The following is a 144,179-nucleotide window of genomic DNA, read 5'->3' as shown; positions in this document are numbered from 1 at the left end:
TCTCTTTGTCTCTCAAGAGGCAAAAGTGTAATATTAATCCCAAGTTTGCTTCTATTGGTTTGTAGTCTCTTGAATCTGCAGATGGCTGAGGTAAAACAACCTTCATGCCCGCCTGAATGACGGATTCCTCCATTTGTCTTAGTGGACATTAGGAAGTGAATGGGAGTAGCTGTTTTGAAGAAGGCTAATGGATATCAGATAGTAAGGCAGAAAGTATACATGAAAACACTCAGGGATACAAATATGACCTGTAGAGACAAAAGAGGTATGGTGGTCAGTTTGTGGCATAGAGGCTTGGCTGTGACCCAATAAACCTGGATTTGATTAGAGTCCTTGGTGCTGTTTGAGGAAACTAAGAAGGGAGATGAATGTCAAAGTGTTTGCTTTCTTACCTCTTTTGGGGAATGTGTGTGGCATCATGGTAGGGCAGATGTCACATCAGGGCTGCAGTGAAGACCTAGGACTATTAATAGGGTGTCTCCAGTCTGACAATGTGGCAAAGCAAATGAAGCGTATCATTGTGGTGGCCAGAGAGCTCTCTTATAATGCCTGTTGGGCACCCACCAAATGTATACTTGGCACACTGGGGAACACTATGCCATAACTAAAAGATAAAAACCCATTGTCAGCATTTATGATACTATGAATAAGTAGGCACCAATCCACCTGACACTTCCTCAAACCAGCTCTAATCTGCTCCACCATTGCTAGATAATAGATTTTCTCCAGTCTATGAGGGTTACATCTTGATATGTCAGAGGAGCAGCATCCACCAGTTGTTACAGGGGCAAAAAGTGTGCAAATTGGTGATTTAATGGCTGAAATTGGGATGCATGCCTTGAAAGGGGTGGCAAAAAGTGTCACAGTGGATGTATGTACCGATAGTTCCCAAGAAGCAAAAAAACAGAGGTAGACTCTCAAATACTGTTAAGGTGACTGTATCCTCTAGTTCCTGAAATATTTTTTTTTATGCTGTAATGATTTTGCCTTTTTTGTTGGCTTAAAGATTCCTTCTAACTTCAGTAGGATAGGAAGATAGGTAATGTGACACTTTGGTACTACTGGGTTTACAGAGACGAAGACATAGGTGGCTGTGGTGTATGATTCCAGAAAAAGGAAGGAGAAATGAAGGAATAATGTGCATCTGTTTGGTTAATTGCAGACTAAGTTTGCAAAGCCTTTTCTGCAGTGATTGGCCCACTGAACAGACAATCCAGTGATAATAAATGTAACTCCAAGCCTGAAAGGAAGTTGCTCTGTTATATTACAGGAGAGATACAGGAGCTCATCCTTGCATGATGATTGCAGGTGACAATAGTTTAGGAAGTTTATCCAGTCAGCTGTATTTGAATGAATGGGCTTTCAAAACTCCAAACGCTATCCAAAGGAATGAACTATGGTCAAATTATTACATTTTTTAAAAAAGATGGATGCATTCAGATTTTGATTAAAATGTTAATCTAAAATGTGTTTTCTTTGCTTACATTTTTAGAATTTGTGTCCTTAACACTGGATGAAGAGACAGCCCACCCAAATTTAAAGATCACTAGCAATAAAAGTCTTGTATATTATTCCACTGAAGTGCGGTCCTGTCATCCAAGTCACAGGATGTTTGATACAATCAATGCTGTGTTAGCAGAGCAAGTTCTAGATCATGGGGAGTACTACTGGGAAGTAATAGTTGATGACAAGAAAAGGTGGACACTGGGAGTTACCAGGCATGGCCTCAACAGGAATGGGGCTGTACAGGCATTTCCTCGAAATGGTTACTGGATTATCATGCGCCGTACTGAAGGGTGGTTTGTAACTCGCATTGTTTATGAAGCTTGGGAAAATACAAAAATGTTGATTACTGTCCGTTCAAAGCCCAACAAAATTGGACTGTATTTAAACTGTGACACAGGAGAACTGTCCTTTTACAATGCTGATGACCCTAATGATTTAGAGAAAATTTATACATTCCGAGGAGTTTCTGCTCCTGTTGTGCCTTTCTTTGATCCATGTTACTATGACAAGGGATCCAATACTCATCCACTTCAGATTTGTTCCAGATGAGGATGAATCATTTTGCAGTTTCAACATAACATCAAAGATAATGTATTTTCAGACTGTTCCTGGGACTTTCATTTTATGTTCCTTTTATTTAATCATTGAAAGCATTCAAGGTGTTCACAGCTGCTTTGTGCTTGTTCATTTTTTACAGCTTGATTTTAAAGCTACATTATCATTTTTTTTTGCCACAGTAAACACACAGATTCATAGCTAAGCTGCCCTTGTGGGACATTTTAAGCCTAGGCAGTTTTCCTTTTATACTCAAAATTAACCTATCCTATTTGGTTGAAAATTGGCCTTATCCTTCCCAGGGTCGACAATTATATATTATCCCTAATGATAATAACTAGGAATATACCATAGTTAATTTGAAGGGACCTTTTATTGGGATAAAACATTTAGGAGCTGCCTCTGTCCATTAGTAGTACAGCAGGCAGTCTTTGAGTACATTTTCTGTTTCCCATATATAGATCCAAGATTTGCTTGAATATGGACAAGGATGGGTTTTTATATGGATGAGGAGTATCTTCTAGAGCAGTGGTTTCCTCTATGTTATATGCCTGTCCCTGCAAACCATTATGGTGAAGTTGCAGAAGTTTTAGATCCCTAGATTATTTTTTTTCACATAATTTCTATTGATTTTTATAAATTTAAGTATAGCAAAAACTATTAAACAATGTAAAATAAATCTAACTATATACAGGGTCCATAACAAATATGCTTTTGTTAATATATTCACATTTTATCTAACAGCTTTTGAAGTTTTAACCAAGCCAGTTGTTTATGTGTCACTCTTGAGGTTCTTGAGGTTATAGTCAACAATTTTCGATTGCATGCAATTCTGGCCAATGAGATAAATTCCGCAAATTATAGAATTGTTTTACCTTAACAATTTGAGGTAATAATTTTTCTTGCTATTGCAAGGAGGGACCAGAAAAGGTGCACTTGTGTTCCTGGAATATACGCTGGTATCGGTGCATTAAATAATAACAGTGAGTCAGTCACTTCACATTTGTATGACAACAGTGCTTTTATAAAATATTTAAATTCCAACCAGAAAGGAATTACAGTTTTACACTCTATAAACATATGTGCCCAATCTGCACATACTGCTTCTTCACATTTCCAACATTCAGATATTTCATTTCCTGATATCAATGCCACTTTATGAGGAGTAAAAAAGCTTCTGTGAATGAACTTCCATGTGTAGATTTTCCAAAAGGGAGATGATGCAGTGTTACTAACTGACTTAAGTATTAATCTTTTCTCTTTATCTGAAAATCTGAATTTATTTTCTGCATAATTCCATAGGGATTCGTCGGGGATGTAAGTCAGTTCGTAGTGTCCTGTATATTCTTGACAATGAAAACCCATCATTATTACATAATGTATTAATTTTGCAGAAAAGAGATACAATTTTGGGTCTAGGTGTGGATTTCACTATTTGACATACTTTGAATTCACTTACTACATACTCTCTGAATGTTTGTATGTTTAGCAATTGTTTTGGTTTATGTTATATCTTGCTATGAGGGAAGTGGCCTCATAGGTTCATAGGTTGGTACTAGGCTATCTGCCCTAGGGCCTATACAAGCCTAGCCATAACAATTCCCTGGATATTTCTTCCCACAATATTTACTTCTCTGGACCCCTGTCTATCAGGATGACTGACATGATCCCCGGGGTGAATTTCCTGTCTCCCATCTAATTATTAAGGTTCCTTTTGAAGAAGGCCAATGAGGCGCTCTGCTTGACATTTATGGGCAGGTTCCAGAGTATGGGGAGTCTCTGGGTCAGGAACCTATCCCTCCAGCATGTTTTGTTCATTGTGATGACAAGGTTTAGATCCCTGGAGCATGTGTCTCTGAGGGATTGGGATTTCTTTAAGTGGAGCATGTCCAACAACTCAGGGTTTGACATGGCCTTGTATGTTAAGCAGAGATCACCTCTGAGTAGACGATATGCCACAGAGTATAGCGGAAGTTTTTGTAGATGGTCAGCATATGGCATCTGCTTTAAGCCTGTGATTTTTTTAGTGAGGTATTTCTGTGGCCTTTCCAGCTGTTGCAGATGTCTTGCGAGGTACATACCAAACTGGGCATTATACTCTATAATGGGTCTAATGAGGGATGAGTACAGTGGGACAATGACCTCCTTTTTTCTGGATGAAAAGCCCTTAGTGCTGAGGTGTGCCACATAGAAGGATTTCCTGACTTTTGTGGCGATGTGGTTATTTAAAGTGAGATCACTGTCCATCTGTGTGTCCCTAAGTCTCTCATCACACTTTCGATGTTTAGTGTACTGCCACCTATGTGGTAATTCATGGGTGCATGTTTTTTTCCAAAGGGGATAACTATACATTTCTTGGCATTAAGCTTGAGCCCATGGCTCTGGCACCAGGCATCTGTTTCTTTAAGGCCCTTTTGTAGAATATCCACATCATTTGGGGATTCAATAATGGTTCCCAGTTTGCAGTCATCTGCGAACTTTGTTAGCCAGAGTCCTTTAGTGTTGGCCTGTACGTCAGAGAAGTAGATGCCTAACAAGAGTGTTCTCGGGACTGAACCCTGAGGTACTCCACTTGTACTCTACATATATATAATTGGAATCAAGGAATTGATGCCAAAATACTAACCCATTTCCTTTCATTTTGTCTATTTTTTTTATGTTGTAAGAGTCCAAACATTTGTTTGCAAATGCTATAGGAAACATTAAAAATAAAAGAGTTCTCATCTTGTAATCTTTGTTCATTATTTGTTTAAAGTTCTTTGCTATGTAGTTAACAAAGGGAGAGAAATTTAATTTTTTATTTGTATTATAGCAAAAGTTTTTAATAATTTTTTTCTGCTTCAGTAAACATGTCATTATTATGTTCACTATTAGGTACTAAAATTGTTGTATGCAAGTTTTTCCAATTAGATGTATACTTATGATTTAGCCATTCACTTATGATATTAAGAATGGTTGAGTCTGCATATAGTTCTAAGTGTGGAAAAGCTATTCCACTCTCTTCCCAATTTCTGTAATCCATGTGTGACTCATTCTTGGCTTTTGTGGAAACAATAGGAATTTGACTAATAAGGAGTTGAGCTGTTTCATTCATTTTTTGGAAGGAAATGCTATTATAGTTTGAAAAATGTACATAATTTTAGGTAATATAATAATTTTAACTAAGGTTAACCTTTTTATTCCATTTGTTTAAGTGATCCTTGACAGTATTTATTAGTGTAATTTATCTCTATAGTATCCTTCCAATTTGTTTTTATATACACCCCTAAATACTAAAACATGGTATTTGCCCAGTTAAAGTTTTCATATTTTTCCAGGATGGAGTTTATTTTTTCGTTCAGCAAAATAGTTTCAGTTTTGTTATGATAAAAATTCAAGCCTGAAATCTTTTCAAAATTATGCAAAGATTTTATAATGTGTTCTATTGAGAAATCTATATTTCCAATTGTTAATAAGATGTCTGCAAAAAGAAAGCTGTATTTTGGAACCATAATTTGAGTTAATGGAAAAGCTACTTATCTCGTTATTAGTTCTTATATTTAGCTAATGGTTCCACTGATGGGGCAAATTATAAAGGTGACAAAGGACAACCTTGCGTGGTGCCTTTCAATATTTTAAGTGGTCCTGATAAAAAGCTCCAGTTTTGATATATGATATGGAAGTGGTATATAATTTATTTAACAGCTTTATAAAATCAGTGGAAAAATTATACATTTCTAATACTTTAAATATGACCAATTTATAGAATCAAAAGCTTTATCCAAATCTAAGCTGATAACTGATAATTCCTTTTTTTCTTATTTGCATAGTCTAGTAAGGTTAGAAGCCTAATGACATTATCTTGGAGTTTTCTGTGTGAGGTAAACCCTGTTTGATCATCTGCTATTATTTTTGGCATGAAATGGTTTAATCTGTTTGCTAAAATCGATGTGAAAATCTTGTAGTCCACATTCAAAAGAGAAATAGGGTGATAAGAAGTCACTAGTTTAGGGTCTTTGTCATGTCATGCTTTAGGATAGGTGATAACATGGCATATTTCCATGAAGGAAAAAATGTGTCATTCTTTCTGAATTCTTCAAAAGCTTCAGTTAAAATCATTAGAGTTTCATCTGGAAGTATCTTATATATTTCTCCTATTAGTTCATCAGGACCTAGAGCCTTATTGTTTTTAATGTTTTGTATTCTTTCCTTGAGTTCCTTTAATGATATTGGTTTAAGCAATCTAGTATTTTTTTCCTTTGTTAATTTTTATTGTCTTTCAAGAATTTGTCCTTCAGGGTATTATCAATATTGTTTAGATTGGTGCTATTCACTGTTTCATGGTGTCTAAAGGCCTCTAATATTTCTTTTAAATCCATTATATGTTTAGGTTTATTTTTGGAATTATCTATAATTTCTTTGATATGATTGGTGTTTGTTAAGCTTTTAGATTTAACGGCTAGTCTGTGCATGTTTTGAGGCTTAGTTGAATAAGTTTAACTTTATTCTCTGTAGATTTATTGCTACTTTGTGATTCAAAATCTCTGTGTATGTTAAATTCAGTTGCTTTATTTCTGAAATTCTAGTTACATCTTTAGTGTCTAAGTCCTTTTTTAATATGTCAATCTTTGATTGTATTTCTATTAACTCCTTGTCCCATTCCTTCCTTTTGTTTAAATACCAACTTTTAGTTTTACCATACAAGTGTGATCTTAATGTATCCCAAAAGTCTCATTGTTATCATTGATATCAAGAAATGATTGTATTTCTTTTAACAGCCATTCTCTAAAATCCTTTAGCTTAGCGATGTAAGCACCAAAAAATCAGGTCCCTTGGTGTTATGTGCACTTTAAAGAAAATAGCGTTGTGATTGGATAGTGGACATGAGCTAATTATAACTTCTTGAATTTTGAAAATTTCGGCATGTAAAAATCAACTGCCAATTATTAGCGGACCGGAGTTCCACTGTGGCGACCCCTAACCGGGAAAAGCCGAAAGACACAACAACAACAAATTATTGGTAACAAATATCTTATCAATAGTTGATTGTATACGAAACCTATAAGAATAATGTGAATATTGAAGGGATTTTGACTCTCTTATATCATAAATATCTCTCATATTTGAAATGCTAATAAAATTGTTTAGCTTTTTGGCTGGGGCCAACAATCTAAAATTGCCATTTTTAGTGGTGTCATTCTTAGAAAGGATACAATTGTCTCCTGCACATATTATGTCTCCTTTAGCTTTAATTGAGATTCATTCTCAGTATTTATTAGATGTTTCTGCTCTGGTACCAGGTATCCAATATATGTTAACTAAAGTGATATATTTTCTATTTATCTCCAGTGTTACCATACTCAGCATATCATTTTTATCTGAATATGAATCAATAATTTTTGGTACAGGCAAAGATTTTTTCCACAAGATCATAGTGCCCCTTCTCTTGGTCTGGTAATGAGATTCAACAAGTATTGAGTATCCATTAAAAAACATTCTATTCACATCCTTTTCTATTAAATGGGTTTCTTGTATAAAGGCAATGTCCACTTTATTTTTAAATACTTACTTAAGCTTCCTCTCTTTATATTATTATTAAGGCCATTGGCATTAAGTGAAACACATTTATATGAAGACATATTTAAAGACACAATTTTGTGTTATGAATTCTATTATGGACAAAAATTTAACTTTAAACATAACTAATATATATTCAAAACGATATACAGCTCCAAATGCAGAATATAATATTTCTGGTTCAATGAGCAAGACATTAAAACCACCTTCTTCCATCTTACAATCGGCCTTTATCAGTCTAATTTTTCTGCCTTGGTTTAATCAATAGTACAATATACACCAAAATATAATATCTCTCTTAATATGTATAGAACAACTAATCTACATTTTAAAATATCATTAAATTATTATTAGATTATCTCAGATAGACAACTATGAATAGATTTGTTACTTATTTTTGTAATGAAATGAACAAAAAAACTTGTGCTTCTATTATATTTAAATATTCTAGCTGACTCAATAGCACATTTATATCAGACCATCTATATCTGTTATTGTAATTGATAATATGTTATTGCAATAGAGTTTATTAAAGATAATAACCTGCTAGTTTTAACCTAACTAGCATTTAACACACATTTCAAGTGAATACAGCGAGAGTTATATGTTTACCAAAACTTTTCATATCAACTTTTAAGCATATTATAACATCGTACAGTAATTATGAGGTTCAAGAAAGAAATACCTCTATTAACTCTGAACCTTTTCATATCATACCATTCACGTGTGTAAGGCTTATTCTAAATTTCCCCCATCATATCTCCTTACTTTATGTATATCACAAATAAAAACATTTGCTTAGTTAACATTACGTATTATTTGTATGAGTTAAGCTATTAGATGATTCATGTTCCTTTCCATTCTTCCACTCCCTCAAGGAGAAAGAAAAAAACATATATACACTTTAGTCTGTCTATATTAGTGCATACGTCTTCAAGAACTTGTATATGTGCAACTTCTGTAATCTGAATTAGCAAATTATCACATATCCATTGAGTTAGCAAATAATTAAATAAAACATCACATACATACATTTCTAAACATATGGGTGCCATTTTATGTTTTTTTACAAATTGTAGCATAAGCTTGTAAACCATGTGTACAGCAATATTTCTTTTTACTGCTATTAGTCTAATTTTAGTTTGCCATGGCAGTTTAGTCATTATAGGCTTATAAGCAGCTGTCTACATCTATCATGTTATTTTCATATTCAGGATGATCTTTAAAAGATTACTAATTAAACTCATAATAATCCAGTATCTTTTCCTGCTCATTTTCATAGGGGTTTGCATTCCTGAAGCCTAAATAGACTTGTACAGTCTGTTATGAGGCGCAGCTACTGAAATCTGGCATCTTTTCTGTCGCATAGCATCACTGAGTGATGAAAAAGTTCAAAGTTCATTCTGTCCTTTCCTTCACGCTGTAGATTAAAAGGAAAGCTGCTGTGTACAAGTGAAAAACAGCTGTAATGCGCTCAAGACTTCAAGAAAGTGAAGCTTTTGAGCATTGTAGCAGTAAGAAGTGTCTTGAGGGTGGCATTAGCAAAATTCTTACATCTAGATAAAAAAAAAGGAACTGAACATACACAACCACTGTGCTGATAGTAAAAAGGAAACTGTTATGTTAATGGCACCTGCCATACCCATGCTAACAGCACCCAATGTATTTATAAAGACACTATGCTCTTTCAACATGTCAAATCAGTTATAAGCATAAAACGTCAAATTCTTTACATTTCTACTCTCAATTTCACTACAATATAAATAAAAACAGGTCTGTCTACTTATTAAGAACTGCACAAAGCTATTGATTAAGGAAATATAAATTATTGCTTTCACCTCTCAATAATAATTCTACTATGAGGGTATTGTGTCTCCAGAATATTATATACCTTATTTATTCGTAGGTTTTAATCTTGGTAAAGGCATAATGAATATATATGGAGAGCTGTCAGCATTACTTCAGTCCTGTGTGACTATATATGCTTCTAACCAAGTAATGAGAAACTCGATGCAGTTTAAAACAGCCTGTTCATATGCATTTCTAATTTATAATTGCCTGTGAGATAAAAAAATATATATGTTTAATAAGATTTTTACATTTACCTTAGGTTTGTTCATTTGTTTTTTAACACTTACATAGATTCTGTCTGTTGGATAATATTACAGATGAAACTTATTAGATTTATTTCCATTTTAGTTTTGTCGTTTGTCGATACATTGCCATTAATAGCTTGTCTTTTCAAACTCGGTAATGAAATGTCCACATCTTCCATTTTATCGAACAGTTTGCTTTTCTTGACAAAGTCTGTTGCTTCTTCAAGGTTGTTAGATATTTTTTGACCATCTGATCCAAGAGAGTAATCTTGATTCTTGCAGGGAACAAGATCTAAGCTTTTATATCAGCCTTTTTAAATACATCATATAAGAGGAACACATTATTTTCTTTTTGTTATTGTAGTAGAAGTGTAGTCGTTATCAAACCTTGTATTTTTTCCATTGACTTTTATTGGATTTCCTGACCAAGCTGTTCTCTTTACTAAGTCTTTCTCCTGTGTTGATAAAAACTATAATAAATCTCACTGTAGTTAGTATTTTAGGCAGCCATTCATTTAAAAACAGGATCATATTACTTCCTTCTATCTTTTCTGATACTCCATATATTCTGATATTTTTCCTTCTTGATCTGGACTCCAGGTCTTCTACTTTCTCTAATAGGTGGTTGTTTTGTTTTAAAAGGAATTCTATCTGAGTATCATTGTCCATCCGTCTCCCATCAATGTCATTTACAGTTTCTTCTATGGCTGCTATTTGATCAGAATGTTTAGTAATAATTTCCTTTAGGCCTTCTATTTGTTTTTTTACTTTCCTTTTTCATGTTCTCCATAATTTTTTATAGGTTATCCATTTTCACAGAGAGGTCCTGTATACTGGAAATTATTGTGTAAAGCTCTTTTTTCATGGAACTGTCCTGAGGAGAGGCTCTTGTATAACTCATGGCTATATCCAATTGTACTAGGCTGTAGAACTTCAGACAGGAAATTTCTTGATAAAAGTCTCTGAAAACTTGAGCTTCTTCTTTGTAGATAATCCATAATATCAAGAAATATAACTTGTGAGAAAACTCTTCAAAGTTTTTTTAAGTTAAAATATAAAAATCCTGTCAGAAACAATCTTTATAGGCAGCGCATCAGAAAAGTACTGCTATCACCTTGGCATCTTAACCATGCACCCCCCCCCCCCCAGATTGAGTATTTCTGAAGTCATTTTACTTGATGATATGCAGTGAATCCATCATCACTGGATTTGAAGTCATTTTACTTGATGATATGCAGTGAATCCATCATCACTGGATTGGAGGATGCCTTGTATGCCAGACACAGGTCACCTCTTAGCAGTCTGTAGGATACTGTATAGTGACAGGGATATGAGTCAGTCCATGTAGGACATTTTTGTTTAGGCCTTGTATCATTTTAGTAAGGTAGCTGTATGGGCATTCCAGTTGTTGCATGTTCCTGGACAGATGCATGCTAAAGGGGACATTATGACTTGTCTAATGAAGGCTTAGTAAAGGGAGACGATGACATCCCTAGATCTAGACACAATCCCTTTGTTTATAAGCTGTGCAACATATGGGGACTTTTTTACAAAGATGCATTACTTATATGGAGTTGAGAAAAAAGATGACTTACTTATATGGAGTTGAGAATAACACCATTAATATGTGAGCATTAAGCTGTACAATATTTGATGCATAAAATATCTTAATTATAGTTTTATTTTATCACCAATGATGATCCCTAATAAAACTTTTTGTACATCATGATGGACTAAACCCATGATATCTCATGACCTGAATTAGTAACTGGTCTATTGTGTTTCACTGTTAACAGCAGTAACAGCTGAAGGCTTTACACATTAGACTAACACATTCTTAACTGCATATTGCAGGCAGAATGTTTTACTGTGCAGATTAACAAATGTGAACTGTAGTAAAAAACAGTGCAAGTGACTGCACTTCTAAAGAAATAATTGTTTCTAATTATGCAGAACACTTTGCTAATGTATTTACATAAGTGTTTGAAGCTTTGTATTCCATTATTTTGTAAGAACATCTGCACACAGAGTACACAAGTGAACATGAAGCAATGAATACTATACTCTATTTATATTACTCAATTTATATAACTTGATATATATATATATATATATATATATATATATATATAAATAGATGGATACATAGGTATACATATATTTGTTTTTATAAAATTAATCACTGCTTTTTCATTTAAAGTATACATGGAAATGGAACTGAGTAAAAAGCATACCATTTATTTAGCTATGTAACACTCTAACAAACCACACATAGCATCATTCATGTTAAATCATGAAAAACTGTTTGCAAGGTGTTTTGCCACTGAATTGAATGCACTTCCATTCCTGCTACTTGCTTTTTCCATATATTGACACTGTTGTGGTGTTACCAAAGTTTGACCTACACTGTCTTTTTTCTGGCTTCAGCACATCTTACTTGAATTAACCAGACTATCTTAGTTATACTAAATAGATTTATTCTTGTAGGTATTTTACCTTCATTGTTGTTTGGGAAAGTGCTAGTGGAATATTGTAGAAAGGCTTTAGTAGCTCTTAAAATTTGTTGGTGATGATCAAATTATTTCAGTAAACAATTGTGAATCCTGCTGCACTTTTTTTTCTTTGTTTATTTCTAAAAGAAGAGACATCCTCTAAAAAAAAAACTGATTAAGCATTTCATTGGCTTTATTACTTACCAATATCCTCTTTTATATAGCGTGAGGTTTTTTTTACCTGACTGCTCTTCTGAATATATAAAACATTAATCTCTTTTTACTGCTATACACATTTAAGAACTTTGGAATTTTTGCAATACTTAAGACTTATTCATGTACACTGACTAAACTGATTTTTTAAAGCAGTGTACATCTGGGGTGCATTACAAAAATGTGGATTATCATAAAACCAATTAATTAAAAACTTAATTTTATGTGCTTCTTGGGAGTGAATCACAGTTTGTATTTTACTTGAGCCCTGTTTACTGTTAATCTCCTTTACCACTTACCTCTCAAAAAATCTTCCATGAGCCTCTCTGTCCTGTATATAGCTTATCATTTTGTAGATATTTATCTTGTTTATTTCAAAACTGTTTATTTTCTACCCCTTTTCACCCTCCTTGTTACACGTCCTCACCACTAACAATAACAGAGTAATTCCTCCAGTTATGCTAACCCTAACTTTATTGCTAACACAGTTTATTCTCTTCCATTATCATATTATCTGTAGGTAACAAGATGTCTATTTCCTACTTCTATTCTGTAAGTTTTAATTCCAGAATCTGTCATGTAATGGTACTCTTTATTGTTTGCAACATTCTTGTATTGTTGTGCAGCATTGTTATTGTGTTGCCTGTTCTGTCATGCTTTGTATATTTGTTGTCTATTTACCATGTGATCACAGCAGTGACTGAAAAGGGTCTTATAGTAGCCCATTAACCAGTTTAACAAGCAAGCAAACAAATGATAGATAGATAAATATCTCTATCTGTCCGAACTGGAAAACTTTGCATTACAGAATGCTTTGAACTCTGCATATTACTTAAATGGCTTACTCAAATAGTGCTAATAAGAAGCTAAAGTTGTGAAAGGCTTTGAAGTCATCCTGCAGTTATAGCTGAATATGTGATCACTAGTGTGATGTTTCTGAATGGCTGTTTGTCTAACATCATTGTCCTTGCTAGTCATTGTCCATGCTAGTCACTGGCTATGCCACTAAATGTAGTCTTTAAATTATTATTGTTTGTCTTTTTAGTTTTTCCCGGTTAGGGGTCGCCACAGCGGAACTCCGGTCCGCTAATGATTGGCAGTAGATTTTTTTTTTTATGGGCAATATGCAGGCAGACTGAATGCCTTTATAATTTACAAGCCATTACTACTGTTAGCAATACAAATAATCTGACTTTTTCTTTTAAGGTATTCCTTAACTGTCCTAGGAATTCATGGAAGCCTGTAGGTATAGAAACAAACTCTAAGATACTTAAAAAAAATAGTTAAACTTATTAGAGTCTGCATTTTTGGTAGGAAGAAAAACAAAGGGCATGTGATTTAAACCAGAGAATGCTTGAACTGAGAGACTTATTATAATGCAGTTTTAAAGAAGGATGGAATCCGTTTATGCATTCTGGGTAGTGAACTTTTCTGGTTGCTGTTTCAGAACTTTTGGTACTTTGTGGTTCTTTAGTTATGCGATTTGCAAAAATTCCAATAGCCAAATCAATGACTGAAAAATACTTGCTTTTTTTAACTCCGTATAGGTGCCCATTTCTAGTGCACTGTGTACTATATGGTGCATTTATTTACTAACCTTAAATCTAAGACTAAACAGTAGCTTCTATCATTTGTTTTTAACTGGCAACAAATAATGCATTAGATGGACTGACACCCTTTATTCTTATGCCCTTTTCTTCCCACTGTTTAATACATTTTCTGATGTCACCTTCTGCTTCCTTTTGAATTGCATACTGATGTTCATGATCTACATCCACCCTTGGTGTATTTAGGCTCATCTTCTTTTTTTTTTAAGGCCTTTTTTACTAAAAAAAAAAAGCACAGGCACACACCAGGCCTGCTACCCAGAGTGGAGAAGAATCCCTCTTCTGATCAGGGATCCATTTTATCAAGAGCATGCAGGATGCAGAGGAATATTCTCCTTTTCTTGATTCGATTGCGATGCAGAACAGTTCTTCTGAATTTCTTTGGTTACCCAGCACAGACCCTCTGGCTATACCCCCTGTTTGGAGATACTGGATGATGTCTATTCGAGGTTTGTTTTAATTCTGATTCACTTCCTCCTGCACCAGTAAAGCCTGATGATGTAGATGTACAGAGTCTTCTCTTTCTCACCAATTCTCTACAATGCTAATGCTGACCATTTCACCACCACAAGGCCCAAGGGTCCTAAGGGGCCTCCACTGCCAAGAATCAAGAATCTGCAGAATCTCTAGAGGGAATCTAAAGTGGGGTAAGAAGGTATACACCTCAGCCACCCTAGCCAGCCACCTTAAACTGCCAGTTTCATATGATTAAATATCAACAGTTCCTGTTATCACAATTAAAAAATACCCCCTGTTTTGGAGATACTGGATGATGTCTATTCGGAGGCTTGTTTTAATCCTGATTCACTGCCTCCTGCACCACCGTAAAGCCTGATATATTTATTACAGGACCTCCTCTTCACCAATTTCTCTACAAAGGCCATAATGCTGACCCCTGAACCAACCATTTCAGCCCCTAAGGGCATAAAGGCCTCCACTGCCAGAATCCACTTCCAAGAAAAGGGAATCTAGATCTCTAGAAGTAGAAAGGTGAAGGTATATACCTCGGCCACCCTAAGCCTTGAGGGCCCTAGCCTTTAAACTGCATAAGATTAAATATCAACAGTTCCTGTTATCACAATTAAAACAAGATGTCTCAACCTGAACAAACCAGATTTAAAAGAGTTACAGGATATGATGCATAGTGCAGAACAAGTAGGGAACAAAATCTGCCTGATCATGTGAAAAGCTAAACTTTGATGCACATTTACAAAAAGGATGTTTGGTTTACTAATGCTGAGGATATATATACTAAAAATGGAAGAAAAGCCAAATCTATGCAAACTGTCAAAGCTTTCTTACAGGTCCGCCACCACCACCGACTTAGGAATTGGCCTTCAAAAAAAAACTGGTCTAGCCACTGACACAAGCCAAAAAGAGGCAGATACAGGACGCATAGCAAGAGAGGGAGGCAATCAGGAAGGATCATATAGAGACAGACAATGCCAGCAGCACCAAGAGGTGTGGTGAAGACAGTACACACAAAAAATACAAACCAACCCAATGAATGACTCCATGCCAAGCAAGTCTCAGCTGGTCTCAGCTGGCAGCACCACTTGCATGCAATTGGCACAATGCAAGCAGCAATTTGTCACACACAACAAACAAGACTGACATTATTTCACACTTCAAAATGAGAGGCATGCCAAACCTACCACAAAATCAAAGGGTAGAGGCACAACTGCAAATATCAAAGCTCCTAAACATGAGAGCTATAAAGGTACCAACAAGGTCAAGGTTTTTATTCAAGACTTTTCCTGGTACCAGAAAAAGGAACCCGACTGAGACCCATTCTGGACTTATCCATCCTAAAACACATTTGCTGCTGCAAAAAAAAAAGATGCCATTACAGCAACAGCAACTTCTGCTGGGCAAGGAGTTTTGGTTGGCTGGTAACACATTGGACCATACCGTTGCAGACTTCAAGGGATACAATTTGCCCCTTTATCTGACGACTGCCTGATCAGCGACACAGCAAAACATATACCACTACATCTGGCATATATGTGACACGGTTACTGCTTTCTCTGGGATACACCATCAACAAGGAGAAATCAAAAAGCTAACACCTTCTCAAAAAATAACCTTCCTGGGTGCCAGCTTGACAAACACCCAGATTCAGTACTTCAAAATACTAGCAAAGTACCAGGCTTACTGCAAGAAAAAAATGCAGCAGGCTGGGGGATGGCATCTTGCATTCTTTCTAATCTGTGCGTGCAAAGCTGCATATGAGGAACTTCAATGGTACCCAAAAAAATCTATGGTCAACACACAGTCACAGCTGAAGCAATTATTAAAGGAATTCCTATGGTGGGCCCAAGCATGTCAAGTAAACACATGTGCAGACTAGCCATGACTCTTTGAACTTGGCTCTTGGAAAGACAAATTCAAGCAGCAACAGTACTTACCAGGATGGAAAAACACACTGGCAGACACTCTGAGCAGGAATATGACAGATCCACACCACAAGATGGGCTACATCCAGGTGTGTTTACGGAGATAACTGCAAAATGGAAGCGGTTTGCTGTTTGAATGGGAAAAGGGTTTCCCTTAGCACCCACCCATCTTTTATGCCTAAAAAGTGGTCAGGGGCCTTAAAAAAACCAAGCACACACCTTCCCTACTTTATCATAACCCTCAAAACAAAGGGGAAAGGCTGCTTCTCTTTTAGACATCCAAGGGAAACCAGTTACCAAACGGACCATTTTTCCAAGTGGATTGGCTGCTGCATAATTTTTTTTGTTACTATATCATGAAATCTGTCTACCTGGTATCAGATCTCCTCACTCCACCAGGGCAGCCACTTGGAGTTCTGTACATACCTTCACAAAACACTACCACCTGCCCTTATATTCCAGAACAAGAGCAGGCTTTGCCACTGCTGTTTTGCAGGGCATTCTGGCTCAACCCAGTTCCTCATAGTACCTACCACCCATATTGCATAGCTTTGGGACTCCATCTGTGATTTACCTGCAGCTGTATATGAAATGATAGTACAGTTTTTTACCTACCATAATAAATGTGTTCCTCCTTCCCTCTTGGGTAAAGGCATGGGCCTACAACACCTTCATACCACCTGACTCTGTTATATCCTGCTTTGTTTTTTTTGCTTTACACTACTACTGCATTACATATTGCATTGCATATATGTGGATATTTTTTTTACTTATATATTGCCCCTTCCTTTTGGGCACCACTAAGACTTTGGAATTCGGCCGACCGAGGACCATCTTGGACGGAAAAAAACCCATCTGATTACTGCACTGCAGCTAGCACACGCAACACACATCTTTATGGTAGGTACAAAACTGTACTTTTCTGATGTGGTAGCATTCTATCATGTGAGTCCATCACTTGCACTCTGTTTTGCTTTACCAAACCACATTCTGTTTCCCATAGTGCTTATAGACCTGGTTACTGTATAAACAGATTTTGTAAATCTGAAACTGCAACATTGATGCCAAGAGTTTTTTATCCTGACAAATTATAGGCATTATACTACAAAACTGTTTTGTCTTGTCTCTTCAAGTACTTTGGCAACTAAATCAACTGCTCCAGTGTCAATCAGAACCTTGTCCCATTTCCGCCCCTTTGCACAGTGCTATAAATACCATCAGTTCCTAAGGTTAAAGAGGTCAGGCAGCTGAGCTGGCCAGGGGTGTCACACCCTTAGCCGTGTAGCTGCATATTCTGCAAGTGCTGTTCAGATGTCTGCTCAGAGGTAGCAAAGCTAACCTTTGCCTGTGCATCTGGTACCTGTTGTACTGTTTGTACTGAAATTTCTGTCAAAACAGAAAGTCCAGGGGGAGCTGTAGGGATTAGAACCTGTGGAGTCATCTGTTCACTCAAAGTATTGTACAAAGGTGGATTTACATTCTTTATTTCTGACATTAAAAGCTGCAGATCAGGCTGTAATTTGACTACAGTAACTGCACCCTGTGGGCTTTCTGTAGTTACCTTTGGCTGCAAGAGGTGGATGTCTTCCCTTCTTTAGTTATTTATTTTTTTCATTCCAAATATTTTGAATGCTGTTTCTCATTGTGTCTTAAGTATTTACAAAAATAACAGGTCATACAAAAACAAAGAGTTAAGACAGGCACTAGGAGGCAATGAAGAGTTACCGAATAGCTGGGTAACTACAGCAGAGCTAGTAAGAGAGACTGCTAGGAAGGTGCTTGCTGTGACATCTGGACAGAGGAAGGAGGACAATGAGTCATGGTGGTGGAATGAGGAAGTACAGGAGAGTATACAGAGGAAGAGGCTGGAGAAAAGAAGTGGGATTGTCAAAGAGATGAAGAAAGTAGACATGAGTATAAGGAGATGAGGCGCATGGCAAAGAGAGAGGTGGCGAAGGCTAAGGATAAGGTATATGGAGAGTTGTATGAGAGATTGGACACTAAAGTGGGAGAAAACGACCTGTACTGATTGGCTAGACAGAGGGACAGAGCTGGGAAAGATGTGCAGCAGGTAAGGGTGATAAAGGACAGTAAGGGAAACGTACTCACAAGTGAGGAGAGTGTGTTGAGTAGATGGAAAGAGTACTTTGAAGGGCTGATGAATGAAGAGAATGAGAGAGAGAGAGAGAAGGTTGAATGATGTGGGGATAGTGAATCAGGAAGTGAAGCAGATTAGCAAGGAGGAAGTAAGGACAGCTATGAAGAGGATGAAGAATGGAAAGGCTGTTGGCCCAGATGACATACCAGTGGAAGCATGGAGGTGCTTAGGAGAAATGGCAGTGGAATTAACCAGATTGTTTAATGAAATTTTGGAAAGTCAGAGGATGCCTGAGGAGTGGAGAAAAAGTGTTTTGGTACCTATCTTTAAGAATAAGGGTGATGTGCAGAGCTGCAGTAACTACAGAGGGATAAAATTGATCAGTCACAACTTGAAGTTATGGGAAAGAGTAGTAGAAGCTAGGTTAAGAAGGGAGGCGATGATTAGTGATCAGAGTTATGGTTTCATGCCAGGAAAGAGCACTACAGATGCAATATTTGCTCTGAGAGTGTTGGAGAAATACAGAGAAGGTCAGAAGGAGTTGCATTGTGTCTTTGTGGACTTAGAGAAAGCATATGACAGGGTGCCTAGAGAGGAGTTGTGGTATTGTATGTGGAAGTTGGGAGTGGCAGAGAAGTATGTAAGAGTGGTACAGGATATGTACAAGGGTAGTGTGACATTGGTGAGGACTGCGGTGGGAGTGACAGATACGCTTAAGGTGGAGGTGGGATTACATCAAGGATCAGCTCTGAGCCCTTTCTTATTTGCAGTGGTGATGGACAGGTTGACAGATGAGATTAGACAGGAGGCCCCGTGGACCATGATGTTTGCAGATGACATTGTGATATGTAGTGAGAGTAGGGACCAGGTTGAGGAGACCCTGGAGAGGTGGAGATATGCTTTAGAGAGGAGAGGAATGAAGGTCAGCAGGGCTAAAACAGAATATATGTGTGTAAATGAGAGGGAGGGTAGAGGAATGGTGAGGATGCAGGGAGTAGAGTTGGTAAAGGTGGATGAGTTTAAGTACTTGGGATCAACAGTTCAGAGTAATGGTGAGTGTGGAAGAGAGGTGAAGAAGAGACTACAGGCAGGGTGGAATGGGTGGAGAAGAGTGTCAGGAGTGATTTGTGACAGACTGGTACCAGTAAGAGTGAAAGGGAAGGCCTACAAGACGGTAGCGAGACCAGCTATGTTATATGGGTTGGAGACGGTGTCATTGATGAAAAGGCAGGAGTCAGAGCTGGATGTGGCAGAGTTAAAGATGTTAAGATTTGCACTGGGTGTGACTAGGATGGAAAGGATTAGGAATCAGTATATTAGAGGGTCAGCTCAGGTTGGACAGTTTGGAGACAAAGCAAGATAGGCGAGATTGCGTTGGTTTGGACATGTGCTGAGGAGGGATGCGGGGTATATTGGGAAAAGGATGCTAAGGATGGAGCTGCCAGGTAAGAGGAAAAGAGGAAGGCCTAAGATAAGGTTTATGGATGTGGTGAGAGAGTACATGCAGCCAGTTGGTGTGAAAGAGCATGATGTAGAGGACAGGAAGAAATGGAAATAGATGATCCGCTGTGGCGACCCCTAATGGGAACAGCCAAAAGAAGATGATGATGACAAAAACAAGTAACTAGCTGGTCTCCCTGGGTTTGGATTCTTTCTGACTACTGCTACTTGTGAATTGTCTACCGGTTCAATTGCAAAATTCTTACTCACATTTTCACCTGTATTCAGTAGCTGATTTTGCTTAATAATCATTTGTACAGCTTTTTGTGTAGCGTTTGCCTTACTTGTAGTATTTAGCTTGATGGAATTGTCCATATATCCTGCAGAAAGGTCTCTGACAAGTCTGATACTACAGCTGGTCCCCCCTCACTTTTTGTTAGAATATCCATGGACAACTTAAAATGCCTTTTTGAATAATCTAGCATTTTCTAACAAATTATCATATTTAGTGATTTTAAAGTGATCAAGCAGCCATGGATCAAACTGTGTAGTTTGGGTGAATGCCTGCAATGTAGACTATAACTATTCCATAGAGCTCTGAAGCTCTGACTTATGCTGTTCTGTGCATTCTCTCAAGTGTTTGGGGACAAAAGCTTTAAAACATTCTTGTAAATCATTACTTCAGTTCTCTTGAGATGTGCCTTTTTTTATCATCCCATGTAGGCATGATTTGTAAGAGTTTTGATCTCTGATGTAACTCTTTTTACTGAGGAAGGTGCTGTCATTGGAAAAAAAATGACACCGTGAACTGGTGTTACCTCATCCTAATGAAGGTCTTCTGCTACGTGCAGGGGTTGAAGATGGGAAAGATTTTTCTCTTTCTTCTGACTTTCTGCTTTTACCTTCAAACTCCGTAAAACATTTATTATTTTATCTTTAAATCCCTGCATTAAATCTTGTACATGATTTAAAGCCCGTACATAGTTGTATTGTCTCTTTTCTTTTATTGGCATTATCTTTATTAGGATTTAAAACTTTTGAGAAAACATCAAACTAACCAGGAAATCTGGAATATCAAACTGTCTGACTAGAGTTATGTATGAACATATTGTTTAGCCTTCTGTGGGATGACATATTCCGGGACTACTGCTATGGGTGACAGTAGAGCTGCAGGTTGATGCAGCATGTAATGGAAACATCCTAACATACCTTTACAAACAATAGCTGTTTACACATTTTGCTTAGAAAAGACAGATTTATCACATTGCTTAAAACTTTCCTCTAGTGAGTCTATAAATTTGTTAAATGCATTTTTAGATCATAACTGTATAGACAGATCTAAAGACTACACTTAGTGGCTTGATTTGTTAAAAAATCCATTCTGGAATTTCATGATTACAGAAGAATCAAAGGATAGCTGCCTGTATGCGTCTGTCTCTTCCACTCACAACTTTTGATGCTGGAGAATTGCTTTGTTGAAGGATTTTTTTATCAGTGTACTCAGTGCTGAGATTTTTCTGGCCTGTCCATAACTAGAACAGTCAGATGTTCTTCGTGTTTCACTGTTGCAGTCATTACATTTGGGTAATTGCCCTCAGTTGGCCTGAATTCCAAAGTCCTGGGTCCTGCATCGGCTGCTGTCACCCCTTCCCTGATGTCAGGTCGTCAGGGGTATAAAAGAAGCAGCCAACGCCATTTTCTTCATTCTTTCTTGCCTCTCAGTGCCCGAAGCAGAAGCAGTTCGCAAGTGCCGGTCGGCTGACTCCTGAGATTTTCGTGTTCGAGTTTCAGATCCGAAGTCTTCAACAAAGCTAGGTACCCCATTAGGGAAACTTCTTTCTTGCTCCAGACCAATGTCAGAAAAAGTAAATAATTGTATTTCCTGTGGAAAGCAAATAGCTCATAAGTATTTTCATTCTTACTGTATTCCTTGCCTAGGCCCTGAGCGCAACGTTTCTGGTTGTCAGTTTTGTGCTAGATTTAACCAACGCACTATTAAGCGTTGGTATGATTTTGCTTTAAACTATTTTGGACGCCATTTTCAGAATCTAAAAAGAGGCTCAGGGATTTCCTTTTACTACCTCAACATGGGCCACTAGCCATTCCACCTGTGTTAGACATTGTAGATGTGTTTTCGGAGTCTAGTCTTACCCCTGACTCCTTACCTCCAGCTCCTGTTAAGCCTGACAGATATTACAGGGTTCCTGACTCTCATGAATTCCTTTTTAAAAACCCTGCTGCAGACCCAGAAACTATTTCACATGGTCCCAAAGGAGTTAAGGCTTCTGCTGCAAAAAACCCTACCCCCTCTGACAGAGATTCTAGGGCACTGGATAGATGGGAAAAAAAGGTTTACGCATCTGCTACCTTGGCTATAAGGGCATTAAACTGTTTCATATTCTCAAATATGAGCAACATGTCATGGCATTGCTTAAACAGAAAATGTTGTTAAACTCTGAATGTACAGAAAACAAGGAAACGCAGGATTTATTGCATGCAGCTGAACAAGTTGGAAAGCATACTTTGCAATGTGGTTTTGATTCTTTGGAGGCCTCCTGCAGGGCCACAATTACTGGTTCTGTAATTAGGAGGCATGCTTGGTTAAAGGGACAAAATCTGCCTGATCATGTCAAAGTTAAATTATTAGATGCACCTATACAGCATGATACTTTGTTTGGTGTTAAGGCAGAAGAGGCTTTAAAGAAAATGGAGGACAGAGCTAAATCTATGCAAACTGTCAAAGATTTTTTACAAGTACAGCCACCTAGGTTTAGTAGACACTGGCCAACAAAGAATTGGTCCTTTCCTGTGTCAGACAGACCTCAAAGGGGCAGATCCGTATGCCCTAGAGGCAGATCCCAGCAGCAAGGTTCATACAGGTCAAAGCAATGGGGTGCTTCTACCTCCAGAGTTGGAGAAGACAAATCACAACCATACAGGAAACAGTCCCAATGACTCCCCCCTGCCTGTACCAAGCACTTATCTCCTGGCAGCACCCTTAGGGGGAAAATTAGCACTTTTTTTCTCAAAATTGGCACATTATAACCCAGGACAAGTGGGTTCTAAATATCGTGTCACAAGGCTACAAGTTCCATTTCCATACCCTGCCAAAGGCAAACGGCTGGCCAGATCTGCCAAAAAATCAATGGGCAGAGGCACAAAACAAGTCTCATCCCTCATGGACATGGGGGCCATTCAACAAGTACCAGAGCAAGAGCAGGGACAAGGATTTTACTCAAGACTGTTCTTGGTACCCAGAAAGGACAAGGCCTGGAGGCCAATACTGGACCTATCTATTCTGAACACATTCCTGGATATACCAAAATTCAAGATGTTGACTTTGCAGCAGCTTCTGCCTATGCTGGGCAAGAACGCTTGGCTTGTGACTTTAGACCTAAAAGAGGCATACCTGCATGTCCCAATCAGACATATATGCAGAAGATACCTCAGATTCAAGGCTGGCTCAATGCATTACCAATTCTCTGCACTGCCCTTTGGCTTATCTACTGCGCCCGGGGTCTTTGCCCAGGGTCTTTACAAAGTGCCTGGCACCAGTAATTGCATTCTGCAGACAAAGAGGAATACAAATATATCCTTACTTGGACAACTGTCTAATTCAAGCAGAGAACAAGGACATTCTTCTACAGCATCTGGCGTTTGTGAAAAGACTTCTAACATGTCTAGGGTACACAGTCAGCGAAAATAAATCAAAACTAATACCCTCTCGAGATAATATTCCTGGGTGCAAGCTGAAATACAATTGCCCAGATGGCTTATCTCACGCCAGACAAACAAAGGCAGCTGACTACCTATTTCAAAATGTTGGCAACATAGACCCAGTTATCTGCAAGAAACATTCTGCAGGCTTTGGGCTTCATGGCATCCTGTATCGTACTAATTCTATATGCAAGACTGCATATGAGGAAACTTCAATGGTACCTAAAAAGTGTTTGGAGTCAACATTGCCACAGCCTGGAAACTGATTACTCTCATTCCCTGCCTGCAACAGGAGTTTTGATGGTAGGCAAAGGCTTGTCACCAAAACAAGGGACAGCCATTCACATTACCCCCAGCCAGGCATACACTAACAACGGATGCATCAGATTACACCTGGGGGGCCCACATGGCAGGAAGATGCATTCAGGGCACATGGACCAAACCAAATGCATCTACATATCAATCAAAAAGAGATGCTAGCTGTTCAAAATGCCCTGACAGCCTTCAAGGACCTACTTCATCCAGGACAACTACTGATAAAGACAGACAACACCATGGTCATGTGGTATATAAACAAGCAGGGGGGGTACACATTCTTACCCCCTTTGCAGACTAGCCATGACTTTGTGGGACACAGCATTGACTTACAAAGTACATCTGCAGGCACAATTCCTGCCAGGAAGGAAAAATGGTCTGGCAGATGAACTAAGCAGAAACCTCATGGATCCCCACAAGTGGCAGCTGGATCCACAAGTCTTCAGCATGATAACAAGGAAATGGGGATGCCCGGACATAGATCTATTTGCCTCCCCTCACAACTACCAACTAAAAAGATTCTGCACAAGGATTTATCACAGACAAGCATGGAAAGTGGACGCCCTATCAGTATATGCCTTTCCCCCACTGCCTCTCCTCCCCAAGGTACTCCTAAAGGTCAGACAGGAGAAGCCAAAGATGATACTGATTGCCCCAGACTGGCCCCACCAGTACTGGTATCCAATACTAAGGAACTTGTCTCAATGCCCAGCTTGGACCTTACCTCAAATACCTCATCTTCTTTCCCAGCAAAACAATCAGATCCTGCACAGCCAACTCAGGACTTTAAACCTGGCAAGATGGTGGATAATGTAGTCATACAAAACACACCTCTCAATAAAGTTGTGATGGATGTCATTTTGGAAGCCAGAAGGCCTAGTACTAGAAATTCTTATGCTGGAAAATGGAAGAGATTCTGTGCTTGGAATCAGGCACAAGAAACTGATACAGCTGTGCCAAATATTCCTCAGATTTTACAATACTTAACTGAGATGCTGGACAAAGACCTATCTTTTTCATCTATTAAAATTCATGCATCTGCCATTTTGGCTCATTACAATACAGAGCCACCAATCTTTTCTCATCCCTTGTTAAAGCAGTACCTCAGAGGAGCCAAAAATTTAAGGCCTCCAAGGAGATCACCAATGCCTGCATGGGACCTCAACTATGTATTTGAAAAACTCACCCTGCCTCCTTTTGAGTCAGCTGCTACTGCTGATATAAAGTTTTTTGTTTGAAAAAACAGCTGTGCCTAGCAAAAACTTCTCAAGAAGAGTGAGTTTCAAGTGACAGGCACTGGTGTGGAACCTTTTATCATTTTTTATCCAGACAGGGTCTCTCTGAGGACAAACCCAACATTTATGCCTAAGGTAGTGTCCAGTGTGGCTATTAACCAAACTATTCACCTGCCAACTTTTTATCCAAATCCACAGAACAAGGTGGAGAGAATTCTGCATTCTTTGGACGTACACAGACAGCTTAGATTCTACTTGGACAGAACCAGTTTTCAGAAAGACAGAGCAATTACTAGTGACATATGCTGCAGGATCACAAGGAAAGGCTATCTCAAAGCAGACTATTTCAAAGTGGATAGCCCACTGCATTCGTTTCTGCTATGTACACCATGGCAAGCCAGTGCCTAAGGGCATTAGACCACATTCAACCAGAGCTGCAGCCACTTCAGCAGCCTTTCTCAGGGGAGTACCTTACCAAGGACATTTTAGAGGCTGCTACTTGGAGTTCAGTGCACACCTTTACAAAGCACGAAGATCTGCCACTCTTCTCTAAATCCATGGCAGGCTTTGCCACTGCAGTTCTGCAGGGCCTCATAACTGCTCTTAATGCTGTTTAGCTCCAGCCTCCCAACCATAGCTTTGGGACTGTACCCAAATGTAATGACTGCAACAGTGAAACACGAAGAACATAGTACAGTTGTGTACACTTACCATAAATGTAAATATTCGAGTGTATTCACTGTTGCAGTCCAGGTTACCCACCCACCATCCCCCTTTTCTTCTGATGGAACCTATCTGTCCTTCTCTGATTTATACAACCTATGTGGTGTATTTGCTTGTAGATGAAGGTAAAGTTTATATTGGTGCATGTAATTTTATATATATATATATATATATATATATATATATATATATATATATATATATATAAATTTTGGCTACCCTTTTAGGGGGCACCTGACATTTGGGGCAAGGAAAACTAAAGAAAATGGCATCAGCTGCTTCTTTTATACCCCTGACGACCTGACGTCAGGGAAGGGGTGACAGCAGCCGACGCAGGACCCAGGACTTTGGAATTCACGCCGACTGAGGGCAACCCACCAGCAGGATTACCCAAATGTAATGACTGCAACAGTGAATGCACTCAGACATCTACATTTATGGTAAGTGTACACAACTGTACTTTTCTTCACATAGTGGTGCGATCATATCCATCCATTCATCCTTCCGCAACCTCATTTTCCCATATTTGCACATGGGATTGTGGTGTCACTTCAGCAGTGACAATCATCTACAGCCAAGGTTCACACCGCTGGCTGTCTACCCCTGGCAAACTAAGTGGCTCAACCCTGATAGAACTGATAATAACTTAACATTAAATAGCATTAAAAAGACATAACTCAAATTCATTCCTCTTAACTGTTTATTTATACTGTTAGACAACATATACCCAACGTTATGTAACAGAAACTGAACTCCAACAGGATACTGTAAGCCTTTTACCTTACTGCCTGTTCAAGCAGTTATTTTTACTGCGTACTTTAATGAACATGTTTTTCTTCTGTTAATGAGAAAAGTGGGATGCAAGTCTGACTGGTGACTGGGCTCCAGTAAAGCTTTTTCTTATAATAGTTTAAATGTACAAGAAATTATTTGTATTTTTCAGTTAGGAAAACCCTTTGACATGTGTAATCCTGCAGAAATAATGAAACATTACTCCTAGCTATACAAAATTATTAGGCTCCTATAGTCTAGAAATATTGTGATTTATGCTGAAATTCTACATTCCAGTGTTATCTAAACTTAATGTATCTTGTCATATATTAGCTTGGACTATAACATTTTAAGGATTTTGTGATAACATAAAGTAGTTATAGCTGAGATTTGTACTGGAACCACAAATAGCAAATATAAGCAAAATTAATAGAGAAAAAAAAAGGGAGGCCAACTCAGTTGACAACTTAAAGCAAAATCAGTCACAGTCAGAAAATCCAGCAACGATGTAAATCACAGCTTTTTAAACACCAACAAAGTATTTAATTCCCTTTAATGAGTACAGGCAAGCGCTTTCACCATAGAAGGCTTCCTCAGGCCATTAACATTAGATAAAAGAAGGTTGCATTTATATAAAAAAGTCATGACATCACTTCCTTAATTAATACAAAATTCATTAGATAATTATTGTTATAAAAATAATTATTAACATAAAAAACACACAATATTAATTACAATTAAAATTACATATTCAATATATAAACTGGATTTTGAACATCACATAAAAATAAACACTCAATTATTTCCTAAGCTTTTTACCTTTTAAAATAGGTTTAATAGGGATCCTATCACTCAAACCTGGTGGGGCATCTGCTCTTAACCTAATTATCCATTTTGTTTCATTTTGTTCCGTTCTATTCCATACATCACCCCTTCTAATAGAAGGCAAAAACTTTTGAATCACCATAAATTTAAAATAATGATCTGTAGAAGTTTCTATTATATGTTTTGACAATGCATTCTTAATAGATTTTATTCTTATGTTATATATATGCTCCCTCACTCTATCTCTCAAGCGTCTATCAGTTTTGCCCACGTAAAACGCAGGGCATGCACAGCAGGTTGCTAAATAGGCTACATGCTTGGAATTACAGTTAGCTGAAGGGAGAAAATTATATTGTAAATTACTGACAGGATGTATAAAAAATCTTGTTTGTTAACCAAGGTGGTCATACTAGGCATGAACTGTTTTCATGTGAGACCCAAGATTTTTTTTCATACTGATTTAGGCTAATTTGGCCAGGGCTCCAGGGATATTCCTCAGCTGTTCTCCAGTACCACTTTCATCTTCAGCCATGCTTCTAGGCCAGTAGTTGCTCAGCATAGCTGTCATCCTGGAAGATATCAAGGTTTCTGTGCTGTTACCCTCCTCCAAGCAATGAGAGCCTTTTTTGTCTAACTCTACCACTGCAGATAGAGGGTGAGCTGCCTGAATCATGTTGGGAACCCACAATGCTTTCCTCGTATGAATGCAGTCTGGGCTGCCACCATATGGTAACATGATGAGCTGAAAGCCTGCCCCAGAATGCATTGTCTGCTTCACCCCTCCTCCAAGATTACAGTTGGGAAGGTATGCATCCTTTCCTATCCCACCTTACCCCCCAGGATGGGTGCACCCATTCTCTTTTGCCTATGCCATAAAACACCTGAACTGCTGATCAAACTCTGGTTGCCCAAGTTGATGTAAGAGTTCTATCCTTCATCAACAGTGCTTTTTTTCCAGTTTTTCTATGCCAAGAATACAGGAAATGACAAAGGAGTTGCAGCAATTGCAATATCTTTTAAGCATACAAGATGAAGAAAAAATGAATATGGATACAGATCAAGAAAGAAATGTATAGTTGTATCTGAAAATGTTAATAAAAGCAAGATGCCTGCAGTCATGCTGTCATGATGATTCGTGACACAAAAAGGTATACTACTGAAATCTATGTTGGAGCTGGATGCAGTGAAATATTATACTAAGGTACTTTTGTAGGCATTCCAGTTATTGCATGTGTCTGAACAGATGCATGCTAAAGGGACATTATACTCAATGATTCTCTAACAAGGGCTCAGTAAACGGAGGCAATGACATGTCCAGATCTAGTTACAGTCTTTTCATTTATAAGCTATTCAATATAGAAGCACTTTCTTATGACATTGCACACATGCTGATCAAAAAATTGGGTCAATGTCCACATAACTTTCCAAATCCAGAACAACTGGGTTAACTGTCAGGGGTATTTAGCAATATGGTAGTTCTCTGAGGTAGACGACTTCCCAAATATATGAAAAGGCCAGTTTTGACAGTAAGTTGCAGCCCATGATTCTGGCACCAGTTATTTGTTTGGGGCAAACTTTCTGCAGGATGGCCAAGTCATTTTTGGATTTAATAACTGTTACTAGTTTGTAGTCATCTGCAGACTTGATCAGCCATAGCCCTTTGATACTGGCTTTTACTTCGGAGACATAGATGCCAAACAGGAATAGTACCAGCACTAAACCCTGGAAGACTCCACTGGTGACTGGTTTCTTTGTTAGGGGTAGCTTCCTGTATTTTGATCTCCTACATCCTATCTGTGAACCAGCTGGTAATTTAGTGGGTGATGAAGGGGCATATTCCCAGTTTATTTAGCTTTTCTACTATGCTCGAATGAGAGGATTGTGGCAAACATCTATGCTAGGTCAAGGTACATAGCATGTACTGTTTTACCTTCATTCATTGCTTTGATTATCTTTTCAGCTATCTTGTATCTCTCTTCATGCAGTCCATTGAGGAACATCTCAAGCCATTGACATGACCTGTACTATGGCAGTCATACCTGTACTTGTTGTTCAAGGACTTAAGTGCATGTGAGATCTGACAGATCCTGGCAACAAACAAGCAGCTAACTATCATTCTTTCCTTATGCAGCCCAAGAGGTACAACTGTATATCTTACAACAAACTCACCTATTACTGAAATGTTTAGTTGGATGGATTTCTGCCTTATGGGCTCAGCATCCATGACTTTGGGATTCCATGTGCTACATGTGGTGGTAAGGTTAACTTGCTGAGGGTGCTTTGTGTCTGTATTATGTTTTTGAGATCTTTGAGGTGTGACAAATTAACCTTTAGAACCTCAGCATATGATGGATTGTGTGAGTTGTGATGGTCTTGGTGAGATGCTCTCCGAGGTGTACTGCTGTTGAGTTCAGTGTCTGGGTTTACTGTGTGTGACATTTTTGCCTCCAAAGACATTATATATGCACATCTCTCTTACAGCGTGCTCTGCTGTTTGAGTTGCAGATTATCAGACAGCATGAGACAATTCTTACACTGGCTCAATATAACTATCTTAGTCAAGCTGGCTATGAAGTTGTGGAGAAGTGCTGCTCCGTGGTTTTGACAGGAATGACTCAGGAGGGGGCAGGGGTAATTACAACTCCTGGGAGTTGAGCTTGTATAGGCTAGTGTTTCAGTGGACATACTACTAAGGTATGCCTAGTTATTTGGTCAGGGGTGTACTGCTCAAGGTTGGTTCATTTGTACTTTATACAAGTTATTTGAGCCTCAGAACTGGAGTTCTAAGGTTGTATAGCTTTTGCAGGTCTCTTATAGGGAAAAAAAAAACCACTAAAGCAAATCCAACAGAGACAGTGGATCACAGCTCAGCACAACCCTTTTTGCTCCATTTTTGATGACCAGCTCATTTTTTGCAGTTCAGGGCTTTCCAGTTTGGGTAGAAGTAACTCTGTGGTCATTATAGCAGACTAGCTAGAGGGGGATCCAATCAAATAAAGCCAATATTGGAGCTCTACGACTTCAGAAGCTGTAGCAAATCACATCTATGGCTCTGAGCTGCAGGTGAATGACCCCAGGTAAAGGGAACAATAAGATGCAAAACGGTTTCACAGATTCATAAAATTAGAGGTGTTTCTGGCATTTAGAATTGGGATTGGGAAATGTTTGGAGTATTACAAGTAATGAACAGTTCATGCATTTGGATAATGTAATATAAATTAAGTTGCAAAGGTATTTTAAAATGCAAAGGTCAACAACAGTTAAATGTTATCTTTGCAAATAGATTGGTCATGTAAGAAAAAGTTGTGAAAGTAAACTGTATTCCTCATGATGGAAAATATCTCATTTCAGATGACAGTGTTGCTTGCATTGCAGTTAATACAGTTGCTTTATTCAGCTTGTCAATAAATATTAATTACAAAAAATAAGGAGATGTGACAATACCATTAGAAGAGGGAAGACCACAAGAAGATATGGAAGAAGAAGCAGGGGAATATATACTTACTGAACTAGTGGATGCAGTATATAAACTGTGAAAATTGCAGAACTAAAGGCTATTACCAAGTTCAATGGAAAGTTCTGGAACTGCTGAACAAGACAAGGGTGAAACAGATTTAGAAAACTATAACCACTGGCAAACAGTGAGGAAAAAAAGAACTCTGAACAGGATAAAGAAGATTTCTATAAATGTCACTGGCTGAAACAAAACATGGGAGATAAATTGTTCTGGCTAAGAGCAAAACAAAAATATGTGCTTTGCATGCATGCTTGTAGATTAATAGAAGAATGGATAAAAAAAGACATATTAGCTGATTTTTTTGTTTGTTTTATTTGGGATAGAGGAGCATTGAGAAGTTATTTGTTGGCTAAGAAAAGGAATTAAGCTAATTATTTAGGGAATGTATGAGGAGCGGAGGGTAGTAGTTACACTGTACTTGAATGAAGGCTTTTTATATTTATTTGCCTTTTGAAGCACAAGTAAAGTTATTGTTTTATTGACTGTCTTGTCTTCTTGAAAAGAAGGCAGATAAAAATGTTAATTCCATTTTGTAGCATCACATGACATGTACATGTGTGTGTTTAAAGTTACTATTTTGTAAGTTTATTCAAACCCCTGATAAAGCAATATTCACACATTAGAAAACATATACTGGGATATAAAGAACATGAGCTGTTTCCAAAAGATCAGCACAGAACAGCAAACTGCACCAAGTACACAGGAAGGCACCCATCAAGGAATTTAATGCATAAAAATAAACTGTGGAATTAACATTCCACCAAAGAAGTTAGCATAGATCTGAAGCTCGTTGTATTTAAAACAATTTGAAAGAATGGAAGCACAGTAGTCAGAAACTCTCAGTAGAAAGGAAGTAACAATCTGGCATGGAAATTTCATACTTATATCAAACAGCACAAATATAGAACACATGCTAAAGAGCTGTGTGTTTTCATTATGCAGCTGTGTTAAATGCATTCATCACACAGGACAGCACAAGAGGAAGTATGGGATGGCACTGACAACAACTAAGGGAGGCTGCAACCTGTTCATGGTCCACCATGCTAAGAATGACAAAATAATGCACCGATGTAAGTAACATTATTGTTTTGGTGCTGTTATCAACTGGGTGCATGCAACTCTGAGAGTTTAGGAATGCCTGGTATGGATATCGATACCTTTAAAGAATGACAAAATTGTATTGAACTGCAGACATTCCATATTTTGGCAGCTCTGGATATGTACACATTTTATGCTGCACCAACTAATGGCACAGACACGTATAGGATCATTGTACCAGAAGTCTTGGACCTTAGAGATAGGAAGGTATAAATCTTATCACTAAGCCACCATTCTAGCCAAATACTAGGTTATGGTGACAATCCTAAGTTAAAGGTAATGCAAAATAATACTATGTTTACTATGTGCAAATATGTTGCAGCTGCACATCACACATGTATGTACACATACCACCACATAGTGTCCCATATATATAACCAGTAATGGTGATATAGGACTGTGACTATCATTGTACAGTGCACGTATGTACAAATTCCATTATGGAACATGCATACAGAGCAGGAATATTTGTAAGAGGAAGTCTGCAGACATGTCACTGAAACACAGCATGAAAAATGGTCAGTGCCAAATGTAATCAGCTAAGTATCGGTATCTCTGATGCATGACAGTGGGGATCTTTGTCAGCTGTGGTCTAACTAAAGGTATGGCACTAATGTGTGTAACTCCAAATTTGTCATAATCATGGGTGCAGCACAACTTACAACAAAGTATACTGATCTACACATATGTAAAGTCATGCAGGCACTCTGCAACACTTGTCAAGGCTGTGATAATGTGGTATACCATTCCCACAAATGTGTGGTAAGGGCACTAGTAACACTGATGTGCAGAAAGAGAATGTTACATAATAAGGTGATAAATGGGCATGCACATTATGTAATGTGGAGTCAAGTGTTCATAAATAAATGTGGAATATGAGATGTAGAAACCACAGGTGTGGTCAAATATACAAGAGTCACAGTCATACACACTAACACAAGGATGCTGGGCATATGGAACCTAATGGTCAGTCTTATTATCACACACAATCATCTAAGTAGCAAATTAGTAAAATATTCCCCTAATATACATGTGATCCAACATACCGAATGGAGGGAACACTTTTATGCTAATCATCCACATTATCACGGGTACACATGGTTAAGTGAAAAATCAAAGTGGAAGGAGGATATGTCTGCATGGGATCGCCTACACAGTCAGATGCAGTGCAGACATGAATCACACCTTGACAACCCTGTTATTTCACAGTCAACATTAGATTGCTGATATTATAAGTACTGCTCAAGCAGGCAATGATCAATAGTGGTCATGATGTGACATTGACATTAATGCCCTGAAAGCCATTAGCGCAGATACTACAGAGAAGGTTTAACTGGTAGAATAGAACTGCAGGACAAATCAGTGTAAACCACTGCTGCAGCCCTGCATTTATGTCCTATAATGCCATACAGTGGAAGCAGCTTGCTAACAAATGTGATCATAAAAACCTACCCATAGCAATGCATTGGAATAAGGTAGACATACCACAAGCAATGAGAGGCACATGGCATGTGATGATATAACAGACTATCCTGTAGTACTACAGCAATAGTGTAACAGGGAGATTATGACCATCGTATGCAGAAGGTGCAAGCATGTACCAAGAAACCTATACTTAATTTATAACATGCGGGTTCCATTACGCATTGAAGGAATATGCAGACCATACTTACATTCTTCCTGACAGGGCGAAGCTGACCAATGAGTTTAGTTTTGATCTCACTGAAGGGATCATATGTCATTCTGGTCATGTCCCCCAAACAACTTCTGCATCATGGCCTGCAGCTGTTCTCTGAAAACATCCTTGACAACCACCTGCATTGGTTCCCTGAAGTCCTCTGATTATGGTATGGTAGACCGACTGGTCCTAATACCTCTAGGCCAGACAGTCCTTCCTCCACAGATCCACTGTCCTCTGGTAGGGTTCTAGCCCATCATGTATGTCACCCTCACTCTACATGGGCTTGTACATCATGGTTCCTCAGAAAGATACAGTGTCAAACAAGTGCAAAATTCATGTTATATGCAATGAAATACTCTTTCTGCTATGCAATGCAACACATTCAACTACCACATGATATATATGTTTAGCATACACATACTCATATCATACATACCACTGCAGGTCAGACATGCATATGTTGTGTGAAATGTAATGCACCTATGTGGAAAAAGGACGTATGCAAGGACAACACACGCAGATAATACAAAACAGTAATGTCTCCATATGCCAGCAGGAATATATTAGAAAATGTATCCTAGTTCCGAGCAAATGTAGTTTTCTAGCCTTAAGGGTAATGAACATTTTCCTTAAGGAAGAACAAAACACATAAAGGGAAAATGAATTGTACAGGAATTACTGCTCTTGATATAAGTATTCCAAGTATTAATATAACTTGTAAAAATTATGTAAGATCTGTATTATAGACACTTTATGTTCTTATTAAAAATAAAAAAAAACAGGATTCACATTGGCATTGCTTGTTCAAATCATGGTTTATTAAGTTAAAATAAAATAGCTCTTTCACCTGTGTCAGCTTCGTCTGATATAGGTTACATATAGCAGTAATAACAGTATATACTTTTCTATTTTCCATATTGAAAACTATGTAAATTACCAAAAAGGCTTTTGTACAAATATAGTTAAACAGATCACATATAGTGGCAGTGATTGGAACAGTGGTACATACATAGTTTGCATCTTTATTGTGACTGGTGCTTTTTTTCTGTCTTTCCAAGAAACTTATGTGCCTAGCTGCCGACCACTGCATTTGGTATGATGCCTAATAAAAAAATAGGCATCTATCTCCAAACTTAATTCACAAAAATATAATGTAACAGATGACAATGACACTATTCGCCCTCTTCAGTGAAAAAATATACTCTCCTTGGTTTAACTAATACAAGTAACCTCTATATGCCTGAGGTTCAAATATTATGCCACAGCAAACTAACTCTGTGGGACCTTTTCATAATAATTTGTGCAGATTCTAAAATTAAAAAGTGCAGACAATGCATCTTAATGGAGCATGACACTATGTCAGTGTCTGAGCCAGTAGCTGGCACTATACTCTTAAAAATTAGTCATTCATTTATTAATTATTGAAGAAGTACAAGAAATGTAATCCATGAGCTAAACCATATATATATATATATATATATATATATATATATATATATATATATATATATATATATTGTCTTAGATTATATGTACCTTAGCATGGAGAAGATTGGGAGGGGTTAATGAGTAGAGTCAAGTGAATCCCAAGCTTAACACTGTGTGAAATCCTGTGGTGGGAGAGAGAGGACAAGAGTGACATTAAGCAGAACTCAAGGAAGAAAGATGTTGAGAGACAGAGGTCTGAATAGGATTTATAACTGTACACGAGTCTAGGAAGTTTGTAGGGAGGGAGGGATGTAAGAGAACTTAATCCCCTCAAGGCTACTAGAAAGATAAACCTGAATGAATAAACAATGTGAAAATGTGTGCATAAAAATTCCCAGGGTCAGAAAACATGGAGAGGGGAAGGGTAAGAGATGGGACAGACAAGGACATAAGGAAAGAGTCATGTCAAACCCATATATCTGTATTTATCTATCTATATGTATATATATATATATATATATATATATATATATATATATATATATATATATATATATACACAGCTATTTAGCTATGTGTGTGTATATGTATGTGTGTGTGTGTGTGTGTATATATATATATATATATATATATATATACATACATATATATATCACATACACACACACACACACACATATATGTATATATATATATATATATATATATATATATGTATGTAAGGCTTACTACAAGATGTCAAATGACAACTTGTCAAGCCCAGAAAGCAGTTGTTTTGTGCAAGACTGCTATACAGTGGAGATTGGGGTATTTCTCCTTTCCCCACTGTAGTTTGATCATGGAGTTAATTATCAGGGTGTGTGGGGTTCAGGGAGGATTGCCCCCACTAGAAAAAATAATTTTTTATGTAAGTTTTCGATTGCTGATCAACGAATCATTTATGGTCAGGTGCCATTTGACAAATGGATGTTTCGACCAATTGTCAGGCATCCATATATATTTTTTTGTTTGAGACCAGATGGCATAAGTGTTACATTCTTTGCCTTCTGTTGACAAGGTACAAGGTTTGATCCTGACCTCTGGCCAATGCCTTTTTGGAGTTTTCATGTTCTCCCTGTGTTTTTGTCATTTTTTCCCCTCCTTCAGAAAACATGCTCAGTGGTTTCATCTCACATGCTCACAAAAGAATGGAGCTTGGAGCTTGGAGCTGTGGGCAGCAGCACAGACTCTAAATGGTGCCCTTAAGTGGGAAGAGTTTTATAGACCAACCACTTTAAACATCTACTGTGGTGCGTTGTAGCCTTAAGATAGAAGAACATGGATCACAGACTGTACACTATGCTACTCGATGGTGTAAAATATGTCTCTAGCTGATTCAGTTATGTTGATTAAATTTGCCAATATTGGCCAGTAATAAATGGCTTGAGTACCTGGCCTACTCTGACCTACACCAGAGACCAATGCTAATGGTGGGAGGGGTGTATGTGTCCCTATTGCCAGTGTTTGTCTACTATAAAGCTCAGCAGCCCTGGGTCAAAAGGCTACTGGCAGGCTAGTGTCCTGTTGCTGAGCTTGGGTTACCTGGGATAGCTCTGTTGAGGGAAAGCTGGATGTAAAGCCAATCAACTTGGCAAATACAAACTAAGAATTGCTGCACTGAATATAGCTTCACTGACAGGATGGAGCTTGGAAGTAGACGACATGATGGTAAGAAGGAGGCTGGGCATCCTATGTATCTAGGAGATGAGATAGAAGGGCAGGGCAGCAAAGCCACTTCGTTTGAGGTCCAGAGTCTACTACTTAAGAGGAGGACAGGCTAGAAATGGTGTGAGAATTGTGTTGAGGGGGAGGCTTCAGAAAAATGTGGGGGATATCATCAGAATTAGTGACAGACTCTTGGGAATCAGACACCAGCCTAATGACAGGGCAGTATTCATAATCTCAGCCTATGCCCCACAGCAGGGCTGCAGCCAAGATGAAAAGAGTGCCTTCAGACAGCAGTTACATGACCTACTAGAAAAAGCAAGACAGTATGAATCGGGGTTGATAATGGGTAGCTTGAATGCACATAGCAGGACATACAGAACAGGACATAAGGGCTGCCTGTGTCCACATGGCTAGGGCAACAGAAATAAAGGAGAGGTCATTCCAGACTTCTGTCTGGCAAATAGTTTGATAGTAGCCAGGCAAATGGTTTGATAGTAGCCAATGCATAGTTCAGAAAAAGAGGCAGTCACCAGATCACATATGAGTGGCCAACATACAACTCAGGTCGACTTCCTGCTAGTAAGGAAAGGGCAGGGGTAGAATCAGCGATTGCAATGTCATCCTCAGTGAAACAGTCGGCCCACAGCATAACCAATGGTTGCCACAGTCAACTACAGCAGTGGTAAGAGAAGGACCTAAGGTCAACAGAGACCAGACTGAAGAACTCAAAGTTGACTAGAGAAAAAGTACAAGAGTTCAAGGAAATTCTCAGGGCTCTAGCACCTCAAGAACAGGAGGAAATAGGTGGGGTTGAAGAAGAATGGCAGCAGCTCAAAACAGCATGTGATAGGATTACAGAACAGACATGTGACTGAGCCAGGTATGGAAATAAGGTACAGAAGGAAAGATGGTAGTGGAATGCACAAATCCATGAAATCATCAAAGGAAATGAGTGCAGGAAAAAGTGGGAGATAGAAAAGACAGACCAAGAAGGAATACTTGTTGGCTAACATAAAGGCTAAAAAAGGAGTTGCAAGATCAAAGAATAAGGCATGAGAGACACCCAGACACAGCCAATGATGAGAGAAGAGGAGGAGCCCACGACGGATGAAGTGAGAACAGCATTAATGAAAATGAAGTCATGGAAAACAGTAGGCTCCGATGAGGTCACAGGAGATATGGTAAAGATGCTGGGTGAGATAAGGGAGAAATGGCTCCTGAGGGTACTTATAGCAGTATGGAGAGAAAGGCATAAAGCAGAAGAATGAAGAATAAGCAAACTAGTGCTAGTGGTCAAGAACAAAGGGGACATTCACAGCTGTGGACAGTACAGAGGTATCAAACTCCTGTCACATTGCATGAAAGGCCTTGAGAGGGTGAGCAATAAATGAATACACAGAGTAGTAAAAAGTAAGATGGGAGATGAGCAGTTCAGATTCAGATCAGGATACAACACAATGCTTGCAGTGAGACAGATAGTCGAGAAGAAGATAGAGATGAGGAAAGAGTCCAACTGGGCATTCCTAGACCTGGAAAAAGTATTTATTTATTTGCCATTTGTTAACCGGGTTAGTCTGGCTGGGCAGATGCCCTTTTTCAGCACAGACCCGAGAAGAAAAGCTCCAGTACAAAAATGAATTTGTTACAATAAAAGTACATTTTTAAGCATACAAACATAAGGAGATAAAGATATGTCTTATACGTGAAGAAACATAAAGATTAATCTTATACATTGTTTGAAAGGAAAGAAGCAGTCATAAAATACAAATACTGTATGCCATACAGTAGCAGATTAGAGGCATGGCAATAAGGAAACAATAAAGGGAAGAGAAGTATAAAGTATAGAGTGGAGTCATTGTTGGAGATAATAGAGAAAGGCAGCTAAATAGACACAAACTACAGGTAGGATGGATATATGTAAGAAATAGGGACAGAGTAAGGGGGGGGCTAAGGCAGGGGAGGTAGTGTTCAAGTAGGAGCTTTACAGGAGTATGACAAGGTTGAAAGAAAGCTGATTTGGGCAGTCCTGCAGTGGTTTGACATACACGAAATGACAGTAGAATTAATGCAAGCTATGTATAAGGACCCAATGACTCAAATATGAACAGCATTTGGTCTCATAGAGGGGTTACCATTGGGAGTGGGGGTGAATTAGGGTTCACCTCTGAGCCCAGTGCTGTTCATACTGCTGATGGACTACATTAGCAAACAGGTTGGATGAGACAAATCAACAAAGTTGCTGTATGCAGGTGATGTGGCATTACAGGCAGACTCTGAGCAAAAACTTCAGTGAGGATAGGAGAATGGAATGCAAAACTTAAGGCATATGGAATAAAACTGAGTACAGATAAGACAGTTGTAATGGCAGCAAATGGGGAAATCAGTAGAAGCTGAGAATTAAGATAAAAGGGAAAATACTGGATCAGGTTAATGGCTTCAAGTATTTGGGAGGAGAAGGGAAGTCTGAATGAGGAGGTCAAAGCTAGAATCAGAGTGCTGAAACTGAATGACAGTATCTGGTGTAGTATATGACAGAAGAATGCCAAAAAAAGCAGAAAAATAACGTGTAGAAAACAGTGGTGCAACCAGTACTACTGTATGGTACAGAAGCCTGGGCAGTAAAGGCAGAGCAGTTTTGGAAGCTAGATGTGATGGAGATGATGTGCCTGAGAAGGGTGGTAGGGTGCACACTATGGGAGAAATGAAGAATTGAGGACATAAGAGCAGAAACCAAAGTAGCTCCAATTGCAGAAAAGGTGAAAGAGAACAGATTTGGTGGTTCAGGCACATGTGCAGAAAAGCAGAATGCAATGTGGTGAAGATGATTTAGGACAGACAGAAAGAAGGCAAGAGGAAATGAGGGCATCCAGCAAAGAGGTGGATGGATTGCATGAGAGAAGATTTGTGACAGTCAAGTGTTGAAGAAGGCAATAGAGTGGCATTGGATAGAGAGATTGCGGCATTTGACACAATACCCTGACCCCATGTGGAAAATGGGAAAAAAGGGAGTTGATGATTGTATAAGTGTGTGTATATACATATAGTTGTGTGTGTGTATACATATATTTAAAGCAAGAAGGTTGGACAAAGCTTAAAATAATGAGGGAGCAAAGGACCAAAAATAAGGATGGATTTTAAATATTACTCTCATAAACATTGTTCATTTTGATCACTTGCTGTTCAATAGTTTGATTTTACAATATATGGACAAACACCCCTTTATACATATATATATATATATATATATATATATATATATATATATGTATATTTATTCCCCACACATTGGTCTATATATCTCTGTCTTTATAGCTGTCTGTGTCATAAACAGTACAAATGCTGTTGCACCACTTCTTTGTAGTATGTTGAAACCACATATGCTCCTCAACATGTAGCATGGCATTGAACAACTGGTGAAGTATTCATGAGGCAGATACTTAAGACTCATCCATCATGTTCCCCTTGGTCAGTGTATGGTCCCTGTAGATGGTGTTCTCAAAGACACACATACCTTAGTTTCCACACGGATTGGTATTCCATGTATGTTAGAAGCCTGCATATGAGGATGACACATGTCAACAAGTTCCTGTATGATGCCTCAGGCCATAATTTCAGTGTTGTGGAGGGCATGACATATTAAGCACAGATGGATGACCCTCCATTTCTGACATATACAGATTTACCATTGTGGCATCTACCTGTACATGTTTTTTTTTGGCCTGTGTCATAATTCCACAACTGAAGTGTGGTAGGATAACAGCTTCTTCTGTTTTTGTGTGATATTAGGCACTACTCGAGATGTCATCAGGAAATGGAATTCTTTACATGTAGTATACAGTAACCCATAACAAAGGACACTCATTTACATTTAATTAATTACATATAAAGTCCATCTCACAAATAATAAAAATAAAAAAGATAATAATAAATTAATTACTAATATGTCTATATAAACATAGAGAATTACGCTTATAGCTGCACTTTACATGAAATAAAATTTCTTTAGTATACATAGATATGAAGCGTACAAAGTAAAGTATGTGCATATAACTAGGTCATCCTTGGGATTAAGAAAGGCTTAATAGTGTATGGAAGCTTTTTTTCAGAAGGTCATTATGGTATGAAAATCATTTCTGAATTCCAGCCAGAGAGTTGCAGCCAATTCAACAATTAGAACATTGGTGGAGGTATATTAACTATAAAGGTTTCAACTCTGTCAAGTGCCACGTGGTCTGTAATGCACAGGCTGTAAAACACCATGTGACTGCAAGCCACCCAGGCATCAGCAACAACTCTCACATATGGAATATCTATGCCCTATATCAGCAGTTTGCGGAGGGTGACTTTACCTAGGGATATCTTAATGATGATACCAGCCATAGTCCAAAAAAAGGTTCCCTCATCATACTAAGCCATTCCAAAAAATATAACACTCTACTATTGAGGTTTTCCCTTCACAGTGGACTCAGCAAAGTGAGTGGTCCAATAGGTCAAAGTTTCATGCTAACGTAGTAGTCCAGAGGAGTAGCTAACGCCTATTAGCCTTGGGAGTGATTACAGGTCCCACTCTTCTTCTAGAACTACAACCTGCTGTCAAGTTACTCCTTTTAGAATTTTTTAAATTACTCAGCTGAGCAACTCAGACAATCACTTGGCTGATTAAAATTATACTCTTGAAGGAAGTGAATGCTGTCAAAAAATGGTACTCAGCTGTTCACGCTTATGGGAATAATAAGGTGCAGGTAAGTCTAGTGAAGCATTGGGGTGGTGGTGTGTCAATGAGTGTTTATGTGTGTATACATGTCTGAAGGCAGATATGAGGCCAAATATGTGTGTGTGTGTGTGTGTGTGTGGGGGGGGTCTCAGTACTTCAGGACAGATGAAGTGGTAGAAGTTTCCAGGCCTGGATGTGTGTGTGTGTCTGTGGTCATAGTATAATAGGTAGGTAGATAAGAGATGCTGAGACTGGACATGTCTATGAGTCTGCCTGGGTAGTTGTATGCTAGATAAGGGATCATGAGTTTGCAATGGTAACAGTGAGACTGTGTGTGTGTGTGTGTGTGTGCATGCACGCGCATGTGCTGGAGCATATAGGAGTGTCTCCATGAGTGTGAGAGGTGCAGTTTCTTTGTGGATGAGAAGATGAGAACACATGGGTGCATGTGTGTGTATAGGTTCATAGATTCATAGGTAGGTACTAGGCTATCCGCCCAAGGGCCTACGTAAGCCTAGCCAACAAGGTTCCCTGGCTTACGCCACCCAAGAAAGTTATTTTCCTGTGCCACTGTCAAGCAGAGACACAGAAGTGCTCCCCGGGGTGTATTTCCTATTTCCGATCCATTCAATGAATTTAATGAAGAACTTTGCTTGACATAGATGGGTAGCCTGTTCAAGAGTATGGGAAGTCTCTGGGACAGGAATCTATCCCTCCAGCATGTCCTGTTTATTGTGTTGACAAGGTTTAGGTCCATAGAGCATGTAGCTCGGAGGGATTAGGATTTCTTTAGGTGTAGCATGTCCATCAGCTCTGGGTTTGACATAGCTTTATATGTAAGGCAGAGATCACCTTAGAGTAGGTGATATGCTACGGAGTATGTCTGATAGTATGTTTCTGTATGTGTGTTTGAGTGTGCGTGGATGTCTAAATGTTCATGCTTGTGTATGTATATCTGTGTGTATTTGGGTTTTGCTAGGTAAAACACTGTTGCATTCAGGTGTGATAGTGCAGAGTTTGATTCAGAGACACAGCAGTGGACTGCTAATGAGGGCTTTGTAATTTCAGCTATATAATTTCTCTGAATTGCAATTTCTCTTCATCAGGCTAAGTGACCAGTCCACATTAGACAATTGTAGTGGGAGGAAAGACATTTTCTGAATCCCAGAATATGTCTTCTATGCCCTTAAAATAATGTTGGCAAAGGTACAATAAGGTGCAAATAGCTTATCTGCACTTTTAAGTATCAAGATCTGTACAATTCATTTTGTACAGCTACTGATACAAAAGCACAACATAAATCCATTGCACTGGTAGAACTCAGACAGCACTGTGGGTTTTTAAAGTTATTTAGAGAATGGGCAAACTGTACATCAGCACCCTGATTGGAAAACAAATGTTCTCCTGCAGGGTATTAATGTGCAAGTAATGCCCGGTGAAAAACCATTCCGCCGCTTCAAGGCAGCATTTCAAGCTGCCATGCAGTTTGGACTGCTAAAAAAACTAGTTGCCGCCATTACTTGTACACTCACTAAGCAGCACTTTTGCTGATTAGTGAGTTAAAGTAGTATATGGGTGTGTATGTGTATTTATGTGTGTGTGTGTTTATTTTTCTGTTTGTGTGTGTGTGTGAGTGAGTGACTGCATGTATGAAAGCAGAGGAGACTGTGTGTGTGAGAGACAGATCAAGAGAGAGAGAAAGGGAGCGATCTTGTGTGAGTGAGTATCCGTATGAAAGCAGGAGGTGTGTGTGTGTGTGTGTGTGTGTGTGTGTGTGTGTGTGTGTGTGTGTGTGTGTGTGTGTGAGAGAGAGAGAGAGAGAGATCAAGAGAGATTGAGCGATCGTGTGTGAGTGAATGTGTGTATGAAAGCAGAAGTGACTGGGTTTGTGAGAGAGAGACAGATCAAGAGAGACAGAGCGATCATGTGTGAGTTAATGCGTGTATGAAAGCAGGAGTGATTGTGCGTGTGTGAGAGAGAGAGAGAGAGACCAAGAGAGAGTAAGAATGATCTTGTGTGAGTGAATGCATGTACGAAAGCAGACATGACTGTGTATGAGAGAGAATGGGCTGTCTGTAAAATTGTTTTACTTATCTCTTTTTTAAATACTATATTATTTTCTTATATATTTTTGATGTAAAATGCTTCCTCCAAAACAATTAAGATATACTACAAAAAGTTTGAAACATTAGGCGGAGGAACTGTTTTACATCAAAAATATACAAAAAAAATATAGTACTTAAATAAGTAAAACACAACAATTTTACAGAGAGCCCATTCTCTAAGCGCAATAATGCCCTCCAGGGTATGTGTAATTAACACCCTTCCAGGGGAGCAGAGGTCATCCGCCTGCGGTGTCTGGCCTTATACAATTAAGCTTAAAGGCAAGCAATTGATATAAGCTCAGCTTTAAGCAGAACTTCAAAGTAATATGTTTCTTCATGTCAGAAACATCATACTAAAGTTCAAGGAAATCCCCATTTCCAAAATTGATGTCGGTGATCTCTTGCTCAGTGTTTCTGATAGGATGTGCTGCACATCAGTAAGCATGGCTGACCAATGGGCTATCAGTATTGGAAAGAAGGGCACTGGAAAGTCAATGGATTGTCTTGTACATGCGCAGCAAGAAACACAAAGACTAAACATAAATAAAATAACAAGCAACCTGAAAACGCACCTATTTTTAATAAGTGCTGCAGTATTCCTCCTCCAGTACAAATTCATATTTGGCATAAGACATTTCTTATTTTCTTTTGGTTTAGATACTGGCACTATGGTGTAGATTAAAATGCAGCATTTATGGACCTGTTGTCAGTGAACTCTGTGCTTACTTATTGCATGCTGGCTGTTCAATGGAGGAGTGACAGCAACATAGAAGTTTATTTTCTAATAGAATGATGCAAATTATCATAATCACATTATTATTTGTTTTTTATTTACTCTTTGTTGTTTGGGGTTGTCCTATTAGGAACAGTCTGACTTTAGGGAGTCTGAACACTGTATTCATTTGAACTAAGGGAAATTTGGCCAGGACACCAGGGAACTTCTACTCTTTTCAGCCTGTGACATGGGATCTTTTCATCCACCTTGGCTGCTACCAGTTCAGACAGATGGGCCCTTAGTTTAACATCAGCCAAAGAATATCTTAGGAGGGAGTACTGCACTCCTTTATGTTGCAGCAGAATGCGATTTCTGGAAAAATAAATCCATGCACTTGATATAGGAATAGAGCCCATAGCTTTCTAAGATTTTGGCACCAAAGACCTGAATGTTGTTTATTTAGGCACTAACACTGATGAACAATAATGTCCATTAAATATAATCCAGCAATAAAAAAATGTAACTCTGCAATCTTTCTCAGTGTTGAAAAAATGATAGTAATATAATACTACATCACAGAACCAGCCACACACACTAATCTCAGTTTTGTATATTCATAGCTTCAAAACTATTCCCAGGCCACTGAGTCTTAGAGCATCCATGCTTTGCTAGTATCCTCTCTCAGACTGCACCTCCTTTCTCCAAGTCAGTCATGAATAAATCATGGAACCAGGTCATGTTCCATTACATTTAAAGGAAGGCTGTGAGTTTCATTACTTAACATCCAGGGGCAGTTTGTTACAGAGGTCTGAGAGGTGCTGGATTCATGGTCATTTTAAAAGCATTACCAATAAGCTCTCAGATAAGCAGAGTGCCAAGCAAACCCTAAATTAGTATCATAAGTGTGAATATATTGAAAATGGGTAGTAGAAAATCAGAAACTGAAGATATGTTTATCCTTTTACATAAGCTAACGCCGTTTCCCAAACTTAGTAAATATTGTTATAATGCACATTTAGTGCCAGTCATAGAAACCATGCACGGCCATAGCTGAAGAGACCCACCTCCATATTATTCTTCCCACTCTGTGATGTATGCAGTCCCCAGAGTAAGGATGAAGGAGAGGCTTGTTTATATCTGAAAATGTTTGTTTTTAGGTGATTTTTTGACACATTCTGAATCAATGAGAAGGAGTTCTTTACTTAATAGGATGAAAGCACTAAATAATAAATAGTGGGGTGTTTTATGTATTTATTTTTTTTATTATTTTTTGGGTGACCAAAGCAATCTTTTGTTGTTTTTATTACTTTTTAATGCTTCTGACTGCCTGGCTGTGTTTTCTGGTTCTAAATCTACTTGTGGAGTCTGTTGGGGAAAAGTAGGATGGATTTTTAATAATGTTTATGGGGAGATAATACATATCTATACTCATACAAGTAGTAATATTTTTAAACTGTTGCTATTTTTGTTGATAGAGAGTATGTAACCACATGTTGGACTTTCTGTAGCTCCTCATTAGAAAAGGGATGGATGTTACTTCTAACTGCAGCATAAATGAGAGATATAAGATGGGTAAGGGCTTTATTATTTGCAAAGTGGGAAACATAAACTCTTTGTTTAAAACTTAATTAAATGCTATATGCCATAATGATAACACCTGAATGCTATAATAAACAACAGACAATTAACACAAGGGAAAATGGCTTGACCTGGGATTAAAATTTTGTTATGTCTCATAGCACAGTACAAAAGAGGCCACTGGGGAGAAATTTGTCAGGAGAATAGATGTAAAGTATAAGAAAGTTCTTGAAAGTCTAGAAAGGAACTGTGTACAATAAATTAGTTAGGAAAAAAAGTGAAAATGTCTTGACAGTCAAGAATGAAAGAGCAGTGCCCTTTGAGAGAGAAATTTAGGAAAATACAGAAGGATAGGTGATAATGATATTGTGGAAATTAAGATAATAGGGGACGTACAGTGGAATGCCCTGAGGTGGTGAAAGGCCCTGCTATCTTAAATAGTTAATGAGGTTTTAGAGCAGAGATTATCCTACTGTTCAGAAAAAAAGAGTACTGCCATTGTATTTTGCAATGCCTAAGGTCCACTGGACATAGATCCATAAGAGAGATATCAACATAGGAAGAATAACTGGAACGGTGTGCAGAAAATGGAAAGGCAGAAAGAGGACCATGATAGAAGTAAAGGACTATTGAAGGTTGTGATTTTGAATATGAGTGTTTAAATAGCTCTATAAAAAGTGATAGAGCTTACTCTTTAGGAATTGTTTCACCTCAACTCTAGAAAACAGTGGTAGGTCTAGAAGCAAATTTGCAGATATGGCAGATAAATGTATTTTAATAGAGGAGTTAGGCTAGACCTGCCCTTAATAGTTCATACAAATAGTAAGAATAGAGGGAATCACAGTTTGAGTAGGATTCTGCTTGTAAGTGTGATGCCAGGCAGAAAATCTTTCCATTTTAAAATATAAAACTGTCTAGTGGTAGGTTTTCTCACCTCCTGAAGAACCTGTATAAAATCCTCAAAAGCTTGGTGTCTGAAATGGATCATAACTCTATCATCTACACCATCAGGTGAAGAGATAGGAGGTTAGGATGATAGAGACTCTGTTTTGTGTGAGCAAGTCCACTCTGTAGGGGGTAACTTCTGATGATGATGACCCCTCACTAGATGATAGAGAAGGGGGGACCAATGCTGCCGGGTCCAATAGGGAGTCACCAGCAGATTTCTGCCCTGTCACTTTGGATCTTGGGATTAGAGGAGGAGGGGGAAAAGGCATAAAGAAACCTCCCTTACCTCAAAAAAGACGTCTCATCCATTTTCCAAGCCTGGGGAAAGGAACCTTGGAGCAAAACAGTTTGAGCTGTTTCTTCTGGATGGAGGTAAAAAGGTCAGTTTGAGGAATATATATTTTGTGGACTATGTCTAGGAAATCTCCCTGTTAAAAATCCATTCATGAGAGTTTTCTAGGGACTTGCTTAGAAATTCTGCCAGCACATTACATACAAACATACAAATATTTCAAGCACAGGCATTAATGTTCTTCTAGGCTACAAAACAGTTGTTCCCATAATAAGTGTTCATACTGTTCTTTAAAATATCTATATTAGTGATTGGAAATGAAGGCAGTTTTAGAGCCAGAATGGTCTTAAATAAGCCTTGCAAAAAATCCATCTATTCTTTTTCCTGAGATATCTGATAAGAAAAATCATGTTTACTCTTTTGTTTCTTCTTTTTAGACATGACTTCTGCTTTAACTAAATGCATAGGAACTGACCATTGGTATAGTTCTATAAAAGACCCCCCCCTCCCCAAAAGACTGGACTCTTAAACAAGATCCATGTAATGTATTTCAGCATTTATACTCCCTGCTGATTAAGAACCACCCTCACAAATGACATTTATTACTACAAATACCACTGCTCCATTTCACAATCTGATAATCTACCCTTCTACCTTTCACAAATTTCTTCAGCTACTGTTAAACAATATCTTGAAGGAATTACATTCAAATCCAAAGCCAAAGATCATATTTGACATCCAACACTCTCATAACTTGGATTTTCACTGTAAACATCTAATGTATTAAATTTATCTGTAGTCTCACTTAAGCACCAATGCCATCTTGTACAGCCTCAAAATGCTTTCATTTTTCCTCTTCTTATAGCAGCAAATCTTAAAACTCCTAAGGACTATTGTCCAGTTTTTAACATCTGCCCTCTTCCCAAAGTACTTGAAAAAATGGGATGTACCTTACAAGACACCTGCAACAGCTGGAAAGACCACAGAAGTACCTCACCAAGAGGATCACTGGCCTCAAACAGATGCCTTATGCAGCTCGACTGAAGAAACTCCAGCTATACTCGGTTGCATACCGCCTACTCAGAGGTGATCTCTGCCTGACATACAAGGCCATGTCCAACCCAGAACTGATGGACATGCTCCACCTAAAGAAAACCTTATCCCCTCGAGCCACACACTCTAGGGATCTAAACCTCACCACAACAATAAATAGGATGTGCTGGAGGGATAGATTCCTATCCCAAAGACTTCCCATGCTTTGGAACAAAATTCCAGTCTACATTAGGCAGAGCCCCTCACTAACACTCTTCAAGAGAAACCTTGACGAGTGGATGGGAAACAGAAAGTTTACCCACGGGGATCACTTCAGTGGCTGTGCTGGACAGAGGCACAGGGAACTAATCTAAGGGGGCGGCGAAAGCCAACACATTCTGGCTAGACTTATAAATGTCTTCGGGCAGATAGCCTAGTACTACCTATGAACCTAAATAACCTACAAGCAAATGCCGGATGATGTTCAAATAAATGACATCTTCTTTGACAAGCTGGGCTGCTACTGTTCAAAATACAGTACTGTTTCTGCAATCTCTTCACTTACCAACCAAATAATTAACAAAACAGAACAAGGATGAATTACTGGTGCCATTTTCCTTGATCTTAAAAAACTTTTGAAACTTTAGCCAGGAACTTCACTAAACATTCAAAGTACTCTCTCCTAGAATGCTTTTAAATCAATACTAAAAGAACACCTTAAATACAACTGGATTTGCCACTGTTGCTCTCCTGTTTAGTTCCTAATGTTGTCTGCACCACATTGCCCTTTCAGCTACATATGACTATAGCTTTTTCTCTCTTCATGCATCAGTGTCGGTCTACTCCTGCTTAAAATCATTTCTTTTTCTTCCACTTCTGCATTCTTCTTTGTCTTACTTTTCTCACAATTCTATTTAAAAGCTGTCTTTTCTCACTTCTTAATCTGTATTCTTTAAAATTCCTCTGAGTTCCACATTAAATTATTAGCTAGTTTTAACATTATATCTTATGCACCAATGTGTACTCTAATTTCTCAAATACTGTAAATGCTGTACTGTACTGTTCTGTTGTATCTGTTTAATATGTATTGATTCATATTTGTTTTACCCACTGTTTAAATTGTACTGTACATTATTGAAGCTTTTCTCCCTGAGTCTCCGCTGAAAATGGGCTCCCAGCCCAGTCAGACACTACCCGATAAACAAATATAAAATAAATAAAAATAAAATAAAAACTTCATATTGAAAAACTCATTGAGCGTTTTTCCATACAGAACACAGCCCAATATTTCAAATAAAGGCCTCCCGAAAACTTGTTCTCTCACCAAAAGTATTCTGTATATTTCATTTCTAAGCCTGCTTTTCTTCTCCTGTTTTATTAATAACCTCCACACACACATACCTAATGTGGCCATATTGCTATATGGCAGAAGATACTGCTTTAAGCAGAACCCACAAACTCCTTTAGCAAGATTATAGTCTAGTATGGCTTTCTTTAAATAGGCATGCTATCAATGTACAAGAAAGTAACAGTAATGGTTATAGATACTGCCAAAAGAATACAAAACACTCCTTAACATAGTATACCCATTCAATTATTTCCTATCTTCTACAGTTACTGAACAAAAATATCTAGATAGATGCTGAAACTCAAGTATAAAATGATTTAAACCAACTAAATAATTGCCCTTAACTCCTGTCACAGTTCTAGAATTCTGCAATTCTTTAAAAAAGGTACTATGATTTATCATTTAGATTGGCACATTTTTTATGCCGTTGCAGTACTCTTCTGAGTGCCAAACAGCAAGTGTAGATTTTCTTTTTAACTCATTTGCATATAAAATTTATAAGGCAAATTTTGTACCTCACTCAAGAATTAATTCCATACCACCCAGTCAGAATATTCCACAAAAAATTAAGAAAATTAAGGTAGCTGTTTATGAAAGAGCTTTCTACAGAGATGATTCAACTTGCTGGAGTGTTATTCTCACTAACATATGAAATGTTAATAAACTCCCACTCATACCTCTCAGTTGCACAGATTTTCATAGATTATTGTCCATATTTTTGCCTCATGTTTGGGTTTGTTTCTCATAAAAGTTGTGGCTTTCTGGCAGAACACTGAAGACTGAAGTCATTAAATAATGACAGACATTTGAGTTTCAGGCTTTATAGGTTCATAGGCTGGTACTAGGCTATCGGCCCTAAGGCCTATGCAAGCCTAGCCATAAAAATTCCCTGGAAATTTTTTCCCCACAATATTTACTTCTCTAGGTGCCTGTCTTGCAGGGTCACTGACATGATCCCCGGGGTGAATTTCCTATCTTCCATCCAATCATCAAGGTTCCTTTTGAAGAGGGCCAATGAGGCACTCTGCTTAACATGTGTGGGCAGTCTATTCCAGAGTATGGGGTGTCTCTGGGTCAGGAACCTATCCCTCCAGCATGTTTTGTTCATTGTGATAAGGTTTAGATCCCTGGAGCATGTGTCTCTGAGGGATTGGGATTTCTTTAAGAGGAGCATGTCCAACAGCTCAGTGTTTGACATGGCCTTGTATGGCCTACCTCTGAGTAGACGATATGCCACAGAGTATAGCTGGAGTTTTTTTAGACGGTCAGCATATGGCATCTGCTTTAGGCCTGTAATTCTTTTAGTGAGGTATTTCTGTGGCCTTCCAGCTGTTGTAGATGTCTTGTGAGGTACATACCAAATGGGGCATTATACTCTATAATAGGTCTAATGAGGGATGAGTACAGTGGGACAATGACCTCTTTTTTCTGGATGAAAAGCCCTTAGTGATGAGGTGTGCCACATAAAAGGATTTCCTGACTGTTGTGGCGATGTGGTTATCGAAAATGAGACCACTGTCCACTTGTGTCCCTAAGTCTCTCATCACACTTTTGATGTTTAGTGTCCTGCCACCTATGTGGTAGCTCATGGGTACATGTTTTTTTTTATGCATAATAATGACTAACATGTTATTCTAGCAGTTTTCTAAGCTTTAACTGTCATTGATTTCCGGCCTTTGTCCACCATTACTTCTGGATTTGTCCTGCTGCTCTTGTTCTACATAATAAAATCCTGTGTGATAATGCACTGTATTATTCTGCATCCAAGAGCAATAATAAACATGTGTTTGTACAAATCACTGTATATTAAAGAATGCCATTTTACACGGTGTAATATATTCTACTGTAATAACACTAGTCAGGAGCAAATAGAAAACCTTTTACCAACATTCATATGTTCTTTTATTACCATTATTAAGCTCTTTAACTGACTTATTAACACAATTTTTTTCTATGTAATTGTGTGCATCTGTGTTACTTACCTGCTCAAGCTATGCACTGCTGAAAACACATAGTGTGAATCATGACTGAATAAAGTCTTTGTACCAGTGCATTCACCTAGCTACAATAAATAAACGAATAAATAAAAAACTTGGATAGAGAAGAATATTGGTGACAGTTTTCTTGTTCAGTCTTTGTTTTCATGTAACAAACAGCCTGATTTCCCTTAGTCCAATGTTATCTCTTCTTTCAATTTCTTCCTTTGGAGGGTAATTACTCAAAATGTCTCTTCAGAATGATATTTTCCATGGTGTAATATATTATACTGTAATAACACCAGTGAGTAGTACATAGAAAATATTTTACCAACATTCACGTTCTTTTATTACCATTATTAATTTGTTTAACTAACTCATTAACACAATTTTTTTCTATGTAATTGTGTGCACCTGTGTTACAGTACCTGCTTATATTGTTTACTGTTATAAGTGCTGAAGACATGCAGCCTGTGTCATGATGAAGGGGATCTTTGTACCAATGCATTCACCCAGCTAAAATAATAAAAATAAAAAAATAAATGGCACTAGAATAACTCACTCTAGGGATCTGAACCTTGCCAGTGACATTAACAGAACATGCCGGAGAGACAGTTATGTCTCCCAGAGATTACCACTGCTCTGGAATAAACTTCCAATTCATATGAAGCAGAGCTCCTCAATGACCCTGTTCAAGTGCAAACTGGACAAATAAATGGTTGACTGCAAATTCACCCTGGGGGTGGCACCCATGTCCCTCATGGACTGGGGTAGTCGGTGCTGATAGGTAAAGTGCATTCATCTAACCAAGGACAATTTGGGCAACCCAGGATTAACATGACTAGGCTTATAAAAGCTCTAGGGCCACTAGCCTAGTAACCTAATATGAAATAACTGATATTTGAAGAGTCATAGAACCTTACCTAGAACAGGAACACTGGGACCTACTCCTGTTGCCAAGTCTGGTACTTACCACAAGTGGCTGTTGATCAGTTAATCCACAAAAGTAGGCAGAGCTCAGCTCAGAAAGGATGGATTATCCTCACATCCCATGTGGCAAAGGTGGGGGATGTGGTGCAATGCCATTCAAATTGCAGGCAGCAATGGGAAAGATTAAAAGGGGCTAGACCATGATGATAAAACCTAGTTTTTAGGATACAGAATATCACTTCACTGTTAGGGTAGGTGACAGACACCAGCTACACTTAGTCTTACCAGTACAAATACCATTTGATCTGGAATTAGATTGTTCAAGTCAAGGTGATATGTTTCATTTTCTATAACTGATCTTCGGAAAGTGCCTGCATGGGTGTCATATCTTGATGCCCAGTAAATAACACAAAACACAATGGAGATGGTATAGCCTCACTGAATAAAACATCTAGAAGAACTTGGTACCATATGACATGCAAATCACTGGAGCTAACATGGCATTAAAGTTATATGCACCATCTGTGACATGCTAATTTTTAAAATAAAAATGTACATCTGTATTGCTAAAAGACAGCCACATTATGTTGCACAGTGCATGCTTTAGAATTAACCATGACATTGTACTCTACGGGTACCGGGGTGTTTATATTAAAGTAAAATTTTCTGTATATGTCTGAGAACTCTTCTGTCCTTAGAATCATGTAACTCTCAAAAAATATATACATCTTTCTGGTTAATTTAGTTAGCGACCCCAGCTAAGGAAGTAGATGGGACTGTTTACATGGGAGAGCTTATTTTCCTGATGGGGGAGTTATTAAACTGCTATAACTTCATTAAAACATACATTTACAGATTTCTGCTTGCAGGTCTTCACTACTTCAGTCCACCAAGACTCTACTTTCTTATTGGTTGTGGCTCTTTCTCTTGCTCACCTTCCTAAACCATCCACTTTGGTGGAGTTGTGCTCTACAAACAGGTGACATTCTTTCAACATACTTTACCATCTTCCTAATGAATTATACAGAGTCTTGGTTTGGGTTGCTTTATCAACGACTTCTGCTTTAGATTGCAGACTTTCTTCTGATTTTCAATCTGTTTCTCCAACATGTGTTTCTGCTACTCTAATAGTATCATTGCTTATTGCTTTTCAATAGTTCCTTTAGTTGAACTGATTTTTAGGCAGCAATAGAGTAGATGATTAGACATTTTGCTTTTCAGTCTTCTGCCCCTTAACAGTTTTGCTAACGAGACTATTTCATAACATTGATTATTCGTAAATTTCAAATCCCTTATATCTTTTGCTACAACTTTTTTCCTCATGACACATTTCCTGTATAGATAATTTTCTCTTGCACATTTAACTGGATATCTTGAACTGTATGTTTTATATAGATATATATATATATATATATATATATATATATATATATATATATATATATTGCCGGATATGACAACATCAGGAATCCTTGTATCATTTGTACTATTGGTTTGATTATTTTCAGGGTCCTTAGACTATTATTCCATGCATGTAAAATATTGGCTTCTTGATAAATGGCACAAGTTCATACTCCCTCATCTCCACAGATGATTTTAAACTTGGTATGCAACATCTATTCCCTTGTAATGCATTGCAGATGTTGTAACCTCATACTTATTTTAGTTGATATTCTTAATCAGCGTATCTGTTATTCTTTCTTTGCAGTTTACTCTTCTCATATGTGAGTCATATAACCTCTCAAGCATTTGTCTTATTAGTTGATAGGGAACTATTATTTTGTCGGGAACCAACTTATTTCTTCTCTTAATAAAAATTAAAACTGAATTCATTTTTATGAAGCTGATTTTTGATCATGTCATCCCTTCTGTGTAATACCTTTTACAGCCTGAATTTTTAGGGCATTGTTAGTATGCATCTAAAATTCTCTTACTTTATCCCCACTGATCACTGTAGAAGTACATAAAGAATTTTTAGTTTTTCATTTAGAAATTCTTTATGATTCCCTGATAGATGTACTTTAACTCATCTGCTATGTGTAATTGTTTGTCTTGTCTGTATTTTACTTTCTGATTGTATTTCTGTAGATTGAGTGATATCATTTGCAGTCTAGGAGATGTATTAAGCAAATACTTGCTGACTATCTCTTGCAAAAGGTTTGTGCTCTATTTCTACTTGTATAACTAATTTTTCAAGGAAATTCTCACATCTATATGCTATTGATAACTAATTTTCTATGTAAAGGCGTCTCTTGTGCATCTCCTGACCCATAGGCAACATGTCTGCTCTGCTGTGGGATCACAGTCCCCATAACATACAGACTGGCATCTGCTTGTAGTTCAATTAGCTGGTTTACATCACAGTATTTTAAAACAGATGTATCAGCAACAAGTTTCTTAAGCATTTCAAAATGTTTCCTGTTTAAAGTTTAATTCCCAGGTTGCATCTTGATCTACCAGTTTTCTTAGATACATAGTCATTTTAGAGATGTTGGGTACAGCCTTTGCAAGAGTCTGTTAGATTTATTAAATGCAGAATTTATACCGCTCATGTTTATAGTAAAACCAGTGTTATGAAGCATGAATGATTTTAAAACTGGATAATCATTTATATGGACTCCATTTTTGGAGTTCTGCTTCACATATTCCTTACTTTTATAGCACTTCCTTATATCATTTCTCTTTTTGCCTTATTATTTGACTTACATTTTATTATTTTGTCCTCCCTTCTCTTCTTCTTCATTTTTTGGTTCGTCTCGATGTCCCATCTTTGCTATTTCTACTTGCTCCTCCTTCCTGCTCAGGACTACTTTGAATGAGTTAGGGCTGGCATGCATCCCAGGGCATTCTGAATGGCAGTGCTGGTAACCATGTCTGCTGCGCGTGGGGGGGGGGGGGTATTTTTTATGACCTATCCTTAATTTCCATACCCCTACCCCTACATTTGTTGACAACATGGGGGCTACTCCTCACTATAAATCTATCCTCCCCCAGGAATTGCCTTTAATGAACATCCTCCCTCCACTGGTCACACCCATCCCTCCCTGTCAGTGCCTCAGATGCCTGAGCTACTAATCGAACCTGGATTCCCTAGACCACAGTTAGGACTTTATCCATTCCCACCACAGTCTTGGCTGACTCATATTTTATTGTTAATCATTTTAATTTTTCATTGGGTATTTTCCTGTGTTTTTGATACTAGTTTTTTTAATAACATACTGTTTGTTTTATAATTTTGCATAGAACAAATGATTCTTTTATTGTGGAATTGATAGAGTCATTGACTCGGTTTTTCAGCTCAGTAAGATAAGTATACATAGTCTATGGACCCTGTGATCTTCTAAAGAATATGTATAATAAGCAACACGTTCCTTGCAAGGTTGTAATAATTCCTATTATTCACTAACCACTGCTATTTCATCATTTTAGAATTTTAGAAAAGTAAAATAATTAAATACTTTTATATACATATTCTCCAGTGACACGTGGGAATGTTGCACACTGTATGTCTTCGGGTATACTGGATAATCTGTTTGCAGTGATAAACACATCTAATTCCTACCGTTAAAGATTCCAACTTTCTGCTTAATTTCCCTGTAATTAAATAATTCATGATGGCTGCAGATGAGACATATTTTTCTGCTGAGAATTACACTTGGATGCTTCCACACACACATGCTCCTGAAAGTAAATATATTTCTTCAGTTATATAGATATATATGTTCAGTTCTGGCTAATACATATTCCCTCTAACATTGTGATGCTATGTCTTGGTTTATAACAAACAACACAGAGGCACAGGAGATTATTATAGCCTCACTGAGGTTTATTTTCTGACTGAAATGTGTGAAAGAACCCTTTCCCTTTACTATATGACATACAAATTAGTGTTGCTAGTTCATTAACGTTAAAGTTATATGCTACCTGTCTAACACTGAGTATGTAGTTATCCATAAACCACTGGCTGCATGTTGTAAGCTTTATAGTATGACTGTAGGTAACAAAGTTACTTCAGTGTGACTTTGAGTTGGCTACTCTAAGGACTTTAAATGCAATGCTTGATACGGTACAACCTGCTGGCACGTTCTAATGGGAGATTTTGAAATGATAAGGGTACCCGGACAGAGTGATTTGAAAGAATGGCTTTCTGATTTGAACCCAAGTGGAGAACTGTCATTAAATGTTTATGCTACTCATTGATTGCTCATAACTGCTGCAATGTAAAAATACAAAGATATTCAGAACAATAATTGGTACCAGAACACCTTGGACAAAATGCTGAAGATTGGCTTTACAGTCATCCCATCAGGCCTGAGGCCATATGTTCTGGACACTTAGGTCAAGAAAAGTGCTGAACTTGCAACTGATTATTGACTGCTCATAACCGCTACCATGTAAAAAATAAAGATATTCAAAACAATAATTGGTACCAGAACACCTTGGACAAAATGCTGAAGATTGGCTTTACAGTCATGCCATCAGGCCTGAGGCCATATGTTCTGGACACTTAGGTCAAGAAAAGTGCTGAACTTGCAACTGATTATTGATTGCTCATAACCGCTACCATGTAAAAAATAAAGATATTCAAAACAATAATTGGTACCAGAACACCTTGGACAAAATGCTGAAGATTGGCTTTACAGTCATGCCATCAGGCCTGAGGCCATATGTTCTAGACACTTAGGTCAAGAAAAGTGCTAAACTTGCAACTGATTCCTAATTGGTGGTGAGTTTGATCAGATGGATGGACCAGAGAATGAGTAGACTCGAGAATCTCCAATGTATTGTGAAGGGATTCTGAAAATACTCCTCTGGAAAGCTCATCTTGTATGCCTGAAAGGTTAGCAATGTCGAGTTTGAATAGGGCCAGTACATAATATCAGTAGCTGAGGTAGCTGTAGCCAAAAAGTGGTCACTATTATGGTGAAATACTATAAATTGCTGATTGATGTTAGTGGTTAAAGAGTTATCAATTTAAAGAAATAATCTTTCCATACAGTGTAACTAGGAGAGTCTCTAGATGTGACTGATAAAGCTCTGTTATCCAAGAAGGCTGCAGATGCTACAGTGAGAGCTTGGATTTCGGAGAAGTTTTGGAGGGGGAATGGAGAAAGGCTTTCCAGTGGCCTCAGATATGTTCAGGCAATATAGATACATTTGATCACATATAATGTCTACACAGTCATTAATTGGTAAGTGTGTGTGTGTGTGTGTGTGTGTGTGTGTGTGTCTCTGTGTGTGTGTGTGTGTGTGTGTGTGTGTGTGTGTGTGTGTGTGTGTGTGTGTGTGTGTGTGTGTGTGTGTTTTGTATGCTTCTGATGATTGGAATGCAGAACAATATAAACCAATGCACTTATGTTTTCCTTGCCAGGGTGCTGCTGTTTTGATCTCCAGTTATTAGGATCCTGCCATTAAGAATATTGTCATTCAGAGTGAAATGTTATGTAACCTTCTATGTGCTATATAAAGTTCATCATAAAGGGTCTGGGACCTACACACACTTAAATGATACAAGAGGGATATCAAGTATACTACAGGAAATATAGATTAAGATCTGTGTTTTCCCTATATTCATCTGATTGGGGGCATGTAGATAATCATTTTTTTTTTCAAAACTGTTAAAATTAATGTCATGTGTATGTATTTCTAACATTCTCCACAGTTAATTCAGGTAAAGTCACATTGTTAAAATTTATTTTGTTGAAAAATGTCTGAAACTGGAATTATCATCTGAGATTGCTACAGTAAGAAGATTTTTCTTTCCTGAGACGTGCAGCACCAAGGTACCTTTTTACTTATAATAGGATAATGCCAGAGGACCCCCAAAAAAAAAATAAACATGTTTATTTTTTCAAATAAGTTTATGGGACTGTTCATGTAAGGACTGTGGTTTTGTAGAACTAAGGTTGGATGTTTCAGCCCTCAATATATGACCATATAAACATATGCACATATCTATTATTTTTCCAGTTATCTGATGCTAGTGTTTATTGATTCGTTTAGATATAAATATTTTTGAAAATGTTCTTTCAGTTTTCTACTTCTGGGACTCTGTGTGGCATCTTCTCCTGTTATTGTAACATTAACCTTCATGCTGTCATATATTATTAAGCAAGAAAACTCACACAAAAAAAGATTCAAAACATTAATTTTTATTAATGATGAATCTTATATAAATTCTTATGATCCTTACTTTTGAAACCATAAAAATTTGCTTTGTCATAAACATATGTGTTCATTTGCATAAAATGAACGATTCTCATTTTGTGTTAGAAGAGGTAATGCTCATACTAGATTGTTTATATATTTAGTAATCACAAGAGCTGCGTGGAAATATGGTTAATTTTTAGACTTCTGGAAATTCACAATTCTGCACATTTCTTCTTATAATAAAAACACCACACTACATATCCTTTTATATGCTTTATTACATTTTGTCAGGTATACAATATGGAATTCTTGTTCCTAGAAGCAAACCAGGCACACGAAGAAAGGAAGAAAGAAAACAGACAAGTGTCAAACAATATACAGAAACAGATGGATTCAAACCCAAAACTACGAAAGGACAAGGATGAATGTTGCACATTAATATAACAAGCAAACTATTCTGATTCCATCTTGATTTTCATAAATATCATATCAAGCTACCTCCATGGCACATATAGGTGATGCAACCTGGAAGTGATTAATGACCTAGGAGTGGGAAGAACCAGAGGGAGGTGATGGTACTGTGTGGTTTATGCTGGTGCACCCATCTTGGGGGAGGAAATGCATTTTGATCTACTGCTGCACTTATTCCTACACAGGAAAGGGGAGGGTGTGACAATTTAATAGATTATGGGACAGTCATGGCAGGCCATGTTCATGCAATGTTGCTAGAGTTAGATGGATGTGCTGTGTAACACATCTTCCTGTGGGCTAGTACTGCAAGCCTATAGCATAATCAGGCAAGTAAAAAAAAGTAATGAACATTTCCTATAGTGTGGAGGATGGTTCCTTAATAGCCCTGTAGATACCCTTGACACTGCTTCATGTGTAATAGCCCTGTAGATACCCTTGACACTGCTTCATGTCTAATAGCCCTATAGATACCCTTGACACTGCTTCATGTGTAATAGCCCTGTAGATACCCTTGACACTGCTTTATGTTTAATAGCTCTGTAGATACCCTTGACACTGCTTCATGTGTAATAGCCCTGTAGATACCCTTGACACTGCTTCATGTCTAATAGCCCTTCCATTGCCTGCATTTTTTTATCTCTCATATAAAGACACCACACTTGCTGTTTTGCAGTCCTAAAGCAATTTAATGTCATACAGTGAGCTGATGAAAGTCTTGGTTAGGGGGTATACCTGTACCCTGGTCATAGTCGTACGGACAATGGGTGGTAGGCTATCTGGTCCTTCTACTTTACCTCATCTCAAGGGCAAAGACTTCCTTTTCTACCTCTGCCTTCTTTGCCCAGGTGTCTATATATTGGTTTACTCATTCTACCCTATCTCACTCCTAGCTTGTTACCCTCCCTTGTTTTGCTTTGTGAAGACAGAAGCAAATCACTAATTAATTCAGTATTTCTGCTTCTTTCCACTGTTCTGTGATCTCTGTCCCATCTTTGTTCATCCTGGTCAGGTATGTTCTTGCCTTCCTCTTTTCCATTATATGATTCTTTCTGCCATTATTCCTTTAATATGAGCCTTTATTACCCTCTCCACTTTTGTTACACTTCTGCTATCCTCCTTTTACTGTGAATCTTTGACAATTATACACTTCCTTTTCATCTCCTGTCTGATCTGACTTTAGACCTAAGGGCTAGTATCACATTACAGACTAACAGAGTCAACTTATTCTGTTTACCTCTCTATTTCTTCTTCAAACAATTGTCCACAGCCTTAAGTACTCCATCATCGAACCATTCATTTGCTTGTTTACTCTGTCAGTTTGTTCCCAACCTCCTAATTTACCTTTGACCCTCTCCCACTTCAGCATATTCTGGCTTTCTAAAATCCTAGATCTACTTTCTTCTTTTTATTTTTCCTTTTTACTCCCCCTTTCAAAACATAAAGCAATGGCACCTTTACATGGTCATCCATGACCCCCCCCCCGCCTTAGGTAGCATAAAATTCAAAATCCTGTCTCTTCGGGCACAGTCCTGAAGCAATTTTCTGAACTTCTTATGGTTAAAGACTTCAGTCAAGTTCTGCTTCCTCTCCATATTGGATTTCTGAATCTCAAGACTGCTACTGGCAGATTCCAATCCCCTATGTTTATTACCCTCTTCATCCTGCCCCAGTCATTTGTTCTCTCTTCCAGTCTCATTCTCCATCTCTAAAGAATACTACTATATATTAATCCACCAGTACTTTACGTGAAAGGCCACTTGAACTATGTTCTGAGCCTGCTTACTCCCTTGCCTCATTTTCTTGTGTGACTATCTTTTGTAAAGGATACTAGTCCATTTCTGCCCCTCCCTTGTCTGCCATTGCTAAATAATCCATATCAGGACCTCCATGTTTCTTGCCACTAATCCATGTTTCTGTGATTGTCCACACACCCCTTGTTTGTTCTTGTGCTACATTTTGTTTTATTTTTACTTCAGCCTCCAACATGAATTCTTTCTCCCTTTCCATTTTATATTAGTTTAAATTCAACACTTAAGATTTCTTTTATTGCACATCACTAAACACTGCACTCCCTTCTTGATAATTCAGGCTTCTGCCAGAGGTCAGAAAGAATGGTCAGGTCATCAGTTGCTCAGTTTGTCTTCCACTCATCTTTAGCGGGAAATCATTTTCTAGCAGAAAACAACCAAAAGTACATATGGGATCTTACCTCTTTGGTAATGCCTGACAATTGTATTCCTCTCTTAGATGGATATGTGCATCATTTGTCAAGATAAAAAGATAAACAAGTTAAAACAGACTGAAAGTAAGGCACACATACAACTGCAAGGCACCATAGGTACTCTATTAAGGGTATCCAAAAGACTTCTACATCTTCATATATAGCCACCGGCTATTACCTGAAGTTAGCATCTTAGTTTCTACTAACACCAAGTTTGAGATTATGTAGTAAGAAAACAAATCCTGTACTGTTACTTAACCTATATTCTAAAAAAAAATAAAAATGAAAACCATAAAATTACTGTCCTTTACAGTGAAACTCACATTTCTGCAGAACTGTATTTTCCATGTATTACTGTGAAGCACTTACATAAGAGCCACATATATTTTAATACAATGCAAAAATTTGCAGATTGCACAATATCATTTATGCCTTTATCACTCTGCATTTCCTCAGTACACATATTCTGCATGTCAAAGTTATGTAGCCCTGGAACTGCTCTTGACTTCTGTGCATCAGTATAAAATGCCCAAATAATTTGTTATACATCAGAAAAGAAAGGAACTGGTAACTTGAGCTGAACCAGCATCAGTTTTTCCTGAAAATTAAATGAATTAGCCATTAATGACAGATATTAAGATATGGCTTTTTTGTACGTTTATATGTTTAAAACTTAGTTCTGCTGGACATTTGCCTTATAATGTAATTTTCATTTTTCCTTTATCCAGCTTCTGTCAAAGAAAGAAAATGGTGTTCATAAGCCTGGAGGTTTTTAGCACTGGAGTAGGATGGTTAATCTTTTGCTTCATTTTGTGTTTTGACTTGAAAGTATATTTCAGTTTCTGATGGAATGACTTCCCTGGCTCAGTGTGGCTTCCTCTCTCCTCGTTCTGAAGGCAGAAATAGGGGTAGACTTTCTCTGTGAATGTGGTAGTAAATGTGTAGATATGAGACAGGTTATCAGCATTATAAAATGACACCCTTCCTCCTTCATAGTCCAGGTATACCCCTAGCTTCTGCAGGCACTCACTAAGGCATAGTTCTTTTGGTGTTGGTTCTAGGGCTTGATATCCACTGCCATTTCTAAGGCCCAGAGCCCAATAGCCAGTCCATGGAGATGTTGAAGTCTGTTCTTTCCGGTTAATAGACTTGGTAGCAATACCCACATCCCAGTCTTTCTTATTCAGTCCCAGTTTCACTTCCCAGTAGTGCTTTCCTGACTCAAATCCTTGAGCTCCAAGGACTGCAACACGACGTCTGAACCTTGCTGGGTTGTCAGGGACGGCTTGTTTTGAGTCACTAATTTGCATGCTGGTTAGGTTCTCACACAAAATGAGGCTGTGATGTGCTGTGTTTGAATCCAGTGTCAGGAAGGGAAGCGCTGTTGAAAGGATGACAAAAATAAACATCAAAGCTAGGCAGTTGCAAATGTAATACATTTTTCTGTACACCGAATAGACAGTTTTTAGAATTCAGTTTAGATATCCATAATATTTCAAAAGCATGCTACATATTTTCAACAACATCTTGATTAATTAAAGTTTCTAAGAAAGTGAAACTGAAAGTGAAGTAGTCTGACCAATCCAAATGAGGGAGAATTGGGGAAAAGAGGATAGGAAATTAGAATGAAGTAAGTGTAAAACAAGAATGAAGCAAAGAACTGAAGGCCCTCTTCTGAATTTCTCATTATTTCTCAGTAAACCCATCTTGCTTTCTGTTTCTCTTCCATTGCCAATCTCGCTATTAATCATCCTGACTCTTTCACCTTTCTTAACCCTGCCTCTTTTTCTTTCATCTCCACTATTGCTTTTCTAACGTACCTATATCTGTTATCCTCTCCTACTAATATTCCCTCCTTACCCACCTCATCATCTTACCTATCTAATGTTTCTCAACCACTCCACTATCAGAACTTTTTCTACTTATATTTTTCTTGATTATTTCTTCTTATACCATTCCTCCTCCTCTGTTTCTGTTCCTGCTCTTGTGACATCCTACGTCATTAATGTCAATATACATACACAAAACCTATGTGCATTATCATTGCTCTCGTATCTCCAGCTATTACATATTAACATCTCTTTGATTTATGTGAAGTAATATAACCTCTAAAGTAATGCTTAAAATGTTTATTTTTTATTGTTGGTCACTGTAACTATGTATTTTATGTAGAGCTTTTCTCCCTGGGCCTCCATTGAAAATGGGACTTGTGCCAGTCAGACTTTCGCTTTTTAAACATTTTTTTTTTCTCTTTAAGCAAAAGACAATAAATAAATAAATGACCATATAAATACATCAGAGATTGCATTAATAGAAATTTGTCTTAAATCTATAACTGAAAATATTTTGGGACAGAATCCAAAAGATTTACTGTCAGTGTAAGTGATGTTTTCCAGTGCATTACATCAGAGTAATTCATCTACATGTAGAACAATCTTTTTCAATCTTGTCCCCAGCCTAAGCCTGGTATGTAGATAGGCCTTACACAGGAGTTAGTCACTTACACTAAGTCCTTTGGAGCCAGCACAGACTTAAACTGGAGTAAGTCACTTACACTCAGAGCAAGTCTTTTGGAATTTGGTTCCCAGTGTAAGCCTGTTTTATAGGTAGGCCTTACATTTGAGTTAGTCACTTACACCGTGAGCAAGTCTTTTAAAATCAGGAAAGGCTTATAGTGGAGTAAGTCACACTGAGAGTAAATCTTTTGGAAGTGTGTCCTTTAACATCAGTCTCTTTCTTATCTAACTCTAGTGAAGCAAATATTTCTCAGTGTTCTTGGTATAATGAAGGGGGTTACATTAATGAAATTTGACTGAATTACATCCTGAAATCTCACTGAGGTTTCAAGTTTGGCTTTTGTAGCCTTTGCATGCCTGCTACATGACTGAGCAAGGCTCATAACTACAACAGATTTCCACGTCACTATTCTGTTAGGTAGTTATGACTGCTAACTAACTGATAATTGGCAAAACAATAAATAAGTAAGTAACTATGCCCTTCACGTGGTATGTGATAGGTGCAAGTAGATCATGTGAAAAGGGAAAAAAAGTCAAAAATAAAGCATCTAGATAAACATATTGACCTGTGCCATAGCTATAATATTACCACAGTGGTGCAGAAGATAGCATTGTTGCTTCACAGCAAGAGGTTCCCTGGTTTGATTCTCAGCTGGGGTGCTTCTGTGTGGAGTCTGCATGTCTTCCCTGTGTTTGCATGGGTTGGCTTCGTTTTCCTGCCACATTCCAAAGACATGCATTAGGTGGGCTGGACACTCTAAATAGACCATAGATGTGAGTGTGTGGTGTGGATGAACTACCACAGCAGGGCTAGCCACCTGATGGTGTAAACCTTGGCTATAAATGATTGTCATTGTTGATGTGACACCTGACCTCAAAAATGGGAAAAGGGGTTGTGGATGGATGGAAACACACCTAGCTCAATTGGTTTCTAAAACATAATGACACTAGCTATGACATTTATTTATCCATTTTCATTTGTTAACCAGGTAGGTAGACAGGTCCTATGGTTATTTTCAGAACATCTTGCCAGAAGTCACAATATAAACTTTACTTTAGGCACATGACCAAAGTCTGACCATTATGAAGCTGAATATCTGTAATATAATTGCAAAAATTCAAACACTGCTACTTTAATGTTATATCAAGAAAAACTAATCCCATCTACTTACTTTGCAAAAATATAAATAGTTAAAAATATATTATTTAAAAAATAAATAAATAAATTTAATGTGTATTTGCACTTGTCTCTTCTTACTGGTTTATCTGTTTGTATAAACTTATTTACCCCAGACCTTCAAATTGAAAATTTGGATACCTGTGATGTACTACTCACATTAATTGATAGTATAAACTGGTATAAAACCAGTATCTGCACAGAGTATAACTTGAATTATATTACTTCCAAACTAACATTTAACTATACATCGTCTATCTACTTAAAGGAATTATAAACACCTTGAACATAACGTAGAGAATTATGATCGGGTCACTAATCATAATCTGCTTATTATGTGTTTGAGATATTGATGAAAAGAAATTCACCTCAAACACATGATTAAGGATTATGACTGTGGCACCCGTGTCCTGGCCCAGCAATCAAGGAACCTCAATCCTCACCACTAACACCAGTGAGGACCGTCTCATATAGGAGGAAAGGATAACAAATACACATAGTAAAGTGCAATTTCCCTTAAGAGCACACAGAGATCACAATCAGTCTGGGGCTGATCTCTCCCTCACTCTCCAGGTCTCCAATAAGACCCCCAACTAGCACAGCTATAGGGTCCAGATCTCAGCCTAGTGGGCAAGCTGAAACCTCCAGCACCCTCTCTGTCCAATCAGTGCTTTGTGTCCCTGCCCAAGTAGCTGACACACACACACACACACACACACACACACACACACACACACACACACACACACACACACACACACACACACACACACACACACAAACTTTGAGAAGAGTTAATACAACTACAGACACTTCTGGGAAAGGCTGGCACAGGTTCTCCAGCAGTGCCCCTTTTTCCCAGACTGTACGGTAGTACCAGCTGCCACCACCCACTAATATTTATCAGCTACTCAAAGGCCCTTAAGAGGGTGTCCAATTATTACTGTGCAATATTATTATCCAATTGGTAGAATAGCCCAAGTCTAAAGCTATTAGAGTGGCTTTATACAATTTTACCAAATGCATGCAAGTACCCTAAAGAGCTTAAATTATCTCTACAAAAACAGCCACAGTTGAAAAGGTTTAAAAATATTTAATAACAAATAGTCAAAACACAAGACAATACTTTTTACTACACAATGCTAGTCAAGAGTTCAGAAATCACAGATAAATACTTAAAATAATTCAGTAGTACAGTTATGACATTACAGAAAAACACTTAGTCTAATCTTTCTAGTTTTTAGCTATTTCTAAGATAAAACACAAGTCTAAGATAAACTTGCATATAGAACAAAGGCAGTGCTGAGTTGGATGGTCAAGACAAAAATATTTAATGCTCTCTGATTCTCTCTGTTTTTAAAATCACATTCCTGGTTCATATTACATCATTCTTCACACTTCCCTGGGTTCCCAGGCTAAAAGAAACTACATTTACATTCTTCACCTCTGGGCAGAAACCAGAGCAATAAAGGACATTTATGCATGCAAATTCTGGCCATTAACTATGACCTTAAAACAAAAGCAAGAATCCCTTCACCTAGACAGTCCGGAGCCAACTTTAAAGATCAAAGACAGTCATAAAATGCTTGACTTAACTTCCTTACAGCAGAGTGCACTGTTGTTACATTTTTTTCAGTTCCACATGTAACACTATTTTTTCTATTTAAGACAACAAGCCATAGCTTACATTAATATTTGCAAATGACATAATTACCTATAAAATTCTATCTGGCTAGGCTGGTAGCCTTCACATCCCCCCCTCCCCGGAAAACTCAAGATAGTTTTTCAAGTGACCCTTGAAAAACGCTGCTTGAGAGGGTTAGGTCTATCTGAGTATACCTTACCCCATTCCCTGTCTTGAGAACCCATCTGCATTGTCATTGCTAATCCCACTGCGGTGCTGCACTGATATATCATATGCTTTCAACCCTAGGCTCCATCTTAGCAACTTGGCATTTTGCTGGCTGGCTCTGTTTAAACATGTTAGGGGGTTGTGATCTGTCATAACAGTGACTTTCCTTCCATACAGATAAGGCTGACCTTTCTGCTGTGTCCACACTATGGCTAGACATTCCTTTTCTACAGCTGCATAGCATTCCTCCCTGGGTTGGAGCCTACGACTGAAATAAACCACTGGGTGCTCTTCCCCCTCTGAAGAAATCTGGCTAAGTACAGCCCCCACCCCATGGTTTGAAGTATCCACCTGCAGAACAAATTCTTTGCTGTAATCTGGACTGGCTAACATGGGGGGGTATCCTCCCAATGCTTCTTTAAGGTCTGGAATTCCTGCTCACATGCTGGGGTCCACACTACCTTATCTGGCCTGTTATTCCTTGTCAGGTCTGTGAGGGGAGCAGCTATGGTATTAAAACTGGGGATAAACTTTCTGAAGTACCCTGCTGTCCCTAAAAATACCCTCACCTGCTTTCTAGTAACAGATGCAGGCCATGCCTAAATGGCTTCCACTTTGGCAGGTTCTGGCCTTATCTTACCACTCCCCACTTTATGTCCTAGGTAGGAGACCTCTGCCATACCCACCTGATATTTGCTCAGCTTAATGGTCTACCCTGCCCTCTGTAGTTTGCCCAGCACCTCCCTGACATGCTGAAGGTGCTCTGGCCAGGAATGGCTGTAGATGGCAATATCATCTAGGTAAGCAAGGGCAAACACCCTCCTGTCCTGCTGGGATATGATCTACCAGCCTCTGTAAAGTCGCTGGGGCATTCCCCCAAAGGGCATCTTTGTAAACTCATACAAGCCAAAAGGCATCACAAAGGCTGACTTCTCTCTAGCACTGGGAGTCAAGGGCACCTGCCAGTAACCCTTGGTAAGATCAATGGTTGTAAGATACTTAGCCCCACCCAGCTGCTCTAGGGCCTCATCTGTTCTACGCATGGGGTAAGTATCTGACTCTGTATGACTGTTTAATTTCCTGTAGTCCACACAGAACCTGGTGTTGCCATCCTTCTTTGGCACCAGCACCACTTGGGAGGCCCAGGGACGTTGGACTCTTGAATCACCCCTAGTTCCAACATCTACTGTATCTCCTCCCTCATAGTCTGTTTGACTCTCTCAGGCACTCTATAAGGGGCCTGCCTAATAGGCCTTTGGGGTCCTACATCCACCTGGTGCTGCCCCATGTGGGTGCACCCTGGTTTCCCAGTGAACATGTCCCCAAATTTCTGGAACACTGCTCGGATTTCTCGAACCTGGGTAGGAAATAGCTGCTGTGACATTGCTACCCCTTCCACTGAGGTGTCAGCCGAGCCTCACTGAGGAGATCAGTCCCCAAATATCCCTCAGACTCCTCCTGCAATCCATTGCAAATGCTCGGCACAAGGGCCACCCTATCATGGTAAGGTTTCATCATGTTAACATGGTACAATTTGTGCCCCTGCCATCTGCCTAGCAGTTCTGCCATGTAGTTGATATCACTTACCTTTCTTACCACCTTGTAGGGTGCCTCCCAAGCTGCTTGCAGTTTGTTGTGTCTGACAGGAATGAGAACCATTACCTGCTGCCCCACATCATACTCTCTAGCTCGAGCATTCCTGTCATACCACACCTTTTTCTGTTGTTGGGCTTCTGCCAGGTTCTCCTTGGCCAAGCCCCATGAGTTCCCTGAGCCTTGTCCTGAGGTTTAGGATGTATGCCACAACAGACTCCTTGTGAGACTCGCACTCACCTTCCCACTCATCTCAAATTAAATCTAGTGGTCCCCTCACCCTATGCCCGTACAGCAACTCAAAGGGTGAAAAACCTGTGGATTCCTGGGGAACTTCTCTGTAAGCAAACAACAGATGGGGCAAATATTTGTCCCACTCCCTCTTAAACTGATCTGCAAATGCCATTAGCATGGACTTGATTGTAGAGTTTAACCTCTCAACAAGACCATTAGTCTGGGGCTGGTAGGGGGTGGTCTTCATGTGCTTCACCCAACAGGACTTCCACAGACAAGCCAGCAGGTCTGACATGAAATTGGCACCTCTGTCAGTCAATATTTATTTTGGGAAACCTACCCTGCTGAAAATCTCTAACAAAGCATTTGCCACCTTCTCTGCCTCAATGAAGGACAAAGCCACCGCCTCAGGGTATAGTGTAGCATAATCCACTACCACTAGGGTATACCTTTTCTTTGTGGAACTTGGGGTACTCAGAGGACACACAATATCCATAGCTACCCTTTGAAATAGCTCCTCAATCACAGCCAAAGGCATCAAAGAAGCTCTCACCTTGTCTCCTTCCTTGCCTACCTTTTGGCACTGCTCACAGGTCCTGCAGTACCCTGTTACATCTCTGGAAATTCCAGGCCAATAGAAGTTCTGCATAATACACCTCTTTGTATGTTTTATGCCCAATATGACCTGCAAAGGGAATATCATGGGCTATGGCTAGAAGCACCAGATGGTAGGCTCGAGGCACTACCAACTGCTGTACTCTCTCACCTTTCAGCCCTCCCTCAGGGGTCCACTCTCTGTATAGTAACCCTTTGTCCCAGTATACAGATTCCCTCTTTCCTTGAGAATCAGGTCCATCCCTAGCTACCTGCCTCAGGCCTTGCAATGTAGGGTCTGAGAGTTGAGCTAGTCTCAACTCTCTCCTTGTAACCCTTCTTAGCTCCCCTTCCACAGGAAGTCTGGCATCCTTGGACAGTGGTGCCTCACTGTCAGCTTGGGTACTACTACTCAAGTCTACCTTTGCAATCACTCTGTCCAAGGGACCATCAGTACCCCCAAGCAGCTGTGGCTCACCTTCAGTCTCACTGCTGCAGGGTAGCTCCCTCCCTGAAGTAACCACCTCACTAGTCCTGGCTGCAAGTATGCAGTCTGTCTGGATCTCCCCCAGGCTACCAGACCCACATGCTTGTCTCCTAGCCTGACCACATGTAACTGCATAAGCACATAGTACTGCCTCATCCAAATCCTTCTCTATCAGGACATCTGCAGGATGGTAACTTGGTACCCCTGTTGTCTCAAAGCAACCTACTATTGGAAATGTTGTCTTTCTCACTTACTGGCTCCCTCACCTTTGGTTCCCCACCTTGCCTCCATGGACACCTGTATGCCACATGGCCCCACTGGTTGCATTCAAAACATTTAACCTTAGCTCCTGGACATGTACATGGACTAGTGGCTTCCCCTGCTACTGGCAGATTCTGTTGTGACAGTATGTGCTGCCCAACCTGATTTCCTTTAGACCCATGAGCAGTACTGGGGTCCCTTTCCTGTGTAGGGCTGCTCTGCTTGCCAGGTATAGGTCTCCCTTCTTTCCCAACTCATCTGAAGTAGCACACTCTCTGTCAGCTAACCAGATCCTCATGTCCACAGGCAAAGTGCTAAAGGCTTGTTCCCTCACCAAAAGGTATTCCAGCCCTTCAAAAAGGGTGACCTGACATCCACTCATCCACCTATGGAAATAAGTGCTCAGTTCAGCAACATATTCACACACACTTTCATCTGCCTTGTGTCTATGCTTACAAAACTTCTTCCTATACATTTCAGGTGTTAGCTTAAACAATTCTAACAAGTGATTTTTAACAGAAGTATAATCAAAACATGCGACATCAGACATTTTTGTCAAAACATTTACAGCTTTACTATGGAGTAAGGGGGTCAGGAACAGTACACAGAGCCTTTGGTCAGCACTATACTGTTTGCATACCCTCTCAAACATATGAATGAAACTATCAAAATTATCCCCCTCTTTAAACTGCAGAAGAAATTTACTGATCTTTTGTGCTTCTGGGTTCCAGCTACTCCCTTCCCCATTAGCTCCATGACTCTGGTGAAGAGTCAACATTTCCTCTCATGCTTCCTCTGCCGCTCCTTTTCCTCATTTTCCAGGTGTAGCAGTTTCTAATTCTCCTCCCCCTGTAGACTACTCAGTCTCTCAGCTGCTTCTATCTCCAAACACCTGGCTTCCAACTCAAGTCTCTTTAGCTCCAGATGGATTTTTAATTCCTCTGCAGAAAGGTTGAGCTGTCCATTCTCTGAGAGTATTATATCTCTACTGCCAGTCTGATTGTCCTCCTGGTTGCTGTTTTCTGATGCAGCTGTAACCAAGGCTGCAGTCAGGTCTGCCTTAGTCAGGTTTCCATGCACCAGTCCCCTAGCCTGCCACATCTCAGCCAGCTGGCTCCTTGTCACCTCTCCATACTCCTCTGCTGACATGCTGCCTGCTCACCCTGACTAACTAAGCTAACAAAAGAAATAAAACAATTGTGATCTGAACTCTGAATATTCACTGCGTGGCTGATTTAGAGTGCAAAACACCTTCAAAACTCACTGTACACAAGCTACAGGAATACACTCTACCCACACAACTCCTAGCCAATTAGTATTTGCCAACAATTAATATGAGATGTGGATATTCCACCACTGCCAAACAATTAATATGTGATGCCCGTGCCCTGGCCCAGCAATCAAGGAGCCTCAATCCTCACCACTAACACCAGTGAGGGGCATCTCATATAGGAGGAAAAGATAACAAATACACACAATAAAGTGCAATTTCCCTTAAGAGTACACAGAGATTACAGTCAGTCTGGGGCTGGTCACTCCCTTGCTCTCCAGGTCCCCAGTAAGACTCCTCACTGGCACAGCTATAGTGTCCAGATCTCAGCCTAGTGGGCAAGCTGAAACCTCTAGCACCCTCTCTGTCCAACCAGTGCTTCGTGTCCCTGCCCAGGTAGCTGACACACACACACACACACACACACACACACACACACACACACACACACACACACACACACACACACTTTGAGAAGAGTTTATACAACCACACAGACACTCCTGGGAAAGGCTGGCACAGGTTCTCCAGCTGTGCCCCTTTTTCGCAGACTATACGGTAGTACCAGTTCTTTTTAGTTTTATACAGTTGTTGATTAATTTTACTTCTGCTGAGCTTACTGCTTTTATTTGACATGGTAACATATATGGATATGAACAACTTGCAGCAGTATTGGAAATGTAATATATTTTTATAACCAATACATTGTATAGATATACACTAGACAGTAATAAACAGCTTGTTTAGGCATGGCATTTCTTAGGAGGAGTAGTGAATATTAGTTTATTTCTGAGGTATTTTATTATGCTGGACTGGATTGGTTGAAGTCTGTTTGTAGATATTTTGGTGGCTGGAATGTTATGTAGGCATGACTGGCTGAGGGAGTGGTACACAAATGGCAATTTTGAATTGTCTGAAGGCCTGATTTGTAAGGCTGGTGGAAGAAATGTTATTACTTACAAGTATGTAGGTGTAGCAGAATTTGGAGGGAGGATTAGGGGTGAGTGGCCTTAAAATAGGCCATCTCCTGTTTTTCTGGTTCCAACTTCCTTAAAGGAAAACAACGGGATATCAAATTAAAAAGCTCTACCTGCTGTCTGCTTAAGTCCCCATTCTGTCCTACAGCCATAAAAAAAATACTGCAGCTTTACAATAAAATCGTCAAAAGTGTTTCAGAGCTTAGGCTTCCTAACTTTCCGTACTATTTCACTTCCCTATTTAAAACCAAAATGAAAACAGTCTATCCGTCTCTTAAATAGTGATGTCACATCTGCCATAGCTCTTCTTGTAAATCCCGGGACAGTTCCTCCCCCAAATTGACGTCAACACTGTCTAATTTAAATGCTGTATTGTAGCCCCTGTGATCCTCCCACATTGTGATGTCATCTATGCCTTGCCCAGCCCACTATAGCCCTAATAAAAAGCATTAGCTGGTGTGTAGAACATCTTTTCGGTGGAGGTGAATCCTGTCGGTTCCATTTCGTTCGAAGGACTTCCTAACAGTTTCTACAGCTTGCATCTTGACCAGCGTTTCGCTAATTCCTAGGTAAGGTAAGTCTATTATTTAGTGTAAAAAAAGTTAATTTTACTGTCCATGCGTTCGTAGCCCTGATATTTATTTCTATTTTTAAAGTGTACATTAGTATCGTTAGTGTTTGTACGGGTGGCACGTGCTTTCAGTTTTTAATAGTAAAGCATTTTAGCTGGTGTTTAGTTGTTTTAGCTACGCTTAATGTGTAATTCGCCCGAAAATTGTCGTGCTAGTGACTGTTTTTTATAAAACTTGCATTGTGTTTTTATGTGAACTAGATTGCGAGCAAATTAGTTTAGCTAACCTCATGGCGTCCCCCCCACCCCCACTTGTAAAGACTTTGCAAAGAGTTTTGATGTGTTAAATGCGCTTAATGTGTAATTCGCCCTAGAAATGTAGTGCAAGTTACTGTTTTATATAAACTTGATGCATTGTGTTTTTATGTGTAGTAGATTGCGAGCAAATTAGTTTATCTATGCGAGTAACTACATACGTTTGTGTTTGTCTGTGTGTATCTGTTTGTGTGAGTGTGTACACGTGTGCGAGCGTTTTGTACATGTATATAAGCATATGTATGTTGTGTAAGATTATTGCTTACCCTGGTGCACAGCAGCAAAGCCCATCGTCGGTCAGTCCCATGTAGGTGGCACTACATGCCAAACATGCCCATTATACATAGAAATAGTAAGACAGCCAATATTAAAAAGACCACAAGCTCAAACTGTAACGAGAACACAGGTAGGCTTCTTAAAACTCCAAAAATCAACAGCAAAAGACTTTGTTCGTAAAATAACTCAAGACTTCCAGTTAAAAAAAGTTTAACTGGAAGTCTTGAGTTATTTTACGAACAAAGTCTTTTGCTGTTGATTAAGCCTGCCTGTGTTCTCGTTACCGTTTATGAGCTTGTGGACTGTTATTTTTTATCTGGTAACGGACACGTTACTCGCCTGGAGTTACGTTATTGTTTCTGGCAATATTAAAAAGAGGCGAGCAGTGCTATTCATTGCACATTCGTGGACTTATTGTAAGAAAGTACTGAAAGTAATGCTTTTCTTAACAATTGTGATGCTTGCAAATAGAACAAACTGAAAAGTTATTGCAATGTTAAATTAAGTTCTCTTTACACTAAACTTACCGGAAGAGGACACAAATAAAACCATAAGTGTTGTGATTCCATTGCCACCGCTTTTTCTTTTAACAGATAAGAAGTTAAACGTAATGGAATCTGCAGGGGTTGATGGGGGCCACTGTCCGTCTGTTAAAACACATGTATAAACTCTGTGTATTTCCATTCAAAGCATTACAGTTGCTCACGTATTAATTTCCAACAGTACTGCGCTTAAAATGCACTGGTTGTATTTGTGTTTGTTTATAAGAAATACAGTGCTACCAGGGAATAAGAAAAAAAGGGGAGCACAACACTGATATTTTTATTTATTTATTTTCATAGTGGGTGTACAGTATAACATTACTAAATGAGCACATACTATGTTGAATTGTTTGGAAATATCCCAAAGGAGGGCTGCAAAAACAATACAGGTTTTTTACATTATCACTGTTAGACATGTGATTCAATGAAAACAATTCTAAACATGTGTCTGCAGTCACATTTCACTTTTTGATATTAATGTTGCATTTTGATTTATTTTTGTTTAGGCTAGTAGCTTCTGTGCAGGGGAGACCCAAGGTGCTATTTATACTACTATATACATTACAGGTAGCCCTTAACAACATTCTCCTTAATTATCAATAAACATGAAGTGATGTTTGTGGTCCTTGAAAGGAGATACTAGTCTCACCTGTAAAGCATCAGGCAAAAACATATCACTCCCAAAAAGTGAAAAGCATGTTTTTTTTTCCCCTTAGAACATTAGGTGTACAAAATAAACCGTACAGGTTGTATTGAGCATCCCGTAGTTAGAGCAATTTGTGCCTAATCTTACTACATCAGTTTCAACTTTATTTATTTTATTATTTTTATTTATTGACATTTGTTTACTGGGGAAGTCTGACTGGACAATAACCTGTTTTCAGTGAGGCCTAGGAAGAAAAGCTGTAACATATTACATGAAAGCAAAACAGAAGAATATAGCAACTATAAACATTTGATATGTATTACAAGTACAGTAAATGTTGCCAACACAATAGCATATAATACAAACTAAAGAAATAGTGAGATTGTCTAGTGAGACAACTAAGCGTAATTTATTTAAATTAGAATATGTGGAGTTGGAGAGATGGAAGCAAGATATGTGAATAAAAATGAGGTAAAAAGCGACGGTGGTTAGTTGACAAAAGATTTATTAGTAAGTTGAGAAGCAATATCAGTGATGAGAGAGAGTGAAGATTGGTTAATAAAGAGAGGAATATGTGCAAGAGAAAATGTGTATATAGTTATGAGAGAAATAAATATTTACAAATTGCATTTGAGTATTTGTAGGATATGTACTTTGTTAACATAGCAAGTGTGTAAGATTTTTATTAGCGGAACAGGAGAAGATAGTAAGGTAGGAGAGAGGGATAGTAGGTCAGAAAAATTAAAATGATTGTAGCTGAACTACCTGAAGGAGTGTAGTTGCAAGATAGTGAGGTGAGAGATAAAAGTATAGTTAGGTGATGGAAATGAGGCATACCCCTCAACTTCTTTGTGCAAGAAATCTAATTGCATTTGAGTATTTGTAGGATATGTACTTTGTTAACATAGCAAGTGTGTAAGATTTTTATTAGTGGAACAGGAGAAGATAGTAAGGTAGGAGAGAGGGATAGTAGGTCAGAAAAATTAAAATGATTGTAGCTGAACTACCTGAAGGAGTGTAGTTGCAAGATAGTGAGGTGAGAGATAAAAGTATAGTTAGGTGATGGAAATGAGGCATACCCCTCAACTTCTTTGTGCAAGAAATCTGGACAAAGCTAACAGTAATGGTGGGGGGGCAAAGACCCAAAATCAGTTTGTCCTGTATATAAATAGTGTCCTTTGGAGAGGATGGGAATGGTAGAGCAGTGTGTTGGGCTAGGAGCGGTGAACAATTTTTGATTCTGTTTTGGGCTAGAGTTTGGGTGTATGTCACCTCTAAGTTGTAAAAGTTTTAGTATGTGTTTGATGATTTTTGTGAACTTGGTGAGCAGCTTGTTCTGGTGTATGAGTTTTTGAGGTTGTGAGTGAGTTTTCTAGCATTTATGTGGACAGTAGGTAATTTATGTTAGATTATAAATGTTATATGAGATTTTAAGTTTGTATGAATTATGCTTTAGTTTGATGGTAGTGACTGTTAGTAATGGAGTTGGAGGGGTAGACGTTCTGTAGGGGGTTGTGGTACGATGTTAGGAGAAGGGATACTGTCAGTAGACAGGTCAATATTATCCATACATTGGTTGGTGATATATTATAACAAACATGTAACTTATACAATTGTACTTAACAATGGCAGAAAGCTAAATGTAATGTACAAAATTAGATTATCACATCACTCAGTTATCAGGTATTACTTATTAGTACTCAATTGCCAGTGTCTGCGTTATAGGAATATAACAAGCAACAAAGTTAAGTGAGTTCTGTGATCACTAGGGACATATTACTGTATTGTAAGTAACATCAAACACAATTTCTCTTCCTATACCCTCATCTGTGATTAGTTAACTGTTGCAGTTGACCACTATTGCAAGTTTAACATAATTACCACAGATAAAAGAACTGTATATCCACTAATACAGGTTTAACATAATTACCACAAGTACAAGGCGTATAATATAATGTTCGACCTCTGTCTTACAGTACCTTGATTGTCAGGAATCAGCTTTAGCACACCACAATATCCTGGCCAGTTCGAGCAGTCAGGGAAATGAGTGTGAAGAGGAAGATGTGTGTGTGTGTGAGTGCCAGCAAGGGGGCTAGTGTGTGTGTGCCAGCAAGGGGGCTAGTGTGTGTGTGTGTGTGTGTGTGTGTGTGTGTGTGTGTGTGTGTGCCAGCAAGGGGGCTAGTGTGTGTGTGTGTGTGTGTGCCAGCAAGGGGGCTAGTGTGTGTCTGTGTGTGTGTGTGTGTCTGTGTGTGTGTGTGCCAGCAAGGGGGCTAGTGTGTGTGTGTGTGTGTGTGTGTGTGTGTGTGCCAGCAAGGGGGCTAGTGTGTGTGTGTGTGTGTGTGTGTGTGTGCCAGCAAGGGGGCTAGTGTGTGTGTGTGTGCCAGCAAGGGGCTAGTGTGTGTGTGTGTGTGCCAGCAAGGGGGCTAGTGTGTGTGTGTGTGTGCCAGCAAGGGGGCTAGTGTGTGTGTGTGTGTGCCAGCAAGGGGCTAGTGTGTGTGTGTGTGTGCCAGCAAGGGGGCTAGTGTGTGTGTGTGTGTGCCAGCAAGGGGCTAGTGTGTGTGTGTGTGTGTGTGTGTGTGTGCCAGCAAGGGTGCTAGTGTGTCTGTGTGTGTGTGTGTGTGCCAGCAAGGGTGCTAGTGTGTGTGTGCGCCAGCAAGGGGGCTAGTGTGTGTGTGTGTGTGCCAGCAAGGGGCTAGTGTGTGTGTGTGTGTGCCAGCAAGGGGCTAGTGTGTGTGTGTGTGTGCCAGCAAGGGGCTAGTGTGTGTGTGTGTGTGCCAGCAAGGGGGCTAGTGTGTGTGTGTGTGTGCCAGCAAGGGCTAGTGTGTGTGTGTGCCAGCAAGGGGCTAGTGTGTGTGTGCGTGTGTGTGTGTGCCAGCAAGGGGCTAGTGTGTGTGTGTGTGTGCCAGCAAAGGGGCTAGTGTGTGTGTGTGTGTGTGTGCCAGCAAGGGGCTAGTGTGTGTGTGTGTGTGTGTGTGCCAGCAAGGGGCTAGTGTGTGTGTGTGCCAGCAAGGGGCTAGTGTGTGTGTGTGCCAGCAAGGGGGCTAGTGTGTGTGTGTGCCAGCAAGGGGGCTAGTGTGTGTGTGTGCCAGCAAGGGGGCTAGTGTGTGTGTGTGCCAGCAAGGGGGCTAGTGTGTGTGAGTGTGTGTGTGTGTGTGCGTGTGTGTGTGTGTGTGGCTGCCAGCAAGGGGGCTAGTGTGTGTGTGTGGCTGCCAGCAAGGGGGCTAGTGTGTGTGTGGCTGCCAGCAAGGGGGCTAGTGTGTGTGTGTGTGGCTGCCAGCAAGGGGGCTAGTGTGTGTGTGTGTGTGTGTGGTTGCCAGCAAGGGGGCTAGTGTGTGTGTGTGTGTGTGTGTGTGTGTGTGTGTGTGTGTGTGTGTGTGTGTGTGTGTGTGTGTGTGTGTGTGTGTGGCTGCCAGCAAGGGGGCTAGTGTGTGTGTGTGGCTGCCAGCAAGGGGGCTAGTGTGTGTGTGTGTGTGTGTGTGTGTGTGTGTGTGTGTGTGTGTGTGTGTGTGTGTGGCTGCCAGCAAGGGGGCTAGTGTGTGTGTGTGTGGCTGCCAGCAAGGGGGCTAGTGTGTGTGTGTGTGTGTGTGTGTGTGTGGCTGCCAGCAAGGGGGCTAGTGTGTGTGTGTGTGTGTGTGTGTGTGTGTGTGGCTGCCAGCAAAGGGCTAGTGTGTGTGTGTGTGTGTGTGTGTGTGTGTGCCAAGCAAGGGGGCTAGTGTGTGTGTGTGTGTGTGTGTGTGTGTGCAAGCAAGGGACAAGTGTGTGTGTGTGTGTGTGCAAGCAAGGGACAAGTGTGTGTATGTGGGTGCAAGCAAGGGGGCTAGTGTGTGTGTGAGTGCAAACAAGGTGTGTGTGTGTGTGTGTATGCAAGCAAAGGGGGAGTGTGTGTGTGTGTGTGTGTGTGTGTGTGTGTGTGCAAGCAAGGGGGGCTAGTGTGTGTGTGAGTGCAAGCAAGGGGGCTAGTGTGTTTGTGTGCAAGCAAGGGGGCTAGTGTGTGTGTGTGAGTGCAAGCAAATGGGCTAGTGTGTGTGCAAGCAAGGGACAAGTGTGTGTGCAAGCAAGGGACAAGTGTGTGTGCAAGCAAGGGACAAGTGTGTGTGCAAGCAAGGGACAAGTGTGTGTGTGTGTGTGTGTGTGTGTGTGTGTGTGTGTGTGTGTGTGTGTGTGTGTGTGCAAGCAAGGGACAAGTGTGTGTGTGTGTGTGCAAGCAAGGGACAAGTGTGTGTGTGTGACTGCAACCAAGGGGGCTAGTGTGTGTGTGTGACTGCAACCAAGGGGGCTAGTGTGTGTGTGTGTGACTGTGTACTAATCATTTTCGTTTAGCTGTCAATGTTTCAGGATGGCACTTGTGCAGTGAGTGAGCTAAGTTAGCTTCTACAGACCAGATTACCTAATTCTGTTTCTTCTGAAATGTGTCTGTCTCTGTGTCTGTCTCTGTGTCTGTCTCTGTGTCTGTCTCTGTGTCTGTCTCTGTGTCTGATGCCTTTTTCCAGACAAGAAAATTATCTTCCTGTTCCACGGTCAAGCATAGTCACAGAGGTGATCCCAGGGTGAATTTCCTATTTCCCATCCACTCATCCAGATTCTCTCTTGAAGAGAGTCAATGAGGGACTTGACTTTACCTGCACTGGGATTTTATTCCAGAGTGAAGGGAGCCTCTGTTATGAATCTGTCCCTCCAGCATGTCCTTTTTCAGTGCTGAGGTTCAAGTCTCTCGAGCGCGTACCTCAATGGGATTTGTTTTTTCTGATGTACAGCATGTCCACTAATTCCAGGTTGGACATGGATTTATACATCACGCACATATCACCTCTGTGTGGCTTTCCTCCAGGTGTTCAGGTTTCCTTCCACATTAAAAGCTATGCAGCAGTAGGTGCATTGGATGGTCACAATTGGCCATAGTTGTGTGTGTGTGTGTCTGTCAGAGTCAGCCAGTGTGTGTGTGTGTCTGTCAGAGTCAGCCAGTGTGTGTGTGTGTCTGTCAGAGTCAGCCAGTGTGTGTGTGTGTCTGTCAGAGTCAGCCAGTGTGTGTGTGTGTCTGTCAGAGTCAGCCAGTGTGTGTGTGTGTCTGTCAGAGTCAGCCAGTGTGTGTGTGTGTCTGTCAGAGTCAGCCAGGGTGTGTGTGTGTCTGTCAGAGTCAGCCAGGGTGTGTGTGTGTGTGTCTGTCAGAGTCAGCCAGGGTGTGTGTGTGTGTCTGTCAGAGTCAGCCAGGGTGTGTGTGTGTGTGTGTCTGTCAGAGTCAGCCAGGGTGTGTGTGTGTGTGTCTGTGTCTGTCAGAGTCAGCCAGGGTGTGTGTGTGTGTGTCTGTCAGAGTCAGCCAGGGTGTGTGTGTGTGTGTGTCTGTCAGAGTCAGCCAGGGTGTGTGTGTGTGTGTGTGTCTGTCAGAGTCAGCCAGGGTGTGTGTGTGTGTGTGTCTGTCAGAGTCAGCCAGGGTGTGTGTGTGTGTGTGTGTGTCTGTCAGAGTCAGCCAGGGTGTGTGTGTGTCTGTCTGTCAGAGTCAGCCAGGGTGTGTGTGTGTCTGTCTGTCAGAGTCAGCCAGGGTGTGTGTGTGTCTGTCTGTCAGAGTCAGCCAGGGTGTGTGTGTGTCTGTCTGTCAGAGTCTTCTACTTGTGCCTTTCTCCCACTTACGTATGGCTTAGTCCAGATTTAGTGCACTGAGGTTCATAGGTATGACATGTCAGGACCATTGCTCTCAGCCCGAGACATTTCAAATTGTGACATACTCATTGCAGTGTATTCTGAGCTGATGTCATGTTTGCTTTTCATTTTTTACTGTGATCATGTTTTACCCATGAAGCCAGTAGATAGTTGTTTTCAGCCAGCAGATTTGTTTTGGATAACCAACATTTCTACAAGTGGGGGGTATCACAGCGATTGCTAGTTGCAGCACGTTGCTTGGCTATGTTACTTGGTAGTTTAATAAAGCTGAATATAAGTTATAATTAGAACTGTAGTCCAAGGCGAAGTGGTTTGCATTTAGTGCTGCTTGTTTTACTCTACTTGAGTTTGACTAGACTTGTGATGGAAATGTTCTGAATTGGGTAGTACTGTCTTTATGGGTGCATGCATTTAGTTTCACTGTTTTCTGGAATATTTTAACCCAATTAAAACGCCCAATAAAACTTTACTGCATTGTACAAGCAATATGTGTGTGTGTATCTGTGTCTGACTTCAAGCAAGGGGGTAAGTGTGGGCAAGTGTGTGACTACTAGGAATGGGGCAAGTGTGTGTGCTTGTGTGTGACTGCAGGCAAGGGGACAAGTGTGTGCATGTCTGTGTATGTGGGCAACTGCCAGCAAGGGGCAAGTGTGTGTGTGACTGCAGCCAAGGGGGCAAGTGTGTGACTGCAGCCAAGGGGGCAAGTGTGTGACTGCAGCCAAGGGGGCAAGTGTGTGACTGCAGCCAAGGGGGCAAGTGTGTGTCTGCAACCAAGGGGGCTATTGTGTGTGTGTGTGTGTGTGACTGCAACCATTTTTTAATTGTGAACGATTTCATTTAAAGTCAAATGTCGTAAAGTCTGTTTCCAGATCGAGATCAGTACTTTTAAAGAAATTAAAGTTACAGAATATTTAACAATACAAGAAATGTTATAAGCTAAGTGCAGTTGTACCTATACTTCATACTGTAAGTTTATGATCACAGCACAAGTATGTGTATATTAATTTTATGACTCTGATGGAGCACTGGTATTTTTAGACCGTTTATGTATTTAATTCGGGGCGCTTGGTTAAAATGTTCCGGCAGGGGGTGGGGTCGGGATGTGAATATCCAGTGAGATTAGTTTATGGTCTGATCTTACCAGTGAGGGATACACTTCTGCTCTGAGTCCCCATGTTGGTAATGATCAGGTCCAGTATGTTTTCCCCTCTTGTGGGAGTGGTAACAAGTTGTTCCATAGCATTTGAGTTTATAAATTCTAGGAAGCTTTGGGCTAGGGTGTTGGAGCTACAGTAATGCTCAGTCTGTTTTGGGTAGTTGAATTCACCCAATATAATGGTGTTTGGAGAGACCTTGATATTTTCCAGTGTTCTCAGGAAGGCAGAGTGGGGTTCCTGTGTTTGGGAGCGTGGTCTGTAGCAGGCTCTAAACTGGAAGGCAGTTTTACCCACTTAGTTTCACATGGATAGTCTCTGATGCAACATTATAGGAATATGATGACATTACATAAACATCATTTTATGTAATTATTCTTATACATTTTTATGCTGGACAATGATACATCATCAGAGATTGTGACTGCATGGTAGTGAAATGGTTATTATGGGGCATGTAATGCTGTGAGTTCTCCTGCAGCAAGTACATGGAGTACTGGCTTTTATAACATCCCTATGCAGATAGAGGCTCAGTTCTAGAACAGTACTGGCTTTTATAACATACCTATGCAGATAGAGGCTCAGTTCTAGAACAGTGTGTACTACTTGATGGAAATAGATTCCTTGTGAAAGCAACATTGATATTGTACTGCTCACTGTTGGAGTTACAAGCAACTATGAATAAGACATTTGAAAGGGTGAACTTGCTATCTTAGAAAGAAATGTTTGAAGGATGTGGTACCACCAATACAAGATGTGACTGTTATTATTTGCACTGTGAATGCTAAAGGGTAACACCTGTGACCCTCAGACAATTTGTGGGATACATCAGAGAATCTGGGTACTGTCACTATTGCATGAGAACGCAATTTTGATCTGTTTTCGACCTAGCTCTAAGAAATGTTTAAGGACTGAATGATTCAAGTTTACAGTTACTAGTAGTTTTGCCAATAACAGCACATTTTCTGTTTACCTTCCTTTGTCAAATCCAAGCTGAGCCTTCCAAAGCTTATGATTTCAATGTTTTCTGTTAAACTGTAATACTTCAAGCAACATCTCAATCTGAAACAGGCAGTGCCTAGTAGTGCTTTTTTTTAATTTTATTTTTGGCAGTGCCTAGTAGTGCTTTTTTTTATTTATTTTTTTGCTGGAATTTATTCAATCAGCTGCAGTCTTTTTTCAAAGAATCTTTGATATAACCTTACCAAAAAAAAAAAAGTACCCATGAGTTATCCATCTTTTGTACTCTTGACTATGGGGTTTAAAGTGAACTGACCATGTCTCTTTAGTGAGTTATTTCTATTCTGGTTTCATTCAGATTTACTTTCAAGTTGTGTATTGTGTCCACATTGACAAATAACTATGTATTTATGACTTTCAAATTCAGAATCGATTGCAAAAAATGAATTGTCTATTCTCTGAATTTCCAGCCTTTTCAGTGGTCTTGAGGTTGCTTATTACCTGTTGTACTAGTGCTTAAATGGGAATGAAACCAGAAAACGGCAACAAAAAAAAATAGACTAAACAAGCATGCTCATTTCGGGCTTGGGTGTGTGACTGCATGCGAGGGGGCTAGTGTTTGTGTCTGACTGCAAGCGAGGGGGCTAGTGTTTGTGTGTGAGACTGCAAGCGAGCAATGAGGTGGGTCAAGAGTGTGACTGCAGGCAAAGGGGGCAAGTCTGTCAGTGTGGCTGTGTGAGACTCCAATTAATGCTTCTTGTTTTTGGGTTTGTTCTCTCAAAATCTGTGCTTTTCTGTAATTTTCCAAGATAAAGTTAGTCGCCGAGACAGTTCATCCTTCATAACCTCTTTTCTGCAAGGTAATTTCATTTGGCTACCTGTACCATGGAAACGCATTGCATGGAAGTAGTACAGCTCACTACAGAAAATGAATGGCCTCTTCAGGGGACTTAAGGAACGTGGCACCACCACCAATGCTATCATTGAAGTAGCTAGTTGTTCCATCGATGAGACGTTGTGTAAAAATGCAAGCAGGGCAATCACAGTGGGCAGAGCTAGATTGGAACGGGCTGTCGTCCACCTTTTCCTAGGGAAACATCTAGCCAAGAATAGAGTTCATGGTGAGCTGCAGAAGGCAACCACATGGAATAGTACAACAGTGCAACTGGAGGACATCAAAGTTGTGTGAATTGTTACCCGAAGATGTCCATGCCTTCCATGTTGCAGTATTACTTCACACACTCCCCATCCTGTGATGCACTGGCTCCTGTGGGTGGCATTGGACAATGTTCATCGTGCATACAGCTGCAGTCATCACAAATGGGTTGTCCTGCCATCAGGAGATCACCCTCAGTCGGCAGTATTCCAAAGTCCTTGTCCAGTGTTGTTTGTCTTTACTTCTTCCCTGACGTTAGTGCTGCATGGGTATAAAGGAAACAGCCAAGGCAATTTTCTTCACTATTTATTGCCGCTGCTGCCAGCAGTTTGCAAGTGCCAGTTGGACAGCTCATGAGAACTAAATATCAGCATTCCAAAGTCATCTAAAAAGATAAGTACCCCATTGGGGATAATTTTCTTGGCTCAGACCAATGTCACTAAAAGCAGTAAAAGGTAATTCGATTTCTTGTGGGAAGCAAATGCCTCATAGGGATTTACATTCCCTTTGCATACCTTGCTTAGGCCCAGAACACTACGTGTATGCCTGTCACTTTAGTGCTTTCAGTATGCACACCATAAAGCGTCGGGGCGAATTCACTGAATCTTTTTGTAGAAGATTTGAATTTTACAATGTCGTCTGATATACCGACTACGCATTTACACAAAACACAAGGAAAAGGCCAGACACATGCGGTCCGCGGCTTCTACCAACACCACGCTTAAGTCTACCTCTAGTGTCCCAGTTTGCAGCGAGACTATGACACAGCCTCTGCCTACAGACGACAGCTCTTTAGCAGTACCTTGGGTACTCAAGGCTGGTGTCAGCCAAAATCTTACCTGGCTATACCGAAGACTCCTTTGCTACTGATGCTGAGACATTCGAGAAATCTGCCTCTTCTCATGGCGTCTTCAGACCTCCCCCTACCTTCCCTATAAAGGCCTTTACCAAGGCCAAGGCTTCAAAACACCCCAGGAAACCATTTGGTAAGGGCCCCTCACCTGGAACCACAACGAAGAAGCAGATGCTTAAAATGGCTGAGGACTTGATTACTCGTATCAGGAGTACTCGCCCACCCCCACAGATAAAAGGCCTAGAGTGGAGGAATAATCCCTGTCCTCAGAACAGGCTTCCATCATTTGAGCTTACAACATAGGCCTCTGGCTATACCCCCTGTTTTGGATATAGTCTATGGTCTATTCAGAGTCTTGTATTTCACTCCGGATTTGTTGCCATGACATTTCATGGGCACTAACCTGGGACTGTAGGGTCTCCCATCTAGTCGATATGTTCTTGCTCAAGACAAAACCGTCCATGGTGATGGACCTATTCGGGAACCTCTGTTATCCATACTGTGGATGTTCACAGACTAATTGTGTTTTATGCACATATCAGAGTGTAAAGAGTTGCGGATTTTGTCTTTTCACCCCCTGGCTGTGTGGAAAAGTAGTGGTCATACTTCCACATTTCAGCCTCTTTTCTGCAAGGTAATTACATTTGGCTACCTGTACGATGGAATCACATTGCAGAAGACCATCGTGTTGAATGCATGGAAGTAGTACAGCTCACTACAGAAGACCATCGTGTTGAATGCAATGTCTAACATGGTCCTACAATGAATTCATGTGATGTGAAATTGAGTCTACAAATGGGTTATGGATGGTTTGTGATGTGTAATGTAATGGTTTCCTGACTTGATGAATATAGCTAAGTGGATTGGTTCTTAAGTTGTTAATGGATGGTAAATTAAATGGTGTGTGTCTGATGGTTAAATGGATTGAATTGATAAGCTATGTAAGGTAGAATTGTATTACTGATGGTGTATGGACTGGTTATTACATGCAGTCACTAAATGTATCTTTTTGGCTTCATCTGTGAATGATATGATTATAGTTTGGCTTCATCTGTGAATTGTATGATTATAGTCCTGCACATTACACACTTGGAAAGTGCCATTTTCAATGGAGTATCAATCCAAGCATGAAATAGTGAAGCATTCATAGCATTGAGGGCGCAGGTTAAGTAGGGATACTAGTTTGTAACAAGTTGGTCCGGGTGAAACTTGTTTGGTTGTGGTCATTTGTGAACAAGTAGCTGAGCATGCAAGTTTGCAATTTTGAGGTACACGGTGTTCCTGCTGTTGAGCAGTTGAGGCTCTGGACAAATGATAATATTTTATGGAATGTGTACTGGTATTGTGAAGTGAAAAAGTTTTCAGAAATAGTGAAGTGACAATAAAGTTTTCAGAAATAGTGATGTGTATGTGTGCTGCTAGAATTAAATAAAATAACAAAGGTCAATCGATTGGCATAACTTGTGTAAGATCTGTCATGTTGTGCAGATGTAGACCAAGATACTGCTATTGTGGAATGTCTCGTCTTAGCCTTGATTTGCAGTACTATTGTGTGAATGATGGAGCGGTATGAAGTTGTGTATGATTCCTTTTTATTTGTCGGCAGCTGGAGCTTGTACAGTGTCTAAGGACTGGTCCTTGGTGAATAAATGTATGCATGTAGATTTTTTTTGGCTGGGCAAGCGTCGCATGCATCTGGAAGACTGTTGGATGCATCTGGAAGACTGTTGGATGCAACTGGTGATGTGAGTGGATCAGGCTGTAGACGGAAGTATTGTGGTGTGAGTGGACCTCTGTGATGCTGGCTACCTTGACGAGGTACAGAGGCTTTCACAATAGTGCTGTGGGAATTGCCACTTTTGCACATTGTAAACCAAAAGCCAGCTAATCTTGTATGTCTGAGGGATCAGTTGACTTCTGGTACATTTTTAAAAATTAAATGGTATATGATTGCTATAGATTTGTAAGGTCTATTAAAAATAAAGTGTTTCATTTATTTTATTTATTTTATTTTATTTTACATTTGTTAACCGGGCTAGTCTGGCTGGATACATGTCCATTTTCAGCAGAGGCCCGAGGAGAAAAGCTCCACTATTAGACTAAGACAATACATGAGGAATACTTTACTAAATAAATCAATTTTTTAAAAAAACAAAAATGTACAGAGACAAAATACAGTTTGCCTGGACTAATTTAAGTAGGCAACAAACAGGGTTCACATTATGTGGCTGAGGAGTTAAGCTCAGGCACAAAAATATAAAGTTGAGTTAAGGATATCTGTAGTCAAGCTAAGTAATTTAATCATCGGTCAGTAGGCTAGAAGACAGATTAGGTAGTTAGCAGAGGGAAAGAAAACTGATGGTAACAAGTGTTAAAGCAAGTTAGAAGGTAAACAGGTAGATAGGTAGTAAAGCTATGGGAAAAAGGGGAGAAAAGATAGATAGAAATTGTGGATAGAATATGGTTACGTAGGGTAAAAGTATTTTAACATAGTTAAATGTTATGAAAGTCAAGTTGAAAAGGAGAGTGAGGAAGCAGGATAGAGATGAGATGCTATGGTAGTAGGATAAAGATGGTCTAGGTATGGCTGGAAAGAAAATAGAGAGAGGATGGCTATACGGTGAAGTAGGCAATAAGATAGGAGAAAAGAGTGAAGGTCCAGTGAAGGGGGCTGAGGATGTTAGTCTAGGTAAGAAAGGGAGTGGAAAGAATTGCAAGTAGCAGACTGTATATAGTAATGAACAGTACTATATTCATACGTGATGGATCTTCATTACGCTGCAGTCTTAATGTATACAGGGATTATATTTAGAGATAAATGGATATAGCACAGACTTTGTAAATTGAGATGCTGTAAAGCTAAAAATGTAAGACCATGGATACTAAGCGGTGAAATTCTGAGTAAACCAATATATGGTGCAGTATATGTAGTTGACCATTGCTGGAACTGTGAAGTCCAGCCAAATAAGTTCACTAATCTCACTATTAAGAGCCCTACTGAAGTACAGTAACTGCTACAAAAAGGATAATTTTGCAGTGACCATGCGTAGACAGTAACAGGATGTTATTGCATAAGACTATGTCTGGCACAATTAAAGTGCAACAATTTACAACTGGTACGCATTACCATAAGTTTTTTTTTTTAATATTGACTCAAAGCATGTGTGTGCTGTCATGCAGGTCTGAAATTATTTGTTTATAGTGTATCATCTGTTGGCTATTTAAACAGGAAGGGAAAATAAGTGGCAGACTATTGCTTTGCAAAGCAGGGAACTATTGCCAGTGCTATGTTGCTTGGGTTTAAATTTGACAGGAGTAGTGCAACAAAAAAAGTCTCCCACTAAGGAGGAAAAGGCAGACTAGCAAACAATACATTGGTCTGGTCACCTGCTGTGATGAGCTGTCAATCACATGCAGATAATGGCTCAAATTACCCTTGGCTGTTTGACAGCTAGGGAAGGTAGGTGTGAAGTGGGAGGGGAGATTGCTTGGAGAGCTAGATTCCAGCCTTCACAAAAGAAATCAAGTTAGCATTTGAAAGGAGAAAAAGCTAGAAAATGCACTTTTGTGTTCTGTTCTGTAGCATTTGCACTGCTTGTCTTTCAAGTGGTCATTTAAAAAGGATAACAATTTAACCAAAAGTAGTGGATTTGAAGACTGCAGTGAATGCCTGTTAAGTCAATGAAGTCATGGCAACTTAAGGGAAAAAGTGGCAGATCTGATGCAATTTTCGGGAGACAAATGATGGATTCTGGGATAGTTGAGGCAGAGTAAACAGTCTGAATTTTTTCAATATGCCAGACCCCATGTGGTCAGAGTCAGAAATTGCATATAAAAATATCTAAAAAGCTACAAATAGTCTCAGAGTGCTGTTAAAATGTAGGAAACATCAAACCATGATGAAATTAATATGTTTTTTGAGTCTGAGGGCGCGGTTGTCCTTTAAGGGATCCATATGCATGTGACTGCATTCAAAATCTCAGCCAAACCCTGAAAGATCAATCAGTAAGCCAGCAATAATGTAAGGACTTGTAAACATTCATATTCTGGTGAAGAAGATAATAAAGGTCTCCTGAAACCTCAACTAAAACTCAAAAAACATGGAAAACCAAATTTATTAATTAAAGTGCTTTTATCCACCAGAACTAGGACTTCATCAGAGCTACACAGCATTAAAATAAAATCACAGTATATACATAATTCAATCAAAACATAAATAATTATATAATTCGATTTTTAAAAACAATTACATTTTCCTAGGTCTTCTATCCTTAAGAAAACATTTAGTATTGATCACTTAATTTAGCCCTGGAAACTTATGAGCTTCCAATTTCATCTGCTATAAGCTTTCCTTTTAGTTCAATCATGATTTTTATAATCACTACTTCTGAAAACTTCCTTCACTGACAGAATTTCCCCTAAATGAAAGCTTTATGCATAAAAATAGCCCAACAAATCATTTATGTATTCCTTTTAACTAGGTAAAATGTATCCTTGACTAAATATTGGTGATGAAGTTCCGTAAAATAAGTGCAACATATATATATGCATGTCACATTAATAACTGATGTTTTAGCCTGTTTACAGTCTCATGTATATGTTATGTGGTTTGCTTTCCTGTACATTATTGCACTATCTGAATGTAAAGCTGACAGAATTGGCAGCACTACATTTTACTGTATTTTTGAATTCCAAATGTTACCATATAAGAATGGTGCAGTTACATCCTCCAAGAAACTTCTCTCTGCAAGGGAGTTTGCCTGAAGATGACATGTTTTGGCTTCAGGAGTTTGGTTTATTCCTGCCTGTAAGCAGTATTACCAAGAATATTGAAAAGCTGCAGTTTATAGACCTGAAAGCATATAAGGAATGTGGGTTTTGAAAAGATGAAATAGAAGCGATACTGCAGAAATTTCAGAGTTTCTGTGTGCCAAAAAGGTCTGACATATATTGACCCACTAAAACTATTAATGCTTGTATATACTGGATGAGCAAACCAAAGATTATAAGTTTACATGATTAATTAATGAGAGCTATGTTTATCTTTTGTTCAGTTCAGATGACAGGAATACTGTTGGGGAAAAAAAGCTAATTTACCCTTAAATAAAGTGCATGAAGTTACTTTGTGTCAGTTGAAATAAAACATAAAGGAAACAGAAATTTGTAAACCTACATGCAAAACAGAAATATGAAAACAAGTAGGAATAGGCTAAATCTGAACATAAATTACCAGGAGAAAGACTTGGGTGGTCATCATGGCAAGTGTAAAGTAAAAGCTCTTGATGTATTATTTTGGGGGTCTATATTAGAACACTGAATGTTCAAAATTTTGAGTGTTCTAATATTGACCAATTTTCAGCTAACTCTGAAAATATTGAAGAAACAGAAAACCAAATGTTTTCCTAGGGAAAGAATTTGGTTGTCTATTTCTGTTGCTTCGGAATTCTCAGCACTGTGGTGGAAAGTTATGGGTCGGGTTCAGGTAAGTGTGCGATTGTGTGGACGTGAGGGTTAGGGCAGGTTAGGTGAGTTAGGGTTAGGGTGCGGGTCCGGTAAGTGTACGATTGTGTGGACATGAGGGTTAGGGTGGGGTAGTTTAGTTAGGGTTAGGGCACGGGTGAGGTGACTGTGCGATAGTGACAAACCTTAGGGTTAGGGTTTGAGTTAAGGTAAGTGGATAGTTAGTGGTGTATGTTTAGTTTAATATAGGGTTAGGTGTAAGTTTAGGTGTATGTGTGTGGATTGCTGTTTGTTTGGTGTGCTTGTGTTGTGTGTATGTGTATTGGAACAACAAATTTTTTTCCCTAGGAAAAAATTTGCTGTTTTGTATGTTCGATGTTTTAAATTTTCGATTCATAGGGTTCGATATTAGAACACTCGAAATTTTGAACATTCGGTGTTCTAATATAGACCCTTATTTTGGCCAGCTATACAAACAGGAGTTTCACAAAGGTACTACATATAATGCTTATCAAAATAATAACCCAATAGAAGAAATAATATAGAGGATTATGATCAGGTCTCCAATCCTGACCACATTATTATGCCTTTGAGACATGGATGCCGAGAAGCTCAAGAGGTGAATCTTGGCATCCATGTTCAGTACACATTATGGGGGAGGGGTGTTATTATCAAAGAACCAATCATAATTATTTTTAGTGCATAAAGCTTTATCTACTCCATGTTCTGGTTACAGAAAGAAAAGCACAAAGAGTTTTTCTGATTTTGAATGCTGGTAGCATGAAACCCGATAATAACAACACTTGTAAAGGTGCTAGAATAGTGCTCAACTAGGCTATCTTTTCCCAGTATTGTAACATCTTATCACTCCATGCACTACATATTATTAATTTATGGGAGATCATGGTAAAGGATTGGAATAGACTGGTTTTGTTATTAACAGAATTGCCTTTCACAATTTTCTGAGGTACGATCAGTACATTAAAAAGGATGTTTTCAAGGCATAGTATTCTGCATAATGTTTTATCAGATACTAGACCACAGTATGCAAGCATGGGGTTTAGAAGACTGTTTGAAGAATGGCAGTTTCAGAATATTTCTTATCCTAGTTATTAACAATTTAATGTTATCATTTAATTTATATTTTCTTCTCATTCACTGTTATCACTGTCCCTCCTTCCTTATGGTCTTATTTTTTATGGTGCTTGTATTATTTTTATTTGTGTGCTTTGCATTTGTTAGCATTTGAACATCGGTTTCCACATTTCTGCAATCTTTCCAAATCCTTTGCTAGACTTTTCCTCCCCTTCCTCCACTTCTACACCTATGTGTCATCAGCAAAGAGACTGATCCTGTTCTCTGTTCCCTCGGATATGTCTGAGACCAAGACAATGAAGAACACTGATCGCAGGCCAGACCCTTGCAGTACTCTATAAGCCATTTTCCCCGTTCTCTCGGCACAACCTCTTGTGTTTTAACCATTCAGCTGTGTAGCAATTCAGGTCCTCAGTTTTAGTCTTCTCACCTACCCCCAAGTGCCTGCTGTGAAGATTTGGGTCAAAGGCATTGTTGAAGTCCAGACAGACTATATCTTGTGGTAATTACCTGTAACCCCATGATAAAACTGGAGGCTTGAATGATAGGTCTTTCTGTTCATTATCCTATGTAAAATGCTGTCCTACTGATTGCTGTCCATTAGAAATGCCCTCAGGATTGTCTCCAAAATTTTTCTTGCTACTCTTGTAAAGGTGACGGGCATGTAGTTTTTCTAATATATGGATAGTGTAAAACATACCAAACGATATATTCATATGGTTAATAGGATGACACAATGCTGCAGCAGTTAACATTGTCACCTCACAGCAACAGGTTCTCTGGTTTGATTCTCAGCTAGAGTGCATGTCCTCCCTGCATTCGCGTGGGTTATCTCTGGGTACTCCATTTTCCTCCCACATTCCAAAGACATGTATCCGGAGCATTTCTCCCCAGGCCTTGACTGAAAATAGGGTCTGTCCTAGGCAGACGTTTGCAGTCAACAAATGTTAAATAAATAAAATAATGCCTTTTAATACAATCGGTAGGCTGGCTCTTAGTTGATACTTATAAGATTTGCATTGGCACCTAATAAATAAGATTTACATTGGCATCTAATAAATAAGATTTGCATTGGCACCTAATAAAATTGAGGATAGGAAATGTTGTCATTTTAATCTAATACCCTTGTTGCATATCACACCCAGCCTTTTTTATGCTCATCTTCTAACTTTCTGATTCATTAGTGAACCTGGTTTGCTGTATAATGTTAAGCTATCACTATTTTATTTAAAATTCCTGAGCACAGACATCGATTATTTTCAGCCTGTGCTGCAATTCTGACAAAAATTAATAACTGTAACCACTTTATGATGCAAAAAGTATTCTGTCATGAATTCCTATACATAAAATACAGAAAAGCATGACAAACAAAGGTTATTTTGCAGTCTTACATATCTGCAAATGTCTTATGTAATAGCAATAATGCCTTCATTGTATTTCTGCTGCAAAAAGATTATTTTACACTACACATGGGACAAGTCTTAATACTTACCTTCCGTCTCAACTACAAAGTGCCCACAATACAACACAGAATCCATCAGGCAGTATTAAGTAAACACTTCTCTGCCTAGTAACTGTTTTAAGTCTGCATTTCCTGTTGGAAGACCTACTATGCAGAATTGCATGCCCCCCCCCCCCCGTGTCTGTGCAAGTTTTTGTCAGAGGTATGAGTTTCCTTGCATAGCTAGAAGATATGCAGGTAGGTATATCAACTAGTAATGTTGAAACTGTCCTAGTTATACAGGTGTGTGTGTGTGTGTGTGTGTGTGTGTGTGTGTGTGTGTGTGTGTGTAAGATAATGAAGATTTATAATATTTATGCTCAGCAACAGAAAGAAAGAAAATGATTCCTCACCTGGGCTAAGGACAGTCTTCATTTCTGTCCACACATTATATTGCAGAAGGTCTCTTATCATGCTATCACCATGATCTTGCGTGTTCACCAATGGCTTGCATTGTACCTCTGTTTCAATTTTGCTGTCTGCCCTATTGATAACCAGTAAAATGTATGTACTAGTCCAACACAGAAAGCAGGTTAAAAGTAGTAAGATTAATGAAAAGAGAATAAAAGAATACACTTACTTTTGTGAAAGACTTTTGAGTTCCTGCGTAGGAAGGAGAAAAAAAATGATAGTGAAGCAATCAGGATTTACTTCCATAAAACCAATTGTAAACAAGTGTGTGTTTTCAGATTATACAACTAACAGATAACAAACCAACCAGTCATTCACTCACAGTCTTAAATTAAAAAAAAATATGCCAAACAAGAGAAATGCTCAGTTTTAATAAACTGGTAATAATAGTTAAAACATTGAATACACAAATTCTATGTTATGGGATATATACCGATCCATTCAATTTTCATATCTCCTGTTGGGTATACTGGATCGTAAAAAAACATCAGTTGAGTATTATGTCTGAATGTTCATTTATAATGTAACAATATTTTAATATTACTTAACTAGTTAGTTATTGGGATGAATAGACATTCTTCTGGCAGGATGTTTGCAGGAGAATTAAAATATTTTGTTTTCAGTCCCAATGTTCACTTTATTAACAAACTGACATCCCATGCAATGATCTGCCATGCTATTTGCTATAGCCTGTGTTTCTGTGCAACGACTAGAACTCTTCGTATGTCAAAAATCAAAGCAGATCCAAAACAAAAACATTTATTTTCTTTCACCAAACCCCAAAACAGCTTTTCTTCATTCTGCTGTATTTGTTTAAAATGTAAGCCAGGTAATAGCAACATTTTCTGACTAGTTGGTTTCAAAGACTGTAGTCTTCAAGTAGAATGAATGAATTTTTAAACATGCAAAATAGCTATAGAACTCCAGCTTCACCCTTGGCAGCATGGACACATATAGAAATACCTCCCAATTTCCAGTAAGGAAAATGTAAACTGAAATATTTAACTGTTCAGGGATTGATCTACTGGATGAATTTGTTTTCAGCAATGAGGCATAGGATTTTCCAGGAAACTAAGGAACTTGAAATCTGTGCAAATGGAGGATGCTCTTGTTCTTCTTTTTTTTTTTTTGAAAATGGGTACAACTACCCCAGTTTTCAAATTCAGGTGTATCGTTCCAACCTTCCATGCAACATTGAAATGTTGTCCGTTACTGGCACAGGTTTTAATTTCATGACATACAGCTGTGGGCTTATGAGTATCCCCTTATCAATCCAAAATGTCTTGTGATAATTGTAGGTTTGTAGGTTTATAGATAAGTATGTGGTCACTAGCCACCCTTGTGGGCAATTTTAAGCTAAGGCAATTTCACTTTCAAAGGTGAAAATCAAACCTTGTACAGTGTGTCTGTGAGTTAAACATCTGAACCATTATGCTAACCCTTAAGTAGTTATCTTCAGAAAAGGAAACATACCATCCCTTTTCAAGACTTATGGTTTCAAAACTCATGCTGTCTAGAGGTAAAACCAATTAAATGAAGCAGGTATATTCATCCTTCCATATACACTGCAGCTCATTCTCTAGAACTGAGAAGAAATAGTAAACGACGTACCCCATAGCAGTAACATACTGAATAAAATGAAGAATAACATATACAGTGACATGCAATGCCAATTTGTTTCTTCTCTGTTACAGATGGCAAGAGTTTGCAATGTTTTGGAAATGGGTAAAAGCTATGAGTACTCATCCAGTTTCTCATTTGTGTACTATGCAAGCATGAATCAAGGAAGTCCTCTTTCGGAAGTGCTTATATGTAAATGAGAGTGCAGTACTACACTCTGAACATAAATTAGTGTGCAATCTGGCCCCTAAGTTGTGTTATTACAAATGTATTGCTAGTGATTTCCAAGGGAAACACGGTGCATTATCATGCAGTTATGCATGACTTGTGGTTACTGGATCAGATATGAGTGTACAGAGAACAGCAGCACTGTGCTTGGAATGTAGTTAGAATTTGAGCAATAAAGGATGATAGTGTGTTATGGATTAAGGATTTGTAAGTAATCAAAGTATATATTTTTTAGTAAACATATGTTATTTTTTGGGGTGAAGGAAATACATTTACAGTTCCACCTAATGTAAAATGTAAAGTAGTTTTATGAAATACAGAGTTTAAAGGCCCCCGAGCTGTACAGGAAGATCATTTCATGCTTTGGATGCCACAATGGAAATGTGATTTGCCATCATTGTTTTTTGAATGGAGAAGTGCCATAAAATGCCTCGTTTAACATGGTTGAGATAGCTGCCCTCCTATTCAACATACAATTGTATTTTAATGTGCTGGACAAAAGGAAAACTGGGACTCCATATGAAGAAATGCATAAAATAATAAAAAAATATTTTTTTTCAATGGATTTCTTCTGTGTTCATTATTTTACCATTTTCTGTTATTTCATTGTCCATCTTTCCCATTTACAATATATAATGTGTGTATTTATTTATTTATCTTATTTATTGCTTTGTTTACTGGAAAAGTCTGACTGGGTTCCAATGATTGGTATATTACCATTCTTAAGTCCTAAGTACCAAATTTATTTATTGTGAAAACCTTTTAAATGTTAAAGTTATTTCTTTTATTTGTACCTTCACATAAATGTTTCATTTTTTATTTACATAATTGTCATTCTTGTCATTTATTCTTTATGTGGATCCAGAACTTCTTTTACATTAAGCACATTCTTTAGTATCATCGCACACAGACAAAGAGACACACCCACACACATACCACCCTAATTTCAACTGTTTCATAATATTTCCTTCCCTAATTCCCACTCCTAACTTTCTTAAACTCTGATCTATAAAAGCATGTATAACTGAAAGTTTAAGGGGCAACTCTACATCATAACATACCTCTTGCAAAATACTCACCCAGAAATCTGTTGAGCTATGCACTTTTGATTGCACTTTCATATAAACCTTTTAGATTTTGGAAATCAAAATGCATAACTTTTTCATCCCACCAATCTGCAGTGGCTTGATCATTGGTAGCAATCCTTTTACCAATGAGGTCTTTTAATGTTTATAATGAATTTTCAGCAACATATTGGCCTCCATTTTTAATAATGCCATATTACTTATTAAAAATCCTACCTTCAAGTTTATTGGTCACTTTCTGAAACAAGTTTAAGTAACAAAAAATTGAAGCTGGATACAACTTACTTAACCTTACTACTATACTAAATTGACCAGTTTGGGTAAAAAAATAAATAGATACTACATTTGCACTTTATTGTGTTGATAAGGATGGATGGCCACCTGAAATTTTTTTTGGAGCTGAAAATTATTGCCATGTCGTTACCGAAGTTAATATAGTTGATATTTCAGTTTAGGGTGCACCATTTCCTGGCCTCGCTGTCAGTGGGTGGGGTTAACTGAGTGTCAGCACGTATATGTGAACTGTTACCGTACAATGGGCAATATTTCAGATGCAAGTACTTAAATCTCGTACTGGATCTTACCCCTTACCCTTAACTTTACCTCATATTCTTGTATATAACATGCATTACTAAATCTACAAACCTTTATCTGAATTCTCAAGTAAGCTGCATGTAGTCACTGACAGCATGTACTGCTGTCACTTAAAAGTGTCCTCAATTGAACTATTTTGTCACGCAGTTGACCCTCCCCACTGCCAGTACAGCCAGGGAACGGTGACACTAAACTGAAATATCACCATTATTGTATAGGCTACTGTATTCCTCTACTAAATGCATCAACAGGAATTTCTAGCTTTCTAGAAAGACTTCAACTAGCATATGTCAGGATATACTCATAAAACCACATTGTAATTAAGAAACTACTCAAAGATGAGAGTTTTTTATTTTTTTTGCTTAACCATAATGATCTGTATAAGCTTGCAAATTATTGCTCAATAGCTACTATGCCATTGTTTTGTGGGTGTGCCTATAGAGAAAAAATGATTAAATAGTTAAGCTATAAAACAATAAAATATAATCTTCACGTTTTACAAAAATCACTTGGAACTTTAACATGAGCAGTATAACTGGAAATGAATTTAATTCTACAACAAATATGCTCAAAAAGTGAGTAATACACTTTAAAATGTAAACTGAGTAAACTTCTTAACTTCATTGTTACTAAAAATGTCCACCAATTTCTTCTGCATTAATTCCCATATATTTTTTTTTTACTTTACAAGGTAACTCAGGTGTATTTCTAGAGGCTGTACTGTTTTTGCCTCCTTTATTGCCCATCCAATTCCCTCTTAAAAATGGATACTGTTAATAGTTCATCCACATCACCATACAAATCAGGATGTAACACCATATGTTATGTATGTCAAAAAATGTTTGCAATAGTAAATTGCATACTGTAAAGATGAGAGCTTCTAATATTACACATTCATATAAATATCTTGGCTTAGATTTAAAGACTTGCTTGAAACATATTAATTGTTCATATGTGAAACGTTGATGTATTGATCAGCTGTGGACCTATGTAAGTAGTTATTTGTTTGTTTTATAACTGATTTGTTTATTTATTGTTTTAAAACCCCCCAAAAAAGCAGTATATGTAGAAATGTTATTGCTCTCCACTACTAGCTGCCACTTACTGAGGAAATGTTAACAGGACCAGATTCAATAAAGCCTACACTAAGTGTACACTATGTGTACATGATATGTATTCAATAAAATTCTTACAACCTTTTTGTACTTTCTAGTTACTCAGAAAGATTACATTACGTGTACGTGTACTCTACACTTTGTGCTAACCTGTCAATATTTAAAGCTACAAGAATATCAGTAGGAAAACTTAAATTAGGAGGAAGAAGGTGTGCGTTAGTTCTGTGTTGTTTGTTCACTCAGAACAGTGTATACTTAGTATCCACTTAGTGCAGAATTTATTGAATCTAGCCCTGGGATATTATATTATGTTTCAATGAGGTATGGCCATTCGTGAACACTAAATTCACATTTGTCTTCAAGAAAGGCAAACATGTATCTGATTATTTTGTTAAGTTTAAAAAGAAATATATTTTTTGCCATCACAAAGAAATTTCCATGTTACATTAAGGGGCAGTTTTCTTGTGGGAACTGCTTATCTTGTTTGTTTATAAGTAAGTGTACAAAATTCACAGAAACTAACACAGTCAAGTTTTCCCATAAACAACTGATCATTAAGAATGAACGGGTGATTCATATGACCAATGTTCTTCATCTTCATTTTATGAAGGTAAAACATCTGGGATGCTAAAGTAATGACTGAATATTTTAGCGATATGAACATTGTCAGGGAAGCTGAAGCATACTTTAAGACATTCTGGGGTAAAATTTATGGTTAGCAGATTGAAAACATTAGTTAAGGTGCTAGTAATATAATTGGATTTGTTATCCAAAAGGGAACAGCAGTGGATTATTATCCAAGGTGCATTATTTTTCATCAGAGTTAAATGGATATTTCTGAATTTGTATATTTTGGAGCCTGTATGTTTTCCAAATAATCACAAGGTGTCAGCATGTATTGTTATATGGAAATATATCTAACATTTTTGTTAACACAGATCTTTTTCCTTCCAATTACAGGGATAGAACAGTTATTAAAGGGGACTAAAATAATGTGTTGGCTTGATATTTTACTTGAAGAAAGGTCCCATAAAGTGGTGATTGTTGTATCTGCTTCATATATAGAAGGTACTAAGGTTCAGTCCCCATAAAAGTTTATTATTAACCAAGGTGTATTGCTTTCACAAGGATTAAGCGATTATTTTTGCATTTTGAATCTGCATGTTTTTTTCAATGACCAGTAGGTGTCACTATTGTTGTCTCTTAAGGAAACACAAAGCCGTCTTGTTAGTACAGATTTTTTTCCTGTTATTTTTTTTCTGTTATTCACTACTCTCAATCTATACATCTGTTTTTGGATGTACACATCATTTATGTCATGTGACTTTTATTATTAATAATAATAATAATAATAATAATAATAATAACTTTATATATGTACAGCTAGATTATATAGATACACTGATGAAGGTTGTGTAGTAGCCAACACTGGTTTATCTGTTTGGCACATCTGAGAGTGTGAAAGTGTTGCTGCCTTAATAAAAACACTGGAAAACATTCAGAGTGCTGTTCATTTACTTCCTAGTGTATCTGTATCATTGTTTTATCAGACAGAGCCAACCACTAAAAAGAGAATTATATAAACATCTGCAGTGAGTAATACTAATGATCAGCCTACCACTGTGATGAAGGCAGGATTTGCAAACATTTTGCATTATTTGTCACTCAGGTTTCTTTGGGGTAAGCCAAGCAAGCTGTGGGCAAATTCTGCCATCTCTCTCTCTTTCACACACCATGTGGTACATTGGGCAACAAGCACATTTCAGTGTTAGTTGTTTTTGTAGCAGTTACTGGTTTTATGGGCTTAGGTTGCAAGCCCAAAGCCCAACCCTCCCCAGAGGGTGCACCACACACATGCACATGCATGCACTCACACCTAGGGCCAATGTAGAGTGTCCAAGCCACCTACTGCATGTCTTTGGAATGTGGGAGGAAACCCACACGAACAGAGGGAGGACATGCAGACTCCACACAGAAGCCACCCCAGCCAAAAATCAAACTAGAGAATCTCTTGCTGTCAGGCAACAACTCTAAGTGCTACACCACTGCACTGCCCAAATTCTGCCATACCTACTGCTAAACAGTGATTATTAGTACAGCATTCCCTTACCTGTCTATATCTATATGTCACTTAGTGAAAACAAAACTTTAACCATCCTGTGTTAAAAAAATAATAAATGGCACAGTCACCAGCTGCCTCAACAGGAATGGAAAGCAGGCAAGTAGGCTATACTAAAAACTGCAATAATAATACATTTGGGCATTTGCCTTGTATAAGGTCAACAACCTCCTTTTGTTTTGTGTGGGTGTGTTGATGAATGTGGTGTGTATACATTCCTACAGAATATAAAAGAAAACTTGAATTGCTTTTAACACCAGTCCCATTTCCCTAACTATTTGGCCTCTGGTATGTGCTGAAATCCTGTAAAAAGTTATGTCTGAATGCTATCAATACTGATGCTTGGCAACAGCTTTTATATCGGAACCACATTTATTGTTTGGTTATAAGAATGTAGTAGATTAATTTAGCTTCCATTTCTGACTTTAATATTTTGACAGAGAGGCTTCTACAGATAGAATGGGAGCCAACACTCATGTACTGTCGGGTTACACATCTGTCTCTGAAGGTAGTGGAGGAGGTAAGAGGGATTTAGAGTCATAAATTCTGATGATTTTTATACAGCAATGCATTTGATAACAGTCACAGATGGGAAATGGGCATACATGCAAATAATCAGCAAACTAGTGACTCTTATAACTGCACCTAAAACACATGGGCACAAAACTTAGTTAAATGACAAGCCTTCAAGATACAGAAAAGTGAGCAAAGTTCACGGGCATCACTTTTTGTTTTATTCCTTGCATGCGGTTTCATGCTCTGTTTTTGCTCAGATGCATTTGCCATGTCTGAGCTCAATGGCTTCTACAGTGTGGTTTAACAATATCTATGAATGCTGATTTGCAAAACTGTAACAAAACTATGTACAGCCCACAAATATTGGGCAGCTTGATGTCTGAGTCGCTAATTTTCTCTCTCTCCCCCTGTCTTTATCTGTGTGTGTGTGTGTGTGTGTGTGTGTGTGTGTGTGTGTGTATGTGTATGTATATATATATATATATATATATATATATATATATATATATATATATATATATATATGTCGAATTCAAACTCGTTATTGAGGGGGGCTGTGCCCCCCACCCCCTACTAAATATATATTCCAAATCCGAGATCGCACTACAGTGAGGAAAGGCAAATATCCCAATCTTCACTGTACAGAGATCTCAAAAACGGACCCTCGACATTTTGGCACTTTTGCTATTGTGCCATTCAACATTTTTACTTTTTGATATGGTGGTATAGATCCAATTATATATATATATATATATATATATATATATATATATATATATATATGCATACATATTTAAATATGGGTGTCCTTCAAGTGCTCAAACTCTCAAAAGATCAAGCAATTAAATTATCATATCCAGAGTTCAAAAATTGCCCATGCTTAGGTGAGCAAGATTGTGGTGCAGTGGGATAGGGAAATTTGCTCTTTTCCCACTGCAGTGCATTCTCAGAGTTGGTAAATGTAATTAGCAAGGCATGCCAGGTGTAAGGGAGCTTGCCCACCCCCCCCCCCCCGCAAAAAATAGTTTTGTTTTCCTTTGAATCTTTAACATAGACTTGTGTGTGTGTGTGTGTGTGTGTGTGTGTGTGTGTGTGTGTGTGTATATTTATATCTATAACTATATATATAAATGGGTGTGGTGATATTAGTCAACTGTGACTTTAGTCATCATCTTTCTTACCTGTTTTGTTTTGTTTAGTGAATGTGAAAGCTACCAACGATGTTGTGAGACTGACATCTTATTGGGTTGGGGAATATGCCTTTTCCCCAGTATTGTATAATTTCAGAGCTGATATATTTAAGTATGTGGGGTGTAGAGGATACGGGGGGGGGGGGTTGATCCCTGCAAAAAGCAGTTTGTTTGTCATACTCCAAGTTTACATCTTGCAGTATGCTCATTTCTGTGTCGATATTATGAACATCGATATACTGAAGATTCAGTTTTGAACAATAAGTATATATATATATATATATATATATATATATATATATATATAAATTTACACACACACACACACACACACACACACACACACACACACACACACACACACACATGTTTATGACAGTTCGTCAAAGTGCCACTTTATCTTTAACCCCAACTCTTGAGCCACTGAATTAAACTAAGTGAATTTCCAGGGGAGAAAGCCCTACTGCACACTCACACCAGTGCAGAATCACAGAAAATGCATGTAACGGGAAACTGCCCAATTTGCACTCTTCTATATTCTCAAACACACTCCCATCACTGTTGCCCAATACAGCACTGAAAAACACAGTAACAGCCCCAACACACAACATTTCTCAATAGGGAACAGTCCAAAACAGTGCAGAGCTACCATTTTAATATGAGTTGGGCCGTTATGGGACTATTACTCAAGTATTAAGCCAGTCAACTAGAATATAAGTCAGACAGTGCACTTTCACTAAAGTGCAACTGAAAATATTGGCACTTGACCAAACCAGCATGACCCACATACAAATAGGTTTATAATCCCCTGCCTGCCCTATTTATGTGTGCTAACCCTAACCTTACATCTCCCCTGCCCCACCACCACCTATTATGTAATTAAAAACCCTTTGTGATTCAATCATTTTGTTTGTCAAACATTTGTGTTGTCACTAATTTTTTTCAGATTGTGTGTCATTCATCTGTGCTGTTGATAGACGAGGAAATAATCATATATATATATATATATATATATATATATATATATATATAAGTTCCGTTACTTTGAATTATACTTCACCCAGTCACATTTGAGTGAACACCTTTGACTGAAAACTCATTCATAGAATCACACTTGACTGAAAAACGTTATTACACCAAAAAAACTTAAAAAAAATTTTTTATTTTTTTATTTATTTTTTTAGGGGACAAGAACCCCTGCACTCCACCTCTTAACCTCTTAGCACAAGAAATCTGGACAAAGTCAAAAATAATTGGGGGCATACCTCTCAACCTAGAAATATCAAAAAAAATCAAGGCAGGCCAAAAAGAAAAAGAGGTACAATCACACTGATTAACATCTAATTTGCATACATAATAATTAACCCACCTCAACCAACATGGTGGAATTGTGGGCCAAACTTTCAAATGCAAACTGAAGAATATACAACCAAATGCACCAGCAGTCCCCCCTGCAGCCATTCCCCTGTCCCATTGCCTTTCTCCCCATTTACCATAAACATTAATGTGTGCATCCTGCTGTACTTCTATAATGATTCGATTTTATTTTTATGTTTTACAGCACAACAATGCACAAAACACTAACAGACATCTGCTAAACAAAGCATTACTGTCTCACAATGAAAATAGACTTGACATTAAAGCTTCTCTGCCCTTGAAACTCACATTAATTGAAATAGCATTGAAACCCACACACCACATACAAAGAACATGCATCTGGGCAGTGGTGGATAAAGATTATTTTTGGCCTGTTTTCACATCATTGGCCCCTTGCACACAAAACAGAAAACATATATGTGTTCTTTTCTTTGATACACCTTCCTGACTTTATTAAGTTATATTCCTTGTATAATACAGCACACTTGTTAGACAGAGCACATTTTAAATGTATTGTTTGAACATTTTTCCAGTAGGCCATACTGTAGGCAATGAAACAAAATGCATGACCCAATAATGACAAAACTGCCTAATTCAGAACATTTCCATCATAAAAGTCTACTTCCACACCCAAACTATAAAGAGAATGACAGTAGTGTAAGCCATAGGCATCTTGCACAGCTTCTCGCACTTATTTTCAAGTTCAGTTTTTTTTTTTGAGGGGGCAAAAGGTCAAAAACTAGGGACACATTTTAAACATTGCTTGTATAATTTTGGAAAGTTGCTAGAATAAAATGTTGTGTTACCACCATGCATATGAACCCTGGTCCCTATGCACTACAGTCAGAGCAACATACCAGTATGCCAAATCAGCAGTGCCCTAAAAAATAAGAAGACTGAAACTTAATGGCTATCTAGTGAATTCAGTTCTCACTTTTCACCATAGCTCTCAGTCTCTTAGAACAAAAAACCTGGACAAAGCCAATAATGGGGGAATACAAATTCAGTTCTCACTTCTCAATCACCATAGCTCTCAACTCTTTGCACAAAAATCCTGGACAAAAAACAAAGCCAATAATGAGGGAATACAAATTTTTTTCACTTCTCACCATAGGCTTAGCTCTCAACTCTTAGCACAAAAAAATCTAAACAAAGCTCGGAAATGGTGGCGGCTAGGGACTTTAGGCTCTTTTTACCCTATACCAAAAGTACAGGGTTTGAGCCTGAATACCTCTAGCCACCAGGTGTATTACATGGGGGCACACACACACACACACACACACACACACACACACACACACACACACACACACACACACACACACACACACACACACACACATAATCCACTTCACACACACACCTTACTTGAGTCCAAAGGTTCCCCAGCGATAATCCACTTCACTTGATTCCCCCAAAACCTGATGAAATGAGTGCTGCATTCCCCGGCCCGCTCTTGATATATCCAAAATGCTGCATTCTCCGGCCTGCTGTAAATCCAAAACGAGTGCTGATAAAACCAAAGCGCTGCTGTTTTCTGTTTGCATTTGCTCTTCATAAATCCAAAATGCCACCACTGCTGTAAATCCAAAGGAATGCTGCTGTTTCCCGCTTGTATTTGCAGCCGTAAATGATGATGTGAGCTCAAGGAGCTCAGTTCTGACTGGCTGATAGCCCTGATGACGTCAGCTCCGACAGCTCCATATTTGAAATCAGAAACCAAAAGAAAAAAAATCGGAAATGAAGGGGTGCCAATCGGGAATCATGGCACCCCTTCATTTGGACCCCAATACTCAGTAGAAACTGAGTAATTCAGTATGGTTGAGAGGTATGATTGGGGGCAAAGGGACCCAAAACAGGGGCAACGTTTAAATATTCTGCTTATAAACTTTGAAAGTTGCTAAAATAAAAGGTATTGTGTTACTGTGCATTTTCTAAAGGATATAGACAGAAACTTACACATCTGCCGTTATTTAGAGAATTCAGTACTCACTGATTTACCAGAAAACCACATGTTTTATGATGAACAGACTAAAATATGAGGCAAAAATCTAGACATTCTGCGAAAATCTGGACAGTTAAGAGCTATGCGTTGCACCCTCTATGCTCTCCCTTATCACACAATAGTGATAAATGAAAAAAAAAAGCCCTCACAGTGAATCACTTCTGATGCACAAAAACATTTCAAAGAAAACTCCACTAGATCAAAATTACCTTAAAAGTTGTTTTTTGTAAGGTTCAAGTCTCTTTGAACTCCACACTCTCCCTTACTTAAATATACAAACTCCAAGGTTGCACAACAGTTGAGAAAAAAAAACTCATGATTCACTCAAATTAATTTTCATTCAAATAGGTTTTCAGTCAAATGTGCTGTCGGCACATGTGAAATGTGATTCAATCAAAATAATTGCTGATATCCATCTATCTATATCTATATCTATATATCTATATCTATATATCTATATCTATATCTATATCTATCTCTCTATCTCTCTATCTCTATCTCTCACTCTCACTCTATCTCTATCTCTATCTCTATCTCTATCTCTATCTCTATCTCTCCCTCTCCCTATATCTCTATCTCTCTATGGAATGCTCAAAGTTCAGTACAACAAATTCCTCCACACCATAGTAGTGAACTTTATATATATATGTGTATATATATATATATATATATATATATATATATATATATATATATATACGCACACACACACACACACACGCGCACACACACACACACACATATATATATATATATATATATATATATATATATATATATATATATATTTATAATCAATATATATAATCAGACAGAAAGAATCCACTTATTCTCATTAGTGGTAATATATATATAATTATCAACCATAGGATGTTTAAGGCCAATCTATAACCAAATGGGATAGGTTATTTTGAGCACAAAAACTGAAACTGACTAGCTTAAAATGGCCTGCAAGGGCAGCTAGCCTAGTATTTACCTATGAACTTATGAACCTATGACTGCAACCGTGGAGAAATTACTGAAAACAACTGTGGAATTACAGGTGAGGACCAAACAAAAGCTGGTACGATTACAACAACAACTTGTTAAAGAACAGTTGAGCTGATAAAATCTTATAAGTGGCACCAAAACAACAGAAATCCAACAAACCAGGACTAGAACCACGCAGAGACAAACAGTTCCAACAGGGTCCCCTGTGCATAAACATAAGCTTCATAACAACCAAAATATGGAGGTATTATGCAGTCATGGTGCTAGGAGTGTGTATTCCATTACACATGCAGACATTTAGACAATCTAAGGAAAAACAGTGCATAAAGTGGCAGTAACCTTTGATTAGCTTATAATGTAATATCTGGAAAATATTGTCCCCATGTTAAAGCACTATGGGAAGTGTGGCAGAAGGAAAGCCGATGCATTTTAGCAAGAAAAAGGTAGGTAGGCAGCAGCTTCATCCAATCCTTCAGTATAAGAATGGCAAGTGGAAGGAAAGGCTAGGCAGGGGCATTCATATGGAGATCCAGAACCAAAAAATCAATATGGGGTGTTGGGCATAGTAACTGTAAAATGAGGTAGAATTTAATTATGGTTACACAATAAAAAGTATCCTGTCTATTATCAGAAGCATGCCCCAATGATAGAGCAAGAGAAGCCCCAAAGTGTAAGAGATGTCACTGCAGGAACAGACGAGAAATGAAAGAACACAGTGAGGTAAAAATCAGTTCAAGTCATGAGTATGCACAGAAACTTGTAAGAAGTGTTCGCATGGAAACAGGGAGGATAAAAATAGAAAAAGAATGACACTTGAGTAAGAGCACTAAAGTGAAACAGAAAGTCAGCTAGGCAGGAGAATTCAGAGTTCTAAGCCTATTCCTGTTGTGTCAAGCAGAAAATCCGAGTAAAGGCAAACTCTCCACAACAGGTACATATAAATCAAGAAAAGCAAAACCAATGATAAATTTTACTCTGAACTATTGTAGAGGACAGTACCATGGGAAAGGAAAGAATGTGGCAAAGTAGTATTTACTTTCACTAACAGAGAGAAAGAGAGAGAAAGACAGAAAAATAACCTGAAGAAAAGCGAGGCTTGTACTGCTAGTCAAGAGACTGAAGTGAAAAATGTTATTTGTTTAGCACTACACCTTGTAATGGAAGATATAAGAGAAACTGCAAAAGAGTGTTTTTTTTAGGGGAAGAAGCTATACTTTCCTCCTCTTCTTCACAGCAGGTTACCGAAGAAAGTAAAAATGAGGTAGCGGACTTACAAATAACCTCATTCATTTTATATAGCCACATTTGGAAGGTGATACTTTAAGCAGGGCAATACACACACACACACACACACACACACACACACACACACATATATATATATATATATATATATATATATATATATATATATATATACACACACATATACACACACACACACACACACACACACACACACACACACACACACACACACACATATATATATATATATATATATATATATATATATATATATATATATATATGGTGTATTATGGTTTGTGAGAACGACATTCTGCCGTAAATCAGAATGTCGTGCATAAAACATTAATGAATGGGATAGTCAAACACACTTATGCAAATGCTGTAGTGCAAGAGATCGCGGTACAGTGGGGATTGGAAATTCATCCATATCCCCACTGTAGTGTGATCTCGGAGTTAGAATATATTAGTGGGGGAGGGTGCAGCCCCCCCTGCAGAAATGTGATTTGTCATATAGGAGTCTGATTTACATCATGTCCTGATGGCTATCATGTGATGGTTTCGGCCACAATATCGTCTTAAATGTGATGATCATTCGATCATTCACGCACATATATATATATATATATATATATATATATATATATATATATATATATATATATATATATATATATATATACATATATATAAGCTACAGAATCCCGAAAGCCCAAAATCCTGAAGACCAAAATCCTGATACCAAAATCCTGAAAACTCAAAATCCTGAAAACACACAGGATACCAACTCTTACTATATTCCAGCACAGGTACATACAGAAACAAATAAAACACAAACCATATTACTCTTCTCTAAGTATAAGCAGGGAGGCAAGCCCCCCAGCACCCCCCATAGCCCCTGTTACTTAAATATATTGAGATTGCACTTAGTGTACTGAAGTGCAATCTCAGAGGTGTTATATTTAAGTAGCAGGGTGTGTGTGGGGGGTGCAGGCCATTTCTTCTTACCCATAGCCTGAGTTAAAGGATGACCTCTTCCGTGGATTTAGAAAGGAAAGGGAAGAAATTCTGCATCAGGTATTAGTGCCAAAACCCTGTAAGACACATACGGAGAACCCATGAAATTCAACAATGACTTACAATAAGAATGCTTAACTTAGAGAATTTAACCCAGGTAATCAGCTACGAATGATAGTGTCTTCCATGGAAAATAAATTTCTGGCTAAATGGCAGGGAATATTTTGATGTGATGGAAATAATAACTGCAATAAATGCTAAGCATAGACAGCCAGCAAACAGGAAGACAGAGCAAAATTATCATGTTAATGTGCTGAAGTTATGGATGGAAACACATATTTCCACAGAAGGACTGCAAGCTGAAGTTCCAAAAGAAAGAACCAGGGAATCTCTGTATGAAGTGCAGCTAGAAAAATCCTTGTCAAAAGTAAAAGCAGGAAGTAAGACAAGTTATCTTAAAGAAATGAAGAGTCTTTTGAAAACTGGCTGGGACAGCTAAACTGAAGGACATATCATAGAGACAACACCTGGAATAAAAGTTAGATTGAGGCTTTACAGACTGACGGTCACAAAAACAGGTAAGTGTAGAAAATAATGCTTCAGTTAGGTATGACTGGGGCAGCCCATTATTGCTAGTCCATAAACGTAAAGTAAATATCAGATTCTGTAGTGAGTTTATGAAAGTGAATACAACTTTTTAATTTAATAGCTATCCCATGCCCCTATGATTTGATAGTGAACGTAGGAAAGGTCAGATACTTAACATTGAACTTGACAAAGGGATACCTGAATTTACTTCCCTTTTCAAAGAAAAAAAAAACAACCATTGTAACTTCTGATTATCACTTTCAGTTTATAGTGTTAGTATCTGACCTACACGATGCCTCAGCCACCTTTCACAGGCTGATAGATAAAATACGGAAGTTTGCCTCCCAAAATGCTGCCACATACCTGGATGACGCGGTTACTCATTAAGAGTACTAGCAATCTCGCTTATCTAAAGTGCAAGCTGTGTTAGAATCCATAAAAAATAGATGATTAACTGCACATGCTAAGAAAAGGAAATTAGGTATGGTGGAAGCTGAGAAGATATAAATAGAATAGTGGTAAGACCACAACTAGAAAAGATATAGTTCATATGAAATTGCCTGTACCCGCTACTAAAAGACAGCTGGAGGCTTTGGGCCTAATTTTACAACTATACATTGCTTTTTGACAGATTTCACATAGCAGGAGTTCTTGTCAAGGTTCAATGCTGTCTTAAGGCAGATACAGCACTGAATGAACTAAAAAGGATCCTTTATTCTGAATTAGTTTTATTAAATATTAATTTTACTGAAGACTTTACTCTATATACAGATGCATCAAAGATAGCCTTGGAAGTTAGGGCTATCTCAAGACTTGGTTAAGACATCCAGTTTCAACATCATCAGGAAGCTGTGCAGAAAGCAGATGCTCAGCTATTGAGAAAGAATGTCTACCTATAAAGTAGACCCCGTATATCTTAAAATACTGTTTGTTAAATAGGTATGTCCATTTGGTAAGTGATCATAATCCTTTGCAATGGTTACGTTTGCAAAGTAATGGCAAAAAGAAATGGTGCCAGTGAGCATTATCTTTCCAACCCTTTCAATTTACTGTGACCCACAGACATGACTTAGCCAATAGAAATGCTAATGGGTAGACCAGGGCCTACATGATATCTTTATGAGTTCAAACCCCTTGGTTTTGAGCTGTGGGGTAGGTTGCAACATTTTGACTTGAAAATGTCCAAGATGCCTTACAGGTGCAGCATTGAAATAGTGTAAAAGCAGATTTATTTGACAATGAAGGAGGTTGCCAGAAAGCAGCAAGTAGCAAGTTAGTTCCTCATGTGAAGGATCATCTAAAGGAAGCCACCAGAAGTGTGAAGGGACAACCCATTCAGGCCAAACCTGTGGAATTTACCTGTGGCAGCTTTTATGTTACAGAGGTTGACATTAGGGCTGCTAGAGGCCTGAACATTTTGATTTTATTTTTATGACAGGATAGTTTATATGCTGGAAGATCATGGAGGGGCTATGTGATCTCAACACTGTTATAAGATATGACAAGGGTACCATTTTAACTGCAGAGGCAAGTGGGTTAATACTCTGCTTTGATGCATTACTGCGTAAACTGTGTTTTTATAAAAGCATTGTCTCCAATGTCTCTTTAGGATTTTATATCTGTATCAGTCAATGTGAATATACACCCACACACACACACACACACACACATATATGTATATATATATATATATATATATATATATATATATATATATATATACTGTATGTTTATGTGCATGTGTATAGACAAACATATATATATATATATATATATATATATATATATATATATATATATATATATGTGTGTGTGTGTGTGTGTATGTATATATATATATATGTGTGTGTGTGTGTGTGTGTGTGTGTGTGTGTGTGTGTATATATATATATATATATATATATATATATATATATATATATATATATATAGAGAGAGAGAGTGAGAGAGAGAGAGAGAAATGTCCTGTTGACCTGGGTCATTAATGAAAAAGATTGTACAGATTTAATTTTCAATTTGCACTGTAGAGTAGGGATGACATCTAATGCCAACAGTCCAAAGGTCATGTAACAGTCCAAAGGTGATGTGCATAGTCCTACTGCTTGCCCTTACTAATTATGAAAAAAAAAACATACACAATCAGGGGTATTTGTAAAATGTTAGCATTTTTTCTTTTTTTTTTTGAAATCACGATTTGAAACATTTACCATTAGGAAAGAAATAATGGAAGTGAATGGTAATGCTGGTTTTCTGCGTGTCTAAGATGCTAGCAGTGCATGCAGTCAGTAGTCATACCATCAGCAAAGATATAGGGTCTTGTTGCTTCAGTTTAGTTTCAATGTCATTGATCACAGACTGGGTACTGTCACTCTCCTGCTGAATATTCTTCAGGTTTTCTTCCATCTTTTTAGAACGTCTTCTGCTTCCTCACTAAGCTGTTGGATCAACTGCTGTTCTTTTTCATGTAGAAACTGATGCAGTTTGGCAATCTCTGCAGTGATCTGGTACTGCAAACTTTGTGTATTTTCCTATAACAAAAAAAAAAAAAAACACAAGCTTAGTCAAAGGTGCATGACCATGATGCTGTGAATCCTGCCTCCTTCCTGTTTTACTTCTCATTGTTCCTTCTTATGCTTTTCTTTTTTTCTCTCTTTCATTTTCTCCTTTCCCTCACTGTCTCTTTTTCTCATTTCTATTTATTTTCGCTCTCTGTCTCTTTCTCTTGTTTATTCTGGCACATCATCATTTAATTTCTCCTCCTCACTCTAACATTGTAATTGTATATTTTGTGGTCTCCTCTACCAGTTTTCATAAGTCTGTCCTACATGGAACAAAGTAATACTAACGGTGATCAATTGTATTTTGTCAGCCACAACAAACAGAATAATGCAACAAATGACAAAAGTGGGTATCCTGGCATACTGGGAAATTAGTTTCCAGAGGCCATCATGCCAAAAATAAAGATGTCATTATAAATCAGAAGACAGTTAAACCAATTTGTTATACTCAGTAGGTCCAGAGTCATGCAGCGTACCTTAACAGGTGGATAGGCAGTAGACACAGTAGACAAGAAGCAAGAATGTAATCAATACCTTTAGAAGATTTGTTATGCTGATTCACATCTCTATTTGTTTTAAAGCAGCTCTTAAGGGGAAGGAATTAAGCTGAAAAAGCTGATGTGGTAATAACACTTTGTGTATTTAGTTGAGCGTCTTGATGAGATATTTCCAATAACCCTGCTGACTTTCCCCTAATTCTGGGGAATTATATTTGTTTTGTACAAGATTAAGATAATTAAACTGGGAGCTAAAACAACACTGCAGACACTGAGAACAGCAGCACAAACATTATTATAAGCAGTTTCATCCACTATAATTTAACCGTAGGACTTCAGATAAAAAGAAAACTCCCCCTTCTCATTCATGTAAATAGTAAACTCTAATACAGCCATCTAGAGGTAAAAACACAAAAGACAGAATAGCAAAACACAAATATTCAAATTACTTTATAACAAAGTATTGTTACAATAATAATATATAAAGTAAAATCATTTTAAAGACACAGTATATAATATCACAATTCTATTAAAAAATCATGCTACTCCTAAATAAAAGACAGTTTAATTAATAATAAACTATTTATGGAAATTAAATCATTTATCCCCAGAGGGCTTATGGCATTTAGTAAAATTTGGAATGCAGCTCACATCTTTCTACATGGGTTTCCCAATCAGCACCCCTCTCAAAATGCGGCAACATTTCTAATACAAAGAATAAAAATTTCTTAAAACCTTCGCATTGTTCAACATGCTTAAACAAAGAATTATTTGGATCCTTTTTCTTAACAGCATAAGTATGCTGATAGATTTTGTGTTTTAAAGCATTCACAGTCTTGCCCATATAGAATGCTGGGTATGTACTACATTGGGCTAAATATATCACCCCTGCTGTATTACAACTAAATTTCTTATTGGGATACACTGTTCTCAGATAGGTACCAACAATGAAAGCTACTCCTTCTAAAATAAATCCACATTGACTACATGCGCCTCATTTAAAAATACCCTTGACAGCTATATTCTTCTCCCACTTGTTTAAATTCATTCCAGTTTTGAATATCAAGGTGGAAATTTTACCCAATATATTATCTAAACCATGGGCTGTAATAAAATTAGTCCAGTATTTAAATATAATATTTTTATATCCTTACTGGAGCTACTAAAGTCACACACTAACACCCTGGAAAATGGAGTAACATTTCCAGCTTCTAAAACATTACTTCTGTTCATATCTGGTATAAATTCTTTAGCATAACTCTCCAAACTTTCAAAACCATATTTTAAAATTGGTTTATATTGAGTAAACGTACCTTTAATCAACTCTTCTTTTTTTTACAAATTCGGTTGGATAATGTCTGTCACTAAACATTTTACTAAGAACCCTCACTTGTTCATAAAATAAAACATTAAAAATCAGTCAAGCTACTCTTATAAACTGTGTCTTCATTACACTCATTTTTGCCATTCAGTGATGACTATCAAAATTAAGTAAACTATTAGAATATGTTTCTTTCTAAATATTGTTGTAACAAAACATCCTTATTCAATGTCTTTAAAAATGTTTTCATCTAAAAATGAATAAAAGATTTACTGTATTGCCCCTGAAAAACCAAAAAGGAGAACCATTAATAAAATGAAAAAAAATTCTAATAGTTATATTGAGTGAGTGACACCCAAAGCTTATCTTTCCTGTGAGTGTGTGACCATTGTTACATTGCTCAAGCCAGCTAAGTAAACATGATTAGAATCAGAGAACTCCCTAAAGTGATTTCCCATTGACAGGTACAGATTATTACCCAGATCCAGCAGGCAATACTGCCATATTGGGAACTTACTGGTAATTGGATTCATGCTTTGAAACATTTCATCAAGGATGATCAACAATTACTGTGGGAGATTTGTCTCTGAAATCCTTGTGCAGGCTGAAAGCCACACAAATTCAATTGTTTCTGAAATCCTTGTGTAAGCTGGAAGGCACAAAATTGCTGTTAAGACAAAACACTTCATTGCCTGGAGCTTCTTGCTGCATGTACAGGAAGAACTGCCAGGTGCCAAAGGAGACTGCCTTTGCTAATTAATTTCAACAATCATTTCACTGCACGAATCTATTTTCAAGTGAATGTGTTGTTCAACAATCTTGTTTTAGTATTGTATCTCATAATTTCCGCAGGACAGCAGTGTTCACAAAAATATTGCACTACTTTCCCCAGTTATTATAGTTGAACTTCAATAGTATGTTTGCAGAGATCCAGTCGTTGTTGCAGTTTTTCCACATTGCTTGTTTTGCGATCACTGTTATTTTTACTTTTGCTGACCAAGAGCATGAATGCAACAGGGTATGAACTAGATACAAGGAAGTGATGTAATTTCCAAGTTTAGTTCTGAAAGTGCTTAACTTTTGTATTTTTTCCAATAAAAAAAACAAATTAATCTCAAGGGTAGTGTGCTGGCTGTAACACACAGGAAAATTGATATGTTGTGCAGTCCTTTTGGGTTCTTAGTTTCGCTTCTGTGCATTTGCCATCCTTTGCTAGATATAAGCTTCTTACAGTGTGGCACTTAGCAGATTTGTTCCATGGAGGCACTGGCAGGCATCCTATTGGTGTAGATACTTAGACACCAGACTAGAAACTGGATCAACTTACCGAGGACGTTCACTTTCCCAAGGGAACGTTAACTAGATTGTTGGAACTAATTACACAAAGCCAGTCAGCCTTGGTGCCTGATGTTTCTTCTCTGTACATGCAACAACAAGCTCCAGGCAATGAAGTGCTTTGTCCTTAACAACAATTGTGTGACTTCCAGCCTACATAATGACATCAAAGACAAATCTCCTACAGTGGGTATAGATGATTCTCAAGGAACTCTTTCAGAGCATGAATCCAACAGGTGTACAAGCTAAATAAAACAAAAGTGATGCAAATTCCAATTTAGTTCTGAAGAATTCTGTTATCTGCTGGATTCACTCTCAATGTAAATTTCTTGTCATCCATGTCTCAAACTCATAATAACTAAGTTACAATTGACAACCCGATCATACTTCTCAACCTCTTAAAGTAAGAAATCTGGACAAAGTAATAAAGATGGGGACAATTTTTAAATATTGCTCTTAGAAAGTTAGAAATTTGATAGAATAACAGGTTTGCCATTAGTATGCATTTTCTGAAGAGTATGAAGTCTGAAACTCAAACACCTGTCTTTATTTTCTGACTTCTGTCCTCAGTGGTTTGCTAATCATTTGCTAGAAAACCAAAAATTTGTGAGGAACAGACCAAAATATGGTGCAGAAATCTGGACATTCTGAGAAAGTCTTGACAGCTGAGAAGTGTGAACCTGATCATAATCCTTTATATCTCACAAATGAAGTACAGTGCTCTCCAGGTAAAGCTTGCATAATGTGCATTCATTAGGCATCCTTACTCACATGTAATAACTGAGAATACCATAATGTTTTTCAGTGATTTTAAACATTTTTTCAACACTAAGAGAAGTAGTAAACTCTAGTAACTACATTCTACCGAGAATAATAATGCATTCAAATGTCATATAGTATCATAAATACTGAATTATTCAGGCTTGACCTTTTTTACTGATTACTACTTGTGTAAAACAACTCAGCAATTCACAGGCCACTGAAAGGCAAACCTCAAAACAATATGCACAGCTCTTTGTGTTTTCCTTTCAATTTATATTGTGACCTCTTTCATGTGTAAAGTATTAGTTTAATGTAATGTAATTTGCCTTTTTCTGTACTTCATATGGATGTTACCTGTAGTGGTAACTTATTTAAGTATTCTTGTAAATTCTTTTTCATTAGCCATCTAGCTCTCACTACCATTAGAGCTCTAGTTTCTGCTTACATGTTTTGATATTTAAGTTTGTTTCTTTCAGTACCTAAGGCATTATAGTCACTGGGTATAGCTATTTCAATAATCAGAAATACTTTCCATTTTTCTTCAACTGAATATCTGTTTGTCTTCCTCCATCTTTCATAGATGTTGGTACTGAATAATCACATGTGGTCATTATGTGTTCATTTTTAATAATCTTTTGTGATTTATGATTCGGTGCTTCTCGGCTACCTGTATATTACAATGCTCACACAGTCTCCAGTGTAATAACTTTGTGCATTGTCATGTTTTTCCCCTGGTGTCAGCTTCACGGTGAGTAACTGTAAACCTGTTGCATTCTGGGACACACGTGTGACAAGTGAAACTGTGATATAGCTTTGTCTTCTGCTTTGAACAACAGCTGGGTTTTGTGGGAAACTTTCTTTTGTCTGCTCCTTCTCTGTGCTTACACATCTGAGACGAGCCTGTTTTCAGCGGAGGCCCGGGGAGAAATGCTCCATATGCATGTCTTGAAGTTTCTGTAGGGTTGCACTGTGTTTTCATGTTGTTGATAGAGATAAAAACTTGTTTCTTGCAACCATACAGACTAATGTTGCTTTGGTGTGCTTTAAGATGTTTTATGAGAGGACACGTATTTAGTATAAGATGACGGTCTTTACCATTTTGTTTTTTTTTTTTTTGTTTTTTGTTTTTTTCAAAAAAGAAACATCAATTCAGATTAAGCAAACTACTGAACTGAGCAATGAAGTTTCCCTCCAAGTTCATCAGTAGAACTCTAGGGCTTGTAATGGAGCATTATAAAGCACAGTGCCAATGCGAAAACATGTCTATTACTTAACATACCTTTAGCATGATTTTGGCCATTTTCTTTTAAGTAAAACAACTGTAATTCACTATTACACCTAGAGAGTTATGATAAAGAAACACGTACTCTCCCCTCCCATCATATGTCTCAACTGTAATTTTTGTAATTATTTGTACACTGGAATAGAAGAAATAAGGGTGAACAACATGCTGATTAAATCAGAGACAGATTTACTTGCAAATCCAAGTTTGCTGTATATTTAGCGCTATGCAGGCCCTGTCAGTCTTTTTATGTTGGTAAAACAACCAGACAGCTTTAAAAGAGAGTATATGAGCCCAAATATGCAATATCAGCTGGTAATGACAAAAATGGTTTAAGCAAGCATTATATTTCATCCAAATGTAAAGTGGATTTTAAATTTATTGTACTAGATAATGTTGCAAGGTATGACAATAAGTTTGATGCTGAGGAAGAATTAGGGTGGAAAGAATATTTATGTCAAGTTAAACTTAATGCTTGTTATCCACCAGGATTAAACAACAAAGAAGATGTTGTTGCTTACCTGAAACACAAAGGGTTAAAGCACGAAACTATTTTAATCACATGACTGGGTATTATATAAATGCTTAGTGGTGCTAAATGCATTTAGTTTAATGAAGTCTCAGTTAGAGAGGAAAGCTGGATATGTGTTATTTTATTGTTTTTATTTTGCGACTATTTAAGTTCTGGGTTTTCCTATTCAGCTGTTTTTGTTTATTCATGTTTTGGATGTAATAGCTTCACCTATGATTGAACTACATTTGTCTTTGCTTTGGCTAGTGGGAATAAAATTTAAAACAGTTTTCTGAGTTGAGACACGATTAAGTATATACAGTGTTTCACTTTAGCTCACTTCCGTAATGGGTAGAAGCTACCAAGCAAGAAAAAAAAGCTTTTTTTTCTGCCTACTGACCAGCTGACTCATAGCCTTGATCCTCAAGTTTCTATACCCACTGGACAATAGTTGATCACAACACAACAGTCATACAGGCAGCCATTAGGGATTTTGTTCTGCAGCTGTAATGCACTCCTCTTGCAGGCCACTTATGCAATGGGTCAATAGGTGCAGTGTAGAGCCATCCCTCATTTCATCTTGCCACTCAGGCAACTCTGCCCCCATTTTTAAGCATGTAGCACTTAGTAGCTCCAGGTTATACTACAGATGCATTCATGTAAGTCATGCATGGGATGTGACCCTCAACCTCCCTCCCAGCAGAGGTGAGTAAACAATGCCATTTAATTCCTCTTCCTCACTGGCTGGCTCCTGCTGCAGTTGGGCTACTGATCAAATCCAGTTAAGGTGGATCCATCTCTGTACACCAAACAGCCAGCCTAAGCAAGAACATATAATACAAGTTAAGTTTGGTATCCTGCACATCATACGATGGGTTGTGAAGTGCATAACATTTCCTTAATTGGTGAGACCCTTTATTCATTATAAAGTTTCCAAGTTTTTGTGACAGATGCCTTATTGTATTAGTAAAATAACTAAGAAATGATATTATGGGAAAAAAAGAGTATTTACAAAGGTCTTCAAGTAAGTAGACAATTGTGAACATTTTTTTCTTTATCTCCTTAGGAGTAAATCAAAAGTTACAGAAGGCTTCAGTGAATTGCACCCAAGGGGCGGCTGCGGTGGTGCAGTGGTTAGCGTTGCAGCCTCACAGTAAGAGGTTCTCCAGTTTGATCCACGACTGGGGTGCCTTCTGTGTGGAGTCTGCATGTCCTCCCTGTGGTCGCATGGGTTTCCTCCGGGTGCTCCGGTTTGTTCCCACATCCCAAAGACATGCTGTAGGTGGATTGGACACTCTAAACTGGCCCTATGCATGAGTGCCTGCATGTGTGTGCCTTCTGTGGAAGGTTGCATGCTGGGCTGGCAACTCGACACCATAAAACTCCACTGCCAATCATGAGCAGACAAGTGATCTGCTGTGGCAACCCCTAACCAGGAAAAAGCCAAAAGAAGAAGTGAACTGCACCCAAGAAAACTGCTGGAGCATAAAAACAACATGCAACAAAATTAACAAACTGTAGGAGCATCAGAAAAATCAAGACAAAATTATGTATGAATTTTATGACATAAATACAAAAGCAATAATAATATAAATAATGCGCAAACTAAGAACAGAACTATAATGTAAACCAAAATGCATGCAAACAATCCTTCCTTTATTTGCCATTCAGAGTACAAGCTTACTTGATATCCCAGGAAAAAAAACTTTACCCATCTATCCATATTCTCCATCTCTTTATGTGATTCATGTTCAGAAGTGGCCAAAATATATCCTTGCAAACAATGGTCGCGTGTTAGGAACTAACCTTAGGGGGGACCCTTAGCCCATTAAAGGACACAGTCACACATTCAGCTAGAGCCAGTTCAGCATCATCACTGCACCTGCCAGCATGTGTTTAAAAAAACAAAAAGATAATTATGATTTTGTACATGGAAGTGAGGAGTTTCTTTACCTTTAGTTCTAAAATCTTCTCCTTCTGTTTGTCGTGAAGTTCACCCAACTCTCTGACTTTGTCTTCTAGTGGTACTGTGATCATTCTCAATGAATTCTGCAAGATACAATGGGCTGGTTAAAAAACAATGTGTACAGAAAAAAAAACAATTCTTACCTATAGAGACTGCAATTGATGAAAAATATCAGGACAGGAAACCAAAATAGTACTTTTGCTGAAACTGAAGTCCTGCTGCATAGTGTGACCCTGCATTATGGGACTGCAAAATCACCGAGGAAGAACCACACCCCAAAAATAAAAAAAAAATTAAAAAAAAGGAGACAGAGATGTGGAGTCAAATCTTCCCTCACTGGGCAGTATTACTGATCATATTTGACAGTAATAAAAATACATTTAATATTCCAATATAAACTTGTAAAGCTATTTTATTTTTGTTATTGATTATCCGTTATTTAAAGATAGTTCTTTGGTCACATATAGATTACTTAATAGACAACCAATATACAAAGACATAGTCAATGAACACATTTATCTACATCACTGACTAATATACAGTGAAGACACAAAAATTAAACCCTAACACACCAAATCCTAATTTTACAGTTGGCAATACTACATGCAGATGTCTTCTCTTTGTTAAAACTATTGTACTATAAGCATAATTAATATGAATTAAGTAACATGAGTGCATGTACGGACATGGTTATGATATTACATCTGAACAATTGCTTATCCAACAAACCTTAAACCATAACAATGAGCAATTAATACTCAATGACATAACCAGAAAAGGTGTCCACAACAAGAATTTGCATTGTGATTATCTAGGTGACCTATTTTAATACTTAGGAGGTCATTGAGGCCCTCCTTCCTGTGTAAATCATTATCTACTGGATCTGATAAACATAAAGTCCTCAAGGGTCAGACTCTACCCAGTGCCTGAGATAATGTTTCTCACTCCTACAGGCCTGAGGATGCTTTATCATTATCTGGAATAGTGAGCCCTTAGTCTGGTCTGGTTTAAGTTTTGTTGGATAAGTATTTTCCACAGTCTTGCAACATTCCTATTAGTAGGGGAAAGCAGAAAAATTCCATTCCTTTGTAATGAGTTTCCAGTTGGCACTCAGTATCATCAAAAACAAACTATGACTAGTGGTCCTCACCTGGCTCTCTGTGTCAAGACTTAACAACACTACTTCTAAGGTCAGAATAAATACATCACTCTATGGAGTTTTGCAAGTTTTCCAAATATCCCTTCAAAAATTTGATTATCTCAGTTGTGTGGGCCTTTTATATGCAAAAAGTATGAATTTGTTTAATAAGGCATGCCTACTTAGTTAGACAAGGCAGTGGGACTAGGAAGGAAAGGAGATGGTGAGATGATTAAATAGATTTCTTAATGTAATCTGTTGGTAACAAGCTACTAATCTGGGAACGCTTTTCCCAACACTTTGGACTCCTTCTAGGACATTTAATCAGTTAGAGATAGCTGACGTGGGTCTGTTCAGAACTGAAGTGGGGTAAACAGAAGACAAAGAAAGGACAGCTAGGGTCAGTAAGATAGCGTTCACTAGGTTTGAGAACCTGCAGTCTAGGTATGTTCAGATTACTATTACTAAGATATTACTGAATGCTGAAAGTACTAAAACCTTGGAAGTATAAATTGTATTTACATGGGTCATTGCACCATCCTTGATAACAAGCATAATTAAATGCATAAAATAATCTTGAAATATCCAGACAGCAATAGGTTACTTCCTGGGTTCTGCCTAAGTATACAATTAGATCCAGAAATGTAAGGATCCTCATATGACAATGCCTTCATGGAACAGATTGTTCATGCTGGAGATGCAGGAAAGGAGTTCTAGGAAGCTGAGTGCATATTTTCTAGTCTTATATGAGACTGTCTACATTTAAATGGGAGATTCAGGACTGCTATGATAGGATCCATTCAAAAAGGGCAACAGCAAATTCTTTATTGCTCAATTTCATTATTTTTTTATCATGGCTATGCATGAAATGAGAGTTTGTTCAGGCCTTTATGATACTGTGTGGCAAAAAGTCAGCAACAAAGGGGTGGAAGTCAAAGGATTCAACAGTTGCACAAGAAGTGTTCAATCTAAAAGAGAAATGTATGATGTTAGGGGAGTGTCTCTTCTGTTGATTGATTAAACCCTTTATTCCTAGTAGCCTAACTCAAATCTTCAAAGATGTATTTTCCAGTTCACTTCCTTTCATATATGATAACGGTGATAGGCTTGTATTATTTAAATGGATATGGCTGAAGAACGTATCACTGCCAACATGTACACTTGTAAATTCAGTTTTATTTTCTTGTTTATTTTATAATGGTAATTGAGGTAGTTCATTAAATTAAAGATGGGTGTGAAACTCATTTATTGTTATTTCTTGGAGTTTGTAGTACCCATAAATGCTTCATTATATTTACAAATAAAACATTGTTTAAAAGAACAAACAAAAAAAATCTTAACTTTGTACACATCTAAAAGCTATGCTTCTAAATTTTTTCTACCTCATCTGTACATAGGCAGAAAAAATGAGAAGGCAGTGGCAAATATGTGCAGCAATCTAGAGTGGGGATCAAGAAACTTATGTAGACATGTCCAGGTAGGGAAGATAACACCGGACAAGAATGAATGCCTTTAGCATCAGCCATCAAGCATCAGATGTGCAAGGCCCATACTATGAGTCCCACAACATCAAACAGTAAAGGACAGTTGCAAAAGAAATATAGCAAATCCCAAAACTCAGTGTAATGCCATTAAAGTAAATTTCACCCTGCAACCCCTTACATTGAAGGCTGCCCCCCCCATCCTTATTAAATATACCTATTAGCTCCAATAGTAACCCTTCAACATTATGTTTTTCCACCAGCGAATGCTTTATCTCATCTCATGCATGAACCTGTTGACAGATATATGTCAGGCTCAAGACGAATATCATTCAGAAGGCTATTTTCTCTAGAAATGCATTTGGCATGGATACTTTCCCTACATATATGTTCACAATGCATTGAATCGCAGAGAAAAAGTATAAATTACTTCATTCCACACTCTCTGTTTCCCCATAAGTAATACTTAAACTGGCCATTTTGAAAAACATTCCTTTCTACCAAAACATACTAAGTTTTTAAGGATTTGAAATACACAGTGCCCTCTTCATTAAAACAATGAATATAGATCCATAGTCATTAACCCCTTATTCTATCACCCACAGAGCAGGTGCCTCATTTGCTCCGAAGGACAATCAAGAGATCATTTTATTGGACCAACAAAAACATTGACATATTTAGGTCTGTTGATGGTCAAGTAACAACCTTGACTGAGCTGCTGTGTTCCTATACTGAATTCCATTAGCAGTGTGGATCTTGAACTGTAAGCTCATAGCAACAGCCTTTTTTTAATCCCAAAGTTGAGCTATGCAGTCATATCTCATGGCAGGAGGTGAGATGGTCAGCTAAAATGGATTTGGTCTGAATGGTTTTGTATGATGCCTCAAAGCAGCCAAACCATCATAAACTGTCTGAACACAAATTTACAGGCTCTCATTCCAGTAATCAAACAAGTCAGGGTGAAATCCACATGTAATCTGTCTACATAATGGGTTTTGTCTCCAGTGGGTAGTGTCAAGGGGGCCAGAAAAAAAATAACCTTGTTCCATTTCCTCCCCATTATTTGTAGTCAATTGAACACAGTTGGAGAGAAGTTAATTTTAACAGCCAGAATCTTGCTCCAGTAGGAGACTGATCTCTCTCTATCCTTTTAATTTTGTACCTGTACTATCCTGTTCAACTTTATTTGTATTTCTCTCTCTTATACATATATACAGATTATATCTCAATCTCTCTCACTCTCTCTCTATGTGTACATATATATATATATATATATATATATATATATATATATATATGTATATATATATATAAAATATATATATATATATATATATATATATATATATATATATATATATATATATATGTATGTATGTGTGTATATATGTATATATATATATATATATATATGTATGTATGTGTGTATATATGTATATATATATATATATATATATATATATATATATATATATATATGTAGGTTCACTTCTAAATTTCGAAATCCTACAATCTCGAGTTTCAGGACATCGAGTTCAGAATCTCAAGATCTTGGAATCTCGAAATAGTGAACCCTCCCCCGAAACACCACTAACAAAAAAAAAAGTGTATGCGGTGGGGGGGGGGCAAGCCCCCCTGCACCCCCCACCCCCCCACTTAAATATATCAACTCCGAGATCGCACTACAGCAAAGACAAGAGAAATCTGCTTGTCCGTGCTATATGCCGATCTCTGTTCAGGATTTCAAAGTTTTAAAACTTCAAACATATGATCTTCGATCATATGGGATTCAAAGTTTTGGACTTCAAAATTCTGAATGTAATCCATATATATATTTTTTCCTGCACATAAGATTTCTTTGCATACTTCCCCAGCATATTTGCTAGCTACAGAAGGTGCATGTTTATGTATATAAATAAATATATATACATATGTATGGATCAATTGAAATTTGTCATCTCTATATGTAGTCAGCATCTGTTTAGCCAACAAAATTTGCTTGACTAAACAGATGGTCGACAGATGTGTGAGATGACACAATTCTCAAGGTAGGGAAATATGCCTCTTCCCTGACATTATTCGATCTCAAGAATTAATATGTATAATTAACAATAGGTGTGGGATGCGCAGGGGAGGGGGTTGAACCCTGCAAAAATTGTATTTCTTAATGCAAGCATACCTTTCAACTGTTCAGATTTTTGCAGATTGTCCAGGATTTGCCTCATATATTTGGTCTGTTCCTCATAAAATTTGTGGTTTTCTACCAAACCACTGGGATGACCTGAGGACAGAATTCACTAACATGTTTCAGATTTCAAATACTTCAGGAAATGCATGTTAACACAAACCCTGTTATTCTAGCAAATTCCCAAATTTAAAAGAGCAATATGTAAAATCTGTCCCTATTTTTGGGCCATTGCACCCCCATTATGGCAGGCTTTGAGAGGTTGAGCACTACAATGTAAGTTTTACATGCACTGAGATCATTGCTCACCACATGCATAGTAGTGTGTCGACATTTACAAAGTCAAAGTCAGTGTTTAGTGGTCGATTTTGTGAACATTGATGTTTGGGTGTAAAATTCAGTACATGCATATCCGTTTGGCTTTAGAACCCACTTTAGACAATCCCCAGTTTCCTCTAATTCAGAAAGTACTTGGTCAAGGCCAATAAGTTTCACATCTCCAGTGTTGGTAGACAAACCTGTCTCATACTCATAGTGTACCAATACCTGTTCTGTACTTTAAACACTGCTATCCCAGTGACAAGGACAAGCATCTCAACCAAGTTGCAGTACTCCTATCCTCATGGCTTCAGTATTTATGCTTAAATAGTTCACACTTTTACCCTAGGACTTATTTTTCCATATTCTTAGTATAGCCGTAGCCTATGTACCAAGCTTTTGAGACTCTTATTTTCCTGTTATAATTAGCTTCTGCTCTCTATTTTATCCCCTTTTTTGCAAGTTTGTCTCTATCTCTACTGCATTGCTTTATCTCAGTCTCTTGTATTCGCTTCTTTCTGATTTTTTTAATTTAAAAATATCAGAATTACACGCTATGCAATCATCATGAATGGAACACTTTATTTTACACCGCTGGTTCATTGCTTCTCATTACTATTTTAGTTACTTTCACCCAATCACCTCTTTTGACTTATAGTATCTCATCACATCCTTCCACGATTCCCTTTCTTTTTTCACACTAATGTCACTTTCTTCTGCTTGTTTACGTTATAATATTTAGAAATCTCTTACCCAGTTCCCCCTTTCTTTCCCATTTGTATTATTAGTTTGAACGTACAATTGCGCTCAAGCCGAAACATCAAACTGGGAAGTTTGAAATGTCAAAATAGTGAAGCCGTGGAACACCAGATTTTTTCCCAGGGAAAAAATTTGTTGGGCCGTTTGCAAGGCTTTGCTATTTTCTCCACTGTGATGTGATCTCGGAGTTAATATATTTAAGTAGGCCCCCCACATTAGGAACAGTCTGAAGTGTACGTGTGTTTTTGGGCTTTGTACCGGAATAGCAATTTTTTTCCCTGGGAAAAAAATCGTTGTTCTGAATGTACGAAGTTATTGCATTTCGAACTTCTGAGTTCAACATTTATGTAGTCGAATTTATGACAGTTTGACTATGTGATACAGACCCTTTCTTTCCAATCTCTGACTATCCCACTCTTCACCTCTGTTACTATTAGTCTTACTGCCTGCATTTCTTTTCTCTGCTACTGTCCCTCATCATTTCCTATGCCCCAAATGCAAAACTCCAAGAAGTTTTGACCCTTTTTCCTTATATTTTCTTTCAGGTTTACAGAACTTCTGTCCAGTATTTTAGGACCAAATACATTCCCAAAACATATGTTTTGCGCCTGTCCCTTCTGTCATGCATATCTAGTATCTTCAGTCTCTTTTTCTTCACTCCATATACAATCTTTGCAGTGTAAGATACCCTCTGTGCAACACTATTAATGTCCATCTTCTGCAGCTCTGATTTTGAAGACTTTTCACCATTCATCTTCCCTGTCCTGCCACCTTTCTTCTATCTCCCACCCTTTCCTTAATTCTTTCTTTGCGTCATTCTCCATTTTCCCATTAGGTCTTCATAAATTATTCTGCCTCTTCCCCGTTTTTCCTTTTCCCCCATGGGACACTCCTTTCTCTTCTCTGTTTATTTGAGATTCTGTTTCCTCCTTCTTCTCCAGCCATTTTTCACTCAGTCTGGTATATGTCCACCATTCATTTTTGTGTTAATCTAAATTGCTTTATTAATACTGTCTGCATCCTGCCCCTTCCTTCATTAACTGTCACTCTTATGGTAGCCTCTTTTTGCTTCCATTTTGCTACTTATTTCTTCCAGTGAAAGTGCCCATCCTCCTTCTTCCACATGACTCTTTCTCTCATTGTGCTTGCGTCATGTTGCTCCATCCCTTTAGTGCCTTCTCATTCATTCTTTTATATTTTTCTCACTATCATATTTGCCCCTTCTCCTCTTGCCTTTTGGTCTCATTACACACATAAACAGATTATATGCTAAGGCCTGTGTGGGAGTCCTCAGACCCCTTTTTTCTACCCAATCATAGCTTGTTATTTGAGGCCACTCTATGTTCCCCTTTCTCATTAGGTAATGGCCCTACAGCCTTTACACTCCTAGCCATATTCATCTTGAGTTGCCCCAGGTAGCACTGGTTAGGTGAGTGAAGTTTCAGAGGTAAGGATCTGTGGTAGTTAATATCAACTTCCTCTGTCCAGGAGGGACATGGGCACCCCCCCAGAGTAAATTTGCAGTCATGCATTCACTGATCTAGTTTGTGTTTGAAGAGGGTCATGGAGGGACTCTGTTTCATGTGAATTCAAAACTTATTCTGGAGAAGTTGGAGTCTCTGGGAAATGTATCTGTCTGTCCAGGATGACCTCTTCATGTCAGAGGCTAGGTTAAGATCCCTGGAGCAAGTGACCCTTGTGCAGTTTGATTTAACACAATACAACATTTGTGCAATCCTCTTGCACAGTGCAGTGTTCCATACCTTGACAACTGAGTCATCATTTCTAAATGTCCAGCAACAGCTTTAATGTATGATCCAGTTCAGAACCAAGAATCAAAGGATAAACATAAAATGTCCACTACTTTATCAATATCAATATTTATTTCACAGACCAAGCAAGAATCTCTTTCCTACTAGAAAACTGTTAATGGCCTCTTTCTCACTCTCTTAGCCATATATGATATATATATATATATATATATATATATATATATATATATATATATATATATATATATATATATAAATACGCAGTGGTGCAGCGGGTCTGGTGCCTCGTCTGTGTGGAGTCTGCATGTCCTCCCCACAGTCGAGTGACATTTAAAGACATGCAGGTAGGGACGTGCGTGAATGTGTGTGCCTTCGTTGAAGGTTGGGCGTCGAGCTGGCACCTCTCCACTGTAAAAATCTACTGCCGATCATAAGAGGACCGGCATTCCACAGTGGCGACCCTAACCGGGAAAAGCTGAAAGACATTATGTGTGTGTATATATATATATATATATATATATATATATATATACAGATATATATATATATATATATATATATATATATATATATACAGATATATATACATATATATATACATATATATATATATATATATATATATATATATATATATATATATATATATATATATATATATATATATATATATATATGGGTCTACTTCACTTGACCTAAATTTCATTTGACTGACACCCATTTGACTGACATCTAACTGACCTAAAACTCATTTCACTGACTCCCATTTCACCAACATGTAAGAAATAGAGTTGTTGTGGGTTTTCCTTCACCTGTGACTTGTTTGTGATAAAAAGAATTACTGTAACTTATAGTGCTGACTGTTAGAATACCGATAGTCATGTAGAAAGTGGTGTTGTAGTGTTTCTAAATGTGGGTTTTTCTATTTACATTTTTATGGGAAGTATCTAAAGTAATTTGGCGGATGTTTTGTGTGTTCCCAGCAGTAGTGGCAGCGTGTAGAGTACTGTAAGGCAAGTTAAAGGTATATGCCCTTTTCCCCACTTTAGTGCAAACCTGAAGTTAGTATATATCATTAGGGGGATGTGAGTGGCACAGCCCCCCATATTGTGAGGTGTGGGGGCATAGCCCCCCCAACTAGTTTGGTTGTTCATTGTCCTTTTTCTGTTAAGAGTATTAGTAAGTAGTTTTTAAATTCTGGAAAAGGTTAGTTATTGGTGTTCTAAGTGTGCTTGTCTATGGTTTAAGATTTACTATGTTGAAATTCAGCATTGTAAACTCTCGATGAAATGGGAGTCAGTCAAATGAGTTTTAGGTCAAATGAAATTTAGGTCAACTGGGTGTCGGTCAAAAGGGTGTCAGTCAAATGAAATTTAGGTCAAGTGAAGTAGACCCATATATATATATATATATATATATATATATATATATATATATATATATATATATATATAGTTTGGTTTCACTTCATAATCTCAAATTACTGAAAGCTTGTAATTCAGTAACCCGAGACTATGAAGCCAAACCATTCACAACACCAAAACCACAATCCCGAATCACACAATCACGAACATGCATACACCATACACCACTTAACATACACACCATTCCACCCACAGCACAAAAACTACACAAAACTACACTACATATAAGCGGGGGGGCAAGCACCCATGTGGGGGGCTGCACCCCCTCACACCCCCCCTACTTATATATACCAATTTCAAGGTCACACATAACATAAAAAAAAAAAATCACACCACGGCATTCTCCACTCGCTCACACACAAATACACATCACACATACACAAACACCAACAAATCCAACAATCACACTCATACTTACGCCTCCCTACCCTTACCCACACATACAACGCACAAAAACACACACAAACACTCACTCACCTGCAATCTCAGGCACCATAACACTACACGAGATGTACTGGAAATGCACAAGTGCAGATTTGAGATATTCGCTCTTATGCACTATCGGCATTCTGGTTTTCAGCTTCATGGTCTCAGGTTACTGAATTTTGAGCTTTCAGTAATTCGAGATTATGAAGTGAAACTATATGTATATCATTCATAGAACATCTACTTCACTCATTAATCTTAAGACCTTATCTCTCTTTAGTTTCAGAATTTCAACTTTTCGTTTCTCTTTTTCTTCTTTGCATTTTTATTTCTGATTTTCTTATTTCCTTCAAGATTGTTATCAACTCATTTATTGTGGGCTCATCTCTTGTTTCCATTTCTTTGTTCTGTCTATTTTAGCTACTAACAATACCGAAGCTACTATTTCCTTTACCTGTCTCGATCCTTCTCTACACAACTCCAATACAGTAATAAGTTCTTCTATATTTGTAGTAGTTAGGTCTCCATTGAGTTCACTGGCTGGTCTCTTACTACATATACTATAACTGAGAGAATCATCTTTCTAATCACATTGATTTTACCTAATTGTTTATATGTTTTATGTCATCTCCTCTCAAGCCTTCCCTCTCCTTCACCAATTTCTTTTATATGGCATCATTTAATTGTATCCTACATTTGCTCTCAGATATTTCAGTAACTCACTCTCCTGAATGTGTCCCACTCCACTTTATCCTTTCTTTTCTCCTATACTGACCAGCACTGTGTTTTCCTGGTTGCATCTAAGCCCTGATACCTTTTACAACCTTGTAAAAACTTGCATCATTTCTAATATGGCCATCTCAGCATTCTATGACATAAGCATGTAGTCATCTGCATACATCAGGAACCCGTACTATACTATTGTTCTTCCCTCTAGTTGTGCTTTTTCCTTACTTCATTCGCCAACACCTCTATGACTAATGTGAAGAACCCTGTTTGCTCCCCCTCCCTAGTTTTAGTGCCTTGGAAACTTCTCCATTTCTTTTTCATTGTAAATTACCTTTATCACTCCTATGAAAAATTTGTCTTTTTCTAGTATCTCTGACCAGAATTCCCATCTCAGTCTGACAAAGGCATTTTGTAGAGCAAAAATGTCCGTTCCTGCTTGTGCCGCAACTCAATCTTATCTCTCCTCACAAATTTATTTCTACCCTTCTTCATTCACAAAAATATTCTGTTCCTCCTTTATTATTCTAGGAGAATATCATCTAGTCTCCTTGCTAACATTTTTGCCATCATTTGTCTAGCAGTTGGTGTAGGAGGTTAAAGCTGTGAGCTGTAGTTCCCGTTATACAGGGTTTGAGTCCCTAAGCTCTCATTTGCCTACTGTGTGATATTGGTTAAGTCATTTAATCAGTCACTGCGGTAGCCCTGAGAAGGGACTGCATGTCCAGTGGGCTTATCCGATTGACAAATTATTATTATTATTATTAATATTATTATTATTATTATTATTATTATTATTATTATTATTATATCACCTTGATGTCTATATTTATTAAAGACATTGCCCTGTAATCCTCTACTTCTTTCCTGTCTTCTGCCTCTTTTAAGATCACTACCACCCTGTATTTTTTTATTGCATCTGGCATTTTCCCTAGTTCACTTATCCTTTCATACTGCTCCTTCATAACTGTCCATACCACCTCTCCTCCCCACTTGTAGAGCTCTGCCTGGATCTCCTACATTTCTTTGTTTCTTTCTTTGCCATCACTGTCTCTTTGAGTTTCTGCATCATGATTTTTTGCATTCAGTTTCTCCCTCTGTGCTCCTTCTAGTAGTTACCTTTGTTTTCTGTCTGTGACCTCACAATGGACTTCCTTATCCTGTTCCTGACATATTTGTTTCAATTATTCCTTAAAGGCTTTCCTAACACTGTTGCCTACTCTATGATCTAGCTCTCTCTTCTCCCTAATGCTCAATACCTCTCTCTCTTATCTTTTCTTTTTTATTCTTCCGTGCTAGATGTTTCCTCCCCAGTTATCCACCAGTAATCCTTCCAGTTCCATTGCTCTGCTTCCACTGCAGTTGTTACCTTTCCTTCCAGTTCAGCTTTTATTACTGATTTCTCTGTCCTTTATGCTTCTCCATTTAGAAAAATTTTCACATTTCCCTTTGTATTCGGCTCAGTTCTCCTTGCAGTTTGACCCCAATGTGATTGGATATACTATCATATTAAAATTCACATTTATTGTATATGCGAATAGTAATTGGACAGTTTGACCACGTCAGTTTGATCCCAGACTATTTGACCCCAATTAAATTTACTAAAAGAATTTTATTATGTAATATTTCAATCAAGAATTTTACATAGGAATTTAATATATGTTAATGTATTTAATATATTATTTAAACACAGTTTTTAACAAGTTAACAATAAAATCAATGAGGAATATTTGTAGATACTGAAGTATGAAGTATGCTTTGCAGTTATATGATGCTTATTTATCACACCTCCAAAATGTAATTCTTTGATCGTAAGCAAAGCAGTACAGATGTCCCTCATGACTTCTTTTTTCACAGTTTCTTTTTGAAGTAACTTTCAGCATTTTCTTAGTAACTTTAAGAATGCACAATCATTTTCTAACTTTTTTATGTTCAGAATATGATTGTAACAGGTTGCAGACAAGTACTGTGAATAATATTTTGATTTGTCCTATGACAACTTATTTTCTGTGCAATTTTTTACGTTTGTCATTTGTTTTTGCTATTTATGTGGAGTGTTATAAGCTATTATAAAGTCATGTTAACTGTGGCATAACAGTAGTATCAAACTGTATTCAATGTGCTACATATCTAGCTATGGAATGCAGGGGTCAAAATGGCCGTGGTCAAAATGTACTGTACCCTAGTTTTATTATCTCCTCCTCCTTATCTAGCCTCCTTCTTCAGCAATACTCTTTGAAGATGTTCCCCTAACTTCTGCTTTAATTCCATCCCAACCTATGTCTCCCCAATTGTTTCTTGTCTATAGTGTTCTCCTGCATTGTTTCCTCTATCAGTTTTTGTAACTATTGCTTCCTTTCTTTCCAATTGTATCGCATCCATCTCCATCCTAAACCCTCCCCTTGTTCCCTCTTGGTCCTTTTGCCATTACTGCTTCTGCATGGTCCAATATGTATCTCTCCTGCACTTTTCTCTACCATTTTTAATAGTCTCCACTTTCCTTAGTATCCTGTCCAGTCTACTAGCTTGAAGCAAGACGTTTCTGGTAAATGTGTACTCCCTCTTTTCAGCTTGTCTTTCCCTCCATATGGTCTTTTTTTATTTTGCCTTTGAAGTCACTTTTCATCTTTTGCATTACAGCATGTCTTTCTTGGGATTCAATGTAACACTGAAAACCTCTCACCTCTCCAATGGTTTCCTCTCCATCCCTTTATTTCTGATTACATTCTTCAGAGAACTTTCTATAAAAATCATGTGTGCCCTTGTTTGGAGCATTCATGCTCCTTATTGTCCATTTCCTTCCATTTATTCTTCCTTGTCAAATTATCTCTCTCCCCTCCCCACTTTTCTGCACCCTGCTAATTACTATATGCAATCCCTTTATGAAAAGGATGGACACTCCACTCTTGACACCTCCTGCTTTATTGTCTGTGTCTATCTTAGGATAGTATGAGCTTATGATCTTTACTCTTTCCTTTAATTTGGTCTTTTGGAGCAGTACCATATCCCCCCCCCCCTGGGATTAGCAAACTGGTGTTGTTTTTCCACTGCCATCCTTCCACAGCGAGTTCCTACAGCCACCAGAGCCACTACTAAAACCTGGGTCTCCTTCTGTGCCATGGACAGGGCTTTATTCCTGTATGCCATTTTGTATGCCAGCTGAATTTTAATTTTGCTGAAATCTGCCAGTGCAATTCAGAGTTAAAAATTCATTGCTTTACTAGGTTATGTTCCTGTTCTCCTTTTTTTTTTGGTGGGGTGGGGGGTGGAGGGATGTAAAGTTTTACTTGGGAATTTAACTGTTTCTGTGCTGCTGTTTTAGACCTAGCAGGGCATTCTTCTTTAGCAAATCACAAATTATGTAAACTTTTTTTTCAGTAGATCTAAGTCAGATAACACTAAGACCGTAGGGTCTTTTTTCATCTGACGCCGATAAAGTAATACATTTCTCCTAATTACTTTATACTAAAAGAAAAAAACAATTCCACTATACCACCCCCATCTGTACATCACACCACCAGGTAATATAATTTTATCCTTTTATTTATTTTCAGGAAGGTAAATGACTGATTCAATTAGCCTTTTTTTACCCATGACAAAAATGAAGAGGCAAGCATTGTGTACAAACCCTAATGTCCAAATATGATACCATCCCATGGCAGAATCCTGCACACATATTCCATACTGATATCAGCATCCTTATTGACAGTAGAACCTTCATCAATGGGATGTTAGACTCGTGTCTTATCACAATATTGGAAATTTAATGACCAAAGAAACAATATATACATACGCACACACATTGTGTATGTGTGTATATATATATATATATATATATATATATATATATATATATATATATATACACACACACACACACACACACACACACACACACACACACACACACACACACACAAATATAGTTACAGTTCAATTGGCTGAATTTTCATTTGCTTGAGTAAGTGTGACTAAATGATTAGTGTAGTGTTTTAGTAAATGTGCAGTTTAACAAATGTTATGTGTTTCTGAATGTTTATTTTGCTGGAAGGGATAAGTGGGCCATTACTAATGGTGTGTGTGTGTGTGTGTGTGTGTGTGTGTGTGTGTGTGTGTGTGTGTGTGTGTGTGTGTGTGTGTGTGTGTGTGTGTGTGTGTGTGTGTTTGCTGGTTTAGGTTAGAATAAGGGCTAGATAAGGGGATAATTTTAGTGTTGTGCTCATTTGTTTGTGTATGGGAAGTGTGTCCAAGTATTTGGTGTAATGCTACTATTACAGTTTTTTTCCCTAAAATAATACAGAATGCTGGGGTTAGGATTAGCACACATGAGTAAGGTAGTTGTCACCTTACATTTTAATTGAATCTTTTTTTCCAACAGTATTATATCTTACTTATACAGAGATGCCTTTTCATTTTCCAGCTTGTGCTGAATTAGATTTCTTGTCTTGCAGGTTATTTCACACAACTTGGTGACATGCAGCAGAAATACTCATACAAAATACCTTTAAGTATGCTGCATATATGTTTTTTAGAACTGTACTGAGCAAAAGATATGGACATTGACAGAAAACAGAAACATGCTAAAATGAGCAAGCTAACAGAGGAGGATGAAGGTAGATGCTCGTACCTAGACACTGTCTACTGATCATTATAGCTGTTGAAGCCGGGGACATAAAACTGGCACAAGGAATAGGGACACAAACTTGGCAGTGGAAGGTAATCTTTATGGAGGCGTCACCCTTTCAAAGGCAGACTAGAACAATCCTGTATTTAGAATGAAAGTGAGAATGAAATTGTAAATTATGGATAGTGAGAAATTTACTTGTACATGCCTGAACAAGGGTTAAAGAAGGCAGAGGATGCTAAAGAGGTAGAAATAAAGGTATTATTAGCTAACAACTGCATGGTTTGTACTTAAGGGGTAGAGTGGATGGTCCACATACCAAGACACAAGTATGGCATTAGACAAGGATTGGTTAGAAATAAATATCTGAAACTGTAATAACAGACACAAACATCTGGCAGAGCTCTTAAGGAACCAATGAGTTATGGGGAAAAACTACAGCTAGCTTAAGAAAAGCAATGGAAAAGAGGATGAGAATAAAGGCTAAAAAGAAACAGAGGAAATGCTTATGGATAGTTGTTGTGTCTTTTCGGCTTTTCCCGGTTAGGGGTCACCAGATCGGAACTCCGGTCCACTAATGATTGGCAGTAGATTTTCACGTGCCAAGTTGCCAACTCTGACGCACAATCTTCAACAAAGGTACGCCCATTCACACATGTCTCCACACAAAAGACACTCTAGCTGAGAATCGAACCGGACAGCATTTTACTGTGAGGCAACAACGCTACCGCAGCACCACCATCAAAGAGGAATTAAGGAACAAAAAAGGCACAAGCACACAGGAGAAGGAATGAAGAAGCAAGAGCAGCCCACAGAAGTTCAGAATAGGGATACCAGGGGAAATGAGAGTAGCTAAGCCACTTGGAAAAGGGATAATCAGAGCGCTGGTGCAGGGAGAAAAAGGTCTTTTTGGTATACAGAAGACAGGAAAGGAGGTCAGACAGATCTTGTGAAACTAGATGGTTGTGAACTAATACAATTAATCATAATTTTGGTGTACTAAAACATCTATCAGGCATGTTTATTAGCATAATGAACAGCAGGGAGGGCGAAGAAGAGGGGAGAAAGGCTATGGTATGTGTACTATACAATTATGGTAGCAGGAACATCCCTAGAAGCTACACACCTCCCAGCTTGAATTAGTGGGAGCGAAGTAATGAAAATATCTTCAGAAAAAGGCTGGTGGTGTTTCCTATCTGGTTTGGAATGCAGGTCAGCATGGGTTCATAGCCAGAAGGTCCTGCCTAAGTCAATCCATTTCTATGACTTCATTATGACAAAACTGAATAACACATCCCAGTTACTGTAGCCTCTCTGGATTTCAGTAAACCATTCTAATTCACCTCCCACAATAGACTATTGAATAAACTTATCGCTGATGAATTGGCACAGGGTAGAGAGGTGACTGAAAATGATACGAAGGATGACAATGAAGAGAACCACATTGGGACAGTGTAATTGTGTTTACAAGTGTGATGCAAAGGCTGGTACTGGGTCCTATGCACTTCAATATGTCTTTACAGGTATGCTACAAAGGCCGGTACTGGGTCATATGCACTTCAGCATGTGTTTAATGGTGTGCTGCAAAGGCTGGTACTGCGTCCTATGCACTTCAGTGTGTGTTTACAGGGGTGCTGCAAAAGCTGGCACTGGGTCTTATAAACTTCAGTATGTGCTTACAGGTGTGCTGCAAAGGCTGATACTGGATTCTATGCACTTCAGTATGTGCTTACAGGTGTGCTGGAAAGGCTGGTGCTGGGTCCTATGCACTTCAGTATGTGTTTACAGGTGTGTTGGAATGGCTGGTACTGGGTCCTATGCACTTCAGTATGTGTTTACAGGTGTGCTGGAAAGGCTGGTACCGGGTCCTATGCACTTCAGTATATGTTTGCAGGTGTGCTGGAAAGGCTGGTACTGGGTCCTATGCACTTCAGTATGTGTTTACAGGTGTGCTGGAAAGGCTGGTACTGGGTCCTATGCACTTCAGTATGTGCTTACAGGTGTGCTGGAAAAGCTGGTATTGGGTCCTATGCACTTCAGTATGTGTATACAGGTGTGCTGGAAAGGCTGGTACTGGGTCCAATGCACTTCAGTATGTGTTTACAGGTGTGCTGCAAAGGCTGGTGCTGGGTCCTATGCACTTCAGTATGTTCACTTCTGAGCTGGAATTAAAAACAAGCTCAACATCTGAGGTGGCAACACTTAGACAGGAGTCACAGTGAGATATGAATGAAAAAAGTCCAAGCTGAGATCCAAGGAAGGTAGCCAAAGGCTGGAAAGAGGCATCTAAGATTTTGCACTGATAAACACAATGCACCTGGAGCACAGCACTCAGGGGTGAAATATAGTTGGGGAGGTGGAATAAAGACTAATCAGTGAAGAACCTAGATGTGCCGGTAATGACACAAATAGTCTGTCAGGTACATAACAACAAGATTGTTATGATCACAAAACAGAAGCTCAGATACACCTTTAGAAGAACAGACTTAAATACACAAGTGAACACTTCATAGGACTTGCTGGGTGAGGTATGCAACTGTGTTGGAAAGACTATAAGAAGTAACAATGTTAAAGGGATGGAAGGACTAGACTATAAAAGACCGTCAGAAGTAACTATAACTTTTCATTTCATAGACAAGGAGGAATGGGGATACAATCAGGATCCCCAATCTCAAGTTAGCCAATAGTGAAGTGGAGGATAAACATGTCATCTGATGCAGATAGAAGGAACAAACTTTAAGCAATATCTGAAAAATATGTAATTCTCAGTGGGAATGCTAGAAGAGTGGAACATAGCTGAATAGGTGGTGAAAACTAACTTCCTAAACCTCATTAATGAAGCATAAAGCAAATTAAGAAGTGCAGAGGGGAAAGAGGAAGGTTTGTAGCTAGCATCTGGTAGCTACAAACCATGGACAGACTACACAGTTTAGTTCTGTCAGCAGTAGCATGTATGTAAGACATAATATGACTGCTTATGTGAGTAAAAGCAGATATCCATACTATTAAATCATAACTTCTTCAGAGCTACAGCTCATAGCTTCTTGTAGCTTAAAAAAATAAACAACATTAGTTGAAAAGTATGACTCTGCTGTTTTGTTCCTTTTAATTTATGTATAGAGCCAGCACAGCTGTGGTTTTCAGTTTTCTTTTCATACTCTCTCTCCCTGACTGTTGTCTGCATGTATGATTTGGCAAAATGTTACGCCGGATGCCCTTCCTGATGCAACAATGTGAATGAGAGGGAGGACAGAGGAATGGTGAGGATGCAGGGAGTAGAGTTGGTAAAGGTGGATGAGTTTAAGTACTTGGGATCAACAGTTCAGAGTAATGGTGAGTGTGGAAGAGAGGTGAAGAAGAGATTACAGGCTAGATGGAATGGGTGGAGAAGAGTGTCAGGAGTGATTTGTGACAGACGAGTACCAGTAAGAGTGAAAGGGAAGGTCTACAAGAGGGTAGTGAGACCAGCTATGTCATATGGGATGGAGACAGTGGCACTGACAAAAAGGCTGGAGTCAGAGCTGGACGTGGTAGAGTTAAAGATGTTAAGATTTGCACTGGGTGTGACGAGGGTGGACAGAAATACAAATAAGTATATTAGAGGGTTGGCCCAGGTTGGAAGGTTTGGAGACAAAGCCAGAGAAGCAAGATTACATTGGATTGGACATGTGCTGAGGAGGGATACAGAGTATATTGGGAAAAATATGCTAAGGATGAAGCTGCCAGGTAATAAGAAAAGAGGAAGGCCTAAGATAAGGTTTATGGATATGGTGAGAGAGGGCATGCAGGTGGTTGGTGTGACAGAGCAAGATGCAGAGGACAGGAAGAAATGGAAACAGATGATCCACTGTGGTGACCCATAATGGGAGCAGCCGAAAGAAGAAGACTCTCGCTCCCTGACTCTTCTGGAGCTAGTGATTGTGTTCACATGATGATTCTTATGTTTGGAGTAGATTTACATTGCTCATCTTCTGTAGGTTGCCTTGCAATTTTTCACTTCCACCTTGTTTCTTGACATTTAGAGCCGACCATGATGTTAACCCAATGTACTCACCCACATCTAGTTTACTATTTCAAGTGCCGTAGATGTGAGCTTTGTCTTATTCATGCTTGCATGATTCTGGCCTGCTGATTCTGTCTGCAAGACTGACTGTTACTGTGCCCAGCAGCATGACCCAGTAGAGTTTATACTCAAGCGCTTTTGTAGTCTGAAAGTATTTGATGTAGATATTTATTGATTTAGCAGAGGAACACAAAACATCAGAATGTTTTCTTTAAAAAAAGGTACTTATTAACCTCACAGCACAGAGAAAGTTCTCCAAAAGTAAGGAGGTCACTTGTTGAAGGGGAAGCTCTTTTAATTCTGAGTAGCTGTTATTAATTAACTGATTACAATGTTGAAGTAAGTGAAGTACACTTGAGAGGAAGAATAGGTGAATATAAAATTATAATTAATAGGTGACTATAAAATTATAATTAATTATACAAGGAACAGTAGCTGACACGGATGGGAAGCCCATATATTAAACATATGCCAGCAAATAGCCCATGATATATATCATCTTACTTTGTCCAGTTAATCATCCAGATAATAGTGGAAGAGTGAAAATGAATTTAAGGTTAAATGTGTACTCTAGGGTACAAAACCAGTGTTTCAGTTGCTGCTCCACCATGCTTTTTTTTTATTTTAATCAGTATTACACCTCTCAAACCAGCAGATTCATCAAAGGGCTTAGCAACAGCTGTATGTCTCATAATAAGTACCTTCTCCTATGATGTGTCAATTTGCAATTTAGAAACATCAGCTATGACAGGGTAAGAACTCATTATCAGCTAATTTGCATGTCTCTAAATCACATTTACTAACATGATGCTGATCATGGTAGTAAAGTGTGGCTAATATAGGCAGTGATTCATAGGTTCATAGGCGGTTACTAGGCTAGCGGCCCTAGAGCCTTTACAAGCCTAGCCATGTTAATCCCAAATATTTCCATTTGTTCTTTTTGGGTAGTTTGCAGAATGAATTTATAAACAGAGCAGGTCTGTGAGCAATACCAGCTACCCTTGTCCTTGTAGGACATAGGTGCCACCCCAGAGGTGAATTTGTGGTCTCCCAGTCACTCTCCCACACACATAAGTACAATAAAATACATGAACGCACACATACACACACACACACACACACACACACACACACACACACACACACACACACACACACACACACACACACATACACACACACACACACCACAGTCCCCCTACCTGGCCCTGACTTGTCTGCCGTCCTGTGGTTCCCCCATCCCCTGATCTCTTTGTTTCTGGCAGTATCATTATGGTGCTGCATTAAGTATAATCACTGGTATCTACTGAACCCCCCACCCCAATCTCCATACCATTGTCATGGTATGTAGTTGAATGTGCTGGGGACAGCAATGCTAATGTACACATCTGAGCAATTTCTTGAATCACTTGGCTGTGTAGCTGCTTTACTGGTGTTAGTTCTGAGGCGAGAGCACATGACTAATTAGCACATGCTTCTACCCAGAATGCTTCATTAGCATTGAGCATGGCTACAGGGCCAACCCTACATGCTGGTACTCATCTTCATGTGCTAGAGTATTATGCTCCACTATGCTTCATTGTATAAGGTGCGGTTGCTAAACTGGGAGAAGGTACTGCAACATGTACACAGAGGTGTAAATATTGCAGTACATTAAAAAATCCTGGCCAAACTCTACTACACTGTACTACAACTGTAAACTATATTGTATTTATTTACTCATGTTCTGCATACAAACATTTTACACAGTACAGTAGTTTTACAAAAAAAAAAAAAAAAAAAATCTGCCTTTGCATTGCTTGTCATGACATCACAGACTGTCATTGTTCTTTGTAAGACAAGTGTACTGAGGAATTATTTGGATGATATTTTTGCTTTTATAATCACTTCCCATTTAGGTAATGACTGCATTTATTAAACTAGTTTTGAAAGACAGAGAAACTAAAACAATGTCTAGTCCTGTGGATTATTAAAATATACATTTGCTTTAGAAAGTATTCACTAAGTAAACTTGATAAATGACTTTAAAGATTTTGAAGTTACAGCTATGCTATATGCCTGCTGCTTAGAGCAGGGTGAAAGACCTCTCTCTCTCAGCTGTTGCTTGTATCATGTTCCTCCACATTCCATAAACAGGATTCGCTCGTATTGGGAAATATTAATAGAACCTGGTTCCATGTCAGAGGAAGCAAACTAAGACAAACGGACATTTGTTGACCTTAACCATCAGCAATTTATAAACTTTCTGTATTAAAAATAGCAGTCGTCATGTTTGTGTTGCTAGAAGACCCGTGGTTTATTCATTTTCTTACAAACTGATTATGTTTTGCAAATAACTGGACCTTTTCTTTATTTTTTAACAACAGGAACCTTATTTGTTCTCTGCCACAAACTGTTTGTTTCGAAGGACAGTACTGGCACAATTCTAACACACTCTGACAGTTGCCACAAAATGAGTCACTTGACATCATGGGATATACAGAAATAAGGATTAAAATGCATTATGGGAAATGGGAATGCAGAATAGATTGTAAAACCACTAAAGTTCACAACTACGTTACACCAGTCAGGAAACAGTAGAGAGTGCGGCATGCTGTGATTAGATTACTGATAATTCTTTCTAGAACATGGTATGCCATCCTGGACCAAAAAAATGGGCCTGTCATAAATGGTTTAAGTAATGATTTTAAAGAAAAATCAATATATTATGAATTTATAACTTCCTAATTTCCTTTCTTCCCTCCTGTCCCCCCATAAGCATGCTTGTTGCAGTACTCAATAATCTGCCTGTGGCACAGGCCCTGTATGTTGCAGATTTTCATTCATAGGATATGTCATTAAAGCTGAGGAAAGAAATGCAACTGATCACCTAAAAATATTTGTTGACAGGCAGACTGCTACATTATCTGACAAAAATATTTTCTCCATCCACCAATCCAGTTTAATTGCTTTGATAGACAAATAACCTATTACTCACTTTCTAGGATATAAACAGTACCCAGTTTCTAGGATATAAAGAGAAGTTTACAAACAGCTGCTCACCACCCACAATGTAAAGAAACATGCTTCTTAGCAATCATTTCGCTGCCCATCATTCTAAGTGGCTGAATCTGAGTAAGTTTCTTCACTCGGAAGCATATTACTTTCAGCAGAAATAACTACACTGTTCAAAAAGACACAAAAACACTACCTCTGTACTGCTAAGTTTGTTATCTCTCTGGCATTCACTTAATAGTCTTCATATATTTTCTTTTTAGTTACAGTATTTTTATATAGTGTAGTATATTGCAGTCTTGTCTTGTTCTGTGTTTCTCCCCCCATGGCATAATAACAAACTCATGTCAGCACCTCGCAGATACACTGGGAGCAGCACATCCACATCACTTCCTCATCCTCAGTTCTGCAGGACTAGCTTCTAATGCATGGCAATCCAGCACTGATTCCTCAGTATCTCCCCCCAAGAAAGGAAGTAAGGAGACTATTCCCAATAGACACTGAATCCTTCCATCCCTGACCAGTCTGCCAGTGACTTACAATGGTCTTTGAGCCAGGACCAGTAAGATTACAGCCCTCAGAGAATTCTTTGCATAAGTGCACATGTGATAGTTTCTAAATTACTTTAAGTTTTACTTACATACATATGTTTTCTATAAACTTCTTTATACAGGTACTTTACCTAGAGACCTCAAATGTGTGTGTTCATATATGCTTCTATATTTCTATGTATCTATGTGTGTGTGTGTGTGTGTGTGTGTGTGTGTGTGTGTGTGTGTGTGTGTGTGTGTGTGTGTGTGTGTGTGTGTGTGTGTGTGTGTCTCTACACATAGATGGATAGATTGTGTTTTGTGTGTGTGTGTGTGTGTGTGTGTGTGTGTGTGTGTGTGTGTGTGTGTGTGTATACACACTGGTGGCAGAGACCTCAAGTATATGTCTATCATTCTTGTGTGCACACAAATATACCTGTGCTTTTCACCTTCCATACCATCTCTCCTATCTAGTAGTAAATACGTTAAGGACACTTGAAATTCTTAAGCTGTTCTTCAGTAACAAAATAAACCGATTAATAACCATGCACAAAATTTACTAAAAAGGTTTGCGTAAAACACCCACTAATTAACCTCATAAATAGATCATTAAAGCAAAACTGGAAGTCTTTTAATCCTGTGCATCCAGTGCTTTTTTTTTTAATTTACCTGATACATCTGGATTGCATCTTGCAGTGGAAGGAAGTTATGCCCACAGTGTTTTGGTGAATCCCTACAGATGACACATACCACCTCTCTGTCCTCCTTGCAGTATAATTTCAGCTTTTCATCATGTTCTGGACATACTGGCTGTAAATTGTCAGCATTTTGACCCACTGTAATACGTCCTACCAGATTTTTCAGTAGCCGGTTGGTAGTGTACTTTGGTGCTGGGAAAATCTTCCTACATTCTGGACAAGTAGGAATCTTTCTTTCCCAAAACTTGTCAATACAGACTCTGCAAAAGTTGTGCCCACATTCCAGAATCACAGGGTCTTTGAAGGTTTCCAGACAGATTGAACAAGTCAAGTCATCTGCAGAACTGTGTACTTGTTTTCTACAAGTCGCCATCTTGAAGTGGTATTTCTATTTTTTTCCCTGCAGAGCTGGTGTCATTCAAGTCCCGCTGTAACATAATCTCTTAGACTGAAGCACTTTCTCATACAGGCACATCTCATAACTGTGAGAAATTAAAGCTATGTGTCTATGACCCTAAAGAATAAGCCAATATATGTTAGTTATTACGTCCTAGGTAGCACTATCTGTTTTAATGCAGTCCATGATATCTGTAGAATATTTGTGCAGGTATGCATAATTCTTGCTGATTTCCTACACATTCAGGAATTTATTTTTTGCCTGCCATGTGATTCTTCTGCCTGACAACTGTATTGTTTGTGTCATTAACTCTGACTGGGAAGTACTTTAAGTTGGACTGCTTGGTAAGATTTCAAAGTTATTATACTCTAAGACTCTTTAAAAGAGTAAAGGCTTGCAAATGAGCTGTACTGAATTTAAAGCTAACAAGATTGTATAATTACTTTCAGTGAGTATACTTAAAGAAAAAAAACAGTGACTAAAAGTGCATGTGTTGACTGCAGTAAAAATACAGGGCCTTGCATTTTGCAATTGCCTTCAATTCAGTAGCTGTATTTTTCTTTATTTGTAAGGACAGCATGCAGAATCCAGAAGATCACTACAAATGATGTATCTTCTAACAATTGCACCATTTCTGTGATCTCTCAACTTTTTAGTGGAAGAAATCTGAACAAAGCCTAAAATAATGTTGGGGGGGGGGGCAAAGGCCCAAAAATAGGATAGATTTTAAACATTGTTCTTATAAACTTATAAAGTTGCTAGTATAACAGGATTTATGTTAGCATGCATTTACTGAATGATATGAAGTCTGAAACTGATATGTATGTCATTGTTTGCTGACTTCAATCTTCAATGATTTGCCAGAAAACCACAAATATTATGGGGAACAGACCAAAAATATGAGGCAAAAGTCTACACATTCTGCAAAAATTTGAGAGGTATGCCATAAATGTTGCAAGGAATGTAGAGGAAACCATATAAATCAAAATCAAAGTAATCTTATTTGTATGCTTTAGTAAACAAAGGAGGGCAGTGCAGTGTGTTACAGACCTACAACTGCTTACAGGGAATTAACACGATTTGAAGAGATTTCATCAGCATAAATAAATTTATGTCTAAAGGGTAAGTGTCAGCTAAATGGATACTAGCAAGGCATAAAATGACAATATCATCCAAACAACAGACTTCTCAGCAGTCCAGATTTTCATAGACTGGACTGCTTTTTGCCTCATAGTTTGTGTCTGTTGCTCATAAAATGTGTGATTTTCTGGCAAATCATCGAGGCTTGAATTAACTAAATAATGACAGTCATTTGAGTTTCAGATGTACCTTTCAACTACGTAGCACAATAAATCTAGACAAGCCTAAAATAATGAGGGAATAAAGACCCAAAAGTAGGGACAGGGTTTAAATATTGCTCTTACAAACTCAGATCACTGATATAATAAAGTCTTTCCCCCGGATTTACTAATCTTTCATGTAAGATAGATTAGTCTTACACGGAAGCGCCAGTCTAAGAGTATGATGGCAGCGCGCCATGCATATTAATGAGGGTGCGCTGCCTCAACTCTAAAGCTTACACAGAGTATGGACGAGTGTAGGGGGTGTGTCGGACTGCCGAGCAATCCAAAAATCCATGCCCCTGCAATGAAGAAACACTGCAATTTTGAGTTACATGAGCGAGTCCGCTCACATGTGCACAATGTAA

The 144,179-nt window shown here is 38.3% G+C and overlaps 2 protein-coding genes across 3 annotated transcripts in view; one reads left to right on the top strand and one right to left on the bottom strand.

The window, feature by feature from the left end:
- The window catches only part of LOC122813710 (tripartite motif-containing protein 72-like), a 218,826-nt gene extending 215,125 nt beyond the window's left edge, over positions 1 to 3,701 (top strand). For both annotated transcript variants that reach the window (XM_044086174.1, XM_044086173.1), the window contains exon 5: positions 1,493 to 3,701. In XM_044086174.1, the coding sequence (XP_043942109.1) occupies positions 1,493 to 2,055 (563 nt within the window). In that variant the 3' untranslated portion in view covers positions 2,056 to 3,701. The remainder of the gene's footprint in view (positions 1 to 1,492) is intronic.
- A 58,031-nt stretch (positions 3,702 to 61,732) lies between these two features.
- Positions 61,733 to 111,218, bottom strand: LOC122812851 (zinc-binding protein A33-like). The gene is made up of 4 exons (XM_044084892.1): positions 111,000 to 111,218; positions 93,182 to 93,204; positions 92,955 to 93,085; positions 61,733 to 62,837 (listed from the first exon to the last, which is right to left on the bottom strand). The coding sequence occupies exons 1-4, from the start codon at positions 111,105 to 111,107 to the stop codon at positions 62,191 to 62,193; spliced, it is 909 nt and encodes a 302-aa protein (XP_043940827.1). The 5' UTR covers positions 111,108 to 111,218; the 3' UTR covers positions 61,733 to 62,190.
- Positions 111,219 to 144,179: the final 32,961 nt, after the last annotated feature.

Source organism: Protopterus annectens, chromosome 10.part0 (genome assembly GCF_019279795.1).
Source record: "Protopterus annectens isolate FY-2018-M chromosome 10.part0, PAN1.0, whole genome shotgun sequence".
Classification (NCBI taxonomy): Eukaryota; Metazoa; Chordata; order Ceratodontiformes; family Protopteridae; genus Protopterus; species Protopterus annectens.
Note: the sequence above shows the minus strand (reverse complement) of the source record. Positions and strands in the feature narration are given on the sequence as shown.

Coding starts and splice junctions, on each gene's coding strand:
- LOC122812851 (XM_044084892.1), bottom strand. CDS start 111,107: ATGGAAGAAAACCTGAAGAATATTCAGCAGGAGAGTGACAGTACCCAG. Junction 93,205..110,999: donor ACCCTATATCTTTGCTGATG/GTATGACTACTG, acceptor CTTCCTACGCAG/GAACTCAAAAGTCTTTCACA. Junction 93,086..93,181: donor CTCAAAAGTCTTTCACAAAA/GTAAGTGTATTC, acceptor GGTTATCAATAG/GGCAGACAGCAAAATTGAAA.